Consider the following 144,179-nt stretch of genomic DNA (forward strand, 5'->3'; position numbering starts at 1 on the left):
ACGTAATAATCGACACGTTCTGGATGGAAAATTCCAGTAATTACATTGTTCAATTAACTTTGAAATCAGTTAATAGTGGTTAATTAGATGAAATATCATTTCCATAAATTGACTTAAACAGGTTGAAAAGAGTTCATCAATGCAAAAACAAACTTTCTAATGTGTGAGTTATTGCCTGCTTGCACCAAGTTCGTAAACATCCTTAGAACTTGGTTAAAGGCAAATACTAAAGCCATATTGTTAGATAACTTTTATCAAAAATGGAATGAATCTGCGACTTTATCCTCCAAGGGTAAATAGTACACAATGTTCAAAGATAAGCCTCGCCTTGAGGAATATTTATTATCATTACCATACAACTTAGCGAAGTGGATAGTCAAATTTAGAACAGCTAATCACAGATTACCAATTGAAAAGGGAAGATGGTTCAATGTTAATAAAGATCACAGATTCTGTACATTATGCAACAGTTATATTGGAGACGAATTCCACTTTCTTCTACAATGTTCATCACTTCATGAATTAAGAAATAAATATCTCCCGAGTTATTATTGTAAGTATCCCACTATTGAAAAATTTAACCAGCTTATGGTTTGCTCCTACAAACCTCTTGTTATAAAGCTAGCGAAATACTTAAAGGATGGTTTACAACTTTTTAAGTAATATTTCAATTACTGTATATACTATGTTTGTAATTACTTTATGTTTATGCACACTGATACACGTCTGTAAATATAAATATGTATATTGTATGCTCTATATCACAATACGTGATTCATGAGTAATAAACTTCTGTTCTGTTCTGTTTTGTTCTTAGAATGATGATCGTGAGACGTTCCCTGGCTGCACCTATTCAGAGTTTTACCTTATATTGTCCCCTGTTGTGTACAGAACAGGCTTCTCAACTCCACTGTAACTACATCCCAATCTACTCTACTGTATACACATTGCCTCATACCTGTGTATATGCTTGTCAACCATACTCTGTACATCACTTGCTTGATAACGGTGTTAGAACCTACACCGAAACGTCGCTCCATATTGTGATAAAGAAGCTGTTCATGCACGTATTTTATCCCTACTTAGTGCCCAGCTAAATTCGAACCAAGAACATGTTTTCTTCGAAATTCTGATAATACTATACTTTCAGTTAACACGATTAAAACATAATCATGCATATCGTTGTCCTACATTAAGAATGTGGAATAATATTCAGCTAATTGGTGGAAATTCTACACGTTTATCATAGTTCAGGACATCTCTGAAGAGATTCGATTGAATAAATATTTGGCAATTTTGTTTTTAATATTTCACACATGTACAAAGTCAGTCGGATTTGTTTACACCTTATAATGTTGGCGAGTATACAATTAACATTAAAATTGAGTTTACCAGAATAACACTTTGAATCTGCAATAATACCGATTCTGTATTAATCACAATTTAGTAAAGTGTTATACTGGTAAACTCAATTTTAATGTTAATTGTATACTCGCCAACATAATGAATTGTAAACAAGTTTGAATAACAACACGCGGGGCTCTTATCTCGTTGTTAGATCCTTTAGATTTAAAATTAGTTTTGTATCGCAATGCAGATCCACCAATGCCTAAAAATCAACGTATATTTAATGCTATTCAACACAAAAAGATGTAATACCCTGTAATAACTTGCATACGCCATTTTTTTATTCTGCCTCTGAATAATTCTTTCTTTCCAGTGTGCATATTGTAACTGGATGTTGAAATATTATGGAGTGGTGTTTAAACCCGTGTCACTATTGCGAATCAAATATTGTTTGAAACAAAACAAACAAACGTTATCATGATCGCGGCAGTTGAGCAGGTTTCGCTATAAAGCCAGGAGTTGGGCGCCATTTGATTTGAATATGTTTGTATGTACAAGGGAGGGTCATTGGGCGAACAACATGGTGATTTCAATGAACGACGAAGCATTTCTCACAAGCTAAACTTACAAATGTTTACTAAACTACTGTGATATTTAGATACATAGTGTGTGTTTCCGTTTGGTAATCATGATATATATGAAATCAAAATTGTATTATGTGAGCTTTTGGCGAAAATATTATATATTTTATTCCTTATATACATTCCGATTCCGAATTCCAGGCCTTTTGGCCCATAGTACATTACATAGATTTAAAACCAATAAGTACATCTTATTAACTCCGTTGATACAAAGAACTTTGTACAAACATTTTGACAATTTGAGCTGTTTTGTGAATATGAAGACATCACGGGTAATAAAATATTACATAACTTGCATCTTCTTTCACAAAACAGGTTTTACAAACACCTGGGTGTTATATTGTCGTCATCGCGCAAGTGGTCATGTCACATTGATTCAATTTTTAAAACAACATAAAAGATGATTCATTCAATGAGAAAGCTTAAGTAATGTAAAGATTTATGTAATGTTTATTTGAGCACATTTTGAATATGCATGTGAACTTTGGGACGTTGTACCAAGGAGCAGAGTGACAGACTAGAAAAACTCCAACTGGAAGCAGCATGAATTGTAACTGGTTTAACCTTTTCCGTCAAAAATATATATTTCGCACTATCAGAGCGCAGGAGAAAACGTAAGTTGTGTTTATTCTGTAAAATGTATAACAGTATGACACCTTCATACCTTAAATATCTTGTACCTCTCTCTGTCGGGACAAACGTAACATACAACCTTAGAACGCTCACAATATTACTACGCCTATATTACGAACTAAGTTATCTGAATCCTCGTTTGTACCATCCGCGATCAAATTGTGGAATACATTACCTATTCAGCAAAGGAATATTGAAACATTCCCTCGATTTAAATCCAGTTTAAGAACAGATAGTCCTACAGTTCCATCATATTTCTCATATGGTTTAAGGAAAATTAACATAATACATACAAAATTAAGATATGGTGACAGTGAATTAAAAAATGACTTATTTAGAAAAGGTTTAAACGAGGATCCAAAATGCCGATATGGCAGCCAATGTGAAAATTCATATCCTTTTTTCATTGAATGTCCTTTATTTAAATCAGCTAAAAGCGAATTGATACACTCACTATTGTTAATAGTGAAAGATAGTTGTGATGTAAATATTGACCTGATGCTAGTTGGAAATGCAAGTTTACCTAATCATGTGAACGAAAGCATTTTTAGGAATGTACATATTAGATATATAAAGAAAACAAAAAGGTTTGAGTGAGCAGTGTGAATGTACATACATTTCTCTATCTCTTTCCTTTTCTTTCTGTCATTTGATTTATTAACTGTAAATAAGCATACATGTAAATCTATGGCAGAGGGCGTTCTAAGTTGTGATAACTTGTGCACAATCCTTTTCATGAGAATAAAATATGTTTAAACTAAAACAGGTTTTACACATGTCTTAAGGATCATAATTATAATTCTGTATTGCATACCAAGAGAATTCATATATGATTCAAACTTAACTAAGCTTTTTATAACATTCAGAGCTAATATTTGTCAAATATAGTTCACATTCAAATATTAATTTACATAGAGAGTAGAATTCAAGAGATTCACGGTCCGACATTAAGGCATGCTAATCTTGTTTTGCAGAATCTACAATACATTACCGAAATGACTAAACAAACATATTATTATTTCCTACTTCTTGCTAGGACCAAATATTACCAAATATTACCAAATATTACCAAATCCATATTTGCATAGAAGATTTCTAAGATGAGTGGTCCATTTCGGACGGCCTAAATCATATGTACTTTTTAAGATTATGTAACTCTGGTAAATATATCTATCATTGGACATATATAAACATTATTCGGACCCAGAATTGTATACAATTTACATAATATTAAACATAAAGTGGAAGTCTACCACAATCTACCACGGCGGCACTTATCATGTAATGTCATACTTAAACTAATTGAGGTTTAAGTAATACTTTAATTTGCCACATACTATTATGAAACAGTTCAGAAATACATTGCCTCCGTGAACGGCCCCAGTTTGTACAATCTGCTAAATGATTTGGAGCCATGTTTGTTTACGTAAACACTCACACATCGAGAAATTCTCTCTAAACTTACAATAGCGTATAGGTGTACAACATAGATGTGTCGTATCGGGTATGGATTTTATGCGAATTAGTTCCTGCTAGGTGACGTCATTTCAGCATTTACCAGATCTTCATTACCCAGTTAATCAGATTGGCGTACAATCCGTCATATTATGAAACAGTTTATCATGAAACTGCTAACGTCAAATATGTAAAACATCAACGACGGAGAAAACTCCATTATCTGATGAAACGGATTCCACTTGGCGTAAGGCAAAATAGAGTGAAATTATATGTAGGATCACTGAAAATCAGCGATGACACCAGGTGTTCGTTAAAAGGGTACGCATGCCCTTCCCTACCGGTAGCACAATTTGCATAAAAAGCAAGCGAACACTGGTTTTGTCGCTTGTATTTCTGATAACATGTGGCACGGGTGGCCCAGTCGTCTAAGGCGTCGCGATTCGCTGTGCAGAGTTGCGTCCCTTGGGCACGCCATGATTGTGAGTTCGAATCCCGGTTCGCTCCGATTATGTTTTCTAGGTTTGTCAGCACGTGGGTTTCAGCGAAGTGGTAAACGTCTGAGACCTGCATCACTTCGGGCTTCCTCCCACATTAAGCTGACACGCCGGGATATAACTGGAATACTGTTAAAAGCGGCGTTAAACCAAACTCACCTACTAATAACATGTACAATCTCGCCCATCAATTTACGGTTTCTTCATTAGGTTTCTATGGCAGAAGTACTGCTGTGCTCGTCAGGCAACAAAGAAACACTAATCTTTTATGCAAATTGTGTGAGTGGCTGGTGCTACCAGTAGGCCTGGTAGCTTACCGTTTTCGTGAACACCTGTATTTTCAGTGATTCATGCATATAAGTTTCACCTCTATTTTGTCTTTAACACCCGATGAATTCCAGTTTCGGCGGGTACTCGAGGCTGATTATCCACAATATGAAATATACGATAATCATTGCGTCAATATATGTGTGCGTGCGTGCGTGCGTGCGTGCGTGCGTGCGTGCGTGAGTGAGTGAGTGAGTGAGTGAGTGAGTGAGTGAGTGAGTGAGTGCGTGCGTGCGTGCATTTTTTGTAGCGTTATTATGAAAGTAGTTGATGAAACGATGTGAAACAGGCACATTTTGTTTTAAGTAATGTGCGTCAGCTGGAAAGCTTAATTATTGAACTGGGATATTTTAATTTCATTAAATATTATTGTCTCACTTCAAAATCAAGATGGATACCAAAGTTAATACAGAGGAAATATAACTAAGACACTTTGTACTGTAAACATAATGTATTGAATATACATGCAACACGGAAGTCACGTAGAAGTAGCTTGTGATATAAGTTTTATTACATAAATTAAATATTAACAGCTTTTAGTTTCCGCTCTATATATATGGCTTGTATATTAAAACAGTTTCCGTAATTATTGTGTTGTTCAGATAGATTTTTATAAACGTTTGAAATTGTTGCGAAATTAGCTTCAGCACCTATGATCATAATGTTCCTCAAAATAGGTTGTCATATTAAAGTATACTTTTTTTACATTAGAGGAAATAGTGAAAAGCATGTTCGCATGATGAACCGCATGAGCAAGAAATAGTGTCCGACAAATTAACTCAAAATCATCATTCAGCCAGATTGCTACAGCTATATCTAATTCTTGTGTGTATAATATTAACTGCACGTTTTCCATAACTGAAATAGTATGGAAATCTATAGACTAACATTTAGTCTCTGAAATCTTATATTACACAATATCCTTCTTGACTCTAAAAATAATTAAAAAAATCCCTATGCTGATTTCAGAGTGTGGAATAGAGCTGGCTTGAGCTGGCTAGACTTGCTTTTGTATGCATTTCTAGATTATTTTTTTAATAAAATAAATATATTCCACGGTCATGGTGCAGGACTGGGAAATCTAGTGAACATTTGGATAACTTCTTGTTATAAATTCAGCTGTAGAAGTACTAGTTTTAACACTTTAATTTTGTGAATTCCACTATTTTAATGAATCTATATATGACTTTTGAAACGTAGTTTTTATGGCAACAGGAATAGTTATGTTATGTATGTTTCGTAGGTTATAATTTGAAGCGGATGCTGTATTATGAGGTAACAAATCAAATAGGTATGAAGGACTAACGTCCTTTATGAATTGACAAATTGCATCTACAGTTAACCACGGTTAAAACGAACACGCTTATAACGAACTGACGGATATAACGAACTTTTTGGTCCAAACGATTTGCTGTAGTTATGCTGTATATATGCGTATAACGAACTACGGTTATAACGAACTAAAATTAGTAGTCCCTTTGAGTTCGTTATAACCGTAGTTTACTGTATTTTATATATGTTAAGTAAGCAATAATTGAAATATGTGCAGTCCATTTTGTATCTTGATATAAAGTGACACTAAGGGTTTCTACACTTTCAATGTCTATGTTTCCATAAAAAAATTGTTGGGTAACCCCGTACCCGTTGAGACGAAAAAGCTGATATTTTGTTTGAGAGGGATTAACATAAACAAACCATCTGCTTGCTCACTCATTAAGAGAGGGTGGCATGGATTACGTCATTCTTCGATTAGAGGCATGTTAGTAGATAAAGTTCCTATACATGTATCATCGGCGATTAATCTAGTGAGTGAGTGAGTGAGTTGGATTTTTAACGCCGCATTTAACATAATTCCAGTTATATCGCGGCGTGTCAGCTTAATGTGGGAGGAAAGCCCGAAGTAATGCAGGTCTCAGACGTTTACCACTTCGCTGAAACCCACGAGCACGGGTATGGTGCTGACAAACCTAGAAACATAATCGGGGCGAACCGGAATTCGAACCCACAATCATAGGTTCCTGGCGTGCCCAAGGGACGCAGCTCTGCACAGCGAATCGCGGCGCCTGAGACGACTGGGCCACCCGTGCCCCCGAATAATCTAGTACAGTGTTGAAGCTAGTCAGTTATATCATTTACGTAAACTAGACATAGGACAGGCCTACAGTACGAATAAACCTCGTTCCATTGTTAAATCTATCTTGTCTAAAGAGTCTGTTATTACACTAAGTATAACACCTTTTTTTTAAATGTTTAATTCTGCTTTAGTCTGTTATTGTTAATGATCTGTTTGTTGTCATTCGAATTCTGTATTTATGTTTGTTTTCTTTTTAAGGCCCTTGTTAAATATTTGTAATCTTTTGTGCTTAGGTGTAACAGGATTTGCTTTATGGAACAATAGAGTATTTTCTAAACACATTTTGTCGATGTATGCATCTTCAAATGCCTGCTTGTTAAATCAAATGTTTTCAAGGTAATATAAACCCTATCAAATATTATTCTCCAGCTCAGTTTAGTCAGAGCGACATCAGTGACTCATAACTGTACATGTATATTCATGTTTTTGGCCTGTTGTATTGCGGTCTTGAAAGAGCAACGAACGTATATAATAAACAAAATGTCTTACCTCATCTCTTTCAATTCGAAGGAGCAACTAATTAACTTGTGAACGTTTGTTATTTGAAATGACTTGCAGAAATCCTTATAATTACGTGATAAGTGAATGTTTGCGCGACCGTATTTTTATTTCGTTATTCGAAATTAATTGGGCCTTTAGCGAAATAAAAAGTAACACATTATCAAACTAGCCTATGGGACGATGTTTAAGAAGAGATGCTGCACAATGTACATGCTAGGCTGTAGTTTGGGGTTAGACAATACAAAACCATCGTTGCGTTATACGTCGACGGCTGTGACCAGTGTGTATAATTTTCGTGCACTTAATATGGGCGGCGTGATTCAAAAGAAGTGGATAAATGCAAGCTTGCGCGATCATCATACACAAATATGCACAAACAAATTGCTTACGAATTTATTACATAATGAAAAACTCACAGCTACTGTCAGCTACTTTTAGGCGCCATTGAGTGTCTTGGCTTTCTGGAGACGGTGGGATAGCCTAGTGGTTTAAGTGCCCGCTCGTCAAGCCGAGGGCTCGATTCCCCAAATGGGTACAATCTGTGAAGCCCTTTATGGTGTCTCCCGCCGCGATATTGCTGAAATATTGCCACAAGTGGCGGAAAGCCATACTCACTCACTTAGGTTAATGGTGAAGTATTTGACAGGGGAGGCTGGCGTTAGAACAGTAGATGCACAGTTCATTATGAGTCGAATATTTTTTATGGAATAGTTGTTTGATATTTGATTACAAATATTGAAGTGTATGTAATCCACAATCTATGGTTCTAGAAGTGTATCCCAAGCTTCCATATTATAATTATGTTTGAATTCATGAAATACGTTAAACCATCTAACTTTTGGAAATTACTAAATTCTGATTGGTCAATCAGAGGTTTCAAATCACAATAAATACTTCAGACTGAAAGGGCGTTTGAATTAATGAAAAAGGCTTATTATAAATCATCAAACAGATGTTTATTTACATAGACGTATATTGTAAATATTGCCACATGTGGGTAATAATAATCATAAATGTCGGTAAGTTTAATGTACGATTAAGAGAATCCATTTCGTTTCATTGTTATTTTATGTTGCGATTCCTTACACAGTTAAACGTTTTGAATGAACAATGTTGTACGCCCAACCCTAGTCTGTCATGCAGACCCTGAAACAAATATATCCAATACAGCCTATGCCAAATGTTTGGCAAGTCTAGATTACTGCAGTATGAAAATGAAGAAAGTCTCTGGGCTCCTTTCTATTAGATTTTATAACTATAATTTAACAACCGTTTTTTCTTTAAAATATGCTCATTTCAGAGACTAGATGTAAGTCTAGCCCAGCCCGACCCTGCTGGATTATAGTTATGTTAAGAATTGAAGGGGGAAGTGTTTAATACCTTGGCTGTTCTGCATGTTGGTATGACATTACAGTGGAGTAAATCATGGGGCTGGGGGATGTCGTTGAAGACGTGGCCGATAACACATCTCATGATTCTCAGGTCATTTATGTAAACATATTACAAATTAGTTGTAGTACTCACGAAGTTGTAACGTTTCGTCAAAAATGATTATACAGTAAACTACGGTTATAACGAACACGCTTATAACGAACTGACGGATATAACGAACTAACTTTTTAGTCCCGACTACTTGCTGTAGTTATGCTGTATATATGCTTATAACGAATTACGGTTATAACGAACTAAAATAAGTAGTCCCTTTGAGTTCGTTATAACCGTAGTTTACTGTACTCAAATGTGGTGATGCTAGGTTCAAGATGCAGTCATCACACACATCAACATGAAACTGCTTCGGCGGATGCGACTTACTGGCGGAGTTATTTAGGAGCAGAAACGACCAAGTCGTAGCTGGTGGTTGGTTAACATCTGTGCATCCTGTTTACCTTGCGAAACCTGAAAACGTTGACTTAATACCAATAATACCGAGTATTAATTGCACTAAAAACGAGTGTGGGGGCGGTCGGGTAGCCTAGTGGTGAAAGCGTTCGCTCGTCACGCCACCCGGGTTCGATTCCCGACATGGGTACAATGTGTGAAGCCCATTTCTGGTGTCCCCCACCGTGATATTGCTGGAATATTGCTAAAAGCGGTGTAAAACCATACTCACTCACTCGCCGCGCAAGAGCCCCGGGTTCCCCGGATAGGTACAATGTGTGAACCCCATTTCAGGTGTCCCCAGCCGTGATATTGCTGGAATAGTGCTAAAAGTGGCTTAAAACCATACTCACTCACTCACTCTACTGCTTGGATTTGTCAGCTCCAAAATGACGCCGATAAGTCTCATCCGTCGAAGCAGTTACATGTTGATGAGTGTGATCATAAACGAATGGAAAGACAACTTTACTATTGTTTTCAAGGAATCTTATTCATGCTTGGGATAACCAACGCAATTATATATAAACACGCGCAAAACATCCGATTTCTCTAATATAGTAATACACCAGATAATTCCGGGTCAGAGCTGATCCCCAGCAACCTACCCGATCGTGAAAGGCTTAATAATGAATCGGATGGTCGGGATGAACGACGGGATGATTCCAACTCCCATTCCAATTCCGATGATACCAATCATTGGATTGTCTGGTCCAGTCTCAATTATTTACAGACCGACGTCGCACAGCTGGGTGCGGCGTTACACAACAAGCAATCACAATAACAGAAACAAGTGCATGCATTAAACCTCAATTTATTAAAGAGAAGGTTTCAGGTAAGTTGCATACAGTATTGACTCATAGCTCGCCGTGACGCCCACGTGGACTGAGCAGCTATTGGTTAAACCACACCCCACCCCGCCGACACCGGATCAAGCGGGCCATGTGCTCAAACGTCAGAAACATGAGCTGACGTGGTGGTCCTGTAGGGTTAAAGGTTACCTCCTAATCCTTTTATCACAGACACATGTACTTTCGAAATAATCGACAAATAGGGTCACAAAGCACTTGCACGTTATTCGAGTAAGAATACTATTCTTTCTTCGTACGTTTTAGGATCTACTCTAATCGTTTAATTTATTTTTATAACATGACGACTTAACACGTTTAGCGCTTCAAGTGCGTGAGTGAATACGCCGCCTTCAGTATTATTCCAGCAATATCACGGCTGGGGACACCTGAAATGGGTTCAGACAGTGTTCCTATTTGGGGAACACGGGACTCTGGCGTGACGAGCGATCGCTTTAACTACTTGACAACTCCACCGCCCCATGTGTACGTTTAAGAGTAGGGGGGGGGGGGGGGGGGGTGCACACACACAAAAAAAGCTTTATCCGCCCATGGTGTGAATACATTAATTCAGAAGAAAAACTGTAATTGATCATAAATACGCTTTATGGATGTGTATAAACTTCAACTCTCAAGCAGTATACGGCGAGAAAGTAACAGTTAGCACGTGTGTGAGTTGTGTTTAACGACGCTTTTAACAGTATTCCAGTTATATCACGGCGTGTCAGCTTAATGTAGGAGGAAAACCCGAAGGGATGCAGGTCTCAGACGTTTACCACTTCGGTGAAACCCACGAGCAAGGGTATGGTGCTGACAAACCTAGAAACATAATCAGGGCGAACCGGGATTCGAACCCACAATCATAGGTTTCTGGCGCGCCCAAGGGACGCAACACTGCACAGCGAATTGCGGCGTGTTGTGTGCTGAATAAACACACCTAAATAAACACAAAGTTTTAAAGTTTACTGACGTTAACTTGTGCTGAAGACAAAAATCCGATAGGGTCCCTGAAGATTGTTTTCTTAATTAATCACATTTACATTATTCTCTGTAATATGCACAGTTTTTTGTAAACTACGTTTATAACGAACACGCTTATAACGAACTGATCGATATAACCAACTTAATTTCAGTCCCGGACGTTTATTGTATGTATTGTGTATATATGCTTATAACGAACTACGGCTATTACGAGCTCAAATCAGTGGACCCTTTGTGTTCGCTATAACCGTAGTTTACTGTATAGTGAGGGGCGGTGGGGTAGCCTAGTGGTTAAAAGCGTTCGCTCGTCACGCCGACGACCCGGGTTCGATTCCCCACATGGGTACAATGTGTGAAGCCCATTTCTGGTGTCCCCCGCCGTGATATTGCTGGAATATTACTAAAAGCGGCGTAAAACCATACTCACTCACTCACTCACTCACTCACTCACTCACTCACTCAGGGTGCGGGTGAGACGTTGGCGCTCTCTACAGCTTTCATATGTAAAATACCAGCACACTACACTATTTCGTATTATACCAGCATATACACAAATCAAAACGCCAACGCGATAGAGGTTTTCACGTCGTTACATGTTCACCTCGATGTTAATTAAAAAAAAGGTGATAACCAAATGTGAACAACATGACATGGAGACCTTCACTCACACTTCACTGCAATCTTACAGGTACGTTCGCACCAAACATTGTCAACTTACAATGAAGACACCAGGTGGTCGCGAAACGGTTGGGAATGCCATCATAAAACTTTCCACAGTAACGCTTCAAATATTTACAAACTTTGACTGACTAATTAGTCACTCACTCACTCACTCACTACTGTAAAGTGAAATGTATTTAAACCGCCAGCCTGTAATCATAGTTAAGCTTCACCCTCTCTTTAGTTTTAGTAACGTAGCAGGGCGTCGTGTGAGGCACCACGATATGCTGTACAGGTGTGTGTCCATGAACCGTGTTTGTATTCGCTGATCCACCCGTGAAGATCCGGGTAAGAATTGGACTTCAGCAACCCATGCTTGTTGTAAGAGGCGACTAACGGGATCGGGTGGTCAGGCTCGCTGATTGGTTGATGCATGTCATCGATCCCAATTGCGTAGATCGATGATCCTGATGTCAATCACTGGATTGTCTGGTCCAGGCGCGAATATTTTCAGACCGTCATCATATAGTTGGAATATTGCTGACTGAGGCGTTAAATATATGTCATAGAGACCGATTTGGAACAACCTTTTTCCGGAAGAAAAGTAAATAGAGGCGGTCGGGTAGCCTAGTGCCGCAGACCCGGGTTCGATTCCCGAAATGGGTACAACGTGTGAAGCCCATTTCTGATATTGCTGGAATATTTCTAAAAGCGGCGTAAAACCTTGCTCATGACATGTGTATATCTTCAATCACTTAACTGTCGTTATTTATAAGATGCTAATCCCAATTGTTAATCCCCATTGCATTGTACATTGACTCTCTGCCATGTTGAACAAACAGTACAACTATGTCACTGATTAATTACTATTGTTTATATTTATGACAGATGACCTTGGCCTTGATCAAGAGATGAAAATCAGGACCCATTCGCCGACCCCTTGCATATAGGAATATGCAAATAACCATTAGCGACGTCACGTGTGTCTGCAACGCACGTGCATCTAAAGCATTGTTACAACAATCAAATCGGGCTTTCCTCTCACAATAAGTTAATACGCCATGATATAACTGAAATAATTCTCAAGGCGGCGTCAAACCCAACAAAATATAACTTACTATGTTCAGTTAACAAGGTGTTGAAGTGTTCTTGTTCTTCCTCAAAATTAATGGGGTTTTTTGTAACCTCATTTTGAAGATGTGCTGAGTAAGTTGGCGACTGACATTGATTCATTTCCAAATTTCAAATATTCAGGAACCTCAGGATAGGGAATGCAATCACATTAAATAGTAAAACATATTCACAAACACATTTCCGTAAGCACCTACGACCACACCATGGCAAATACAGCTATTTCTCCCCTGCAGCGTGTAGTCGCACGGTATAACCCTTGTCTGTTTGTTTGTCTGTTTATTTGTTGTTTTAAGCCGCACTCAGCAATATTCCAGCTATATGACGGCGGTCTGTAAATAATCGAGTCTGGACCAGACAATCCAGTGATTGACATAAGATGAGGTGAAATTGGGTTTAACGTCGCGACCAAGACTATTGCACTTATATAGCGACGTGCATGCACGTGTGTGTGTGACTGCTTGTACTAGTCCGGACTGATGCCGATTTATAGTGCTAGCTCGCTGAGATACTATGCGGCAGTTAAACATGAATACCCCACTCAGACACAGTATACTGACTCCGAGCCGACCAGTCCTTGTTTTAGCCCTTAATGCCGTGTCTAATAAAAAGCAAGTACCATCTTTTAACGTCTTCTTGGTATGACGCGGCCGGGGATCGAACCCCGGACCTTCTGCTCTCCGGGCGGACGCTCTGCCACAAGACCACGGAGGCGGTTGATTGACATCATGAGCATCAATCCACGCAATTGGGATACGATGACATGCATCAACCAAGTCAGCGAGCCTAACCATCCAATCCTGTTAGTCGCCTCTTACGACCAGCATAGTCGCCTGTTACAGCAAGCATGGTTTGCTGAAGACCTATTCCACCCCGGATCTTCACGGGTCGCATAACACTTACATGATTAGAGGCAAAAAAGGAAGATGTTACGATAAAAAAAATTCCAAAATGAAATTTCAACAGGTAAGCGTACAGTATCATGCAATCCGTGCCTAAATCTATAATGTCTAACATATTCATTAGTTAGGAATAATACCCCTTTATCCTTCACTCTGCAAATATATCAGATTCTCATTTCGTGATAAATTGTTTTAAAGTCAAAACTATTCATCGATGAGCTAATGTCCTTTCGGTTGCCTTTTCACGACGATATGCTTCACAAAACCATATGAGTTACACAATAACGGTTCGTCTAGCGTCTAGGCAACAATGTCTTGCACAAGCACTTGAGGATCAAGCATATCAGTGTCACATCAGTTGAAAATGGGGACTTAGTAATGGATAACTGCGCCCCCTACAGAGTGAGAATTAAAGGATTAAACAGTTTACTATATATCCAGCTTGTTACTTGATCTCACATAGATCTTTATATTATACTTAGTCCGTTTCAAGTCATAACCTTTAATGGCAAAGCATGCATGTGCATATGTAATTTTTCACGAAAAATGCTCTGGGTTTGGTGTCGTATAATCACAGTGCTTCATACTGATAGTTTGATTAAAACGACACTAGTTGGGTTCGTGTCTCATAATTAGGCCCATGTACTGCTTTGTGCGTACTAAACATAAGGCTCTATTGTATTTCAGAAGTAAACATGACACGATTTTGGTCTCTTTTTATATATACTTACAGACAAAAAAAACTGAGAGAACTGATTAAATGATAGTTAAGGTGCAATGACCATACACGTCTGTGAAATTAGTTTCTGACGTGTAGATCAATATCTGGTGTGTCCCCCATGTTTTACGATACATGTTTGGGACGACACCTTGTTGGCATACTGTTAATTAAGCTGCGTATGACTGCCCTTGGTATTGCCCGCCATTCTACCTGAAGTTCTACCCCAAGCTTGGTCACGTTGGTGGCTGCTGGGCTTCTGACGTACACTCTCCACCCGGGAACATCCAACAGGTGTTCTTTTGGGGGCATGTCAGGGACTCTGTGGGCCTGTCCAATGTCTTCTCGTCGGAGACAATCGGTGACGACCTGGGCCGATAAGCGAACAGAACAACGACAGGACGCAAAAATTCGTCAATATGTCGCTGGCCAGTCAAAAATGTCCATTTACAATAACCAAATCAGATATCCTGTCATGTGTGATACCGCCCCATCCCCATGGCATTACCGCCCCCATACCGATCTAGGTCAAGGCCTGGCATACCATTCGCCGCTACGTCGCCAACAACGTTTTCTGCCATCTGTGAATCGGAGGCAAACCCTTTTACTGATTTGTCAGTACATATGGTGTAACTTCATTGGCGCACGGCTCATCTCTGGTGTTGCCTGGCCTACCCCAGTCTTTGCCGGCTGTGGTAAGCTGTTAGGGTCATATCCTGAATAAATCCGGTATTTGGGGGTAGATGTTGAAATTCTAGTTATTGTACGGAACAGTCTGTCAGAAGCAGATTGTACATACTGTTCACCGAACCAACCACGGGAACATAATTATGGTACAAATCAAAATAGTGAATTCCATGGACATAATCCTTATCACTGACGGGTCTAATTTGGACTTAGCCAATCCAATGAGAAGTTCCGATTCACATGCATAAAGAAACAGTTCACCACGAATTGGCGCTCCTTTAGATTCCTACTTCTTGCCCAAATGTCTTTTCCCCAAATTTAACATAGATGTTATCAATGAGGAAGTCCAGCATTTCACATATTGTTTCCTTTGTAAACTTCGGATGACATTTGCTTTCATTTTTTACAAATTCTCCCGAAACACCAAATAGAAGGATTAAACTATATCTATGGTCACCAAGTTTAGAAACCAATGACCCGTGGATAAAAGAAAGAGTTTTCTCTTAAGTTTGTGGTGCGGGATAGTGGTGTACACAATTGAAAACTCAAATGTTTTGACAGAATTCTGACATTGCGAAAATGAAAGCAAATTCTTTGAGGTTCTGCGAATCCACATAATATTAATTCCACTTGTCTCAAATACTTTCGGTGAATATAAAGTCCTTCCTTGATGGTATTAAGGATTATGGTTAATCTTTGAGACAGGGATTTGGTAGTAGATTAGCTTGACCGATTCGGTTTTTGTCTGGCTTTAGTGAGTGAGAGAGTTGGGTTTAACGCCGCTTTAACATTATTCCAGTTATATCGCGGCGTGTCAGCTTAATGTGGGAGGAAAGCCCGAAATGATGCAGGTCTCAGACGCGTACCACTTCGCTGAAACCCACGAGCACGGGTATGGTGCCTGGCTTTAGAATCCAGTACATGAGAGGAATGGACAGTGTCTTCAGGTTTTAGAGTCAAGATCAAAAGTTGATATTATTGATGCATGGTTTGGGCAGATTTCATCCTCCGTTGCCATACTGGACCTATATGTGGCATAATGTGATATGTAACTTACACCAAGCTCCTAATCAAATAATTAATGTAGTGACGCTTACACGTAATGGTCATGGCATTTGAAGCCTTGTAAGTGACAACTACAACCCTTTCGTGTTTGGCAGGCAGAATTTCGATGACAGTTGGCTGGAACAGAATGGGTTTATTCCAGTTGTGTTAACTTTTCGTCAGTGTGTGCATTCTACCAATGATAATGTCATGCACTGATTTAACCTATTCTGAAAATTCTGAAAGGCATTCAGGAGATTCCTGTTCTCATTTTGCCATCTGTTTGGATATGCTTCTACAGCATTCATAGTTATGTTAGCTGGAGGCTGCTATTTTGATCAATATTTGAATAAAAGGCGAATGCTGTTGTTTTCAACTTTTGAGAAGTCACCCGTCATTATATGACCAACAGGTTGGTTGAACTATGATGACAACTGGCAGCGGGGGCACGGGTGGCCCAGTCGTCTCAGGCGCCGCGATTCGCTGTGCAGAGTTGCGTCCCTTGGGTACGCCAGAAACCTATGATTGTTGGTTCGAATCCCGGTTCGTCCCGATTATGTTTCTAGGTTTGTCAGCACCATACCCGTGCTCGTGGGTTTCACCGAAGTGGTAAACGTCTGAGACCTGCATCACTTTGGGCTTTCCTCCCACATTAAGCTGACGCGCAATGATATAACTGGAATACTGTTAAAAACTCACTCCCTACTACTTGCAGCCACAAGTAGTGGAATTTACTTCATAAGCTGCCAACTCCACGTTCTGCTACACATTGAAGTCATTGAGTGACGTTACGTCCAGCACCGTGTCACTCACACCACGTTTAACATCTTTTATACGTCTCTTCTGTCATGTCTGGATTAAGGTTAATGTAAATCTTGGAAGTAATGCGTCTTCAAATTAATGCGACTCGATTTCAATGTTTTGATTTTTCAATCATATAAATAGTGTCTAGAAGTCGCAGCATGTGCGTCGTGTCCATATCAATTATACAAAAGTACACATAATGCCAACAACAAACTTAAGCTGAATATTAACCTATCAGACCACCCATCGATGTATTAAATAAAAACATATCCAAGTAAATGTTGTCATATAAAGAAGGCACACAAGGTGTGTCTTACATGTCAGACATATTTCACTTTAGCTGAAATGGGCCATTATCTTTAAGGCTCAACTGATCAAATGAGTAACTCGATATATACTTGGGACCCGTGGCCCCTCACCGCTGTGACAGTTGGTAGAAGTATAAAGTCTTCGTCGTCCTCTACTTCAACCTCATGCGCTGGGATACCTATTGCAGTTTGAGTGACAGCTGTATACACGTCACTGGTCTTTGAGCCGAAGTATGAGCTGTGTCGATATCACAATGCGCTTGGACTTTCGCTTCGATTGAAAAAAGTGAACACTCAGTGAACAGAGAGGAAACAAAACAGGTAAGTTATTACTTAATTTGATTTATGTTCTTCATGTTTGTCATCTTGTTTCGTGACATGTTTTACTTTAAAAAAATTAACAAATAGCCTGATACTAATATTGCGTTACGACGAATATGTGAGACATAAAGAAGCAATAATGTATATATATTATTTATTATAAATGTAACCATATACTAGTACATATGTTGTCATACACCAGGTAGTTATGTTTATATTAAAACTGACGTCAATAGATGCATCTTGGAAACAAATGTGGGTATAATATAAATATACAAACAATTACTTCTATCCTACTCTTTCCGCAGCGACGAGAAACACCTCTTTGAACGATAAACAACAACTGATGTCCTCATACATACATTGTAGGTCCTCAGAACCAGTATACCATTAGTAGAAACAAAGGTATAAGCATAACTAGAGTGATTATTCATTTGTATTTAAGCTGTCTTAAGTGTGTGTTACGGGCAGAGACGTGACCATGTCGCTCGTTGTGCATAGTATGCCACGATCAAAGGTATCACCAGGCATGTCATATTGGGGCATCCGTGTGTGTCGCTTGTTACATACGACCAGTCTACGTACATTAAAACTTTAATGCTCACGTTTGTGATACAATCATAAACAAATCTGGTTTTATGTGTTGGAAATCGTGTTATACTTTTTGAAAATGCCATATTAAAGTGTAAACTGTTTATTTAGAAAATGGGAGTTTTATCCGTTGGTATGGGCGTCCATATATTGAAATAATCTCATCTCATACAAGAGCACAGATTCATCGTCTTCGTAAAATGGATTTGTTTTACACAAACAAAACATTATACACGGATATACCTATAGCGACATCCCGTGCTATTTACAAAGGTCTCTCCTTCCAGTAGACAAGTGACAGGGCTTTCTTATTTCAAATATACATTGGGTTATGTTACCTTGGTGGTCACTGTCGACCCGCAGCGGAGATATGACATCTACTCGTTCAATGATCATATGCCATATAAATATCGAGACCTGTCATATCTATGTACCAGGAAGAAATCCAGAGTACTCAGTATCAAGCACCTATAGACTTCTATAGTCTTTTAAACCAGACTACATTTTGTTTTATCATGAAATTTATTTAAACTGGATTAAATGGCTGTGATCATGGTGTATAATAACAAACGCTGGCGAGCAAAATACAGTACATGTTTAAAGGTGGCTAAAAATAAACAATAAACAAAGAAATGAGTCTTTGAAAGGCATTTAGAAGTGATACACATAAGGAAGAGAATTTATGGATGTCAACTTCTTTATTATGAGGAATACAACGTTTCGTAGTAAATGCTTAGTCCTTCATCAGGTGTCTCACCTGATGAAGGAGTAAGCATATACTCCGAAACGTTGTGTTTTTCAAAGAAATTGACACCCATAAATTGTCTTCCTTAACAAAGAAATGGCTATTCGATGGTGATGGATTTGATACGGGTATCGTTGATGATATTGGACGCAGGTGTGCAGTGTTCCGGCGTCTGTTTCCTTTCTTTACTGTCTCTTGTCCGGCAGTTTGCAACAGTGTAGGGAACATGGGGTATTGTTTGTCCTACTCAATCACCATTACACAGTATATTATAAGCAGACTCAAGCACCGTAAACAATACAAATACATTCGTTTTATTTTCACCCGTAAAAACAAATTAATGTTGATATAGTTATATTTATATTTTTGCAAATGCTGTCTGAGAAATTGTTAGTATTTGAATTCAAACACATTCTTTCGAATATCACGCCCATTTTGGCGCCAATGGTGAAATTAACATGAACTGGTTGAACGAGTCCTCGTGCTGTAATGCCATTTCTGGTACCACTATGCCATTCACATAAAGCGGTATACTGATACACTCTGGCGCCTGGATACAGAAGGACCAATGTACCCAAATCACACGTCATTCACGACACTCAGGGATGCGAGCGGTACATGCCTTGGACGAACCAGAATCACTTCACTGTGAGTTCGAATCCCAGATTTCCCCTGATTATGAAATATGACAGGAGGGATGACTTCAATTTTTCAATAGTCAACTTTCCCTTTATGTCGAGAATACTCCTGTACCTCCAGCTTTTGGTACTTACATTTCAAAACTTTACAGGTACAATCGAGCATGCTCTAACCTTCTATTACGTAAAAGGCCATTATGCTTGTCGTAAAAGGCGACTAACGGGATCGGGTGGTCAGGCTCGCTGACTTGGTTGATGCATGTCATCGATCCCAATTGCGTGGATCGATGCGCAGGATGTCAAGCACTGGATTGTCTGGTCCAGACTCGATTATTTACAGACCGCCGTCATATAGCTGGAATATTGCTGAGTGCGGCGTTAAACAACAAACCAACCAACCAACCTTCTATTAAAATTTCCAAGAACGTCATATGACTCTTGCTTAGAAGCTGTTTGATCAAGGTCACAACATTCAAGGCCACAGTAAAGCTTTCAAAAAGATCTATGGGAAACGTGTGGAGGTCATTTCCAAATTTGACGCATCAGCGACAAAAAACATGTTCCACGCAATTCCCTATTTTGACTTGCACCATATGTTTCCGTGATTTGTTATTTCGTGTGTTTGTGACGGGTGCCACCTGTGGGGCAGGATACGCTCACCTTTCCACGAACACCTGATATCATCACTATCTGATAGATATTCATTAACACATGCTCATAATATAGTTGGAATTGTACAATCGACTCTGTTTTGAGCTGATATTTCTTATGAATATGGAAATGGTTTGTTTTGTTTGTTTTTTTTGCAGTAGTACGTGCTCGTGAGTTACCAAAGAAGTAAACCTATATAAACTTAGACTTGTCTCCAGCATGCCGTGATAAGAGTAAGAATCATGTCCTGGTAAATCCGGCATTTAACTTAATTCACTCACACCTGGACATATAATTGTATATGTTCCGATTTGTTCAAGAGGGTGTGGTTGAGTGAATGTTGTTTTATTAAAGTGGGTGTGGTTGAGTGAATGTTGTTTTACGCTGCATCAATTGCATTTATTAGCAACGACGAATTTTTATCGTGTCTTGTAAGTTTAAAACTGTAAATTCGTATAACAAGTATAGAAACGTGATGTAGAGTATCTAATCAAATTTCTGCCATATATGACGATTACGAGATTAATATGGAGGTCCATATACTCATTTGGTCACATAGCACGTTATTGTCATCATGAGGCCTGACAAAGTTGGTATTTTCAAGAGTGACGTACCAAATGTCATCATGTCAGATTATTTGACAAGAAAAGCCAAAGTTAACTTCAAATTTTAGTCTGAAAATTTGTATTTAGGCAGAATTAAAGAACTATGGTATAAAATGATCAAGAAAATTATCGATGTTACCTTTTCAGATACATTTTGTATCGGATCATATAATACATGATATAAAACGACTATAAGAAACTAAAATATATATAGATGAAAAGGTTAGGGTGGGGGTTTTTTAATGTAAAAGTCACGCGGCGGGAAGCTGATATTCTGATACATTTCGAAACATATAAAACGTTTTTCGTGCTGACTAAGCGCTAATGCAGTTCATGTTTTGGATATAATATCGCGAACCTTTTAATTGAAAATCAACCCAGAGGTAAAGTTTGATTTGCCCCTCTGCTAATGTAAGTCAGCAATCCAATAAACTATATATGAATGTTTAATAAAACAACGAAATGTTGACAGGTTAATTTCTCTTTATGTTTTACTTATCGTATAATCAACTTTGACGATCACATACAGTTCTCTGTTACAAACAGTTCCCTTTCATCATTTGCACAACGGCTGGTCAAAAACTTCTAAGCCTGACTAGCTTTCAACTATGGGTCTAAACAAAGTGAACTATTCAATGTAGTACGTTGTTTGAGTAGTTCATTGCAAGTGTATTTGGTCTGTTGAGGCCTTTTGTATATAAGTGACAACCAGTTGAACGTGATAGGGGTCCAAATGGACGCGGAAATGGAAAAGATCGTGTTCCGAGCAGTCATCAAGTTTTGGTTTTTGAGAAAAGTACTTCCCAAGAAATTCATGATCGCATCCTCGAAGTGTATTGGGATAAGTGCCCAAGCTATTCCACTGTTAAACGTTGGGCAGCTATGTTTGAGGCAGGGAGAACAAGCCTTGATGATGACCATAGGTCTGGACGTCCCTCAAGTTCCATCAACGAAGATTCAATCAAGAAGATAGAAAACCTTATACTGTCAGATAGATGTATTACCATTGCTGAACTTGCGAAAGACACATGTCTAAGCCATTGATCCATTGAAACTATTATTCATGAACATTGTACATATGGATAAGATATCTGCTCGTTGGGTGCCAAAGTTTGTAAATTCTAATCTTAAGAAAAATGAACTGACATGCCAGAGTGATGGCACCTGGGTCTCCCACTATAAACCTGAGTCAAAACGTCAATCTATGGAATGGCGCCATTCCACGTCTCCGGCTCAACAGAATTGCAAGTCTTAAAGATAAGTGAAGAAAATTAGGGCAACTGTATTCTGGGATGCAAAGGGTGTGATACTTGTTGATGAAAAACGATTACCGGTGCCTACTATGCTGATTTGCTTCCTCGCCTGAGAGATTCAATCAACGAAAGGCGGCGAGGAATGCTGACTGCTGGAGTTCTACAATTTTATGACAATGCCTCTTCTCACATCTCTCGACTTGCAATGGCTGTTGTGCGACAACGTGAGTTCGAAGAGCATCCTCAACCTCCATACTCGCAAGACCTGGCACCAAGTGATTTTACAAGTGAGTTCCACCTGTTTCCTGAACTGAAAGACCACCTTTGTGGAAAGCGCTATGACGACAACACTGACCTCAAAGCTGCAGTGAATGGGTTTTCTGAGGTGGCTTCCGAAAACCCCTTCCTGATTGGAATTGAAAAGCTTCACTATCAATATGAGAAGTGTACTGAAAAGCAAGTAGATTATGTTGAAAAAAAAAATTAAAAACACTTTCACAATTGTTTTTTTGTTTGTTACGCTTTGAACTGTTTGACGAGCCCTTCAGAGTGTTGCAAACGTATTTTGCACTGAAGACCTTGGCCAAATATAATGTCATAAAAATAGGGGCATACATTAGAGGAATTAAGTCAACCTGTGATACGTGAAATGCAGATGCACGGAGCCGGCTGCTGTACGCTACTAATGATACACTAAGTGCATGTGTACCCAATTCAATATCTACGTCGTTTTCAACATCAACAGTGGGCGTATGTACTTGGTAGCAGCGCAAATGTCACCATCATCAGGGACACCTGCACCACCTGGAGCATCTATGTGCGATGTTCACTGCATCTCTATACATTACGGGGCCAAGGGTGTCCCAGTCGTCTAAAGCGCAACAATTCACTGTAGAGTTGCGTTCCTTGGTCATGCCAGAAATTTATGATTTGGGGTTCGAATGTTTCTAGTTTAGTCAGCACTATTCACGTGCTCGTGGGTTTCACAACGTTTCGGAGTATATGCTGACTCCTTCATCGGGTGAATCAAATGTATATGAAATGGACTTATTTGATTACGAGTGAGTGGGTGAGTGAGTGAGTTTGGTTTAGCGCCGCTTTTAACAGTATTCCAGTTATATCGCCGCGTGTCAGCTTAATGTGGGAGGAAAGCCCGAAGTGATGCAGGTCTCAGACGTTTACCACTTCGGTGAAACCCACGAGCACGGGTATGGTGCTGACAAACCTAGAAACATAATCGGGGCGAATCGGGATTCGAACCAACAATCATAGGTTTCTGGCGTGCCCAAGGGACGCACCTCTGCACAGCGAATCGCGGCGCCTTAGATGACTGGGCCACCCGTGCCCCCCACTGAGGTGTAGCCAATATATATGCGATGTTTGGCCTGGATGTAGATGTTATACTTGGATCAATCTCATCAGAATCAGATCTTAGTGCTCGCTACCCGTACAACATCAGATTGGAATGTGAGATGGGGCGATCGGGTAGCCTAGTGGTTAAAGCGTCCGCACGTAACGCCGAAGACCCGGGTTCGATTCCCGACATGGGTACAATGTGTGAGGCCCATTTCTAGAATATTGCTAAAAGCGGCGTAAAACCATACTCACTCACTGGAATGAGGGATTGATATTATCATCCACAGGTTCTCCCGCATAAGGGTTTGGTTAGTATAATGGAGAAATTTGAAAATGTTTGAAGATTTACAGTGGACACACTGAGAAAAAAAGCCTCATGAATTCTACTAACTTAGTAACAGCGGTCAGTAAATTAGCAAACAACGAATTTACTATCCTGCCTGGTAGCGATAGCTACAGTGGACAGAAGGGATTCATATTTCAGTTTCGTCGCCAAGACAGCATGACATTGTTCACTTTCGCTTGGATCCGTGTCGCGTTCGCTAATAAGGAGATGCTTATGAGTCAAAGTGTCACTATAGGTATACATGTATATTGGCTTTGTAACGTTGTTAATGTTATCTTTTCATGACTGACAAAATTTATAGCATGTTCTTGATGAGGAAGGAAGCTTAGTTAAGTTTGCCTGACAGTGTAAAACACTATTTGTTTACTTGAGTTACCTGTCAATTGTAGAATTGTGTAAATATACTTAAAATGCCACTGAAAATTATTATATGTTACTGTGAAGGTCATTTTTTGTTTACTTGTTTGTTTTTTTATCCAGAAACCGTCAACAGGGAATGTAGAATGACCTAGAACGTGCCTTTAGTAACACAAACTACACACCTAGTAAATTTACTATTGCAGTTTGTTCATTATGAGAAGAAGATCAGTAAACACTTTTCAAATAAGTGTAATTCGCTGCTTAAACCAATACTTCTTTGAAATATGGATAGAAAGCTCTACTTAATGATTAGTACATGTTACTAATCTACGACAGGCGACCTATTAGTCTCATTAGTAAACAAATACTAACGGGTTAGTAAAATCTACTAACATGTGCCCACGAGGTAACTGTAGTCGATGAAGACCACTGTGTATAAGTGCATACCGTCGTTCAATATCCGTTAACTCAGCTCAAGGATATCTAACCTTGATCATATAAACACAGAGTGTCTTGTTAATGAGAATATATTTCCTTCGTCTATATTGCTTACTAATAGGCGGAGCAGTACAAGAAGACTGCTACCCTTGTTTGTTTTGACATATCCTGGTAGCAATCAAACCACACTGTAAAAAAACCTTGTTCATTGACATTTATACATGCATGTTGTGTTTACTTGGATGTGGGGACTTGAACAGACTTACTCATCACAAGGTAAGTTTACTGGTTTAAGAACAAAATTCAATAATGGAAGTTCAGTGTCTCAGGAATACGTTATCATCATGAGACGATGTAGTGTAAGTGTAAAGGTTTTGTAAAGGCAGTGTAACGATAGAGTACAGACAGTGTAGCGATAGAGTACAGACAGTGTAGCGATAGTGTAAAGACACTGTAGCGATAGTGTACAGACAGTGTAGCGATAGTGTAAAGACAGTGTAGCGATAGTGTACAGACAGTGTAACGATAGTGTACAGAGAGTGTAACTATAGAGTACAGACAGTGTAGCGATAGTGTAAAGACACTGTAGCGATAGTGTACAGACAGTGTAGCGATAGTGTAAAGACAGTGTAGCGATAGTGTACAGACAGTGTAGCGATAGTGTACAGACAGTGTAACGATAGTGTACAGAGAGTGTAACTATAGAGTACAGAGAGTGTAGCGATAGTGTACAGACAGTGTAGCGATAGTGTAAAGACAGTGTAGCGATAGTGTAAAGACAGTGTAACGATAGTGTAAAGACAGTGTAGCGATAGTGTAAAGACAGTGTAGCGATAGTGTAAAGACACTGTAGCGATAGTGTACAGACAGTGTAGCGATAGTGTAAAGACAGTGTAGCGATAGTGTACAGACAGTGTAGCGATAGTGTACAGACAGTGTAACGATAGTGTACAGAGAGTGTAACTATAGAGTACAGACAGTGTAGCGATAGTGTACAGACAGTGTAGCGATAGTGTAAAGACAGTGTAGCGATAGTGTAAAGACAGTGTAACGATAGAGTACAGACAGTGTAGCGATAGTGTAAAGACAGTGTAGCGATAGTGTAAAGACAGTAACGATAGTGTAAAGACAGTAACGATAGTATAAAGACAGAGTAACGATAGTGTACAGACAGTGTAGCGATAGTGTAAAGACAGTGTAACGATAGAGTACAGAAAGAGTAACGATAGTGTACAGACAGTGTAACGATAGAGTACAGAAAGAGTAACGATAGTGTACAGACAGTGTAGCGATAGTGTAAAGACAGTGTAACGATAGAGTACAGAAAGAGTAACGATAGTGTACAGACAGTGTAACGATAGTGTACAGACAGTGTAACGATAGAGTACAGAAAGAGTAACGATAGTGTACAGACAGTGTAACGATAGTGTACAGACAGTGTAACGATAGAGTACAGACAGTGTAGCGATAGAGTACAGACAGTGTAGCGATAGCGTAAAGACAGAGTAACGAAAGTGTAAAGACAGTAACGATAGTATAAAGACAGAGTAACGATAGTGTAAAGATAGTATAACGATAGAGTACAGAAAGAGTAACGATAGTATAAAGACAGTGTAACGATAGAGTACAGACAGTGTAGCGATAGTGTACAGACAGTGTAGCGATAGTGTAAAGACAGTAACGATAGTGTAAAGACAGTGTAGCGATAGTGTAAAGACAGTGTAGCGATAGTGTAAAGACAGTGTAACGATAGTGTAAAGACAGTGTAACGATAGAGTACAGACAGTGTAACGATAGTATAAAGACAGTGTAACGATAGTATAAAGACAGTGTAACGATAGTGTAAAGACAGTGTAGCGATAGTGTAAAGACAGTGTAGCGATAGTGTAAAGACAGTGTAACGATAGTGTAAAGATAGTATAACGATAGAGTACAGACAGTGTAACGATAGTATAAAGACAGTGTAACGATAGAGTACAGACAGTGTAGCGATAGTGTACAGACAGTGTAGCGATAGTGTAAAGACAGTAACGATAGTGTAAAGACAGTGTAGCGATAGTGTAAAGACAGTGTAGCGATAGTGTAAAGACAGTAACGATAGTGTAAAGACAGTAACGATAGTATAAAGACAGAGTAACGATAGTGTAAAGACAGTGTAGCGATACTGTAAAGACAGTAACGATAGTGTAAAGACAGTAACGATAGTATAAAGACAGAGTAACGATAGTGTAAAGATAGTATAACGATAGAGTACAGAAAGAGTAACGATAGTATAAAGACAGTGTAACGATAGTGTAAAGACAGTGTAACGATAGAGTACAGACAGTGTAGCGATAGTGTACAGACAGTGTAGCGATAGTGTAAAGACAGTAACGATAGTGTAAAGACAGTGTAGCGATAGTGTAAAGACAGTGTAGCGATAGTGTAAAGACAGTAACGATAGTGTAAAGACAGTAACGATAGTATAAAGACAGAGTAACGATAGTGTAAAGACAGTGTAGCGATAGTGTAAAGACAGTAACGATAGTGTAAAGACAGTAACGATAGTATAAAGACAGAGTAACGATAGTGTAAAGATAGTATAACGATAGAGTACAGAAAGAGTAACGATAGTATAAAGACAGTGTAACGATAGTGTAAAGACAGTGTAACGATAGAGTACAGACAGTGTAGCGATAGTGTACAGACAGTGTAACGATAGTGTACAGAGAGTGTAACTATAGAGTACAGACAGTGTAGCGATAGTGTAAAGACAGTGTAGCGATAGTGTAAAGACAGTGTAGCGATAGTGTAAAGACAGAGTAACGATAGTGTACAGACAGTGTAACGATAGAGTACAGACAGTGTAGCGATAGAGTACAGACAGTGTAGCGATAGTGTAAAGACAGTAACGATAGTGTAAAGACAGTGTAGCGATAGTGTAAAGACAGTGTAGCGATAGTGTAAAGACAGTGTAGCGATAGTGTAAAGACAGTGTAGCGATAGAGTACAGACAGTGTAACGATAGAGTACAGACAGTGTAGCGATAGAGTACAGACAGTGTAGCGATAGTGTAAAGACAGTAACGATAGTGTAAAGACAGTGTAACGATAGAGTACAGACAGTGTAACGATAGAGTACAGACAGTGTAGCGATAGAGTACAGACAGTGTAACGATAGAGTACAGACAGTGTAGCGATAGCGTAAAGACAGAGTAACGAAAGTGTAAAGACAGTGTAACGATAGAGTACAGACAGTGTAACGATAGAGTACAGACAGTGTAGCGATAGAGTACAGACAGTGTAGCGATAGTGTAAAGACAGTAACGATAGTGTAAAGACAGTGTAGCGATAGAGTACAGACAGTGTAACGATAGAGTACAGACAGTGTAGCGATAGAGTACAGACAGTGTAGCGATAGTGTAAAGACAGTAACGATAGAGTACAGACAGTGTAACGATAGAGTACAGACAGTGTAACGATAGAGTACAGACAGTGTAACGATAGAGTACAGACAGTGTAGCGATAGTGTAAAGACAGTAACGATAGTGTAAAGACAGTGTAGCGATAGTGTAAAGACAGTGTAGCGATAGTGTAAAGACAGTGTAGCGATAGTGTAAAGACAGTGTAGCGATAGAGTACAGACAGTGTAACGATAGAGTACAGACAGTGTAGCGATAGAGTACAGACAGTGTAGCGATAGTGTAAAGACAGTAACGATAGTGTAAAGACAGTGTAACGATAGAGTACAGACAGTGTAACGATAGAGTACAGACAGTGTAGCGATAGTGTAAAGACAGAGTAACGATAGAGTACAGACAGTGTAGCGATAGAGTACAGACAGTGTAACGATAGAGTACAGACAGTGTAGCGATAGTGTAAAGACAGTAACGATAGTGTAAAGACAGTGTAGCGATAGTGTAAAGACAGTAACGATAGTGTAAAGACAGTGTAGCGATAGAGTACAGACAGTGTAACGATAGAGTACAGACAGTGTAGCGATAGTGTAAAGACAGAGTAACGATAGAGTACAGACAGTGTAGCGATAGAGTACAGACAGTGTAGCGATAGAGTACAGACAGTGTAGCGATAGTGTAAAGACAGAGTAACGATAGAGTACAGACAGTGTAGCGATAGTGTAAAGACAGAGTAACGATAGAGTACAGACAGTGTAACGATAGAGTACAGACAGTGTAGCGATAGAGTACAGACAGTGTAGCGATAGAGTACAGACAGTGTAGCGATAGAGTACAGACAGTGTAGCGATAGTGTAAAGACAGAGTAACGATAGAGTACAGACAGTGTAACGATAGAGTACAGACAGTGTAGCGATAGTGTAAAGACAGTAACGATAGTGTAAAGACAGTGTAGCGATAGTGTAAAGACAGTAACGATAGTGTAAAGACAGTGTAACGATAGTGTAAAGACAGTGTAGCGATAGTGTAAAGACAGTAACGATAGTGTAAAGACAGTGTAACGATAGTGTAAAGACAGAGTAACGATAGTGTAAAGACAGTGTAACGATAGAGTACAGACAGTGTAGCGATAGTGTAAAGACAATGTAGCGATAGTGTACAGACAGTGTAGTGTAAGTGTAAAGACAGTGTAGCGATAGTGTAAAGACAGTAACGATAGTGTAAAGACAGTGTAACGATAGTGTAAAGACAGTGTAACGATAGTGTAAAGACAGTGTAGCGATAGTGTAAAGACAGTGTAACGATAGAGTACAGACAGTGTAACGATAGAGTACAGACAGTGTAGCGATAGTGTAAAGACAGAGTAACGATAGTGTAAAGATAGTATAACGATAGAGTACAGACAGTGTAGCGATAGTGTAAAGACGGTGTAGCGATAGTGTAAAGACAGAGTAACGATAGTAAAAAGACAGTGTAACGATAGTGTAAAGATAGTGTAACGATAGTATAAAGACAGAGTAACGATAGTGTAAAGATAGTGTAAAGATAGTGTAACGATAGTATAAAGACAGAGTAACGATAGTGTAAAGATAGTGTAAAGACAGTGTAGCGATAGTATAAAGACAGTGTTACGATAGTGTAAAGACAGTGTTACGATAGTATAAAGACAGAGTAACGATAGTGTAAAGATAGTGTAAAGACAGTGTAGCGATAGAGTACAGACAGTGTAGCGATAGTGTAAAGACGGTGTAACGATAGTGTAAAGACAGAGTAACGATAGTGTAACGACAGTGTAACGATAGTGTAAAGACAGAGTAACGATAGTGTTAAGACAGAGTAACGATAGTGTAAAGACAGAGTAACGATAGTGTAAAGACAGAGTAACGATAGTGTAAAGACAGTGTAAAGACAGTGTAACGATAGTGTAAAGACAGTGTAAAGACAGAGTAACGATAGTGTAAAGACAGTGTAACGATAGTGTAAAGACGGTGTAACGATAGTGTAAAGACAGTGTAAAGACAGAGTAACGATAGTGTAAAGACAGAGTAACGATAGTGTAAAGACAGTGTAAAGACAGAGTAACGATAGTGTAAAGACAGAGTAACGATAGTGTAAAGATAGTATAACGATAGTGTAAAGACAGAGTAACGATAGTGTAAAGACAGAGTAACGATAGTGTAAAGATAGTATAACGATAGTGTAAAGACAGAGTAACGATAGTGTAAAGATAGTGTAAAGACAGTGTAGCGATAGTGTAAAGGCGGTGTAACGATAGTGTAAAGATAGTATAACGATAGTGTAAAGACAGAGTAACGATAGTGTAAAGACAGAGTAACGATAGTGTAAAGATAGTATAACGATAGTATAAAGACAGAGTAACGATAGTGTAAAGATAGTGTAAAGACAGTGTAACGATAGTGTAAAGACAGTGTAAAGATAGTGTAACGATAGTGTAAAGATAGTATAATGATAGTGTAAAGACAGAGTAACGATAGTGTAAAGACAGTATAAAGACAGTGTAACGATAGTGTAAAGATAGTATAACGATAGTGTAAAGACAGAGTAACGATAGTGTAAAGACAGTGCAAAGACAGTGTAACGATAGTGTAAAGATAGTATAACGATAGTGTAAAGACAGAGTAACGATAGTGTAAAGACAGAGTAACGATAGTGTAAAGACAGTATAAAGACAGTGTAACGATAGTGTAAAGATAGTATAACGATAGTGTAAAGACAGAGTAACGATAGTGTAAAGACAGTGTAAAGACAGTGTAACGATAGTGTAAAGATAGTGTAACGATAGTGTAAAGATAGTATAACGATAGTGTAAAGATAGTATAACGATAGTGTAAAGACAGAGTAACGATAGTGTAAAGACAGTGTAAAGACAGTGTAACGATAGTGTAAAGACAGTGTAACGATAGTGTAAAGACAGAGTAACGATAGTGTAAAGACAGAGTAACGACAGTGTAACGATAGTGTAAAGACAGTGTAACGATAGTGTAAAGACAGAGTAACAATAGAGTAAAGACATTGTAACGGCAGAGTGAACTTTGAACAGAGCTCATCACAATGTAAGTTTAATTGTTACGATAGTGTTAAGACAAGTAAAAGACAGTGTAAAGACAGTGTAAAGACAATGTAATGACAGTGTACTACCAGTGAAAAGACACAGTCTATGTATACTTTAACGTTAAACACCCCATGCACATTATAACAAAATGTAAATCGTTGATTATAATGACTAAATATTGTGTAACATTGCACAGTGTTAACACAATTGTCAATGCATCAATTTCATTATAAAAGCAGTTTATGTTGTTGACTGACATGTCATATCAACAGTTTTCATTAATGGCGGCTGTAGAAAAGGAAACCCAAACTTCCCCCCCCCCCCCCCCCCCCCTTTTTTACGAATGTTCGAGTATGAAAAATTGCCAGAAGACTGTATACGAAGAGGTTCTCCCTGATATAGTACAGACTGTAACAGTAGTGGCCACTTTCACATGTAACGTGTGTGAGAATGATAAACTTTTGCACACTGATCCCTTGAGCATGCAACATGTATGGAGTCTAACATTATTATTATTTTTGTATTCATTATTATGCATTTTTTAGCCCTGAAAGCGCACACAGATCTAACCTTACTACCGTTACGAAATTGTGTACAAGATGCCCGCTGTATAATAGGTATTCAGAGGAGAGTTGGAACGAAAACCATGCCTATGCGTCTTGTAATCCTGAAGCCAATTGAGGATGTTCCCTTCATAATTCATTACCAAAACTAACCTGCCAAGTATAATTAAACTTAATGTTCAATGTTAGATAACATTGTTAATTCCTTCAGTTTTTAATTTATATTTCAGGCGATATCTCATTGTTGTGCAATCATCCCCCATACAATTTGGAACCAGTACGACTATGTACAATCTGACATATGTTGATTCCCAATCTGGTTTAAATGTCACAATACAGTTAGGCATTACTTAATCTATTCTGACACGTGAAGATCCGGGTAAGAATAGGTCTTCAGCAACCCAGCATGTCGTAAAAGGCGACTATGCTTGTCGTGAGAGGCGACAACAAACAAACAAACAAACTCAGTTGGACTTCCAAGCTGCATATATGTCAGTGTACTATTTCGTTAATCAATATGACGTTTGTTGTATGGATGTCAGTTACATATGTGTAAATGTGGTAGTAAAAGCACAGGCATCAAATTGTGAAAACTTGCTTCCCATAACCTAATAGTATTCTATCTGTTTTATCTGCTTTAACGGCTGGATTGTTCATATTTTATCTATACACGCCCTTGAATGAGTCCTAGGTATGATAACCGTACGAGTCGGCTAAAGAGCATAGGTTCAGACAAGGTAGGGGCGGTCGGGTAGCCTAGTGGTTAAAGCGTTCGCTCGTCACGCCGAAGACCCGGGTTCGATTCCCGATTTGGGTACAATGTGTGAAGCCGATTTCTGGTGTCCCCCGCCGTGATATTGCTGGAATATTGCTAAAAGCGGCGTAAAACCATACTCACTCACTCAGACAAGGTGCCGTGGCGACAAAGGACATTGCTCGTAACATCAATCACTTGTTTGGCAGAGATTCGATTATTTACAGGTCCTGTGATATAGATGGAATTATGTTACCAAACGACAAACAAACACATTTCATCTAAACACGTTATGTATCTTTAAATAGTTTTTTAGAAGCCGTGACTGCAGTAGCTGTATCTATAACGACCGAGTTGAACTTCGGATTCCATCTTCTTTGTTTTTTACATGTGACGTTAACGTACAGATTTATTAACCTTTATCAAGCAAGATTATTATCAAGCCTCTGTACCGAAACGTCTCACTGAATAAGGGGCGGTCGGGTAGCCTAGTGGTTAAAGCGTTCGCTCGTCACGCCGAAGACCCGGGTTCGATTCCCGACATGGGTACAATGTGTGAAGCTCATTTCTGGTGTCCCCCGCCGTGATGTTGCTGGAATATTGCTAAAAGCGGCGTAAAACCATACTCACTCACTCACTCCCACTGAATAAGACCATGACTTTTTAATAAAACAACCTAATTTGAAAAAGGTATATTTCTCTTGATAGTTTTCTTATCGTATAATCAACTCTGACGAGCAAAGACACTTCTGTCACAAACAGTTCCTTTTCATCAGTATACAGTTCGTATCTACCGGGTGCGGCAAACGTATTTGCACTGAACAACGCCCAGCTGCACAGTCATCATTTAAGATTCCGTCCACAATTATATGATAATGCTACATATACAACTGTAATTATATTACCCTATGAAGCTATTTTATGATAATAAAACACGTGTTTATATCAAAGTATTTGACAAAAATAGATAGATTTATTAGAGGCATTTAGTAAACACATGACCCGTGGATATTCAAGAGGTGAGAGGGATTTTAATGATATACTGAGCGCATTTGCACCCAAAGTACACCATGAGTAGGTGCGTGTGTACATGGGAGCAGGGCAAATGGCAACAGGAATGGGGCATGTATCCGCGATATGTACTGCATATCTCTTTGCATCGCCCCAACAACCCCCCCCCCCTCTCCCCCAATGGTATACTACTCAAAACAAAAAAGCCCTACCCGATACCTATATATGACTATACTAAAGTTAATCATGGCATGGTAGATTAACTCTTGTCATATGAAGAATATTTGAGTAATATATTTTTTTCAAATTGGACTTTTACCTTCAGGTTTGGTAATTTTTGTCAACTTGTAAACCACTATGGCTATTTTTCAGAAGGTCATAAGCATGTTAATGGAACAGACTAATATTTTGAGAACATTAAGATCTTACTGTAGCCAAAACAAATGTGATGTTTCTCCTTGCTGTTGATGTTAAGTGTATGTAGGATCAACGGGTTTTTCCACCATAAGAGTGTGGTTAGTATCGACCACAGTCAAATAGAGACAGTTATTTGGTAAAGGAAACATTCATTACACCAAGCTGTCAATATAGCAGTTTCATTCTGATAGCAGCAGTTTTTTTTATTGTTTCGTCACGATATGGCTGAAGTATTGCCGATGTGACGTAAGCATAAACTCACTCACTCAATGTTTTATTGTTAACATATTCGGGGTGAGTTTCAGCTTTTTTCCTTGTCGTTGCTCTTATTTCATATATCTTTTCTCGAAGTAAATAGCTAAAGGATATACCTACAAATTGAATTAAATTTAATTAGTCAGTCAAAGTTTGTAAATGTTTGAAACGTTACTATGGAAAGTTTTTATAATGGCATTCCCAACCGTTTCGCGATCACCTGGTGTCTTCATTGTAAGTTGACAATGTTTGGTGCGAACGTACCTGTAAGGTTGCAGTGAAGTGTGAGTCAAGGTCTCCATGTCATGTTGTTCACATTTGGTTATCACCTTTTTTTAAATTAACATCGAGGTGAATATGTACCGACGTGAAAACCTCTATCGCGTTGGCGTTTTGATTTGTGTATATGCTGGTATAATACGCAATAGTGTAGTGTGCTGGTATTTTACATATGAAAGCTGTAGAGAGCGCCAACGTCTCACCCGCACCCTGAGTGAGTGAGTGAGTGAGTGAGTGAGTGAGTGAGTGAGTGAGTGAGTGAGGTTTAGCGCCGCTTTGAACAGTATTCCAGTTATATCACAACGTGTCATCTTGAAGTGGAAGGAAAGCTCGAAGTGATGACGGTCTCAGACGTACACCTATTTGGCGAAACCCACGAACATGGATGTGGTGCTGACAATCCTAGAAACATAATGGGGAAAATCCGGTATTCGAACCCAAAATCATAAATTTCTGGCGTGCCCAAGGGACCACTGTCAGTACAAGAGGGGTATTTGCTCGAGGTGTTTTGATTCATCGAACTGTCGATGCAGTAATCGTCCTTCGCTGGTTTATCAATAGATCAGATGAAATTCGATAAAATTATTTCATACTGATAATAGTTTACTTAATAATGTGTTTCAATCAAAGACACACCAGTGTCTGGAGGGGCATGTGGTTATCCATTCTGAACACGTTCATGACTGAGGTACAATCGAGTGTGCTCTTTCTACGAAGATTTCAAACAGCGGCATACCATTCTTGCTCAAAATATGATTGATCAGGGTTACAACTTTCAAGGACTTAGGAAAGTTTTCAAAACGTTTAATGGTAGATATGTGGAGGCCATTTCTAAATTTGACGCATCAGTGACACAAACGAATCCCTATTTTGACTTGTACCATATGTTTCCGTGTTTTTCAGGTGAACAATTGACTTGTCTTTGCATGTTTTTGTGCATGTGCATGTGGGTGTCGTAAGAGGCGAATAACGGGATCGGGTGGTCAGGCTCGCTGACTTGCTTGAGGCATGTCATCGATCCCAATTGCGTGGAACGATGCTCATGATATCAATCACTGGATTGTCTGGTCCAGACTCGATTATTTACAGACTGCCGTCATATAGTTGGAATATTGCTAAAGTGCGGCGTTAAACAACACACAAACAAACAAAGAATGAGGGTGCCATCGGTGGGGCTGGATGCGCTTACCTTTTCGCGCACACCCTGTACCATTGCTATTTGATATTGGTCCAAACACACAGTTTCTCGTGTTTATTTATATCAAAAAATAATCAGAGCTGCTTCATTCAAACAACTCGCAAATGTCTTGCCAACTACTGAAAATGAAATATATGCTAGGAAATCTATTTTGTGTGGATGGTACTTTTTTTCATAATTATTGTCCCGCGTTCGTGCCTTCGTTCGTTTACTCATGTTCTATTTATTTAGCTTGAAGCGACACGATGTCACTGAGTGAGTGAGTGAGTGAGTGAGTGAGTTTCACACTCTGTGACACCCTGTCGTATTACTTCGGGTGACTTCAGGAATGGTCTTTCCACACTATACTCATGTCGGGAATAGAACCCGGTTCGGCGTAACGAACCAACTGCCCCTTAAAGAAATTTATATTTAGAGGATATTTGAGGTTAATGGAGTATGTCTTCTTACCAATAAATTATATGTGCAGTATATCACAATGACTTATCTAGTTCTGCGATATTTACAGTGTGTAAAAAAGAATTTTTGAAAATTGTTTACGAGTATTTGTTTAGTTTGATACATTGGCCTTAAAGAAAAAACGTAAGCATCCACAATATAATCTGTGTCACATGAACCTGTAATAAGAACATACACGTGTGACACACTGTGACAGTGATAACACCCGGCGTCATGGGGCAATCTCCAATTTATTATGATAAAATGTTAATCACATTTCAAATTTCCGAAAACAAGCAAACGAGCAAATGCACACACAAGCTCTAGTTTAACTCATTGTTCCATAAAGGTTCTTTAGCAGAAGGTTTTTACCAGATTGTTTCATGCATTCGGAACACACCAGGGACGAGGAATACCATTATCTCGTATTTTCAAACATCATTGTTCTATATTATTATTGGACACAGGGTCTATCACCCGTCGTGCCTACCTCCGCGCGTTGGTTTGCTTGTTATTAAACGCAGCAATATTCTTGAGCGGTCATCTGTAAAAAGTCGAGTCTGGACCAGACAAACCAGTGAGCAGCAGTCACGTCGTCGGGGTGGGTTAACGCTCAATTAATGACGCCCCCGAACCCAACATCCGACAATTTAGTCGCTTATTACTACAAGCAATAGAGTACCCTCGGGGTAACTGCGGTCGATGAAGACCACTGTGTACTAATGCATACCGTCGTTCAATATCCGTAAACTCAACCCAAGGCCAACTGGCCTCGTTCATATAAACACAGAGTGTCTTGTAAATAACAATATTTCCTTCATCAAAGAATCAGAGTGTGAGGTAGTCGTTTTGAGCCGGTCCAGCCATATTGCTTAATGATAGGTGGAGCAGTACAAGAAGACTGCACTCCTTGTTTGTGTTGACATCACATCCTGGTAGCACTCATACCGCACTGTGAAAAACTTGATCGTTGATATTTATGTATGTTGTGTGGGGACTTGAACAGACTTACTCATTACAAGGTAAGTTTTATTGTCTAAGATCAAAATTCAATGTTGGAAATTCAGAGTTATTATCATGAGACGATGTTGTGTAAGTGTTACGGTTTTGTAAGGACAGTGTAAAGACAGTGTAGGGATAGTGTCAAGGCAGTGTAAAGACAGAGTAGGGATAGTGTCAAGGCAGTGTAAAGACAGAGTAGGGATAGTGTCAAGGCAGTGTAAAGACAGAGTAGGGATAGTGTCAAGGCAGTGTAAAGACAGAGTAGGGATAGTGTCAAGGCAGTGTAAAGACAGTGTAGGGATAGTGTCAAGGCAGTGTAAAGACAGAGTAGGGATAGTGTCAAGGCAGTGTAAAGACAGAGTAGGGATAGTGTCAAGGCAGTGTAAAGACAGAGTAGGGATAGTGTCAAGGCAGTGTAAAGACAGAATAGGGATAGTGTCAAGGCAGTGTAAAGACAGAATAGGGATAGTGTCAAGGCAGTGTAAAGACAGAGTAGGGATAGTGTCAAGGCAGTGTAAAGACAGAGTAGGGATAGTGTCATGGCAGTGTAAAGACAGAGTAGGGATAGTGTCAAGGCAGTGTAAAGACAGAGTAGGGATAGTGTCAAGGCAGTGTAAAGACAGAGTAGGGATAGTGTCAAGGCAGTGTAAAGACAGAGTAGGGATAGTGTCAAGGCAGTGTAAAGACAGAGTAGGGATAGTGTCAAGGCAGTGTAAAGACAGAGTAGGGATAGTGTCAAGGCAGTGTAAAGACAGAGTAGGGATAGTGTCAAGGCAGTGTAAAGACAGAATAGGGATAGTGTCAAGGCAGTGTAAAGACAGAGTAGGGATAGTGTCAAGGCAGTGTAAAGATAGTGTAAAGATAGTGTCAAGGCAGTGTAAAGATATTGTGAAGACAGAGTAAAGATAGGGTACCAATATTCTAAAGTTAGTGTAACAATATTCTAAAGATAGTGTACAGACAGTGAAAAAACAATGTAAAAACAGTGTACGGGCGGTGTAAAGACACTGCACAGACATTGTAACGACAGAGTGAACTTTGAACACATCACAATGTAAATTTTATTGTTACGATAGTGTTAAGACAATTAAAAGACAGTGTAAAGACAATGTAAAGACAGTGTACAGACAGAGTCAAGACAGTGTAAAGACAGAGTAAAAACAGTTTACAGACAGTGTGAGGACAGAGTAAAGACAGTGTGAAGGCAGAGTCAAGACAGTGTGAAGACAGAGTAAAGAGGGTGTGAAGACAGAGTAAAGATAGTGTACAGACATTGTAATGGCAGAGTGAACTTTGAACAGAGCTACACATCACAATGTAAATTTTATTGCTACGATAGTGTTGAGACAATTAAAAGACAATGTAAAGACAGTGTGAAGACAGTGTGAAGACAGAGTCAAGACAGTGTAAAGACAGAGTAAAAACAGTTTACAGACAGTGTGAAGACAGTGTGAAGACAGAGTAAAGACAGTGTGAAGGCAGAGTCAAGACAGTGTGAAGACAGAGTAAAGACAGTGTGAAGACAGAGTAAAGATAGTGTACAGACATTGTAATGGCAGAGTGAACTTTGAACAGAGCTACACATCACAATGTAAATTTTATTGCTACGATAGTGTTAAGACAATTAAAAGACAGTGTAAAGACACTGTAAAGACAGTATGAAGACAGTGTGAAGACAGAGTCAAGACAATGTAAAGACATTGTAAAGACAGTGTGAAGACAGTGTAAAGACATTGTAAAGACAGTGTGAAGACAGAGTCAAGACAATGTAAAGACATTGTAAAGACAGTGTAAAGACATTGTAAAGACAGTGTAAAGACATTGTAAAGACATTGTAAAGACAGTGTGAAGACAGTGTGAAGACAGAGTCAAGACAATGTAAAGACATTGTAAAGACAGTGTAAAGACAGTGTAAAGACAATGTAAAGACATTGTAAAGACAGTGTACTACCAGTCAAAAGACACAGTCCATGTATACTTTAACGTTAAACAGCTCATGCACATTATAACAAAATGTAATCGTTCATTATAATGACAAAATGTTGTGCAACATTGCACAGTGTTAACACAATTGTCAATACATCAATTTAATTCTGAAATCAGTTTGTATTGTCCTCCCCACTTCGAAACTTCGAATATCCGAGTATGACAAATTGCCATAGGACTGTTGCGAGGAGGTTTTCCCTGATAAACTACAGATTGTATCTGCAGCGGCCCCTTTACATGTAACGTGTGTGAGATTTATTGTGGGCCCCCTCAGCTTTAACGATTCCTTGTACGTCAACGGTCACTTGAACGTGAGTACTATAGCAAACATATCACGGTTTTATTACCCGTACCATCATTGCACTCACTAAAAAATGTATTATCGTCTCACAAACATTTTGGTTAGGTAGACATATTGTACCACAGTAAAAGAAATGATATCAAAATGGCCGCTGCTGGTCACGAAACCAACCTGCCTGTCTTGCACGGCAAATTAACACTCACGTGAGGCACGCCGAAGCCAGTTGTATGTTTATAAAGTTTGCATGGAAAATGCGCACGATCTGAAATCTGTAAAGAGTAAGGCCCGTCACAGAGACCAGTGTATGTCGTCAGAGCGACCAGTATGTGTCGTCATAGCGACAAGTGTATGTCGTCAGAGCGACCAGTATGTGTCGTCACAGCGACCAGTGTATGTCGTCAGAGCGACCAGTATGTGTCGTCATAGCGACAAGTGTATGTCGTCAGAGCGACCAGTATGTGTCGTCATAGCGACAAGTGTATGTCGTCAGAGCGACCAGTATGTGTCGTCATAGCGACCAGTGTATGTCGTCAGAGCAAGCAGTGTATGTTGTAATGGCAACAATATTTATGTAATTATTAGCTCCTGAAAACGCACGTAAATTAACTACCGGACGAAATTGTGTACTAGACGCCCGCTGTATAATGGAAGGGCTTACTTGTTTTCAGAAGAGTGAGTGAGTGAATATGGTTTTACGCCGCTTTTAGCAATATTCCAGCAATATCACGGCGGGGGGACATCAGAAATGAGCTTCACACATTCTACCCATGTCGGGAATCGAACCCGGGTCTTCGGCGTGACGAGCGAACGCTTTCACCACTAGGCTACCCGACCGCCCCTGTTTGTTGTATGGATTTGAATCATATATGTATAAATGTGGCAGTAAAAACCCCACATCAACACATTAATGTCAAATCTTGCCTCCGATTAACATATTTTGTCCATTGCATCTGATTTATCTACACCCCTGGAATGTGTCCCAGGTATGTTAATCGTACGAGTCGACTAAATACGTTCAGAATGGGGTCAGACAAGGTGCCTTTGTTGATTGGGTGTCACAGTGCTGTGACGGCATAGGACGTTGTTCATAATATCAGCCACTTGTTTGTCTGGCAGAGATTTGATTATTTACATTCCCCGTTATATATTGAAATATTGCTAAAAGACGACAAACAAACGAAATAATTACCTTGGGGTCTTTAATTGGCATTAAGTAGTTTAGAAACAGTTTATTAAAAACCTTTATTGTTTGTAGCATCTGGCGATCATGCTAAGCGCGTTATAGCGACGATACCCATTCTATAATCATAAGACACACACACACACACACACACACACACACACACAGCACCGATCAGCACAGATAACATGCGCATTATGGCCCATCTGGGTCCCGCCGTTTCACAAAGCCATCGTAACGCAACGACTGTCGTAAGTCGGGTTTAACGCCGTTTTGAACAGTATTCAAGTCATCACGGCGTGTGAGCGTGATGTGGGAAGAAAGCCCAAAGTGATGCAGGTCTTAGACGTTTACCAACTTGGTGAAACCAAGGAAACATAATCGTTGCAACCGTTAAAATGTTGGAGTTACGATAGTCGTAGCGTCGTATCATAACAGAAACAAATTATTTTATTTAATAACATACAAACAATGTTTCAAAGATTGATAGTGAGCTGTTGTCAGCGTGACTGTTTACAATTGAGATAAAAAAAATAGTGGATTCTCTTATCTGGGGTGGACGCAGTAACATAAGCTTTGCATGATCGTGGTAGATGATCACAACGCTTAACCAGGCATACTGTAACACACACCGCTCCCTGTCAGATACCCGTGTGTCAGTACCGCTTCGGTTCGTCTGAGTGCTCACTACCCATTCCCAAATCCTGCCGGGTCTGTCGTTCACAGCGGGACTTAATGAGATCCCTTGGGCTGGGGAAACCCTGACATTATAAGCACGGAAAGTGTGGGCGTTTACAGACTCTAATACTGAATTACTCAGGAAAGGCCGGAGCCTCTCACATTTCAACCACGTTAATCTGAACGCTACCTTAGCTAATTAACAAATAATAGGTACGTAGTTGTAACCTTTAATTATGAACAGATATTCCCCAAAGCCATACTAGTCGGATGGCAGGTTTCCATTCTAACGAGTTTTTCTTTACTGCAAACCAAACACACACACACACACACACCCTCTCTCTCTCTCTCTCTCTCTCTCTCTCTCTCTCTCTCTCTCTCTCTCTCTCTCTCTCTCTCTCTCTCTCTGTGTTCTTTAAATCGCACATATCAACTGAAGTTTGTCAATTCGCATTTCAACTTAACGTTCTATGTTTTAAATGTATACAGATGATTGATGACGTCATGAGAAACATTCCATGGTATTTTCTTTGACTTATAACAGACTGCAAATACCTAATACAAATAGGTGTCGTGTTCAAAGTTCCAAGTTTATAGCACAACATTACACATGGTCTCATGTCCGGTATAGTCACGACATTCTTTTCTTCTGACCTAACATAATTCCCCCCTTCCCTTCACAACATGGGCTTGATATCTCTCCAATCCTTTATTGACAAACAGTCACTGTTACTACTTGGACAACTAGGCCGGTCCAGTAACAGCTATGTTTTAAAAAAGGTAAATATTGCTCGCCTTGGGCAGTTTGATACGAAATAGCGTTGGATAACTTCAGAAAACGATGTGCTTTGTTACCTTTGTCTCTATGCAGAAATAGAAGATTATCTTATTAAATGTAGCTTCCCAAGTAAAAAGGCATGGTCTGATATTGTCAAGGAAAGGATTATTTTTGCAGACCAGGAAGCTGTATGCTCTAAGCTGCTATCTAGACTTAACTTAAATAGATATGTTTCGCTACGTAATGATAAAAAACCCAGACTCTGCCTGCTTGCACTTGAACATCCTGAACAGTTACCAAACCTGTCTCATCTTGTACGGCTGGGATGCCTAAATATAGAATCTAGAGAATGTCGATGTAGAATTGTAGCTCATGATATTATTAAGCATGTCTTCTTGTATTGTGAGTTGAATATGAATGACAGAAATGAACTATTTGAAATCATTTGTGATGTGATAGATGTCTCTACATTTGCCAGACTATGTAGTGAGGACGATGATATAATCCTGTCTGTACTATTTGGCGGTATCCCTGAGTGTGTTAGCTCTTTATCTCAATGTCTATGGGGTGACCTTATGGTTATTGTGTCAAGATACTGTAGGAAATTGCTGTATCTGTTACAAAACAGTTATAAGAATGCTTGATTGTCATGCATTTTGTAGTTATCATTTCTCATAATATCGTTAAATTGTACTACTGTGCAGCTCTGTAATTATACATAATATCATATATGATATGTATCTTCAATATCTGGAGGAAGTAAAGAATATCTATCTATCAACTGAAGTTTGTCAATTTGCATTTCAACTTAACGTTCTAAGTTTTAAATGTATACAGATGATTGGTGACGTCATGAGAAACATTCCATGGTATTTTCTTTGACTTATAACAGACTGCAAATACCTAATACAAATAGGTGTCATGTTCCAAGTTCCAAGTTTATAGCACAACATTACACATGGTCTCATGTCCGGTATAGTCACACATTCTTTTCTTCTGACCTAACATATTCCTCCCTTCACGACCTATCGTCTAATCATGACACGGATGTGGGTCTTACCACGCACCTCGAAACCCTTATCAAGCTGATCGTGAGCTGTAACGCCATCACATTAACTCTATACTTTCCAGGAAGTAGATGATAGTGATCTATAATATGTTATCAGTGTGTAATAGATGAATGTGCGGTCGATGTTGAAATAGATGGAGGGTTTATTTTTCAATTATTCACTTATTTTAGACCGGGTGCGTTTGATTTTTTCTCTCCCAATATTTAAAGATACGTTATGTTTTACATGTTTATCTGCGAATGTTGTTTCAGGTGAGGTGAAAATGGGATTTACGTCTTGTTCAAAATTATTGCACTTTTACAGCGACGTGCATGCACGGGTGTGTGTATGGCTCCTTTAACTAGTCCGGACTAATGTCGATTTTATAGTCACTGACACTGAGATACCATGTCGCAGTTTAACATGAATACCCAGTTCAGACTGATTGACTCCGAGCCGACCAGTCCTTGTTTTAGCTTCTCCATGCCGAACGCCAGGCAGGGTAACAACAAGTGCCATCTTTTAACGTCTTTTGGTATGACGCGGCCGGGAATCGAACTCCCGACCTTCCGCTCTCCGGGCGGACGCTCTACCACTAGATGGAGGCGGTCTGTTTGATTTGTATGTCCTACCTAGACAGCATACAAAGTGATGGATGGTGTGGAAAGCTGAATGGAAGGATGAAATGTTGGAAGTGGCATTGACGTTGTTAGATGCTGATTCAAGTGATCAAATGAGAGTCGGTTATTCTTTCCATTTACATACTTTACCCTCACAGACATCAGTAAAACATACAACATTTCTGTAGCCGTCCGTCGCTTCAGTCTTGTTCACACGGTACAAAATATAGCGTACAATGAGGTAATGCATCTTATATACTGCCGGGCAAAAGAAACGCCACCAAACAATTTCCTGGTCTAAAACAAAACAGACACAAAATTTAGTAACAGTTGATGATTTATTATAAAAAAAACCAATTATCCAAACACGGTATTTGAAAATGACAAGATAAAAAACCATGTACTTCAAGTTCTGCAGACACGTTTATCATGCTGGGTGCACTGTCCAGTATTCGATCACATCCGCAGAATCGACGTCGATCTCGTTTAAAGTCCCGTGCTACACACATGATTCAGTACCGGATGTGATTCCCCCCAGCAACGATGCGGGCCCTAACACGACGTTGTACTGAGTACACGAGTCTCCTGGCACCCTGATTAGGGATCCTACACCATTCTTCCTGCAGGGCAATTGCAGGCTGCTGCTGATGTTTCCGACTCCTGCGCGTCCAGGTTGGTCCCAGATGTCTGTGGGCGACAGGTCTTGTGATCTGGCTGGCCACTGTTATGCGGTCACGTTGTTGGCGTACTGAAAGACGCTTGTGACTAGAGGTGGCGTTGCCCTGCTGAAACAGCGTCCGTGGATGTCGTTGCAGGAAATGCAGTACCACAGGCAGCAAAACCTCATCAATGGGGCGGTCGGGTAGCCTAGTGGTTAAAGCGTTCGCTCGTCACGCCGAAGACCCGGGTTCGATTCCCGACATGGGTACAATGTGTGAAGCTCATTTCTGGTGTCCCCCGCCGTGATATCGCTGGAATATTGCTAAAAGCGGCGTAAAACCATAATCACTCACTCACTCATCAATGTGACGACGTGCAGTGAGATTTCCGTCAAAGATGACCAGATCAGTCTTCTGGTCCCCGCAGATGCCACCCCAGACCCCAGTGAATGTTGTTTCAGGTGAGGTGAAAATGGGATTTACGTCTTGTTCAAAATCATTGCACTTTTACAGCGACGTGCATGCACGGGTGTGTGTATGGCTCCTTTAACTAGTCCGGACTAATGTCGATTTTATAGTCATTGACACTGAGATACCATGTCGCATTTTAACATAATTACCCAGTTCAGACCGACTGACTCAGACCATGCCACTATCACCTCCATAAGGCTCCGATTCTTGGACACCAACAACGTGCCGTCAGTTCACCACGTCGTCGTAGATTCGAACCCGCCCATCAGACTTGAAGAGCTGGCACCTACTCTCGTCGCTGAAGAGCACTCTTCGCCAATTTCTCTGCTGCCACTGCTGTACAGTCCTAGCCCATCTCAGTCTGTGACGCCGGTGTAGAAACATTAACGTCGTGCCCTTGAAAGGTCGATAGGCACGGAGACCATATAGGCGGAGTCGTGTAGCAACGGTCCTTTTGCTGACTAGATGGCCAAGGCTGTTGGCGGATGATGACGTCACAGTTAGGTATCTGGATACTAGGTGAAACACCGGTAAACACCGGTCTTCTTGTGGGGTCGTGACCTTGGGTCTTCCACTCCTCGGCCTGTCTGCAGTTCTGTCAGTTTGTGACGTGTGACAAGTCTGGCGATGGTGCACTTGAAGCAGCCCATGATCCTGGCAACGTGCTCCTGCGTCGCTCCCATTTGCAACATACCGATGGCTCTGTCCCTCTGCTCTGCGGTTAGTCGAGGCATGTTCGTTGTTTTAAATGGTTTTATGTGATGAGAGAGTACAACATTTTTTGGTTTAATTTTGTTAATTTGAATTAACACCACATTCGGCTTTGGAAGAGAGGCCGGTCACATGACCGCGAAACTGACGTTCATAAGCGTATGAACGACACAATTTGTCGTTCCTGCGTGTTTCACAAGACTGTCTTCTTGAAATCAAGTAAACACTGACGGACTACTTCCACCTTCCTGGGGAAACGTCTGGGAATTCCCTTGTACGATTGCATATACAAGTGTTCTTTCTGATCATTTAGACCCTTTAATCTTGAACTCAACGTTTCAGTGTACATTGAGAAACGTCAGAGAGTTTGATTGCATGATCGTTCACGAATATCCTCGCTACGACCCATCCTAGTGAACAAAACGAAGAAATGCACATCCACCGACGTGAATTCACCATAGTATCTATTTGACACATCTTTATAATCACCTTTCAATGAACCTTCCAACTGATCAATGATGACAAACACATGTAACAGGTTCAAGAACAACTTCAGAAATATCTCCCGTCACGTTTATCGTGGTCAAATGTAGCCGACGTTATATTTGGGATAACACTTTCTTAGTAAAGTACAGATTCTAGTTCTTTTTTAGGTTGAGTCCCGTCCGGGATTCGAACCAACACTTGCCAGAGTGAGGCATCTAATCGCCAGCACGCAAAGTCAGCGATCTAACCCACTCAGCCACCGAGGCTTCCACAAAAATGAAAGTCCGACAACTGGTAGTCTAGATCGCGTACTTTGAGTACCCCTCTGACAAGTGTAAATTGGCACGGCTCCCATGGCCAAAAGCTATGAATACACAATGCCATTTAGAAACATCGGTTACATTTGACCACTTTCTAAATGGTATTGTGTATTCATAGCTTTCGGCGACAAGGGGCCTCACTCTGGCAAGTGTGGGTGCGAATCCCGGACGGGACTCAACCCAAAAAAGAACGAGAATCTGTACTTTACTAAGAAAGTGTTATCCCAAATATAACATCGGTTACGTTTATCTTGTCGGCTATTTAGATGTCTTGCAGTTGATGTAAATGTATTACGACGCGCTGTCATTGTGACTGACTTACTGACATAGTTCTTAAAACACCTATCACCCACTGATTATATTATTTGAACACATTTGTTGCAAACAAATTATACCAAAGGTTCCTGTGAAGTAAGTTAAGCATACTACGCTCACGTCACTTTTCTGATTGGTGAACTATTTTATTCCTCGATACAGCTAGTTGTTGTATGGCTGTCAGTGTAAACATGAAGTCACGCGTATAGATCTAGCGCTACATCCCTCGAGGTATAAAATAGTGATATGAAAAATAAGAAGAAATTACTTTCACTTCGTATGAGTTCATTGGCGTATGAACCTTCATAGAGTTAGCGCAAGCTCAGACGTTCATACAGTTTGGCACTAACTCTATGAAGGTTCATACTCCAATGAACTCACAGAAAGTTGAAAGTCAATTCCTAAATACTTGAATCACAGATATGTTAATAGATTTGAGACCTCTGAGTCGACTGAATGAGGAGTGGAAATGACCGGTCGTACTCTGGTAAGGAACACAGACGGACTGGGTCGTTCCTCACACAACCATCCACTCGCCTCAGTTATTAACAAGCGGAGGTGGCATAGCTGAATGCGGCATTCAACAACACTACCACTCACTTACACGCCACACCCAGAAATTAAAATAGAGCAATTACAAAAGCTACAATGAAGTATATTTTGAGTGTCAATAGAGTTAGAATGACTGCACACCAAGATGGCAAAATGAAATGTTCTGTCACGCTAAAGTAAGCCCCGAACAAGTTTGCGACAGACTTCGACCGTCCACATATCGCTTGCGTGTGATTGGCGGCTTCCGAGAATTTTAATGCGGTAGTTAACTTATAGGATAGGTCGCCTTTGATAGCCGCTCGAGACAGCAATGTAAAGTGTGGATTGTACTCGTGTATGTACCTCTCGTACGTCTACGTCCCGTCAAGCGCGACATGAAGAATTGTAAAGCTGCTAAACTGAATGTTACTATGTGCTAATGGAGAACACTTATGCTTACAGGTGGCACATTTGAACAGTATGTTACGTGTGTATCTGAAGCCAGGCATGATAGATCAAGATAGGGTCAGCTGAACGATTGATATATTTTTGCAGATGCTATTTACTTAAGTTTTATCTTGCCTGTAATTAAACAACGAAAAAGCGGAATGTTGGCAGACCGGTGTGTACGAACAGACGCATGAATACAACCTGTTTTTATCTTTTGATATGGAATATAAGTTTATAATTGCTGATAAATAATTTACGCATGTGACATGATTAGCTCCGTTTGGAGATGTATGGTTCACGCACGTGAGGTTCAGGGTAGTGTAGCATTCGTACGAGGCAAATTTTTTGTTGAAAAAAATTGATTTGGCAGTAGAAAGTTAAACTATATAGTCCACAACAGATTGGTGTGAAACCGCCCACCAAATGTACTGGCCACATACCCATTGGAGGATGGAGCTTCCCTAGACTTACGTCAAGTCCGTGACGGTGGCTTTACGCTGCTTATACTATTGTTTTAGCAATAAGAAGACAGGGTACACCAGAAATGGTCTTCATACATTGTATCCATGTGAACGCCTTAACAACTTGGGCCACCACGGTGCCTCTAACGTCAAGTGGATTTACTTCTATGAAACGCTAAGGAAATCAAAGCCTATATCAAATGAATAGCATTGTATGAACATAGCCATCACTCATTACCGTCTCACTGAAGTAGTCGGGCGAGTCCTCCATACAAGATACGGTATGGTTGACACTGTGCATGCACGCTACCAATGAAACTAGTCCAGCTGATAACACGCTCAACGTCCCAGTACAACCTACAATCCTACGTCACAATGTCATAAAGGCCTAAGTGACGTCAGTTAGAAAAAAAGTGCCAAGCCTTGAAATTTATTCCCGTATGTCCATGCCTGCTGACGGCGTATTTCCCCGCCCCCTCGTGTGACAGTGCTGAATGCTGACAGTGGTGCGGGTCCTGTGATAAGTCAGGGATATATCTGACAGTGATATATCACACACACCTTGAGTTAAGAATAGACCAACGGAAACACCCGGACAATCTTTTGCAAATGAGCTGTGCTATATTTTTCCTCAGGCCAAGTTTGCTCTTCATTTCGACCTGTGTGGTTGTGATGACACATTGTGGGACTGAGGATATATTCCAAAACATGTGACAGCAAAAACTGGAACGTCTGGATACATGAAGTAATGCAAGAACAGGACTACTCGCAGATAGCAGAACAACATGATGCTGCCGATTTCGAATGTTTGGACACCGAAATCCTCCTGGAATGGCTGACTCAAAGATATAAGCTTAAACGCCCATATGTAAGTGGAATTTGGTTTTGTTTGGTAGCACGTTCGAAAAAAATGTTCAAAGAGTACGTGTTATAGAAAATTTAGGATTTAACATTGGAGCCTTCTGAATCTAAATACAAAGTACACACAGTTTATGGATAACAAATGTATTTCAGTCCTGCTTGATAACGGTATAAGGATCTATACCGAAACGTCGCCTTTACAGTTATTAAAGTTATCCTTAAATTGGGTCTAATTTGCCATAGCTTGTAAGTATTGCCTATCAAACAATGAATCTGAACAGTTTGTTGTAAGTTAAACATGTCAAGGAACAAATTACCCTACTAACAAGTAATTTAGTGTTATATCGCAGCGATATGTGGTTAAGATTTACCAGAAGGAAATAACGTTATCCAATGCCAACTTGAAAATAAATCAGATACATTAAAAAAATCCCACCCTACAAGCAACCCTCTCTATGTTACTGTAAAACGCATGTAGAAGAGTAGGTGGAAATATTTCGACTTTAGATATGGGATAATTTATGAACACCGGCAAACAGTTAACATTGGTTGTGAATTATTACTCAGGTGAAATGCTGTGACAAAGGCCCCTTCCATTAGCTGCGGTACAGTGAAGTCTTTTGAGCAGAGGTGTTGTGGTAGCCTAGTGGTTAAAGCGTTCGCTCGTCGCGCCGAAGACCCGGGTTCGAATCCCCTCACGGCTACATTTTGTGAAGACCATTTCTGGTGTCCCCCGCCGTGATATTGCTGGAATATTTCTAAAAGCATAACACTTTAACACTCAAGCAGAATGTATAATCATGCTTCTGGAATTATCCCTTTCACATCGTACAGGGTTCTATCTTGTCAAATTCTAATGTCCTGAACACCACATTAATGTTAAACGTGATAGCTGTTCTTATTTCAGTAGTTTGTATCTTGAATACCGATTACGTCCAGTACTGCATAATCCCCCACATCCCACCCCCACCCAAACCCCCACCCCCCACTTCCAGACAAGCATACCTATTTACTCTGTGTACCACTTGTTTATGTTATCTATTACATAAATGTCATAGAAGGTTACACGTATTGGACAAGCAAACCACTTAACATGACTTAAATAAAACTCAATGTTATTACCTCAAGTATTTACAAATGTTACATTACTTCTTTGTAATACTCTACAGTGAAAGTCGAAATATTATGGACCTTCGGAAATATCTCGAATTAAACAAAATTCGAGACAAGCGGATATCTATATTAGATAGCATAGATAGGGTTCGTCTTAAACGATATTTCGAGTTACTGGAGTTTTAGTTTCATCGTAGTTAAAAGGTAACGAACAATTAACATGCTATTGGAATTCGAATTTTATATTTTGTCCATTTCATCCCAACAGGGCTACATCGGGGACTCGCTCGTCGCTGTAAATCCTTGTCAACGACTGGCCATCTACAGTCAAGAGGTGTGTCATATATCTGCACTACAATATGTTTCGAAGTGCTTAAGCATGTAATAGTTGTATTGGATACGTCCGTAATATTCAACATCAATTACAATTGTCAATATCAGATCGTTCGGATTACGATTCAACATTCCTACAGCTGAATCAAGATTTTGATGTATCGTGGTCTGACCCATAAGTGTTTGCAGCACGAGTGAGTGAGTGAGTTAATATTTAACGTCACATCGGCAGTATTGCACCCATATCGTGACGATTTTGCAGCACGAGGAACATTGTAACATTATAGTTTAATATTCAGCTTCGTTTTTTGAAGCGTTACGAACGTTTTGGGAATAGGACCAATTATATACTAACTGTCGGAACGTATGACTCTCTTTGCTATCACAAAAATTGTCATGAATTAATTTTCTTGCATAAAGGCATGCAATCCTCGAGAAGTCTGTCACAAAACGTATTCAGCTGATCTTCCTTTGTGGAAATGTTGCCACGTGGTGGGGTATTATGATCCGGGCACTGAGTGTTGTGTACGACGCTGTGTTCAGGTGGATGTCACCGTGTTTCTTACCCTGATTGTAAATCAGTGATACTTTTCTTTACGCACGGATAATCCCTGCCTGGTGACATACAGAATTGTATCTTAAGAACCCGCTCATCTAATTGGCTTCAACACATTCGCCATGGTTTTGGGCATGCATAACGGATGTCATATGTATTGTGTATATTTAAAAAGTGTCTATCCGCTTCTCTCCTGTTTTGCTCTCTCATAGAAATAATTGTTCACATTAGTTGTTCATGAATATGTTCTATGGAGGTGAACATGATCGTAAATGCTAACTGCTATTCGGCATAGCTACTGTTCCTGTAGCCCGACCTAGTTTTTCACCGTTAATTTCATATATTATCAATAAATTTTTAAAAAAAGAAATCTTAACACCGATGTCATTATCTCAAACCCTTAATTTAATTGACGAGAACGAGAGTGAACAGTTGCAAACTACTGCATTGTATCATAATCCGAAAAGGAATATCGAAATTGATAAACATCACATCTCATCTTTTGTGTGATGATTTCCCAAAACATGCAATCAATTTGTTCAACTGACAAACTCAAGTCTTCCCGCTCCTAGGATAATGAGAAGTACACCAACCTCCGGGTGCGCAGCAAGCAGCCCCCACACATCTTTTGGGTGGCTGACCACGTGTACCAGTCGATGGTGGAAAGTCAAGATGACCAGTGCGTGGTTGTGTCCGGGGACTCGGGGGCCGGCAAGACAGAGTCCACCAAATACATCCTCAGCCATCTGGTCAGACGGGAGAGCACCAAGTCAGATCTTGTGGAAAGACTAGAACGGGTAATCGTCGATCTATATTGTTGTTGTTGTTGTTCTTATCATTATTTATTTATTTTTATTATGATTATGATTATTATGATTATGATTATGATTATGATTATGATTATTATTATTATTATTATTATTATCACGCCCCATTATATTATCATTATATTACCAGAATCAAATCATCCTATAGTTATGATCCTTAGTCTGTCTGGCCTTGTCCGTTCTCGATGGTTTCAACGAAGTGACACGCGTTTGTAACTTGTGACACTTGGATTTTCTTCCCCGCGATGATGACAGGCAGTCTGTAATATAACTGACATACTCTACAAGGCGGCGCTAAACCAAACTCACCAACTTACGACATCATATTTCTCCTCGTGTTGATTCCGAGGAAGAAGGTATCCTCGTAATTCGTGTTTGTCGTAAAACCCAGCTTCGCTAAAGTTCGGGTTGTTATACACAAAGATAGACTGTCGGGCAAAAGAAAGCGTATGTTGGATGGCAGTTAAAAATGAAAGAAAGTAGAAATGGTTATTTGATAGCGCTGTATTTGAAATGGGTATCATGTGTTTTGAACCTGCACTGTTTTTGCGACTGTTTTGGGGCTAGTAAAGTTTTGATAAAGTTTGTAACTTTTTGGTCAAATCCATTTTTCAAGTGCATACTTTCTTTTTCTCAGTGGTATATTTTACCGTTATGCATCAGCGTCCCCGAAGGTGTTGATCAATACGCCTGCTGTTAAGCATCGATTTCTCTAGTACATATTCCCCTATTCCAAGCCGCCGACCTATTCCAACCCGCCGTGACATTACTGTAATTTCGCTGGTTGAGACGCATAAAACAACACCTACTAAATGTTGTTCCTTTGAACCTATACTTAAACAGTTGGTGAGAGCAACGGTTATAAAACCTAATGCCACAGATGCTCCGCGATAAGCCAAATATTCTTAAAACAAAAGCGTGACATACTTCATCGATATTTAACCTTTATAATTAGCAATATTTAATGTACAGCACAGCGAATCGCGGCGCCTTAGACGACTGAGCCACCCGTGCACCAATATGTACATGTAGAAATATCGTGACACACAACTGATAATCATTCTGATTTTAGGTCAACCCTCTTCTGGAACTTTTCGGAAACGCAGCAACTGTACTGAATTCAAACTCAAGCCGTTTTGGAAAGCTTGTTGAGCTGGAATATGAGTCGACGGGCTGTCTATGTGCCGGTGAGTACCAGGTTGGGGGTCATGACAATATTACCCCGCAGTGTGAGAGCTAACATTGTCCTAATGCTTCCACATATTTATGGCCGACATTAGTTTGTATATGTCAATTTGGCATGACAGCCAAGCATTTCAGTGACAGTACATACGAGTCTTATCTCAATGGCAAATAGTTATGGCGACACCGAGCAGGTCATACTGCGGGAAAATCTATGTAGTAAATATTATGTACATGATTATCACCACTGAACACACACTTAATGGAATAACAAGATATCCGATAGGTTTAAATCGATCGCACCGCAATCTATAGATTGGTTCCCGGTTGTCTATAAAATCTCAGCACGCTCGGCCATAGAACCGTGATCAGTTTTCTCAACAAATACGTTCAACTTGCCGGTTCACCCAATCTTTGATTGAGCTGTGACATTTGATGTGTCTTTTATACATAAAGTATAAGAAAGATCACGCGTCGGGGGTCGAGAAAAACATCTGACTTTCTGGTTGGGTCTTGAAATTGGTTTTAGTTACGCTATTGTGCATCTATCAACAGCAATTGTGTAACATTTACGATTACAAAATATTTCGTGAGAAGATTCCTATTTCTACACATTGGCACTCTGAAGGCAGAGTTGACTTATGGATTCCGCTGCATTATTCTTCGAATGCAACGTTTAGGTACACATGTACTCTGTCTTCATTTCTACGACAGATTCTAAAAGGCGAGTTGTATTCTTCCAACTACTACCACCCCAACAACGAAACACCGTACAAAATAACCAGTATCTGATATAAATATTTTAGATGTACTATTTTAAAGCGCTACTTCTACTATTGTTTTACCGTTACAATTTCGTTATGCGGTTGGAATGCATTTTGTCAATTTATATTTTCTAATAATTGGACAATTTTGGCTCCATGTATTAATGTCACGCCAAGGTTAGACATGTTTGAAACGATATGTGAACGCTATCGAACAGAAATATAGTTAATAGCTGATTGATTTTCCTCTCTAAATCTCTCTGACCCGCCAATATACCCCCCACCCCCCACCGATTTGATCGTGGGCGTAGGGGGTGGGATTGTAGCAAACCCTTCACTTACATCGTTTGTCTCTCATTGCAAATTTGTTTCCAGGCAGCTATCTATTTTCTTTTGAAGATTTGGTTGACGAATTAAGATTCCGCGCTCTTTGTTTGGACACTGTGATGTATATGGCAATTTATAAAAAAAATTATAAAAAGTAAATGTCTTGCTTAACAACGGTATAAGGATCTATACCTAAACGTCGCCTTTACATTAATAAAAGAAGTTGCTTATCAAACAATTTCAAATTATATTTGTCTTCATGCGATTTATAGGTTTATTTCTTGTTTGTTACCTGAAGTCTTTATTGCTAAGTGTTTATTACGTACTGTTAACCTTGGCAGCCCGGAAACTATATAATCCAGACCAACTTGATGGCAAACTGAATTTTCTACATAAACCTCAGATTTTAACTGCCACTGGTTAAACGATTTTCCGCTATTTTTATTTGTTTCTTTGAGCGTGCAGAGAATAACAGTATTGTGAATATGTATGATCATGTCATTTGACGAAAATAATAGTCGATAAACTGCAAAATATAATCTCACGTGGGGTTGTATTCCTGTGCCATTTTCTAAAGTCAACATGTAACAGCTGAATCCGTACAGCAGTATATCGTTATAATTATAACGATAACATTAAGACACATTATATTCCTATCGACACAATGGTCTAATATTACTACTCCGATTGTCTCGAAATTCAGATACGTCGATGTGTTTATGATATTCCTGAGAATTTCGAGTTAGTGATAAATATTCAAGTATGTAAACAAATCCTACAAGGTTAAATCATCCAGTGTAGGATGTTGGATTGCCACTCGGTGTATTTTGTAAGAAAGCATTGAACTTAACCCTAACATCGGCATGACGTTATGGGACGTAACACACCCCATCTGTGTCTTTCTGGTACGTGATACGCTCCCATTGTGTCAGCCACCTGCGGATGATACAGATTTGAATGTCAAATTGAAATTACACTCCACCGTGTATGTTTTCTCAAAAGCACAACAAGTAAAAGTTATGCATATAGGTGTCTCAGGTTAGTATGTCAGCGACTGGTTGGTATGTATTCCTGTTGATTTTGTCAGCCAGTACAAATGCTTCATGAGTCCACCAAAATCAAAACCCCTATGTAAGCAGCCAGGGCCTAGTCGTAAGTATATGATAGGATAAGAATACACGCCACGCGGGACATGTACGTTTTGACGGGTGGGTGCGTATACCTCGTAGCACGCTGTTTGGGACATTTATCACTGTAAAATGCCATGTAATTTGAGTATAGCATGAGTGAGTGAGTATGGTTTTACGCCGCTTTTAGCAATATTTCAGTAATATATGGACGGCGGACACCCGAAATGGGCTTCACACATTGTACCCATGTTGGGACATCAGATAACACAAGATAACTTTGATCCAGAGTGTCAACGTAGCGCAAACAAATTTTGTGACATACCTACCTATTGCTTGTTTACCTTGACTTACAAACTGGAGGTGCAGAGGACCCCAATTATTAACCTCAAGGGTCCTTGCAGAAAATATGGGGGCAATTGGGATACGATGACATGCATCAACCATGTCAGCGAGTCTGACCGCCCGATCCCTTTAGTCGCCTCTTACGGCAAGCATAGTCACCTTTTACGGCAAGCACGGGTTGCTGAAGACCTATCCTACCCCGGATCTTTACGTGTCACCTACCTATTGATGCAAGCACCTCTACTGTCATAAAAGCGCACATGTGTAACGCCGAAGGTACCTTCACAATCAGGAATGAGAATATGACACATTTCAGTTTAAATATTTATGTGATATAAAAGTGGAAAACCAACATATTGTTAAAACAAAACTAGTAATAATTGTTTTCATAACAATGACTTTCTGAAATATGTTATTGTTTTCAGGGAATAAGGGATATTAAGGTTGACACGATCATAGTGGTATATTTCATAATAGATAATAAATTATTAACATTTTTCATAATTTATATTTTCAAAGTAATGGTAACATTGTTGTAATATTTATTTTATAATGAACAAGATCAGTGGAGACATGCAGATATTGTTATAATTGAAACCACAACGTTGTGAATGCTTTTAGTTACTCAACCATGGACCATACTTCTCTATGAGAGTTACCTCCCTTATACTAATATGTTTCCCAGGACTGTAGCCTGACACGTCAATTATTCACGCTGTCCAAAAGTGCTAATATCTCGCTACACGGAAACTGGGTCAACGTTTCCCGTATATCGACATGTTGTAGGCCTGTCCCCGACCCTCTCGACACGCTGGCCTCGTTACATGGAAATAGATCAACGTTTCCCGCATAGCGATATGCTGTAGGCCTACATTGTGCCCATCTCCACACCTCTATACCGGCAGACCCGCTGCACGGACATGGATCAACGTCCACCCTAGCGAAATGCTGTATGGGGAACTTGGTCGGATGGAGCTAGACTAGTACGCTGCCCTTCGCCTACTAGCGGCTGCAGGCGAGGGGCGCAAGCGCCATAGGGCAGGCAAACGAGTATAGGACAGAGCGAGACTGCCTCTGATAACTGTGCCCGACTTCACCAAACGTGTTTAGGATGCCTCTCGTAACACAATAGCACGCATGTGGATCCGAATTCATTCCATCGGTCGTCAAACCGACAGTCCTGTCATTAACATAATTTTCTCCACGACTTTGCCCCTCACTCACAATGGAATCAATTTCGGCGAATAATTAATATTGGATGTTCTCTGGCGTTGACGTTGGATATCAAGATTGATTCAAGTATCAACTTTGTCTGTAAACTCAAATGCCATTCATAGATCAATCTAGTGGTTAATGTTCACCAGTGTTTCATTTTCACACGTGCTGTAATTACAACGCTAGATCTAGACTGGACCGGGGATCCAGGTTGTAGAGAATTGTCTCCATTTGAATTATTAGAGTGCAAGTGCTGTCAGTTTGCTGTCAATACACCTGTAGCGTGATAAACGAAACTAAAAGAAATAGGTTATACGAACGGGGTTAGATGTAATGTATGTTAGTGGGGATCTGATATGTGGGTTGCATGCGTCAATGGGTACGGAGACTCCACAAAAGAATGTACATATTTATAAGTTGGCTGGTGTGAAGTGTAAAAATAGGTTCTGCCTTTGTGAAATCGTCAATGGTTCAATTCACCCAGAACGTCGAATGCAACGTTTATGTACACATGTACTCTGTCTTCATTTCTACGACAGATTCTAAAAGGCGAGTTGTATTCTTCCAACTACTACCACCCCAACAACGAAACACCGTACAAAATAACCAGTATCTGATATAAATATTTTAGATGTACTATTTTAAAGCGCTACTTCTACTATTTTACTACCGTTACAATTTCGTTATGCGGTTGGAATGCATTTTGTCAATTTATATTTTCTAATAATTGGACAATTTTGGCTCCATGTATTAATGTCACGCCAAGGTTAGACATGTTTGAAACGATATGTGAACGCTATCGAACAGAAATATAGTTAATAGCTGATTGATTTTCCTCTCTAAATCTCTCTGACCCGCCAATATACCCCCCACCCCCCACCGATTTGATCGTGGGCGTAGGGGGTGGGATTGTAGCAAACCCTTCACTTACATCGTTTGTCTCTCATTGCAAATTTGTTTCCAGGCAGCTATCTATTTTCTTTTGGTTGTAGAGAATTGTCTCCATTTGAATTATTAGAGTGCAAGTGCTGTCAGTTTGCTGTCAATACACCTGTAGCGTGATAAACGAAACTAAAAGAAATAGGTTATACGAACGGGGTTAGATGTAATGTATGTTAGTGGGGATCTGATATGTGGGTGCATGCGTCAATGGGTACGGAGACTCCACAAAAGAATTACATATTTATAAGCTGGCTGGTGTGAAGTGTAAAAATAGGTTCTGCCTTTGTGAAATCGTCAATGGTTCAATTCACCCAGAACTAGGCAATCAAGTACAGATAAACAAATATTTTATGAACAGTCGTCGGATTTAATGGAAACTGTCTCCTTTCCCTTGAGGGAATACAATTACTCTCTCAACTTTAGAAATATTCCTAAACTGATATGTTGAATGCGTGTTGTTACGTGGTTTAGTGTTTGCTGGTGGGGGAGGTAGTGGTGGGGGGTGATGGGCGGAGAATTGAAATAAATTTGTTCATCCATAAATTCTTATCCTTACTTAGATTGTGATATAGTTGAGACTTCTGTCATAGTTGTGTTTATGTTATCAAAAGCCTGCAGTATTCAGTGTTCAGCCTAGTAACATTTTGATGACCCTTGTAATGTTGGTGTTAAATTCATTTTTGAAATGCATGCATTCATTTGCCCAGCAGTTTATATTACCTTCTCGTGGGCGGTCGGGTAGCCTAGTGGTTAAAGCGTTCGCTCGTCACGCCGAAGACCCGGGTTCGATTCCCGACATGGGTACAATGTGTGAAGCCCATTTCTGGTGTCCCCCGCCGTGATATTGCTGGAATATTGCTAAAAGCGGCGTAAAACTATATTCACTCACTCACTCACTATATTACCTTCTCGTAAAATGAACCATGAGGGTGTAATAAACCACATATATTTTTATATAAAGAGGTTCAGAAACGACGATCAAAGAAATCCTTTAAAATTGCATAGGAGTTATTTCGAAGATTTAATGTGCATGACCTGTCCAAGTGCCGTTTCTATTCTACAGCTAAAATAGAATGTTTCATCCTTGAAAAATTTCGAGTAACAAGTCGCAACCGTCATGAAAAGAACTTCCACGCCTTCTATGCCGTGTTCGCCGGGATGCCAGTACACAGGCTCGACGCCCTCAATCTGGAGGCCAACGCTGCCTTCTACAGGTGAATAATGTCAAGTCGCAACAAAACACTGATATTAGTCATGTAAACCAAAGAGGCTGAAACTGACACATGTACCCACCGCATAATGCCTGTAGTTTAGGCGGATCTGAATGTTTTTGCAACGAGTAATGAACTTGTACTTTCTTATATTTGTGTCATTTATACACGTGCGTTTATACTTTACCGTAGTTGATCATGAGAACGCAAACTTATCTATTTGCCTCAGTTAGTGTATTGAAAATATTTTCGTTCTTTTAAAAAAAATGTAAAATTGAAAAAAACCAGGATACTCCGGTCGGAAGATGGTTCCAATGACGTGTTTAACAGTGTGGAGGAGCAGAAAAAATACAAGCAATACTTCATTGAGCTTGAAGCCATGTTGCGAGATGTCGGCTTCACAAAAGAGGTAAACTGAATTCTCAATTATTAATCTTCTGTTAGAAATAATAATTTCCACGCTCCACGGTTTCATCAAATGTTCTAACCGATTATTTGAATCTTTTTTCGATTTAGAAATAATTATGAAAAGGAAAGAGTACAGCGTAACCTCCTTATATCTGGATAGAGCCGTTCCATGAAATTAACCGTCCGGATTAACACGTCTTGATTAACGAGTCACGAGTACGGCGTAATGTACTTTTAATTGTTTCTACAAGTTACATGCAGGGATCGTTTTGAAGTGATCGCAGAGAAAAGGGTCCGTTTTAACGGGTTTTAACTGATCACACTAAAGCCGCCATTTACTTGGATGTCGGAGAGTGTTCATTATTTAAGAAATACCGTTACTTATATTCTTTGTCATGTACCGGAAGCGGAGACTAAAATTGACATGTCCATGGTTCAGGAAGTGGACCAGCTGTACAAGGTGGTGGCCGCCATCTTGCTGATTGCCAACATCGAGTTCGACCCGGATGAGGATGGCAATGGTCACGCCGTCATCTCGGAGTTTTCAGAGGACAGTCTGACCAAAGCGTCAGATCTTCTCGGCCTGAGCGGGGAGGAACATGACGATTTCCACGAAGCCCTCACTTGTGTGAAGAGCAGAGCTGGAGGTGAGAGAGGTCGCCGACACAGAATCTGTTTGACGTTGTAGGTCTTCCGTGTTCTGTCTTCAGTTGCTCAGCAAATCTCGAGCATCTTGTGTCACCAATACGTTACGTGATTTGATCATATTGAATCATACTTTTTATTAATAGATAGTTTTTACGAATAATTTCCATTTAAGACCAACTTTTAAACTTGATAATGAATCTTGGTTGTCAGCACCGTGCGAAAGGTCTGCATCATTTCTTGTTTTCCTCCCACACAAAGCTGATGTAACTGAACTACTGTTCAAAGCGGCGTAAGCCCCAACTCTAATTCCCCAAGGAACCGTTGTTACTTGTCGTTTTGTCCAAATCGACATCAAAATATATAATTCTCTCTATCGATTCTAGAACCATGTGAGTTGGGACCCAGCTGTGACAGAATTACCTCAGATTGACAAGGCTGCAATTAACTGTGAAATATATTAATACCATATCGTATATTTTCCAAATACAATTACTATATCTAAATCCGTCCTCGTGGAGTAGATACTGCTGAGATATTACAACGAAGGCACGAATCCCTCATATTTGTTCTGACTCATTTCTCAGGCGAAGAAATGATTCGGAACAAGTCCCCGCGCCAAGCCAACGATGGACGGGACGCAGTGTCAAGAGAGCTGTATTCCTCTTTGTTCTATGGCATCATCGACAAGGTCAACCAAAAGCTGTTGGGCGGTGTCCAGCCACAGAGAAACCCATCTTACCACGTGTAAGTTTGTTTACCCGTCAAGATCCGTGTTAGGACCACAGCAACCCACGCCTGCCGTAAGAGGCGGTTGTGTCGTGAGAGGCGACTAACGGGATCGGGTGGTCAGGCTCCCTGACTTGGTTGATGCATGCTATCGTATCCCAGTTGTGTAGCACGACACTCATGATATCAATCACTGGATTGTCTGGAACACACTCGAATGTTTATAGACCGCCGGAATATTTTTGAGTGCGGCGTTAAACAACAAACAAACAAACACACAAAAAACATTGTAAGTCTTCACACGGTTGCTTGAATTGAAGTGTCTGTATACTATCATAGTCCTGCATGCTCTAAAGGGCAACACGATGGCTTTAAACTCAGCCGACTCTCTCAATCACAAACCCCTAAAATACATCTGAAATTAATTTGTCCTTCTAGTTCTAAAGTAACAACTATATGAATATGGTCTGAGTGTTTGCTGCTTGACGCCGCACTCAGCAATATTCAAGCTATACGATGTAAATAATCGATTCTGGACCAGACAATCCAGTGATATGAGCATCGACCAATGCCGTCGGGATACAATGACACGCTATCAAGTCATCGTACCTGATCACACAATCCAATATGTCGCTTCTTACGACAATGATATGTTAACGGGACCGCTGATATTTCTTACCCATAATCTCCACGGGGTTAAATGAGTGATTGAAAATCTCACTTCAGATCATTTCGTTATTTCAGCGAGGCCAGGAACAAATGCATTCGAATCCTGGACATCTCAGGTTTTGAAAACGTCGCCCACAACGGCTTCGAGCAACTCCTTATCAACGCTGCCAACGAGCGACTACACTCCTACTTCCTCAAACACACATTCTGTAGGGAGAGGGAGGAGTACGAGCAGGAGGAAGTTGACCTCATCCACGTCAACTTCAACGACAACACACCAATACTTGATCTCATATTCAAGGTACGTTTCCATCTGCAGGAGGTCAGCTATCGGTTAATCAGGGCTTTTCAATTCATATTTTCATTTTAATCTCTAAAAAATATTTTCAAATAAAAGTAAACGCGGTTGGTATATTTTCAATTTATGATATAAAAGTAGTTACAGATACACTTTTATGTATATAATGATTCATACAGCTCATAAGACCATAGCGGTGGTCTCAAGATACATGTTCTTATATTTGGCATTGTTTTTCCAGAAACCTCATGGAATATTCCCCCTCGTTGATGACCAGTTGTCGATACCTCAGTCCAGCGACAAGACGTTCCTGGAAGCGGTGCTCCGCTACAACAGCAGGAACGACAAGTTCGTCGTCTCTCCTTCAGGGACGTCACAACTACTGTTTGGGGTCAAGCACTACGCTGGACAGGTGGGTCCTCCGAAACACTTTATTGTTTGTATGTGAACCACTCCTGATGCCATATTCATATTTTGGCAACAATGCAGTTTACCGGGCGCAGCCCGAGCTCTACCATCCGCTCAATTACCGCGCTATAGTGCCACCGCTGTCTCGTTATACCGTTACCGTGCCTCACGCTCTGGTGACTCTCGCTTCACGATCCAACACCCGTTTTCGGTCTTAGGGAAACTTACACATCTTTACGATCAAACACCCGTTCTCGGTCTTAGGGAAACTTACACATCTTTACAATGAAACACCCGTTCTCGGTCTTAGGGAAACTTACACATCTTTACAATGAAACACCCGTTCTCGGTCTTAGGGAAACTTACACGTCTTTACGATCCAACACCCGTTTTTCGGTCATTAGGGTCAGCTGGCTTTGGGCAAGGGTTAGCCATGAATTCTTACCTTTTCAAGCGTTACCATGTCAATGGGGATTCTAATGACCTGTTAGACGAGCACTGATTACATGTGATAGCGTCTGTGGTCCAGTGGTAGAGCGTCGGCTAATTAACGCATTAATTAGCAGAGCCGGTGAGCCGGCGAAGCGCGTTCGAGCCCCCCACAGCGCTAGTTGGATCTGAAAAAGTGCGCCCGGTAAAGTGCACTACTCCCCAAAGATGGTACTTGTTGTTACCCTGTCTGGCGCTCGGCATTGATGGGCTAAAACAAGGACTGGTCGAATTGAGCCAGTATTCTGTGTCTGAGTGGGGTATTCATGTTAAACTACGGCATCGTTTCTCCGAGAGCTAGCACTATAAAATCGGCATTTGTCCGGACAAGTACAAACAGCCACACCACACACACGCATGCACGTCGCTAAATAAGTGCAATAATCTTGAGTGCTACGTTAAACCCCATTTCACCTCACTTGCTTATATGATTGAGTTGGGCTTAGTGCTGCTTTCAGTGAGTGAGTATGGTTTTACGCCGCTTTTAGCAATACTCCAGGAATATCGCGGCGGGGGACACCAAAAATGGGCTTCAGTGCTGCTTTGAACAGCATCTCAGTTGCAGTTTGGCGTGTCAGCTTCACGTTGGAGAAATTCCAAAAGCAATGCATGTCACAGATAAATCCTATTTGGTGTATCATGATATAAACGCTTCGTACCCACGACCAGTGGCTCATGTATGGCTAAAGACCCAACTCTACACAAAGAGGTACGATTCCTTAGACGACCAGGCCTCCAAAGTGCCGTTCTTTCAAGTATGGTACAGATAGATCTTTAATAAAGTCATCAATTGTAGGTGATGTACAACGTGCATGGCTTCCTGGAGAAGAACAGTGACACCCTCCCCAACAATCTCAAAGGAGCAATCGAGGAGAGCAGCAACATCTTTGTCCGGGACTACTTTCTCCTCGGCAGCAGAGCGACGTTGTCTACAACCAGGTAAGTCTCGTCAACCAGCAAAAATTGTTATTTGGGAATATTTACAATAATTAACAAATGACCCATATAAGCCGTTAAGCAAGCTTTAATTTGATACATATTTTGCAGAAAACATGTGTTTGAGAAAACATTTTTTTATTTTTCAGAGGGGGTCGAAGCTCACTGCGGCTTAGGGGAGGTAGAAATCGGAGCGCCATCCCAACATCGTTAGTATACATAAATAGAACTGACATAACGCATTCTCGCGATAGTGAATGAGTTTAGTTTGACGCCCCTTTGAAGACTTTTAGTTTACGGAGTGTCTGCTTCTTGCGAGAGGATAGGTGATGTTGGTCTTAGACGTTTATCACGTTGGTACTGACAACGTGCGATATAGTTAGGACAAACTGGGACTCGAACCTGCGACCATATGTTCCTGACACGCCTAAGGGACACAACTGTGTATAGCGAAGTGTGTCTCCTTAGACGATTGGATCAAATGATCTTTCAACGACGATCGACAGGTTTATAATGTACTACGTAACTAAACTGCCGTACAAAAGAAAGGACACACCCATGTTTGATGGTGGCTTAAAATGAAACATACAAGAGATGGTCATTCGATGGTGATGTTTTTAACACGGGTATCATGCTTACGTTTTGGGTTCAGAGTGTCGGCGACTGTAACGTTTTGATAACGTTTGTAATGTTTTGGTCGAATCCAATTTTCAAGTGTTTTCTTTTGTCCGAGATATTATCTGATACCACACGTACATATGCTTACAACTGCTATCTATGTGCACAGTTTCTTCACGTAAATGTAATATTTCAGGTTTACAAACCCCAGCGCCAACAGAACCACGGGGCGCCTGACGGGCCGGGTGACGGAACACTTCAAGGTAGGTAATTTACAATGTATTAATCATTTCTAATTCACCTAAAACCAGTAAAAGGAAGGTATTATGCCGTTTTAGCAATATGCCAGCGATGGCACGACGTACCCAAGAGTGGTATCGAACCCGGGCCCTCGGCGTGAGGATAGGACGTTTTAACCACAATGCTTCCGAACCCACTTTTCAAAATAATTCTAAGGAAGGGCGGTTACCCAATTTTGGTTTACATACATGTATGTGCCACTCAGATCCATGGGCAGACTCTCGGTTTATCAGATCGGGCACTTAACCTAATTATTGCATCTCTTGCTATGGCAAACTTACGGAGCCCATTAGAGCCATAACTTTTTGTATCATCTTGGAAATTCAAGATACTTAGTTGAATATTCGAGATACTTAGTTGAATATTCGAGATACTTAGTTGAATATTCGAGATAAACAATAGTCAGCCAATGGACTTCCCAAGGCTTTACGTTCTGCATTAAGCTGACGCTGTTGCCAGCTGCAGATAAGAACCTGAATTTTGAAGATAGCGTTCTGAATTTTCATGATAGAAATGTGAATTTTCAAGATAAAAAAAACAGTATGATGAAAAACGAACAAGTTCATTTATCATACCTCCATGTCAGAATGATGAGATCTGATTGGTCCACGCGATCTCGAAAAAATACTTTGTACTCTCCTCCCAACCGAACAGCTATTTTCTTTCAATGTTGAATTTGTTTAAATTATTTTACAATGTCACATTAAAACATGTCGGTGAGATAAATTCGTTGTAGCAGGATAGGTTTTATGCTACCCTTGTTAGGTTTAATACCGCTCGCCTCCAGCTCCGGCTTATGGTATAAAACCTAACGCGGGACACATAAAACTCCATGTTCCCCTCGTGATCCTGCTACAATTCATAATATCACCACCATAAACATTAAAATAAGAATGTTTCTGACGCTGATGAGCGTATTTCAAGTGGTAAGAGAGTAAAAAGGGAAAACGGGAATGGACCACAGTAATAAAATGAGCAGCATCAACAGGAAATCATAGCGAGATTACGTCACGTGGTTATGACGTCAGTTGACAAGGGGGTAGTATATTTCCACCACGAACAAGACATTCTGACAGATAATGTCCGCGATAGATCTATACAGTAAAACATATAGATAAAACGATTAATGCCTCGAACGCTTATGTACATCATAATATATCGACAGGACATAATTTATAATTCGTGTATCCGGATATTCCCTTAATCCGCGCGATTAACAGGTTTAACTGCCTGTCGTCAAGGGACACCTTAACTGCCAGGCAAAAAGAAGAATTCATAAAATTGTATTTGTCGAGGAAATTGCTGACGTTTGAACAAAAACAATCGCCGAAGCACTGCAAACGTAAAGTCCAAAAACACAACTATTTAATACCCGTATCTAAAGCATGACCATCGAATAACCATTTCTTGTTTATTTCATTCTATCCACCATTAAACATATGTGTATGTATACTTTCTTTTGCCCGGCCTTTTTTATCACCCTGAGATATCAGTAATTCTACCACATGCGAAGAATATATGGATATGTATTGCTGTCACGGAGCTGTAATCCTGAGACAACGGTGTCATAAAAAAATAAAATAAAATAATTGAAAACGTGATGAAGTTCACAGTTTTATTACTACGAGCTAATTGTATCAATAGACGACGATATAAACGATCAAAACCCCAACTTACACTGACAATGATCAGTGATTAATTAAATCAGAGCAAATATAAAAGCTGATTGGCTAATCAACTTCATAACAGTAATAAAAAGAGAGACAAGATAATTGGCAAGATGCACAGACAGCCAATTAAGCCAGCTGCGACCATTTAACAACTATGAGTTAATTAACACAACACTAATGAGTGAATAACCTCAACGGGGTTAGATAGGGTGAAACAACATTGTGGGCTTGTATAAATTCACGAAAAACGCTTGAATAGCAAACTAGTCTTATAAACTGAAGACTCAGTCACTCTGACTTGCCGAGTAAATACCAGACTTCCCAAAAATACAAGGTACTTGACCTGAGGAGTATCTAGACTCACAATCAGTAAGAAAGGTACTCGACCAAAAGAGTCTCAATAGTAAATAGCTACTTGACCTAAACTAAGCAATCACGGGAAAGATGGTTATCCACGGATTACTAGAAAAACGGGTACGATATAGAAAAGCCTAGCTAATACGTTTCAGCCCAATACCACCAGAGTTACTAGTAAGTCAGTACCACGGAGAAAACTGCCCCATCACCACTTGCTAACGAAACCTAAGTTTCGACCCGACCACACCAGTAGCAAGACGACCCGTAAACGGTACGGCGATACTTGGGGAGTGGCAAGTTTTATACAAGACACGCGGACCTCGGAGAAAGCACCTTCTCTGTGTCAGGAGGGAAATGCTAGAGGAACAGGAAAAAACAGAATGGCAAACTAACTACTGAGCCATGTGGGGTGAACATAAGTTATCCAACGGTACCATAAAAGATTTAAACTAGATATGTTGATATGAAATCAATATATGATAAAATTTGCAATTAAACCGCTAGAGAATACCGGTTACCAATTGTCTGACAAAGAATGTAAAGACACTGGACTTCGACGACCGCCGGACGTTGCCGAATGGTGACGGAAGCCGAACAATTAAGGAAGAGGGAAGCGATGCGGTCACGAGACCGTGTGGAGACTGGTTTTACGAACCGGTGACAACTGCATACTGATATCTGACCTTACATAATATCACCCTGAATAACACCTATACTCAAGACAAAAGTGCTAATCTTGTGTCAGGTTATTTTGAATGAATCATTTCGTTTGTGATATTCCTTCAATAGATATTCGTAGTAATTCAGTTTGATTTGTTGGTTGTAGCCATTACAAACACATGCAATATGTCAAATATTTAATTCACATGTAATATTTCCTGGTGTAGTGGACTTCGATCCGTTTCGTACACAAGGGACGCAGTGCCCATTGTCTAAGTGTTGAGTACATGGTTACTGGTGTGCATTTAATCCCTATAACACTCCACTGAACTCACAAAGGTGTGTCAGTAAAACAGATATCACACTGAACAAAAGTAGTTTCAACAATTTTGTCGTGCATTCCGTCACATAATCTGCAAATAAAAACCAGAGCATTTTTTGGACTGCAAAGCTAGGAAAAATATTGTTTTTATCTTCAAGTTAATTTGATATGTCACACCTGTACACAATACCCTGTTAATCTGGACGATACCGTTCCCAGTTAAACTGTTCGGATTAGTAAATCTCCAGATTAAAGGATCATGGTAAAGAGTATTATCCCCTTGTAAATAAAGTTCCAAACTGTCCTCGTCCTGGGACATGTTCCGGAATAAAGTGTGCGATGGGGCAGTCTAGTGGTTAAAGCGTTCGCTCCTCACGCCGAAGACCCGGGTTCGATTCCCGACATGGGTACAATGCATGAAGCCCATTTCCGGTGTCCCCCGCCGCGATATTGCTGGAATATTGCTTAAAGCGGCGTAAAACCATACTCACTCACTCACTCACTCCGGAATAAAGGAGTCCGGATTAACGAGGTTTCACTGTTAAATATTTTCAGAAAAAAACATGTTCTGTTCCTAAAAAACATTCTTTAAAATTATAATAATAATATATCTCATCTCTTCCAGACCTCCCTGGACCACATGATGACCAAACTAAGTACAGCAAAGCCAGTGTTTGTCAGGTAAGTGAGTGAGTGAGTGAGTGAGTGAGTGAGTGAGTACGGTTTTACGCCGCTTTTAGCAATATTCCAGCAATATCACGGCGGGGGATACCAGAAATTGGCTTCACACATTGTACCCATGTCGGGAATCGAACCCGGGTCTTCGGCGTGACGAGCGAACGCTTTAACCACTAGGCTACCCGACCGCCCTTGTAAGGTAAGGGGGCCACGAACAACACATATATTATCATAATTGACACATGCCAATATAAACATATTTCATATTCATATCCGTATGGTGTGCGTGATTACAATCACACAACACCACGCAGGGTAGCGCCGCGATGTAAACAGTCCATGAGAAGTAATAGGACACGAGGGAAGGACACTCAGTGTTTCAACAGCTAGATACAGATGACTTCAAATACAAATCTCGGATAAGGATTATATTTTGAACACCTGTTGAGACCTCCGTGGGAGTTTATAAAGCCTTACGGGTAACCATATTAATTACCACCACGCCCATATAAAGTCCTATTGAAAATTGACATGGTATCATTTTTCGTTTATGAGTTGTAATCTTACACTGACACATGGCAACGTCGATTGAAACATATTGTTATCAGTGACATGTTCCTCATTCGTAGTTATCTTATTGGTTAGAATTTAAAGTTGAATTGTTGTATCGGCTTTATATTGTCTGTTCGATATCATTTTAGCAAGGGACCGACTTTCACATTTTGTATGGAGATTGTATATTTTTCAGCTACACGTGCACAACCAGAGAGTTTTTTAAATTAAAAGTATTAGCCTAAATATTTTTAATGCCTCTTGCAACAATGCTTTGCTTTTTTGTGAAAGTGTTTAAAGCATGATTACTTTTTTCAAGCGTTTTGAGGGACAATTTCTTTTTCTTTTCGATTTATTTCGATATATAACAATAGTTTCGATCTATTTCGATGTATAACGAATAGTTTCTGAAAATATAACCATGACCAAAATAACCTAATTTTTTAACCTTTCTATAAACAAGTATGTCTGTATTTAGATACATTTATACACTTTGTAATGGTAATCTTTCAGTGTTTTGTGCGTTTCTGAATATTAATGCAATGATGACAAATGCTTCATTATTGCAGATGCATTAAGCCAAACCTGGTACTGAAACCCAACAAGTTTGACGGTGGACTGGTTCGCGATCAGCTTCTGAGCAGCGGGCTTCTCGAAGTGGCCACGGTCCGGAAGGCAGGCTACCCCATCAGGATCTCATACATCGACTTTGCCGAGAGGTCAGTCTCATACATAGCCTCGAAATGACAATTTCAATTCATTGGCTTCAGTAATTAAACGGTCGGTCAGAGAAAGAAATCAGACCTCCAAATATGCTGCGTTTGCGTATAATACGCAAAACAAATCACCACAACCTTGTTAATTTTGAGCTGCTTGCGTACAAATACGCATGAAATCATTCACTGTTTGAGAACAGTGTGCGTAATTACCCAATGTAGACTTTTCAGCTTGTGTACTCGAATATCTTGACAAACCTTTATCTACTGATTCCATGCAACATCACCTGTTCATACACCTGGAGTAAATTTTGCACAAAAGTGCTACATCTCGCTTTGCAACTGATACATATACAGTGGGAACTTATGCGACATCTGACAACGTTATGGGCAGGAAATGAACGTGGGAAAATTAGAAATTGCCTGAAACATTATTTTAAGCAGAATTACATTTTAAAAATGTTCAAAAATACGTCACGGAAATAGATCGGACCCAAGAGACTAAAATATACGAAATACACCAAGAAAACTATCAAATACCCAATGTGAATGAGGCCGTGTGTGGACACTCTATGCCTCAAAAGATTATCTGGAGCCCCGAAGAAACTACATGTGTGCTGAATTGTCGCCAACGTCCTTATTCCAAGGGGACATAACTCTCAATTATTGTGTTTATGCATGGATCAGAAAACGTGGGAACACGAAAATGAATATAATACAATAATTGCATGTGTACTATATTTATATAAGTTTGCAAATAGCAATAATGATAATAATAAGGAGAAAAAGAAGAAGAAGCTGTCTCACTCATTTGTTTTTTAAATTCTAAGCTGAAAGTTACTTGTCCTTATACAACTAACTATAAATACGTTTACGTTGATACATGTTCCCTACTTTCACTGTTAATAGTTTCCATGGTTACATGTCAACAGGTATGCGAGTATCATCGAAGACATGCGAGTGGAAGGGGGTGCGAGGGATCTGTCCAAGGCCATTGTTGATGAAGCAAGGATTACAGAGCATCAGTTCGGCAAGACTAAGGTGTGCACTAACTCATTACCCAACTTTCTGAAATATGTTATTGTTTCCAAGGAACAAGGGATATTAGTTTGTTCGTTTATTTCTTTTTAACGCCGCACTCAGCAATATTCCAGCTATATGACGGCGATCTGTAAATAAACGAGTCTGGACCAGACAATCCAGTGATCCAGGCATCGATCCACGCGATAGGGATACAATGACATACATCAACCAAGCCAGCAAGCCTGACCACCCAATCCAGTTAGTCGCCTCTGACGATAAGCACAGTCGCTTTTTACGGCAAGCATGGGTTGCTGAAGACCTATTCTACCCCGGATCTTCACGGGTTGGATATGTTGTTAAGATATTATATCAATGTCCAAGTGGTTAAACTAATTTACCACCAGTGTTTCCTTTTCTAATGTTTCATTTGCGTTTCTCTGCAGATGTTTCTCAAGATGTACCACAAGGATGACCTGGAGGCAATAGTTGCTCAGAAGGTAAATACGACAACCTCATACTTTCTTATGATAGGACGACCGTAGGGACACGTAATGAGTGAGAAGTGTTGTAAAATGGCTTTTGTTGAACAACACTTGTCATATCTCTCCCAGACCCGATAATGATTTTTACATATCACCCATCCTGTACGCACTATCAGTGTTCTGTCTATATATGTGATGGTGTAGGGTATCATTGGACATAATTAAACATATATCGACAAATATAATTATGCAAATTGTATTTCTGAGTAAGTGGCTTGTGTAGAAGTACTTCCGAGGTATACCCAGCGACATTTTCCAAAACACAAAATCTCACCAGATACAAAACAGGCTTAAAGAGGGTCTAACCTCCAGATGCTTCATTTTGTACGTTGTAATAAGCGCCTAGTGTGTCAACTGAGATATTGTCTCTGTGTAATTAGGTTGGTTATTAATTCCTAGATTGCCATATTTAATAAACCTTTAGTAAGAAGAAACAAAAAGAGTTCAACAGCTTGTATTAAACTTGCTAGAACTTCTAGAACTGTCAATAGGCCAGAGTCGTGCTCCTCTTTAAGTGGAATACAAATCTTTACAGAAGGCCGACAAAGAGGCTGCAGTAAAGGCGGCAAAGGAGGAGGAGAGAAGGAGGCGTGAAGAGGAGAGGAGGGCAAGAAATACCTTGGACTCCTACCCGTTTGAATCTGTTAAAGGCAGCACTGTGCACGATACCTTCTCAGAATCAGGGGTAGGTACTGAGTCCACCGACCCCGACAGTCTAGGTGACATCGCGGAAGAAGATGAAGAGGAAGAAGAGGAGAATGGTGAATTGAAAAGAGCCACTTCTGAAGATAATCTCGGAGATCAGCCGTATGTACACTCACCGTTGTAATTATTTGTTATATAACAACCTTCTGCTTTATCAAGCTACATTAAACAATTGCTATGTCAATACAGTCATTTCTACTGTTACACTAAGATGGTGAAGTCAGCCTAGTGGCGTAAAACCATACTCACTCAATCACTCCCTGCATGGGTACAAGTTGTGAAGTACAATTCTGTCTTTGCCCTCGCAGTTGCAGGCTATGGCTGCTGGAACAAAAAAAGTAGACAGCCCTACATATTCATTCCTTGAAGGAGGTGACTCGTGAAGATCCGGGGTAGAATAGGTCTTCAGCAACCCATGCTTGCTGTAAAAGGCGAGTATGCTTGTCGTAAAAGGCGACTAACGGGATCGGGTGGTCAGGCTCGCTTACTTGGTTTGAAGCATGTCATCGATCCCAATTGCGTGAATCGATGCTCATAATATCAATCACTGGCTTGTCTGGTTCAGACTCGATTATTTACAGACCGCCGTCATATAGCTGGAATATTGCTGAGTGCGGCGTTAAACGACAAACAAGCAAACATTGAAGGAAGTGGAGTGGCCTTGTGATTAAAGCGTTCGCTCGTCACGCCGAAGGCCCGGATTTGTACACCCAACATAAGGTCTAATGTGCGATGTCCGTGTTATTGCTTGCAACACTGCTTCAATAACCATGGTAAAAAATTCTTAAACAATGGTAACATGTTCATAAATCATAGTAAAAAGTAATTGTGAATACCAAAGTCTGAAAGTGTCTTACTTTGAATGGTTCGACTATAATCCCTTTCAGGTCATACATGGCGTTCCGAATGACTGAAAGGGACTTTGAGTATAACAATGACTTCGAGATGAAAATGCGGCGTGCGTGTCGATTCTTCCTGTACATCATCTTGTCCAGCATCATCCTCACAACCGGTGTCTCCACGGTCATCAGCGTCATCTGGATAGCTCAGGCAGAGCCAAAGGTATGATGCGCGCCTTTTCAAAAGTAACACATTTCTTAATCCTGCGTTGGACCTCTTATGCATGAGGAGTAGTACATTTCAACCTTGCAATAACGTTAACCGTTATTCACTTCCGGTGGGTCATCATCGTCAGTCGTTCCACAAACACGGGGTGTCATCACTGTAACGATGCTCCTATAGTGTAGGTTCTTGAATTTATTGCTTCCATTTTCTTTACGGATTATTTTGGATTCATTTTCTCTATAACATTGATACCTATGTGTGTACACAAATGATATTTGACACTTCCTATATCAGTAACTCGTCATGCCAATCTGAAAGACATCACATACCCGTTATCTTTTAATAACAGTTCAATATTACATACATGTAATAATTTCACGTCATCGGAAATTGTGTTGTTTCGCGATATTGCAGACATCATACTATACAGAAATGTACCGTACTTATATACACTGGTCCTCAAACCAGTTGTTCCTGTTCCTCTTGGATAATTGAAGTTAGCTTCATCGTTATTTCCGTGTGAGTTATTGGTAAGTCTGTTTGTGTTTACCCAAGGCAGAGGACAAGTCCTACACGGGTACCGTGACAATGCTGTGCCAGCTGTTCCCCGTCATCGTCACGTGGATCTCCTGCTTCATCAAGTCGTGTTTCGGAAGGAAAGAGTGGCCCACGATTGGCACTATCATTGGGGCAAGTTGTGTTCGCTTTCTCCGCAGTCAGCCATATTCAACCAGTCAGAAAATCGAGTATGGGCCCGACAAAGCAGTTGTTTATATCTTAAGCAGCGTCCAATGCCTTCGGTTACGATGACAACCAAGTCACCGAGCCTCACCATCCGATCCATTCAGTCTCCTCTTACGATAAACAATAGAGCGTGGGACCTTTCTAACCTGGGCCCAGAGAGGCTGCTTACTAATTTAAACGTCTACGCCAGACAATAACCAGGCTCGATTATCCGACGAAACAGACTCCTTTGGGTGTATAAAGCAAATTAGAGATGAAAATTATATAAACGGATCACTAAAATTAAGTGATGACATTGGATGTTTTATAAGACGACGAAATTTGCGTCCAAATGAATAGAATTGGCGCAGAATGATATTTAGTGTACCAAAGTCGTGACAAGAAACAGAAACGTCCTGTAGTTACAGTAATTATGATATCTTACATTACTTTAATTACAGGACCTTTATGTTTCTTGTCACGACTTTATTACACTATATTATATCTTAGAAAAAGGCGACTATGCTTGTCGTCAGAGGCGACTAACGGGATCGGGTGGTCAGGCTCGCTGACTTGGTTTATGCATGTCATCGTATCCCAAATGCGTGGATCGGTGTTTATGATGTCAATCATTGGATTGTCTGGTCAAGACTCGATTATTTACAGACCGCCGTCATATAGCTGGAATATTCCTGAGTAGGGCGTTAAACAACAAACACACAAACAAACACCATGTCTTAGAACACAGAACACTACACCATGTTATTAATCTGCAGGACCCCCATATTTTCTCCAAGGACCCTTGAAGTTAATAATTGGGGTCCTCTGGACCTCAAGTTTGTGAGTCAAGGTAAACCCTGATACTGTTTTGCGTTTTGCGCCCTATGGAATCTGTTTCGGCAGATAATCGAGACTGACTATTCAATGGCGTTGACATTTGTATCTGTTTTCATAAAGACTTCATTTGTTTTCACTTGTTGATATGTAACCAACAATCTTTTGAAATAAATGTTCCTGTTTTACAGATTTCTTTCGTGGATGCCCTCCAGTGCTTGGGAAGGTCTCTGTTTCTGTATAGAGTATTACCCAGTGTGACTTCCCTTGAGGGGGTCATTCTCAGCATGGCAGTATTACAAGTTCCCGGATTCTTCAAAATATTGACTCACTGTTTCCAGAAAGGGAAAGCGCACATAGATGATCTTAAAACTAAAAGAAGGAAACAAGTAAAGTTTGCGTTGGTCTTGATAGTCTACACATTCGCTTTTCTCGTTCAATTAGGAGCAATTCCTGTGTTGGTATTTAGAGACAGAATTGCCCCAGGAGGCAAACCCAGAACCCTAGCAGACATTTGGCCGGTGTTCGCTTTTGCTGCACTGACAACAATAGGATGGTGGGAAAATTATTTTTACGGTGTTTTCGCCTTTGGGAATAGAGACGTGCATGTGGGACGATTCCGGAGGAATATTCACCGTGTCAGGGAAACCACTTTTATTTATTCTGGACTTCTGCAAATCGTGCTGATCACCGTCCTACCGCAAGTGTGGATCTCGGAACCTGTTGATGTATTCAAGGTGTTGAAACAAATGTTTACGGACTATGGCATCATGTGGTTCCGGGAGAGTTACATCATACTTCATTTCTCCCGGTTTGGTATTCTGTACATCAATATAGTGTCAACATTTGTATGCACCTTCAGTTCCAGTATAGCCTGCAGACTTCTTCTCCAGAAACTCGCTTTTGCCCTACCGCTTGCGATCATACCCCTTGGGGCATCTGTGATTGCCGGACTTTGCATACCAGTTGACAAGGCCATGTTCTGGTCCAACTCCGACATCTGCAACCCAAGCTTGTTCAGGTTCGAACCTGATATGTACGTTCTGTATGGTGTTGGTTTCGCTTTGTGGATGTCGTACCTCATATTTTCCAACCACATTTGGCAACCAGACTGCGAACGAATGGCTAAGCTTGATAGGTAAGTATTTCAAAGGAAACTACATATTATTTAAACTTACCTAGGTGCTTTTATATCACATACATGTATATCTGTGGTTAATTAATTGATTTTTATCGATCTATTCAAATTTACTTACATACTTATTGAATATATCATTGTTTTATTTGTTCTTTATATGAATTGTATCTGCATATCGATTCATTTCTTAATCAACTTCTTTTAAAATAATAATAGGGGCGGTCGGGTAGCCTAGTGGTTAAAGCGTTCGCTCGTCACGCCGAAGACCCGGTTTCGATTCCCGACATGGGTACAATGTGTGAAGCCCATTTCTGGTGTCCCCCGCCGTGATATTGCTGGAATATTGCTAAAAGCGGCGTAAAACCAAACGCACTAACTATAATAATAATACTAAAGTAATGATAATCCACATCACTGAGGGACATGCTCACTGCGCAAATTCAGCATATGTACGAAAATATAACAAAGAGTGGACAGTTAGATAGCAAAAATATACACATTCAGTTGTAGCGTTCAAAGGGGTATGTTTTGAGTCCAGACTGAATCACAGTGATACAGTGCATGTTTGAGGCTGAAGGGAAGGGAGTTTTTGGTGATCTGTGAAGACATAATTTCAATTTGTATTTGTTTGTCTTTCATTCATCGTTAATTTTGTTTAATTTCTTGTTTCATATATTTGTTTTACTTTCTGTTTGTATGTGTTATTTTATGTTTCATTACCTTCACCCGCTGATTACTGTATTGCACCTCAAACACTTTAAAACTGCCGCAGTAATCAACAATTGGGTGAGATCATATCACAGGGGGATATTGTTCCAGGTTATTCGTCTTCAACCACCGCGATGCCGTGTTCCCCTACCAGAGTCTAGCAATGCTGAGACGGCAGGACACCGAGATGAAGAAGGAGAGATTGCATAAAGTGAAGAAGGAGGAGGAGGAGGAGACCGAGCGCCCCCTGGTGTACATCTGCGCCACGATGTGGCACGAGACGAGGCAAGAGATGGTACAGCTCCTCAAGTCGCTCTTCAGGTAAGTCGTTGTGACCTCCCTAGCCTGGTTAAGTTTGTAAATTTTCACAAGCATGTGTATAGTTAATAACATAACAGTAGCCCTTGATTAAAGCCATGAGGCCTTGATCAAAGCCATGAGCCGAAATACTTTTTTTTTCAAAACAACCTCTTCCAAAAAGGTTTTCATTTTTCCCCGAATATCAAATACTCGGTTCCCAAATTGAAAAGAAATTAATCTCAGTATTTTATTTTGCGGGAAATAGCTTTCGCAAATGTCTATTGACAAATATACTTTCTTCCTTCACAGACTAGACTTTGACAACTGCGCCAGAAAGATAGCCGCTAAGAAATTCGCTGCGGATAATAACTCCATGCTGAAGGATAACTACGATGCAGAGAGTGAGTAGGAGAACCCCTTATATTGGACAAGTCATTGTGTGCTTCATGTGGATACACACTCGTCTCACATACCGTTGACCCACAATTTCACAATTGGGGGGTTTATAATTCGTTCCATATTTACGTCCATAATTTCAGTGATAAGCATTTCAAAGTTGGTAATAATAAATTTGAAATATGTATTTTTTCTCTATTTCACAGGAACGACAATTCTTTAATGCATCGTCTTTGAAAAGAAATGTTATGGTATTATATTCGAACATCGACCCTATTGTTTTGGTAACAAATTTGTCTTTAACAAAGAGGTGTAACTGTATATGCCATCAGAGTAAGAAGTCTGGTATTGTAATTGCAGTTCATATCATCTTTGATGACGCATTCATGACGCATCCGGAAAGCAAACAGCGTGTGGTCAACTCCTATGTGCAACAACTGCTAGACATTCTGCCCCAAGCAGCCACGTAAGTGTCAACACTGACCAATAGTGGACAATACTGGACAAAGTGTTCCACTCCATAATCGGGATCTAGAGTTGAGAGAAATTTACAAAGAACTGTATCAGCTCAGAAAACAATTTACAAACTGTCAGTGCATTCCACATGTCACCCTTTCAGGTCTGTGGCTAAAGGGCGGATGGAACTGAACCCCTTTGACAAGATCATTACCCCGTACGGCGGACGCCTGACCCTCGAGATGCCCGGGGGGACGTTGTTCCATGTTCATATGAAGGACAAGGAGAAGATACGACACAAAAAGAGATGGTCACAGGTAAGCTAACGAAATCAAAAATTCGATTACATATGAAACGACAGAGAATATCATTAGGGGTAAAAGACAAAATAACACCAACGACAGAGAATTTTATTAGGAGTAAAAGACAAAATAGCACCAACGACAGAATATTTAATTAGGAGTAAAGGACAAAATAGCACCAGCGACAGAGAATTTTATTAGGTGTAAAAGACAAAATAGCACCAACGACAGAGAATATCATTAGGTGTAAAAGACAAAATAGCACCAGCGACAGAGAATTTTATTAGGTGTAAAAGACAAAATAGCACCAACGACAGAGAATATCATTATGTGTAAAAGATAAAATAGCACCAACGACAGAGAATTTCATTAGGAGTAAAAGACAAAAATAGCACCAACGACAGAGACTATTATTAGGAGGAAAAAAGACAAAATAGCACCAACGACAGAGAATTGTATTAGGAGTAATAGACAAAATAGCACCAACAACAGAGAATTATATTAGGAGTAAAAGACAAAATAGCACCAACGAGAGTGAATTTTATTAGGAGTAAAAGACAAAATAGCACAAACGACAGAGAATATTATTAGGAGTAAAAGATAAAATAGCACCAACGACAGAGAATGTATTAGGAGTATAAGACAAAATAGCACCAACAACACAGAATGCCATTAGGGGTAAACGACAAAATAGCACCAACGACAGAGAATATCATTAGGGGTAAACGACAAAATAGGACCAACGACAGAGAATCGTACTAGGGGTAAAAGACAAAATAGCGTCAACAACAGAGAATATCATTAGGAGTATAAGACAAAATAGCACCAATGACAGAGAATCGTACTAGGGGTAAAAGACAAAATAGCAGCAACAACGGGGAATGCAATTAGGGGTAAACGACAAAATAGCACCAACGACAGAGAATATCGTTAGGGGTAAACGACAAAATAGCACCAATGACAGAGAATCGTACTAGGGGTAAAAGACAAAATAGCAGCAACAACAGAGAATATCATTAGGAGTATAAGACAAAATAGCACCAACGACAGAGAATCGTACTAGGGGTAAAAGACAAAATAGCAGCAACAACGGGGAATGCCATTAGGAGTATAAGACAAAATAGCACCAACAACAGGGAATGCCATTAGGAGTATAAGACAAAATAGCACCAACAACAGAGAATCGTACTAGGGGTAAAAGACAAAATAGCACCAACAACAGAGAATGCCATTAGGAGTATAAGACAAAATAGCACCAACGACAGAGAATCGTACTAGGGGTAAAAGACAAAATAGCGTCAACAACAGAAAATATCATTAGGAGTATAAGACAAAATAGCACCAACAACAGAGAATCGTACTAGGGGTAAAAGACAAAATAGCACCAACAACAGAGAATGCCATTAGGAGTATAAGACAAAATAGCACCAACAACAGAGAATGCCATTAGGAGTATAAGACAAAATAGCACCAACGACAGAGAATGCCATTAGGAGTATAAGACAAAATAGCACCAACAACAGAGAATGCCATTAGGAGTATAAGACAAAATAGCACCAACAACAGAGAATGCCATTAGGAGTATAAGACAAAATAGCCGTGAAAATTATGACTTGATCACTGAAAATCCAAAACGTATGGTGGTTGTAAAGACAAATATTATTACCTTGATAGATTTGGTGAGTGATGTGTCAAGATAATATTTCCGAATGTCTTATGTTATATTCGATTCATTGTGTCTTTAAATAGGAATAAGTAGGGTTTTGATATGGTTTCCCAAATGCATAATACATTAAATCTTATATTTAACTTCTCAAGATGAATACTTAGTATATCGTCTAGTAAGCAATTAGTTCATAGAAATACAACAGAGGTTTCTACAGGCATATGCAATTATTGGCAGGTGACCTGAAGTAGTACCGCTTTTGAACATTAAACGATAAACTTGAAGAGCAACATATTTTGTGCTTACATGCCTGATTGTTGGTCATCCGTTACCTGTAGTGTATCGTTTAACCAGGAACAATTAATCTTGAGCAACCACTATGATCACTCGTCATCTGAAAATATTATTATAGGCAGTTATTGATATTATTTACCGTTTTATGATGTGAATACTTTATATTTGTGTAGCTGATAACGCTTCAATTTAATATGCTGGCCAACGTGCATCCCTTGACTGTAACAGGATCAGATATATATATATATATATATATATATATATATATATATATATATATATATATATATATTATATATATATTTTTTAAATCACTCTACTGGCGGCGCTTGGTCAGCATTCAAAGAAAACTTCTACATGGTATTATTTTAAAAAAATATAATTTGATTTAAAGCTTTTAAAAAAAAATAATTTAAAATCGCATAATATACAACTGCTGATGGATATCTTATTATCTTTGAAAATCAATAAATTTTCGGCGCAAATTTACACTTCAAACATGGTTGGTGCCATGTGGTTGCAAATTCATTTCTCATCCAAGTCTTCATTGAACCAAATTATTTTACACAATATTATCCAGCCACAGATTACTTTTTACAAAGTGTTGCAGGAATGAGTGATGGTTAAATTGACATAATCAAATTTCAATTTTCAATTACGTAAAAAATAAATCCGCTATTCTTTCTTTTTTGCCCCACAGTATATGTATTTATCTGTATAACGCTGTGTAACGTTCTCCTTCCCCCAGATAATGTATCTCTACTACCTTCTGGGCCACAAGCTGGTGGGACAGGAATATAGGACGGTAGAAGACCTTATCAAGGACAAACTTACCTCTAACAAAGCTCAGGCAAAGGAACGAAAGAAAAGGAATACTCTTCGTGTTCGGCCGTTCACGTCGCTGCTCAACAACCTCCCAGACGAAGTCGTTCGTAAGGTACGTTGACACTCCAAACCCCTTGCTTCCTCCATTAGGGTACATCCGATAACTTACGGATGAAGAACTTTACCCGTCACTACTTCACACTTACGGTCGCCACCGTAGCTATCGCGACAAGACTGATTTGTATACTTGATTCGTAATTAAACGGGCTATAAGGTGCCACAGAGGCTATAGTCTGATAACGCTATTATGATAGTGTGTAAAAAATTTATTATAATTGTGTGTAACAAATTTATTAAAGAGTTAATCTCTTAAGCTTGAGTAAACACTCAGTCGATGACTTTATCCGGTCAAAAATCTCATATTCGTAGGGTGCGACATTTGATTGACATGTGTCAAAAAGGGTTTTTTAGTTACTGAAATCGTTGTACTTGTTATTCTTACAGTGACGAAGTTACAGTTTTTTACATTTTATTTTGTTTATATTTTGCATATATACCCAAATATAGTACCGATAACCACTGTGCACAAAACTACTTTGTTTGCTACGATAAATCGCTGCTTGACACATTCATACTGTGCACACAATCTCACAATCGTCACGTCACGATCCACTAGGACGCGTGGCTATGAATTTCATTGGGTGTTTCGTATTAAATCTCTACACCGCAGTCATGATAGGCGAATTCTACTATAATATCAACATCATCAACGTATTAGGGTATATTTGAATATAAGTCCAATCAATCATCGCAGGTAGTGTTGTATGCATTACCGAGGTAAAGGAAATCAGACGGTGATCTCAAGGTGAACACTTATGGTTATAAACCTATCTTGTGAGAACTGATATTGCAGGTTTCTGGTGGAACCAAAAAATGGAAAGAATTTAAAATGAGAAACGAAAATATATTGAGTTTAGATATTACCAGACAAATCCACCTGGTACATAAAAAGGATATCTGGGACATTGTTGTATATATTTCATTTTCATATTGGATTCTCCAAGAAAATATTGTAATATACATTGGTGGATTTCAGACCCATTGCGTGTTAACCGCGCAAGTCATTTCAGGACCCTGGATCTACCACTGATTATATAACTACACCGTGTGTACGTATAGCTTCTCCACCTACTTGAGGTCCGGCTTTTCGGCTGAATCCTGAGGAAACATGACAATGTATTTTTGTTTAATTGTTCAAGTATACATGCACACTTACTGTCATCAATAGCATATCAGACAAGTCATTTAAGTGCAGCTATAAGAAAAGGTCCTGTTCTGAAATATAAATAAATGAAATTAAAAACCCTAAATACCGGGAACCCTATTGTGCAACAACTTATTAACACGCAGCAGCAATATCTGTTTACATTGTGCACATTGTAAAGAAGAAATGCATGCCAGTGTTAACAGGAATGAAATGAAATGTACACTCCTACACAGTTGTCACTCAGCCGTCCCAGACACGCCCCCATAGTCTGTCAACACTTCAAAGCACTTGTATTGCTTTGAGGGAGGCAGGCAAAAGTACATGTCGTTTGTGTAGTTAGGAGCAGACAAAATCGCACGAACACCTCGAGATAATGACTAGAGGGTGATTAAGTTATTATGAAGCATGCACTGTTTGCTACCTAATGTCTACAGGTCATGGAATAGGAGAACGCTTGGGCTTAAGTGGCTAAGTCAGGAGCAAATGCCTGCATTGTTCACCTCTGATAAAATATCTTGCTGAGGACATTTCAAACAAAGCTTATGACTGCATTATGTACGACGGACACATGTACATTCCGCAGTGGGCTCTCGAAGCTGTTGTATACCCTGTACAATGAACTGAACATAATGACCGATATCACAAAGCTACGGACATATGATATGCAGTGTTTTCGCAACATAACGAAGTTTAAGGGGTCGTAAAAAAGATCGTGACATCTGGAAATCGCCATGCGTGAACGATAACGCTCATTACCACTGACCATGCTCTGGGGTTGGGTGAGGCTGAAATGTGATTCCATCTTTGTCGAAGACTGGTTCGAGAAGTATGGGGCTTCATTATATTGAAATATTTATATCCTTCTATTTTTCCCATTGTCACGAATATAAAAATCCATTTCCTAAAAACACCCGTGAACATCCGGGCTAGAACTGGTCTTCAGCAACCCATGCACGTCGTAAGAGGCGATCGGGTGATCAGGAGCGCTGACTTGGTTGAGACCCGTGAAGATCCGGGGTAGAATAGGTCTTCCGCCACCCACGCTTGCCGTAAAAGGCGACTATGCTTGTCGTAAGAGGTGACTAACAGGATCGGGTGGTCAGGCTCGCTGACTTGGTTGAAGCATGTCATCGTATCCCAATTGTGTGGATCGATGCTCATAATGTCAATCACTGGATTGTCTGCTCCAGGCTCGATTATTTTACAGACCGCCGTCATATAGCTGGAATATTGCTGAGTGCGGCATCAAACAACAAACAAACAAACACATAACTTGGTTGAGACATGTTATCGTATCCCAAATCGATGTTCATACAGTCACTATTTTGTCTTGTCCTGAATTAGTCATGTACTGCATTCTGTATCCTTTTCAAAACATTCAAATTATGATGTATTCATTACGCAGTGAAGGGAATTAATATCCTTAGCGTCACTTTTCTCCGTTGAAGTTATTCTTTTGTGCGGATGCAGTCACGGCGAATAACTTGAATAGTCGATGCAGACTATTATATCCATTAGATTCAAATCTAACAAACAATGTATCAAAGATGTCACCAAACAACATATCAAAAGATCTACAATCCTATTCCCTATTCAAGCAAGATATAAATTTGCCTTTAAGGGATTGACATGTGAGCCGAGCTCTAAACATTCTCCTTATTCAGACCTGATCACAAGGAAGAGAGTCTTATCCGTACTTTATCGCTTTCACGAGAAATGATGACACATCTTGAAATTTGATATTAAATCCCCAAGAGCCGTTAATAGCCACTTTTTTTCTTGATGCAATTACTGCACTGTCATCCTTCTCTTGTACAACTACAATGAACGTGGTTCTTTATGGGCAGCAACTTTGTGTGCGTATCTATTAACATTTTGTTGCATAAGGCCAGGGTTTAATTGAATGCTGTGTAAACTGAGAGCAATATGGACATTCTGCTGAATTTGAATAAGAATAAATTATAGTTTCTGAATAATATTAACCACTGTTAACATTTGATAGTGATATTCATTATATTCCAATGTTATACCTGCATTGTTATATCTTGCAATTCTGTTGGTTAATCCGTACCACGTGACGAAACAATGCATTTCAATGTCGACCCCCAAATCATGTGACTGACACTGATCTCGTCACATGATCAGTATTGACCTGCCATGTGATGAATACTGACTCGTCTTCTAGAAAACCAGATTGCGTCTGGTACACTAACATTTTACGGTTCGCAGCTAAGTTACTTTCATGAGTGAGTGAGTAGGTGTGGTTTTACGCCGCTTTTAGCAATATTACAGCAATATCACGGCGGGGGACACCAGAAATGGGCTTCACACATTGTACCCATGTCGGGAATTGAACCCGGGTCTTCGGCGTGACAAGCGGACGCTTTAACCACGAGGCTACCCGACCACCCCCGTTACTTTAATGAAACAGAGGGCGTTTTAAAGGCTTCATAAACTTTAAAGTGAATTTTGGTACAATAAAACGAATGATTACTCTTGGCGATGTCAATATTCGAAAACAAGGATCAGAGGGCCCGATCCCTGAGGTGGAAGGTGCATCCCAGTGGTCTTCTCCTGTGGTATTTGAATCAAAGGGCACCTTAATCGTTGTCTTTTAACATGAGGGCTATGACAAGGATTCCTTGATGTTTAGTTTTGAACAATGTACATACACAGTATCCTTGTCAAATGTTGAGTGGTATGTGTGAGGACTCGTTTGTACTGGATCATATTGCTGATTATATGTGAATGAGATTCAAGGCATATCTTAGAGTTGTGATTTGTTTATTTGATTATCTGTTGTTTAACGCCGCTCTCAGCAATATTCCAACTATATGACGGCGGTCTGTAAATAATCGTGATTGACATCATGAGCATCGATCCACGCAATTGGGATCGACGGCATGCATCAACCTAGTCATCGAGCCTGACCACTCGATCCCGTTAGTCGCCTCTTACGACAAGCAAAGTCGCCTTTTACGGCAAGCATGGGTTGCTGAAGACCTATTCTACCCCGGATATTCACGAGCACTTTGAGTTAAGAGAATTCCTTCGTAATAACTTCAGGAAGCCTTTGTTTACTAAGATCGTGTATTGCCTTATATATATAACAGAAGAATATCAGTACCTCTGTACTTTGTTTCTGATATAGTTAACGTTTTATTTTCAAGTAATCCAGATATGATCATGCAATTTATATCGTTGTGACCTCACGGTGGAGAAAAACGAGAAATCGATTTAATAAGTTTATCATTTCATAGCCATCATGAGAGAATGCATTGGTTTTTTTATCCCACTCTTACATCCAGCGATTTTAGTTCAAATTTTAGCTACTTACCTGTTTAATGTTACGTTCGTCTTTCCCTAAAACATATGCAAGGGCGGTCGGGTAGCCTAGTGGTTAAAGCGTTCGCTCATCACGCCGAAGACCCGGGTTCGATTCCCGACATGGATACAATGTGCGAAGCCCATTTCTGGTGTCCCCCGCCGGTATATTGCTTTAATATTGCTAAAAGCGGCTTAAAACCGTACCCACTCATTACACACACGCTATTTTCACGCCTTTCAAAATCAGTTTCTCGTTCGTCTGCTTATGGTTCTGGGAACATTCAGTCGCAGTTTATAAGTCCTCATCATTCTTTTCAATTTTGCCACAGAGAAGGGATTATTTGTGAGGTTTCGGTGAGGAGGATGTAGTATGAATTCCTGTTTCTATTTTAATAAGACATAAAAAGACATTGATAACATTCTGATTATGGTGTTAAACAAACGTTTGGGCGTCCTGTTCTGACATGCTTTTAGATGGTGAGCCAACAGTACTGACTGACTGAGTATGGTTTTACGCCGCTTTTAGCAATATCCCAGCAATATCACGGCGGGGGACACCAGAAATGGGCTTCACACATTGTACCCATGTCGGGAATCGAGCCCGGGTCTTCGGCGTGACGAGCGAACGCTTTAACCACTAGGCTACCCGACCGCCCCGAGCCAACAGTAACTAGTATTTCTGTTGCACTACAACATGTCCGCTAGAGTGGGAAGAAAGGTCAATATGACGCACGTTTACTATTTACGTTAATGCAATGAGAACGGGCATGGGTCTGACAGGCCGACGATGAAGGGGCGAATTTGAGATTTTAACCCCGGCGTCATGGAACGACTAAACTGATCAATGCAATTTAGATACTTGGTCACAGGTATCCCTCTTACTTGCTTACAAACGAATGGCCCTTATTTTCATTGCAGGCGGAAAATGTCTTCATAATGACTCTTGACGGTGATGTTGACTTCCGACCTGACGCCGTCCGCCTGCTCATTGACCGGATGAAGAAGAACAAAAAGGTTGCTGCTGTTTGTGGTCGCATCCATCCAATTGGCGACGGCCCCATGGTGTGGTACCAACAATTTGAGTATGCTGTTGGTCACTGGCTCCAGAAGGCTGCTGAACACGTGTTTGGGTGTGTCATGTGTTGTCCTGGGTGCTTCAGTCTGTTCCGTGGATCTGCCCTCATGGATGACAACGTGATGAGGATGTACGCCACGGAGCCCACGGAAGCAAGACACTACGTTCAGTACGAGCAAGGTGGGTTGCTGCAGCAGTAAGAGTGAGTGAGTGAGTTTGGTTTAACGCCGCGTTTAGCAATATTCCAGCAATATGACGGCGGGGGACACCAAAATCTGGCTTCACACTGTACCCATGTAGGGAATCGAACCCAGGTCTTCGGCGTGACGAGTGAACGCTTTAGCCACAGGGCTACCCCCACTACTCCTGAAGTGGTTAGAGTGTGATGTGATGGTGGTAATTGTTAAAATCAGAAGTATCATTGGGATCAGAGGTGTGGGATTTATGTCGCAAAGAAACTATAAGTTTATTCTGACCAATTCATTTCCACAGGTGAGGACAGGTGGCTGTGTACACTCCTCCTTCAACAAGGATGGAAGATTGACTATTGTGCTGGTTCAGACGCCTTCACCTATGCCCCGGAAACGTTCAACGACTTCTACATCCAGCGACGACGTTGGTCTCCCTCCACAATGGCGAACATCATGGACCTGCTGGGTTCCTGGCGGACAACTATTCAGATGAACGACAACATCAGCACCCTCTTCATGGCATACCAGTTCTTCCTGATGACCTCCAGTATCGTCGCTCCGGGCACAGTGGTCTTCATGATAGCTGGATCATACAACGCTGTGTTGGGTGTCAATATGTGGCAAGGCTACCTAATGTCAGTTCTTCCAGTTCTTGCCTATATTCTCCTCTGTCTCAAGGCAAAGACCAGTACCCAGGTCCGTGTGGCCGCTGTGATGTCTTCCGTCTACGCTATCGTTATGATGATAGTTACTGTTGGAACACTTATCAACATTGTCAACGAAGACTTCTTCACGCCAAATGTTCTCTTCCTGGTCGGGCTGTCAATCGTGTTTGTTGTCACTGGACTTGTTCACCCTAAGGAGCTCATGTGCTTGTTCCATGGAATTCTTTATTATCTGACAGTGCCTTCAACATTTGTCTTTTTGACTGTGTTTTTCTTGTGCAATCTAAATGTTGTATCCTGGGGTACACGCGAAGGGCCGAAGAAGGTGGACCCAGCAGAAGAAGAATTACAGATGCAAGCGGCAAAGAAAGGAAAAATCAGAAAATTTCTCGATTCACTGGGGATTGCATCACTTATAGAAGACGTGAAATCCTTCATGTTTCAAATCATCGGATCAAAGGATCAGAGGTCCACTCCTTTGCAAGGTCTTACTCCCCAGACATCAATAACCAACCTGAACAGAGTTGAGGCAGCAAGACCATCGCGGCCAGTGAAGAAGGAAAAGGAGAAAAAAGTCATTCTTGACCCAACATATTGGGTTAAAGCACTAGATAATGACTCAAATGTTAGTGAACCTAAATACCTTGAAGACAAAGAAGTTCGTTTCTGGAAAAATATTATCAACGAATTTCTTCTTCCCATGAAGTCCAATAAGGAACAACAGGAGAAGATAAAGGCTGATCTCCTCTCTGCAAGGAACAATGTGGTGTTCGCCTACTTCCTCCTCAATTTGATGTTCACCCTGGTTATCCTCCAACTTCAACTCAAGCAGGACCTTCTCAAGGAGACGTTCTTCATCGCAGGGAAATATGAGCCTGTGTCTGTGGTTTTCCTCGCCTCATTCACCCTCCTGCTCATGATCCAATTCTATGGTTCCTTGGCCCATCAGTGGGGGACATTCCTGCATCTGATTGCTAGCACTAGAATCAACTGGTTCAGGGCAAATGATGATGAACGTAAGGCTGTTGATGCTATTAAGGAAGCTCAGAAGCTTCAGGCACCTTTAGTAGGTGCTGATGACCTAATGCCGGACTATGACGATGTCGATGAGGACGATGACTACTCCATGTCCTCCTCCAGGAGAGTGTCGATAGCAGATGAGGAAGAACCGGATTACCCAAGTGATGACGACGAACCTGCACCCCACGTGTCACAGTATGAGAGGAACTTTCAGAGGAATTTCAGAACTGTTCGCAGACATTTAAATCACAATACGCGATACCATCCAAGACCTCAAATACCAACTGTGTCGCGTAATCATAGAGATTATGCCTTCCAGAGGCGCCAGGACTTATATCGCAGCGTGGGGAGAAGTAGACCACGCGAGGAATATAACAACCATGCTTATATGGTATGAAATCATGAAGACTTTGTGTAACCTTACAATGACAATATTATTTATTTCTCAGTTGCTGTGAGAGGATGTGTTTATATTGTGTTGCAATGGTGGCTTGATGGGTGGGTGGGCTAGCAATGTAGTGTCAGTCATTCGTTTCTAATTCTATAAATGTGTGTGTCATATGAATCATATGTTATTATAATAGTGTAAATAGCTTTGTTTGTTCAAGGTTAAATATTGTATTTTAAGTCCTGTTTGAGTGAGTGAATTGGGTTTTGCGCCGCTTTTAGCAATATTCCAGAAACCTCGCGGCGGGTAGGGCGTCGAACCAGAAGTGGTTAGCTATCAGGTTTATTGGGGTATTTATTACCTGCGAGGATGATATGCGCTATACAATTTGAGCCAGCAAACAAACATGGGGTTTGAGAGATATAGACAGTCTAGTACCCCTTTAAGTGGCTACAAATACCATAGGCTGTTGTGATAATTGTTCCTGTGATCCTCATTGCTCAATTTAGAAAGGACATCATCATATTTATTTTTTTGTATATAAATACTTCAGTGACATGGGCATTCATAGATGCAATCCATTTTGTTAGTGAAGAAGCGTAATATTTCTATGCGGCTATGTATGTTCAGTATGTGACAGGAAGTGGAAACTGGTACAATAACTACGGTATCCGGGACCTGTTGGTGGATGTGGATGAGGGATGAGTCTCTGCAATATCTGTGATCACTGTATATATATATAATTGTCCCTCTGTATGTTGGCACACCTTTCCATACTCAGAACAGTTTTCATATTGTACATTATTAAGGAATACAATCATATACATATTGATGTCAATCACTGGATTGTCTGGTCCAGGAACGGTTATTTACAGACCGCCGCCATATAGCTGGAATATTGCTGAGTGCGGCGTTAAACAGCAAACAAACCAACATTCAACATCGTTACTATTGTTTACTTAGCTACACACAATTGACTGCATTGATGGCTTTTTTTCAAAAACATACAAATTGCGTTTTCACTCTTTGTCATTTTGCGTGTCTGAGTCAGTGTGCCTGTTTTGAGGAAACTATTCGCTAACCACATGTCCGCAATACATATATATACATATAAATATAAATGTGTTCAACGGCCACTATAACAAATAAATATTTATATTTTGTGACACACCCTGCAATAATATATTATCTTTCGCATTGTACAAGTTTAAACTCGGTGGTTGGATGTTTTCATGTGATAGGTTTCAGCACTTCGTCTGCAAGTTCACAGACTACTGCTCAGCATTGTTGTTACGTAATTTCATACAACCATGAGATTTATATTTAAATATATTTTCACTAATAACATCACTTTTCTGCTATGACGTTGATTATATAAGGAAGAGTGGGGATGGCATGGGATGTGTAATGTCAAATGTTGGGAACTAAATGAATCCGTTTCATCACTTGATTAAGTATTTTTTGTCAGACATACTGAGATTCCTTAAGTACTTTTAACATCCGGTCAATTAAACGCCCAAGAACCAAAATACAATTACCTGTACCAAGACAGTTTCGAGTGAAAGCGTTCCATCCAGCACCAGGGGGTTTATGTGTAACAGAGCCCTTGGTTCCGAGAATGGATCGCTGCTATTACACTATTACAACTAGCTATGTTAATTACACGTATGGTTAATATGATACCGTTCTTGTGTCATACAGCTTTTTACAAGCACCAGCGGGTTATCTCTACCAATATCGAAAAGTGTGTTTCGTACAATCATGTCTTTCATTTCATACACGCACTTGTTATATTTGTACCATCTGTTTTACATCAAAATATATTTATTTACTTGATCATTTTTGTTAAATTTAAAAATAAAGAAGTTAAATAAAAAATTGTCGTGAATCGTTATTAAAATTCATGCACTTGAAGATGCGGAATTAGATATTGACGAGGATATGAATGAAGAAAAAAGTGGCATTAGAAGTTGGGTACAGTCGTCTGGTACGGACTACTTCCGGTTGCGTGCGCCTCCAAGATGGCGTCACTTCCGGTCCCGGTTGCGTGCTCCTCCAAGATGGCGGCACTTCCGGTCCCGGGAGGTGTGCGCCTCCAAGATAGCGGCACTTCCGGTTCGATGACGGCACTCAGAAGTGGGTTCTACGTTACGTCCGGTTTCCGAGGGGGCATCTCCTCATCCAAGATGGTGGCGGCGGGTGTGTGTCGATTGCGTGTGGAGATGATTGATCACTGAGACGAGCTTATACACAGTCGATGACCCAGCAACTTTGTTGCTAAGTTGACGTTACATCGCCGAAGGATCTTGCAACAAAATTCCACAAATGACATCATCGGGTATTATGACGTGATTGTAAACTTTGAGGTGCAAGGTCTCGTTCCACAAGGCGATCGTATTGTAGCACAATGACAGTCGTTCGTCTAAGTTAAAGTATGTGAGTGGCGATCACCTTAGCGCTACGATCATGTTGCGGAACGGACGCCTGAATTCTAAAGGTGAATCGACAAGCACAGACATGGACGTGATGTATGAATGCAGGGAGCGGTCAGATGTCGATTCTGTTGTTTTTTCTCTGGGTGTGCATGGCGATTCCTCATCCTAAAAAGACAACACAACACTTTTTTTCTCAACTTTTTAATCCCCACCTACATGAATCAACAAAACAAAACAAAAAGTCACAGGGTGAGGGGGCGTCCTGTGATTTTTTGTGACTAGGTGTTTTTCTTGTCTTTTTTTCGTTTTTTTTTTTTGCCAGTAGGGTGTGAACGTATGTACACTCATAAAACGCAGTGAACAAGAACTTTTTACCACTAGGGTGTGAACGTATGTACATCCCTAAAATGCAGTGAACAAGTGTCAGGTCAATAAGGGCAGAAAGGTTGGTTCTTTTGATGTAGGGTACGCGTCTGGGCACTCAGTCGAAAGGCAGGCATCTCATCCACAGGAACGGAGGTAGACACTTTGGTATGAAACCATTCTAATACCGTGGCATCATTCTTGGTGTCCTTCCAGTCCAACGTATCTAACACTTGTTTAAAAGTCCATCCACGAACACGATAGGTCAGCATGTAGAGACAGTACGCCCCACACAGCGTGCTGTATTCATGTTGTAAAGGACGCGTATTCCATCGTTGTTCCATATGACCCATGCTTTTCAAAGTCTCTTTAAACAGGGGTAATGGATACAGTCCATAGCTATCCATCATTTCCACGGATCCAGGAGCTGGACGGTAGATGCTCACCCAGTGTGTGCCAGGTTGATCGCTTGAATCTGTGTTGACCACGTAGGCTTTGGGGTAAAAGGGGTCATCCTGTTGCCATCCCAGTCTGGCAAAGTCATCTCTGGCCAGGGTGCCCCGGTAGATGGTATGAAGTGGTTCGTCCTCAGCCATGAGAGCTTCTAAATCCAAGGTAAAAAAAAAGTGAAGCATGACCGTCTGTCGCCGCTCTTTTTTATACCATGATGGCATTCCAGAAACGATCTATTTCCAGAACATTTTCGTATTCTTTATAGCAGATGAGAGTGACCAGGTTCTCGAGAGCTTGTCCAAGCTGGATTTCCAAACCCAACTTGCCAGTGTGTCGAGGATAATTGATGCCTTCATCAGCGCCAAGGTCTGGGGTGAGATCCACCACCCACAAGGTGTAACCTTGAGCAAAAGGCCTTGGAAGTCAGCTCGCAGGTCTCAGGCTACCACAGCTGCCCCTTGTTTCGGAACAGATTCATGTAGACTTGTTTCAAATGGGCGGTGTTGTTGCTGAAGTCGCTTTTCATTTCCGTGCCATGGACTTCCTGACCATTGACTTTCAGCTTCATCATGGTGATATGGTTGTGTTTGAAGTTGTACGGATTCTTCTCTTTGCTTCCTACCTAGGCACTATTGTCCACCAGTCCCAGGACCACGCATTTTGGTAATTGGACGCCGATGAGCTGATCCTTGTGAAAGTCTCTACCACCTCTCGGGATGTCATGGGTGGTCACTTGCACATGGGAAAGGGGTTACTTGGCAGTCACCCCAGCGTTCAGACTGGACACATGTGTTTCTCGGACAGCGATGTTGAGTTGACGGACATAAAATTCGGCTTTGGTCAGGGCTAGTTTGTAGACACCATCAGCAGCACTCATGAAGAAGAACTCATCGGGACTTCGTAGCAATTCCAGTTTCATAGGGACACCATCCAGCAGATAACGGTCTTGAAGAAACAGGTCACTGTGTAGACGTCCTGTCAGTTCCACTTCTTCGGTGGGCACGATAAGATCACGTCGCGTTTTGACGCCCGTGTTTCTTGCATTCGCATCTGCATCTTGATTGAAGGAGTCCATTTTACCAGCACTATCGGCAAACCATCCAGGACATTGAAGGTGAGATGTTTTGAGAGGGTGTGATCTCCAACTGATTGTGTCCCACTTGCACCCGCACTTGCGAAACAGGGAATGCATCAAGTTGTTGACTGTCGATACAGGGTTATCCGCCAGCGTGGTATCTGTGCCATCTTCTTTCGTCACGCGTAGACATACTCTCAGGTAGCACTGTTTCAAATCAATGTAAGCGTTGACGTTGCCTTGAAGGACGTCTGCTCAGGTTGAAAGTCTGATGACAACTGACCTTTAAACCCTTCTTCTTTTCCTTTTACGCTGTTTCTGGAGACGGGTGGTGACGGCTTTATGTCTTTTAGGGGGTCTCGGCTCCTCACATTCCTCACGGACATCCATCAGGGCTGCTGTTCCACAGTGTTTCAGACTCTCTGACCATTTGCGTATGCCAGCAACCACATCACTCACCAACCTGTGTAGGATCTTTTTACCCATCTTGAGCACCGATGTTCCAGCAGATTTAAGTAAAGGCAACGCCATCTTCAAGATACCTCCGAGACCACTGCCACGTTGATGATACCGTCCTTTGTATACTTTGATGCCACTCCCACGCTGACCGAACTGTCCTTGATCCATCTGGTGTGTCAACGCGTGTCCCAACATGTTGCTTCTGTGTTAGCGGCGACGTCTGAAGTGAAGTGTCACGATGGCTTTCCCCATTTGAAATGGCACGGGTCGTCCCGTGTCGTCCATGATATAGAGTTTAATACCGTCAAAGGAACCATGCCACAGTCCGAGGTAGCTGAGGGCTTTTAATCACTGTCTTGCATCATCTTCTTTGACACGGGCACGTGGATCAGCAATGGGGCCGTCGTATTACCCACAATTTGATCTTCGACCAGTTTGGTATAAATGTACACGGTATCAAATCCTGACAGACGATGCGCTTTTGTATCACCTGTGATTTCCACATAGCCACCTGTCATGGGAGTGGCCCCCTCTTGCCACTGGGTCAAGGCACTCAAGGTGACAGGCGTCTCTGTGTAGGTTTTATAGTCCTCCTCACCTAGGTGCGGTAGTTGAACAAATCCGAGCATTCTCGAGAGTGGACTTGGCATGATCACTTCCGTGGAATAGAGCGGTCCACCAATATTTCCCATGATAGGATGATTGATTGCTACTTCTTCAGGGGCTTGGAATTGCACCTTTCCATCTCCAAGCATGTCAAATCGAAGACTACCTTGGGTATACTTGACATCAATGACAAACTGTTTGCCATCACTTTGGGCTGTTCTTTCAAGACACCCGTAATATGTTCCTGAATCAAACGGTTGAAGGTTTTAACCAAATCTGCAGATGAACAGACGCCTTTCTCGATTGGAATCTTCTTGCTTTCGTAATGGACGACACCATACTGTGGTTGGGGTATAGCCCTCTCAGGGCTTTCATACACAAGGGTGTATTTTCAGTTTGATGTTCAGCGTCAACCAGTCAAAGGGTGGGGCGACGTTGTACCATGTCATCGAGAAGTGAATTTCGCTGACGCCCACCCCCCACTGTTGGCGGTCCAGATGCAGAGGATAAGGCAACTTGATTTCATATGCATTGACGGTGTTGTTTGGATAGATGTCCATGGAGGCATCGCCCCCTCGGGAAACCGGACGTGACGTAGAACCGACTTCTTATTGACGTCATCGACCCGGAAGAGTCGCCATCTTGGAGGCGCACGCCTTCCGGAACCGGAAATACCGCCATCTTGGAGGCGCACGCAACCGGAAGTAGTCCGTACCAGACGACTGTACCCAACTACTGGCATTGTACTGAATGCACGTCAAGTGGTTTATGATAGTGAATTAGTAAATTAAACTATAGCCCGTGCTGATCTCCTTTACACAGAAACCAGCGCCACATTGCTCTTGATAATATGTGTGTGAGTGAGTAAGATTTACTTTTAGCAATATTCCAGCAGTATCACGGCGGGGGACGCCAGAAATGGGCTTCACACATTTGTTCATGTGGGGAATCCAACCCGGGTCTCCGGCGTGAAGAGCCAACGCTTTAACTATTTGGCTACCCAACCGCCCCTGACGCTAGTAAGAAACGACGAACAGGTTAGGTGAAACCGGGTTTAACGTCGCGAGTATTGCACTAATAAAGCAACGTGCATCCACGTGTGTGTGTGTGTGTGTGTGTGTGTGTGTGTGTGTGTGTGTGTGTGTGGCTGCTTGTATTAGTCCGGACAAATGCCGATTTTATGGTCCACGTCCACTAGGATACCATGTCGTAGTTTAACATGAATACCCCACTCAGACACAGTATACTCCCTAAACGACCAGTCCTTGTTTTGCCCCTTAATGCAGAGCGCCTGACAGGGTAACAACAAGCACCCTCTTTTAACGTCTTTTGGTATGATGCGGCTGGGGGTCGAACCCCAGACCTTCCGCTCTCCGGGCAGACGCTCTACCACTAGACCACAGAGGCGGTCGCGACGAACAGAATCGGATGGACAGGCTCTGTGACTTCGTAGATTGCGTGTTTGTTGTTTAACGCCGCGTTTAGCAATATACCAGCTATGTACGTGACAGCGGCCTGTGAATAATCGAGTCTGGGGCAGACAATCCAGTTATCGATATTAGGGCCTTGTCTGCTTATAGACACAATAAGCACGTGCCTACACTTACATTTTCCCGAAGAAATATAATAAAAACTTTTTTTGTGGCTGAATACCAGTGTACTCATGAGCAGACTTCATGCAATCCACTTCTTGCCTGCAGCATGGCCGCCAGATCTATTGATTCCGACTTCAAAAAATCTTCTCATAAATCATAAGAAGACAGTCTTCTACCTCAGGATGTAACTGATCCTCACTCAAGTTGGGCGTTCAAAACGGCGTTAAACCTAACTGACCCACTCACTGTCCTGCAGTGGACCAAGAGCGCAGCGCACCAACATGCTCTGATGCAGGTTTGTTTGTTTGTTGTTTAACGCCGCACTCAGCAATATTCCAGCTATATGACGGCGGTCTGTAAATAATCAAGTATGGACTTGATTGACAACATGAGCATCAATCCACGAAATTGGATCGATTACATGCATCAACCAAGTCATCGAGCCTGACCACCCGATCCCGTTAGTCGCCTCTTACGACAAGCATAGATGCCTTTTACGGCAAGCGTGGGTTGCTGAAGACCTATTCTACCCCGGATCTTTACAGGCCTTCTGATGCAGGTGTTCAAACAAAGTTGAAGAAAGACCTCCTACAAAAGGAAATAATTGCCCACAACAATAAATATACAATGAAAAATGAATTGTACAGCCTGTTTGTTTGGTCATTTTAGTTACACAATGTGCCAATAAAGAGCAGTACGATATTCAATATATTTATAATTTAATAAATATGCGGTATTCATGATGGTGCCTACTCATATGTTAAGTCTTAACTCCGCCCCTGAATATTATCAGCAAAGATCAACGCCACCGTCGGGGCACCAAGACATGCCATGAACCAAGTCACCGAGCTTGACCATCCGATCCTTTGGACACCTCTTACGAGCAGCATAGGTTGCAGGGGCCAATTCCCACGGGGACGTGTGATCGTACTCACATAGCGGGGACCGTTGCTCATGTTTTCAATCACTAGAACACCTGGTTTATTTACAGGCCGCCGTCACAGGTTGACTCACATTTGGCCAGATCCCACACAGAATCAGACTCGATGTGCACGCATAGAGCATTTTCCCTGGGATGTATAGAACCTTTTTACAGTCACATTATCATCTCATCCTACCGGGTACCTAGCCACTGTTGAGAGAATAGTGGCAAAATTCGAACATGGGGATTTTTGTGAAACAAATGTTTTCTTATAATAGCATTTCAAGTAACTTGTATCTTCCAGATCTAGTACAGCATTTTCGAATTTCACACCACACCATGGGCATGGGCGGATACAGAGTTTCTCGAAAGGACGGGTGCATTTTGTGACTATATTGTGTGCGTAATATACCATGCTTGTCGTAAAAGGCGACTAACGGGATCGGGCTGTCAGGCTCGTTGACTTGGTTGATGCATGTCATCGATCTGAATTGCGTGGATCGATGCTCATGATATCAATCACTGGATTGCCTGGTCCAGACTCGATTATTTACAGACCGCGGTCATTTAGCTGGAATATTGCGGAGTGCGGCGTAAAGCAACAAACCAACCATCTAATTGAATGCATCGATGCTTATGATATTAATCACTGGATTGTCTGGCCTGGACTCGATTATTTACACACCGCCGTCATATAGCTGGAATATAGCTGAGTGCGGCGTTCAACAACAAACAAACAAACAACTACTTTTGCCAAATCAAATGGCTTAATTATTGTTGCAATATGTTTGCACTAAAACAAGTACCAAAATGACAATAGCCGTACGTGTCATATATCATGCAGGGTCATATATTATGTTGACACGTAACAGGATAAGTGTTTGAGCATGTGCCACATGTCCGACACAATCCCTACTCGTGCAGACGTAAGTGCGACTCGTTAATTGACCCTTGCAACGTGACTGCACGAAGTGCATGCTGACAACGGTTGATTGTGAAAACAGCTGCACTGCCTGCAGGTGGAGAGCAATCCTCACTTCTGAGCCATGATAACTCGAAACTGGGGCATATATTTTTAGTGATTGATATTTATTTCCACGAAAACGGTTTAGTGATTTGGGATTAAAAAATGAAACACTGACTGTTTTCTTAATCCAGCATAACAGAGTGATGACTATAACTTCGGTGGATCGAGGTTTATTTGCACACATTCACAGACACACACAGAGACACGCACGCACGCACGCACGCACGCACGCACACACCATTCTCTCACCTGTGTCTGATTCAAAATGCGTGTCCGGACTATTTATACGCCTGTATAACACTTATAATTTTATTGTACGCGAGATGTCGACAACTGTAATGAAAGGGAGGTAACTCCGCTTTTCGTACCTAAAAAATATGCATCGGTGTCAGAACGTTTGTCAATGGGTAACGCGTATTTCTCTTTCGTACTTTTTGTATTTAATATGTCATCTTTGTTTTGCTGATCACTTGAATTCCGTCATACATGTTCAAAATGTAGAAATAAATTCCTGACGAATAAACATTTGATGGTATCAAAAACTTGCAACAGTTGGCAATAGTTATCCAAATGTGATAAATCAATGTTTTGATTGTTCGCTGTTTAACAGCGACCTCAGCAATGCTAACTGTTTGTCTTCGGCGTGTAAATAACAGAGTCTGGATCAGACAATACACCCAGTCATTGATATTGTGAGCAACGATCCGCACCGCCGTCGAGATACCAAGACACGCTTTCAACATTGCCTGACTATCAGATCCATTTTGTCGATGCGTGTTTGGAGATCGTCTGGTTATAGGCTGTTGAGTCAGGTACAAAAATCTTTGCCTCCAGCTTGACAGTACGGTGTAGGAATATACATCGAAACGTCGCTGTTTTTGATAATCCAGATTACATCACCCTACCTTGATAACGATGTAAGAATAAACATCGAAACGTCGCTGTTTTTGATAATCCAGATTACATCACCCTACCTTAATAACGATGTAAGAATATACATCGAAACGTCGCTGTTTTTGATAATCCAGATTACATCACCCTACCTTGATAACGATGTAAGAATATACATCGAAACGTCGCTGTTTTTGATAATCCAGATTGCATCACCCTACCTTGATAACGACGTAAGAATATACATCGGAACGTCGCTGTTTTTGATAATCCAGATTACATCACCCTAGCTTGATAACGATGTAAGAATATACATCGAAACGTCGCTGTTTTTGATAATCCAGATTACATCACCCTACCTTGATAACGATGTAAGAATATACATCGAAACGTCGCTGTTTTTGATAATCCAGATTACATCACCCTACCTTGATAACGATGTAAGAATATACATCGAAACGTCGCTGTTTTTGATAATCCAGATTACATCACCCTACCTTGATAACGATGTAAGAATATACATCGAAACGTCGCTGTTTTTGATAATCCAGATTACATCACCCTAGCTTGATAACGGTGTAAGAATATACATCGAAACGTCGCTGTTTTTGATAATCCAGATTACATCACCCTAGCTTGATAACGGTGTAAGAATATACATCGAAACGTCGCTGTTTTTAATAATCTAGATTACGTCACCCTAGCTTGATAACGGTGTAAGAATCTACATCGAAACGTCGCTGTTTTTGATAATCCAGATTACATCACCCTAGCTTGATAACGGTGTAAGAATATACATCGAAACGTCGCTTTTTTTGATAATCCAGATAACATCACCCTAGCTTGATAACGGTGTAAGAATATACATCGAAACGTCGCTGTTTTTAATAATCTAGATTACGTCACCCTAGCTTGATAACGATGTAAGAATCTACATCGAAACGTCGCTGTTTTTGATAATCCAGATTACATCACCCTACCTTGATAACGGTGTAAGAATATACATCGAAACGTCGCTTTTTTTGATAATCCAGATAACATCACCCTAGCTTGATAACGGTGTAAGAATATACATCGAAACGTCGCTATATGCAATACACCAGAGGTTGTTATCCATCACGCTGTGCGTGTTTAAGGTCATTCTTAAAATAATCGATGTTTAAGACGTAATTTCACTCACTGGAGTAATTTTAGAAACTATATATATAAATAAAATGCTAGTGAACTGGTCATTTATCACATAGTGCCAATGGTTTGAAGCCATTTTGTGTAGATCTACACACACGCGCGCATCGAGAAACACCTGTCGAAACGTATTGGGAATGTAAGACAAAAGTGAACGTTTTCATCAAGAAGACACTGCATCAGTGCGTGAAGCTTTTAGTTTTTTATAAGATGACTGCATTTACATTTTTGTTGGAATGTGATTCCAATTTTATCTGGTGGATGACATTATATCCATTATATGATAAATGTCTATTTATCTTTGTAATGACCAATATGCACGTGTGTTGGTAGTGTATATTAACTATTACTCGCTATGATTTTTCACCTTCGTAGCTGCGGTTATGACAAAATCAAAATCCATTAAAAGGAGGAACACAGAGATACGGCTACTGCAGCTACCCTAACAACAGCACACAGCAATGCTTTATTCAGTTAGCATTAGATAATCACTATAGACATAGGCGGGCCCCTCCCCCACCCCCAACCCCTGAAACATTAATTTATTTATTTCGAGAAGTTTCGGGGAAAAGGATTTCGTTAACCCTGATACCTTAACTATTGGGCAGTTTGACACGACTTCGGGTCTAGTGCCAATTTCTATCGCTGCATAACCATGCATGCTTTCAAAAACAACATAACCGTTTGGTTCTATATACGTCTTTGGTTAAATCTAATATTTTAAGAGTTAACCAGGCTCTGAACAACCGGACCGAGCTGGAAAATTCCCAGGTTGGACTACGGACACTTTATACTTCATATATATATATATGTATGTATATATATTTAGGGTCCATGGTGAAACCAAGGCCAAGCAAACAAAATCAAAGAATTTTTATTTTTTTCACTGATGAGTTGATAACATAAGCGGTAATGTGTGAATCGTCCGGATTTTAACATACCGGAAGTCATAGCTGTAGTTTAGGTCGTCTGCTTGATACTTCGGAAATGTATGTCGGCAATGTTTTGAAAAAGTATGTTTAGTTTTGGGAGACTTCATGTATGGGAGTGTACATTAGATTTGGTCAGGGCTGATGTCTCTTCACCAATGGAAGTGAACGGCATACCATATTGATGGGGACAATCCTAAACACGGTGAGAAACAATCAGCGTTTAATTTTTCACAAGATGACAAACTTTAGCCAGTTATTCTGTTGAATTATGCCATCCTCAGCTAAAATATGTTTCACCGATTTCATGTGTACCTAAATTGTCGGATGGTTACCGTCTATTAACATATCTGATATCTGTAAACAAAGGATGCAGGAGAAAATGGCCTTTTGTTGAAATGTTCCCAGACAGAAATGGCCTCATATATATATAGCCTGCAACCTCGGGGTATCGCGGTACTTGTCATGTACGCTGAACGGAACAAAATGCACTCACTAACCTTTATGTTTATTCGTGTTCTCTGTATCAGATATCATTCATGTTATCAAACAATGGATATTTTACTGATAAAAGTTCATTATTTACATTAGTAGCTCCGAGTAAAAGCCGGGCATCGCGCTCTGTTTGACAAGGGAGAGAACTCCATCGTATCGCGGTACAGAGAAAAGTTGTGTATGGAGGTCCGAATTGGACGAAAAGAGGACATAATTCTACCAACCACTTGGTATGATCATGCCAGACATTAGTGATTTGTCCAGACAAGTGCAAAGACAGCACAAGTAAAATTCCAAATGTGTTATCAGCAATAGGTATTCAATGCATATTTATCGAAAAGTAAGAGAAAAATATGTTTATAAGTCAACATCAAAATATCAGAAATGATATTTTAAGATTGTTTAAAAAAAATTGGATGACAATAATTTGTCACAAAATGGAAAAATGTTAAAACTTAAAAGTCAACAATAAATTTATAAAAAACACTCCTAGTATGCCCAAAGTATGTATTTATCTTTTGGTTACTAGTGAAGAACGTATTTCTAAGTTTGGCATTATGGCCCTTATGATTTCCCAATAGATTCTGGGCACAGAGCGGGAAAAAATCAGCGGACTACGTAACTTCCGTTACCTCATTAGTCGCAATGAATATGCAGATGATCTAGTTCAGGTCGATAGAGAAAGTTTACTTTTGGAACTGCGGGTAATATCGTTGGACACTGATAGATGGGGGTAAGGCAATATTACAAAAGATGCCAGAAATATGTATCAACGCATTAATAACTCCTAACTTACAGCAGACGGAACATTCCGAGGAAATTGAAATTGTTTCTGAAGTGAGCACTTCCTGGTTACTGATTAGCATTAATAGACAGCTGCTAAGAGGCGTGTCCTGCGTGAATTACCGGAAATCACAAATGCCGCGATACGATGAATGCCGCGGTACCATGGGGTCCGAGTATAAGGCCTAATTGCAGTGGAAACACATTTAGGAGAAACAAATCTGTAGTGATTTAGTTTATATGTTGTTAAGGCATTGCACTGATCCAGTGTCACATGTTATTTGCAGATGGTCTCTATCTCCAAAGAGATCTTCTTATTGTTTGAGACCATGGGTGCCCCCCACACTCATTGGGAGTGTTATATATCCACTGACAGAGCATGTACCAGTAGCCTATCAGTTTCCTCAGTTCGAGTCACAAGGTAAAGCCTGAGGATTTTCTCCACACCATCTTTTTACACGTTTTGCAATGAACAGTCATTTTGATTTTACAATAGGTCAGGCTGGGGGCAGGTATTCGTACCCGGATCAGATATTATCCTCTTTACTCCTCAATTTTTCCAGAAGTTTTCATAAATTATTTGTAAAGGAAACATGCAATAGACTCCGACCCAACTGGGCAACACATGTTAAATGTATTTGGAAAAAGTGTGGTTCCCACAAAGGTGGGAGATGAAGTAGCATTTGTAAATGTATTCAAACATAGGCTGAATGATTGTTTTTTACAAGATTGGCAATGTATAGCCTGCAACCTTGGGGTTTCGCCGTACTTGTCATGTACGTTAAACGGAACAAAATGCACTCACTAACCTTTATGATTATTCGTGTTCTCTATATCAGATGTAATTTATTTTATCTAACTAGATCTATGCATATTTTACCGATAAAAGTTCATCATTTACATTAGTCACGCCGAGTAAAAGCAGGGCCTCTCGCTCAGTTTGACAAGGGAGAGAACTCCATCGTATCGTGGTACAGGGAAAAATTGTGTATGGAAGTCCGAATTGGACAAAAACAGGACATCATTCTACCAACCACAAAGTATGATGATGCCAGACTTCAATGATTTGTCCAGTCAAGTACAAAGACAGCACAAGTAGAATTCCGAATATGTTACCAGTAATAGGTATTCAATGCAAACTTACCAAAAAGTAAGAAAAAAAATATTTTGAAAAATCAACCACAACATATCAGAAATGATATTTTAAGATTTTGGTTTAAAAAAAATGTATGACAATAATTTGTCAAAAAAAATTGAAAAAATGTTAAAAGTTAATACAATGTATATAGTTGTAAAGTTCAAATGGTTTTTAATATGGATTCAGTGCCCTACTTGTAGCATATGCCAGTCACACATTTTGCATAAAAAATTAAGTGTTGTTGACATTGTCACATAGCACAGCAGTACGCCACCGGTGAAACATTATTGTTATGGAATCTGTTTTGTTGGATAATCAAGACTGTTTATTCTCTGGCATTGAAGTTTTATCTTTTCTGGAAAAAATGGACAATATCAATTGTTTTCTATAGCCATGGTGGAAATTAATCTCTTTTGACTGAAACATAAATATTGTGTGCCCATAAATCATATTTATATTCACACAATAGATGTAGTTGACATGCCTTAGTAACCAGCATGGTGACTTAATAAAGCAACAAATAAACATTACATGATCATGTATGGTAACTTTGAAGGGCATTTTCCTTTTATCATCAACCTTAGTATCATGTGTGAAGCTAACCATGCTAAATAGGTAACGTTGATGGGACAACATGTGTATCATGGTACTGCTGATTAAAGAAATCACAAAATTATATTGTTTTTATACATGGCATATGTATTAAATAATACCTCAAACACTTGCCAGGCTGCAGTAAGATTTTGCAAATAGTTTTCTCCTTTTCCTCATCACTGAAGTGAATTAACACTGTCTCTCGGTTGATTGTACTATTTTTATACAGTACTTCTAGGTGTCTATGCCGAGTCAGCCTCATTTTGAAGGTATGCATAAATATTGAGAGGCCCAAATGCGATCATGTTGCACACAAAATTCTGATCCAAATTTAATCAAGATGAACACTGTAGCCAAAGCCATATTGAATATATACTCACATGCAAAAGAAAGGCAAGTGGTTTTAAGCAAATAAGTAACAAACACGGCACCATAAATTGATACGACTTTTAGCATGTAGTGAAGCCTGATGATGTTATCAATATTTTTGGTTGCATTTTGGAAGCCCCGAGTAAAAACGCAACATCGCAACATCACTAAAACACACCATTTAAATGAATATGTGGGTAACATGCACCCATTTCTTGTGAAATCGAAAATGCACGAACTGTCAGGAACTGTAGTGGGTATAAAACTGTGGCCGATTCTTTGACCTACCACTCCTTGGTCAAGCAAACGCCTAACTCAAATTCAGAGAAACCAGGCTATCGGACATTTGGAAGCTGGAGAGTCTGTTCAAGATGTTGCCCGTCATTTCAACGTTAACATAACCACAATTTACCGTCTCCTGCATCGATACAATGCTACACAGACCACAGATGACCTTCCTCAAGCGGGCGTGCTAGGGTCACCACACCTCGACAAGATCGGCTGATTACCCGTCAACACCAGCGACATCCGTTCCTAACTGCAAGTGAAAGTGCTCGACAGACCATAGGAACATATAATCGACACATTAGCTGGGACACTGTGAAACCGACGTCTCCATTCCAACAACCTCAGATGTCGCCGACCAGCACGTCGTCCTGTTCTCCAACCATGGCATTGACAAGCATGACTTCAGTGGGCACAGGGTCATCACAATTGGCGTCATCGTGAGTGGAGGCGTGTCATCTTCCGTGATGAAAGTCGCTTTTGTGTCTCCCATGCAGACAGAAGAGTCAGAATTTGGCAGCGTCAAGGTGATTCGTTGACAGAAACATTGTGGAAAGGGATCCATGGGGTGGACCTAGCGTCATGATAGGGCAGGGATTGGATTTAATGCGATACTTGGACCCATTTGCTTTCTGAATGTTGGTCCAGGTCGGGGACACGGCGACACTGCTCAGCGGTATATCGACCAAGTGATCAGACCCCACGTTGTTCCATTTTTTGCACAACATCAACAACACATTTTCCAGCAGGACAACGCTCGTCCCCATGTTGCCAGAGCTACCATGGCCTTTCTGCAACAATACAACATCCGTGTTCTACCGTGGCCAGCCCTCAGCCCTGATCTGAACCCCATCGAACACTTATGGGATGAGGTTCAAAGGCGTCTGCACAATGTGTGCCCAGTCCCTACAACTGCCGATGAACTACGCACAGCTGCTCTGGATGTGTGCAGGAGGATCCCTAGGGCCTTCACAAATCGTCTGATCCACTCAATGTACAGGATATGTGCGGCACTGATCAATGCTAATGGTGGTCACACCAGGTATTGACTGACATTTTGGGTATTGACCCGAAACTGTGTAAGCCCTTAACATTTGAAAAAAACAATTATGTCATCTTCCTTTTAATCCATTAAACTGTCTTCAGTCAAATTCTTGTCAATCTTGCCCTAGTAGTATTTCTTGTCTTTACTGTTGAAAATAAATAACATATATACTGCATACTCGACTTGCGTTTCTTTTGCGTGTGAGTATATGTAAAATTTTCACTTGCTCCTGTTGCACCCAATGATATTTTCAATACATTTCCTTGACCACCTCCGTGGTTTAGTGGATAGAGTGTCTGCCCAGAGAGCAGAAGGTTGTGGGTTCGATCCTTGGCTGTGCTTACCAAAAGATGGTATTAGATGGTACTTGTTGTCAACCTGTCTGTCGTTCTTCATTAAGGGGATAAAACAAGGACTGGTCTACTCGGAATCAGTGTACTGTGTCTTAGTGGGGTATTCATGTTATACTGAGGCATGGTAATTCAGTGACAGTGGGCAAGCACAATAAAACCAGCGCAAATAGCAGCCATATTGAAAATGTCTTTTGGGCCATTTGTTTCCATTTACTCATGTCTATATAATTTGATGAGTATTAAACACAGTAAATATGTGATATACAGGGCTTGAAAAATCCACTTGTACGCTCGTATTGATGAGTGGCATCATGTGCAGGGCGAGAAAGAAGTGAAGAAACACTCATCCTACAGGGCGAGTACATATATTTCAATCCTATCAATTCATCACAAATTGTTTTAAATATAATATACAGGTTAACTTTGAACCTAAAATATGTTTACATTTCTGAGTAGTGATACTAACTAAATACATGTCACATTTATCATAAATAGATTTATGAATTATTTGATTACCAAAAAGAATTTATTTAAAAAAAACCACCAGCATGACTGTAAAAAAAGAAAACAAAATGTTCATGGTTGGGTGACCTTGAATTTGTAGAGAAGAATGTAGATGACAGTGATTGTGAATTATTGTGTACTGTCTGTCATGAATATGCTCAAGAGACTTCAAAGGTTAATTACAGAAAATGGTAATAATAACTGAGATCATAAAATGGTATAAAATTGAATAGGGCAAATGAAAATATTGCAGGACAAATACAAAATAATATCTACTTGCCCTGAAGGACAAGTTGGTTTTAAGACATTTTTCTAGCCCTGTATAAATGTAAATTACTTAATTGTCCAATGATCAATGATAGGGTTATATTAATAGCAACATTAGGAAGATTCAGACGGAAGAAACTGGAATATTTGGAGTTTTTTGTATGGAAATGTGCAATAAGTTTTCTCATTTGTTATTAGTGGTGTCACAATGTTGACTTTTTTGTCTGTCTTTATTAATTATTTGCACAGTATTGTTGGAATATTATATTTTGAAATAAACACTGTTGTAGACATTAATTTAATAAAAACACATAAAACCGAACTTGGGTGCCACCTGTAGCACAAAATAATTCTGTTTGAGTTCAAGGTATCATTTGATTCTTTAGACAGTTACAACTCCCAACAATACATGTGTGACCCCCTTTTGACAGGGAAGTGGTCATGATTACCCCAACATTGTCCTCCAGGAACCTCTATGCGTAAACCTCAATCACTTCCTTACTCTACTTACTCTTCCAAACGTTTATTTTTTTCAGACTGATTGATGATCTGGATTGGCCCTGTATATACCAGCTGGTCTGATCTAGTCCTTCCAGTAGAATCTTACTATAACATAGTAAAACATATATACCATGGCATCAGATGCAGTGCTGGATCTATCAGATGCTGCTGATGACAAAGAGGCCAATACAGAAAAAGAGATCTCTATCAACCCTGACCTTGACGATCCCACTCCAGAGAACAGCAAGAGTGAGCCACTTAGAATAAAAAGAGAAATTTAGGACACACACTGGAGAGAAGCCTTACAAGTGTGGAATTTGTGGTAAGCGATTTACAACTTCAACGGGACTTCGATACCATGAAAGAACATTCAGTGGAGGGAACTGTAGCATCAGAGTTGGAGGAAAGAGTCCAGAAGAAGGAAACAGATTGAAGAACTGGGATGGCGATACATTGATTGATGTTCACCCATCAGCAGGGTACATGAATCTGCTGATTAACTCTGACAGTACATCCCCTCAAGATGAGGAAGACTCCACAGCCAAATCTCTAGGGAAACAGATAACTCTATCTTGCAATGAGGAAAAAGAATGCATGATTTGTGGAAAGAAATTTCAGTACATGTACACTCTAGAGAGTCATTTGAGAGCTCATAGTGCTGAAGATATTGATCATTCCCTAAATATGTTCCAGTGTTACGCTGATGAGGGCAGTTTGAAGAAGTCATATGCTTGTAATAAGTGTAGATATGAATGCTGCACTTCAGAGGAGTTGAGCACTCACATGCTATCACATTCTGTAGAGAAACCTCATTTCTGCAAATACTGTGGGAAGTGTTTTGGAAAAGCATGCTATTTACAGGCTCATGTCCGCATACATAATGGTGAGAAGCCATTTAAATGTGAAGAGTGTGGTAAATGTTTCTCAACCTCTACTGGATTCCAACATCATAATAAATCTCATCTCAAGGATTCAGCGTCACTTGCTTCCAAAGAGAAGGAGAAGCTAAGTGAATCTTTTGAACCTGGTTTTCTGAAGATTGTCAGCGTGACCTCCTTAGCTGATGGCTCTTCTGACATTGACCCATCCATATTTGAGGCTGCTAATGATGTAGGTCTTTCTGAAAATTCAACAGAAACAACTGAAAAATTAGAGAATAATTCACAGGAAAATAATTCAGTTCCATTGATATTAAGAGCTGATGATATAACTGAAGCTGAAAAACAAAACAGCAGCAATGTTATTCTGGGATGTGAAGTCACAGCTTCGAATGGGCTTAAGTACCTCCTGACTAATGTACAGAAGCCAGAAAAGGCAGAGAAGGATCCAGTTCAGGTAGAAAGTGAAGAAAAGATTGTTCAGGTGACCGTGGTAAAAAAACATGAAAAGGGTAGGTTGTCTTTGGAGCCTTGTTACTCTATTGTAACATTGTTTAAGGTAAAAACTGTACCAGGTGACCCATATGCGAAGCAGATTCAAACAGATGCAGAGCAGCATTATGAACAGTCAGAGAGTGCTGTCATGCATGCTGAGACTGCTGAATGGATGAAGAAGAATATCAGTTCTGGACAATTTCTGGAAAATGTTGCATTAAGGGCAGACAATGAGATCTGTGAGGCCTTGGGAGGTGAGATGAAAAGCTCTACCATTGAAGAGGAACTTTATCCCAAAGAGGCTCCATTTGAGTGTATAGATTGTGGCCAGGGTTTCATGTATGAAGCCGACTTAAAATCACACGCTCAGACACACACTGGTAAAAAACGTTATAAATGCGAAATCTGTGGTAGTAGGTTCACGACATCAACTGGGCTGAGATACCATGTAAGAAAAAGAATAACAGAAAATTTCTACCCTTTCTGTGACAAGACCCCTTCCCAAAATTCTCATATCATGACATATCCTTCCATGCAGTCCAAAATCTGTGTGGACATTGTCACAGAGTGGAAGCGGCAAGAGGACATTGTCATGGAGGGGAATAGCCGTGAGGATGTTGCCGTGGAGGGGAAGAGCCGTGTAGATATTGCCTTGAAGATGAAAAGCCGAGAGGATGTTGCCATGGAGGTGGAGAGCCGAGAAGATGTTGTCATGGAGGGGAATAGCCGAGAATACATTGCCAATGAGGGGAATAGACAAGAGGATATTGCCATGGTGGAAAACCTCCAAAAGAATATTGCCAAGGAAGGGGACAGACGAGAGGATATTACCATGGACAGGAAGAGCAGACAGGATATTGCCATGATTTTGAGTAAGCCAAGGATATCAGATAATTACTACTGCTTGAACTCCAAACAGGTTCTTGTCTTTCCCAAGGCACCTGCGATGAAGCATGTAGATCTGCGAAAAACATTGACAAAAACCTACAGGAAGCTTGACACATCAGTGCTGCCCGATGTAGCCAAACATGTTCTCTATGCAGGGAAGAAACAGATGACTGACAAATCTAAACAGAAAGATGATATTCAGCCAGAAGCTGTGACTGCTGCACTCTGTCCAAAACTTTTGTCGCATCAGATGATTCCAAAGAAGCACAGGCCTTATAAATGTAAGGTCTGTAACAGACGTTTCGTTAATTCTGATTCCCATCGCTACCACATGAAGATCCACATGGATCAGCTGCACTGGTGTGATATTTGTGACAAATGGTACAAGTTAGCATCAGATCTCAACAGACACAAACTGGCTCTGCATCCAATACCTTCCGACAAAGAGCCATCTTATAAACCGTTGGTTTCCTATTCTTGTGTTGTCTGCCAGTTGCAATGGAAGTCCAAAGAATTGCTGCATGAACATATGAAAACCCATCAGTGCCATAGGAAAACCCATCAATACCATAGGAAAACCCATCAATGCTCCAAGTGCAACAAAGCTTTTTCCAATGAACGCCTTTATCAGATTCACAGTGGGATCTGTACAGGAGCAGAAGTGGACAATATGGGAGAGAAACCAGATGTCACAGTCACCTTTGAAGGTTTTGAGATTTCATGCAGTCCACCAGGCTCTGTTATTGAGGATGAGGAACAAAACACTGAAGTAGAAAATGAAGTAGATGCTCAAGAGATGGAAGATTTGGATGAATCAGATGATGTGGCAGGTGATGGGTTTGAGGATGCAGGCAGTGATACTGAGACTGGTGATCAGCAGAATAATCTGATGAAGCGTCGGACAGATGTTGTGGCAGGTGACATGGTTGATGATGCAGGCAGTGATACTGATACTGGTGATGAGCAGGATAATCTGATGAAGTGTTGGACAGATGTTGTGGCAGGTGATGGGGTTGATGATGCAGGCAGTGATACTGATACTGGTGATGAGCAGGATAATCTGATGAAGTGTTGGACAGATGATGTGGCAGGTGACATGGTTGATGATGCAGGCAGTGATACTGATACTGGTGATGAGCAGGTTAGTCTGATGAAGTGTCGGACAGATGATGTGGCAGGTGAATGGGTTGACGATGCAGGCAGTGATACTGATACTGGTGATGAGCAGGATAAACTGGTGAAGTGTCGGACAGATGATGATGAAGGTAATGTGGCTGATGATAATGAAGATGAGTAACAATACATAGAAAATGAAGGAGTAGATGCTCAAGAGAATAAAAATGTGGATGTTGCAGGTGGTGCAGAAGTTAATACTGAGACTGATGAGCAGCAGCGTAGTCGGACTCGGAATCAGAAGTGTCAGACTCTGTCATGGGACACCCACACCTGCACGTTCTGTGGGAAGACATACATATCCTTCTCCAAAATGATACTGTATCTGCTGGAACACGATGGTAAGTGTGGAGACTTGATTGTATATCATATCTCAATTCTTTTGTGACAAATATCCTTGACCTATTCAATACAATAGCTCGGTTAGAACATTATTTGGAAGACACAAATATAGATGTCAGTCAGCCTGATCAGATGACTCTCGGGAGTGAGAGAATTTTGTGCGAAGTTGGTAGTGAGTGGGATGGTGACATCACATCTGAAATGAAACTGTAATGGTGAATGGGTCCAGGGTGTACATATTAGTGCAAATATACTGAGTCAAATTAAAAACTTCACATTTTTAAAAGTAATCCCATATATGATATACAACGGACAAATGTATCAGAGAAGGTAATTTTTAATCATTAATGTCCAAAGAAGGATTTTAATTAACGGTGGTAACCATAATTTGTTCCAAGCACCTATGGTATTCGGTAATAACATCAACAGTTTAAATCATAAGTCCCAAGCACGAGAATCTGATGGCACACAAGTTCAGTCGCGTGTATGGCCACCATGTGCGTTGACAACTGCCACACAACGCCTCCACATGGACCTTGTGATGCTTGTGAACACATGATTGGGAAGACGACGCCATTGTTGCTGCAAAATGGTGCCAAGATCTTGCAATTTCTGTGGTTGGTTCTGGAGAGTGCGCAGACTTCTGCCAAGAGCATCCCAGACGTGTTTGATGGGATTGAGGTCGGGAGACCTTGACGGCCAGTCCATGACGTTGACTCCCGCATTCTGAAGGAAATTCCTTGTCAAAATTGCTGTGTGGGGTCTGGCATTGTCGTGTTGGAAGATCAAACCTGGTCCTTGTGCTGCCATAAAAGGCGGAAGTTCTGGTGCCAGTACCTGGTCGCAGTAAGCAGCAGCGTTGAGGTTGCAACGGATGACAAGAAGCCTGGAACGTGCATTGCCACAGAAAGCACCCCACACCATAACACTTCCGCCTCAAAATCTGTCAACTTCCTGTACACAACACTGGGCGTAACTTTCATGATGCCGCCTCCACACTCATGCCCTACCATCAGCAAATTGAAGATTAAATCGGGATTCATCACTGAAGACGACTTGATTCCAATTCCTCTGAGTCCATCGTAAGTGTCGCTGTGCCCACAAATGATGTTGACGTCTGTGTAATTGAATCAGAATCTGCCCGCAGTATGGCCGTCGTGCTTGAAGGTGAGCAGTTCTCAGACGGTTTCGAACAGTTTGTGCACTCAGTCTTCCCCTAAACAGTTCATTTCTGGTTGATGTAGCCGTAAAAAATCGGTTACGGAGGTGATGTAAGACAATCTGACGATCCTCTGCATGTGAAGTCACACGTGGTCGACCTGGCCGAGGGCGATCAGCGGTGGTACCCGTTTGCTGAAGACGCATCTGTAAATCATAAACAGTCCGTCGACTACAACCCATCGTCCTTGCCACTTCAGCTACGGACGTTCCCGTCTGCAACATGCCGATGGCACGTTCACGTTGCACATTTGAAAGGCGTGGCATGACAAATGGCCATAAAGACTTTTGTTTTCTTGTGTTTTTCTTTTTTTGTTAATGACTGCTAACAAGTATGGCTGAAAACACGTGCGGTATTATGGCCACGTGACCAGTTGCACATGAAAAACCACTTTTGCCACTATAGTGCTGTGCACATGATTTTGATCGATTCACCTGCACAAAAACGGGTGTTATCTGAAGGCAATATGTGGCCGTTACTGTTTTAATACACAATAAGGGCCCACAATGGTCAAAATGTTACAATTTTAGGATTGTGAAGGTTTTAATTTGGTTCAGTATATATTCCTGTGCACCATAAAAAGTCATTACATTAAAAAGAATTGCCATGGATTTTTTCAGAATCATGCATGAAAATCACCTGTACAAATACTTTGTCATGATCATGATATACTGATGATTATCCATAATGACCCTGAAATTGCACACGCATCCCTGTCATCGCATGCATATAATGCAAAATGTAAGGAATTCATCACACAGTTGCATTGTTTTAACTGTGAAAAGCATCTTTATTGATGGCCAAACCTCGTAATTGTTGTGCCACACCTATCTGAAAAAGCTGGAATGCTTGTAGACCCAATTGCACAATACATTGTTGCTCGGAATATTGGCGTTCATCATAAGACCATACAGTCACTCAGGGCCTTGACCAACAGACTGGCTACGCCAGGAGCCACCTAAGGTCTGAACGTCCATGAGTAACGTTATGGTCACCTGTGGAATCAGTTTCAAACTGCAACTTTGACAGCATCTCTTAATTACCTCCAATTAGTGCAGGGGCTGTGAGGAATCGATTACAAGAGCATAACGTCTGACCATGACGCCCTTTCTGTATGTCCAGTTTTGCTGCCACATCATTGAACAGAATGCCTGGCATGGTCAAGACAAAATCTAAGGTTCAGGTTACAGGACTAGAGGTTAGTCCCCTTGACAGATTAGTCCAGGTTTCATCTGACAGCAGTGATGGCCATCAGCTTGTTTATCGACATCAGATGGAATGTTACGCTGATGTGTGTGTTCTTCAATGTTCTGCATTTGGTGATGAGAGCGTATTGGTGCACATCTGTCCTCACATCTTGCCTGGGACATCACATCACTTTACAGCAGGACAACACACACAATCACATTGCACGAGTGATCACAGACCTCATTCATTGGACAACCAAACATCACCATTCTTCTTTGCACTGCTGTTTCACCAGACCTGTCGCCATCGAACATGTGTGAGATGAAATGGAATATTGTTTACCCCAACTTCCAGACCAACAGGTGACTTTGCTTAAGCTGCCATAGGTCTTGGCCAAGGTAAGGAAGGGCATCCCACAAGCCTTCCTCAACCATCATGGTCATCAATTAGGTATTGTTGTCATGCTTCTGTCACTGCTCATGGTGGTCATACCTGACACTGCATGTGAACTGACAATTTACCACTTTCAGCCTGAGATCACATTCATAGAAGATATGTGTTGACAGGTGAATTCGTGTTTCATGGACATGAAGTTTATTGTTCTGTTGCAAAATTGTTCTGTTTTTTATTATTTCCCATGATAGTCAGTGATGCACAAGAACTACTACTGTATTTATCCACTAATATTTAATAATAGCATTGTGGTTTGGTACACTGGATGATACTGAAAACACTGTGCTTGGATCCAAGGGTGAGAGAAATGCGTTTTGTAATTATATAGAATGCCAGGGCTAGATTAAACACAAGAGACAGTATTTTCTGTTGGTCATGCACATGGTCATCACTCCTGGCTGGAGGCTGCCGTTTCGGTACACATTGAATTTGGAGAAGGGTCAAGGAAACGAAATTGTGCATAACAAAAGTTATACTAAGCAACAAAACAAAATAAATAGACATATGGGCTCAAAAGGCTTTCTGACAGATACTGTCATATCTAATGTATAGCCTTGATGATGTGACCAATGATATATGTATATATGGTTAATAGAGAAATTATAAGACTTACTTTTGGATTATTGCATTGAATGTAATGCTGAAAATACATTGATAAAAAAAGAACATGATAAATTTGTCTGCCAAAGGGACTTAGATTGAACACCTAAAGTAATCCCTGTCTTATATCTGTCATGATACGTGTTACAAATTGAAAAAATATGTAGTAATCTTCTCTGATTGTTTTCAGGACCGAAGATATTTCCCTGTCCACTATGCAGCTACACATGCGCTTCTTTCGAAGTCCTGGAGAAACACATGAACAAACACTCCTGAGACCAACTGTTCAACAACACTCCTAAGGACTATTCCGTCCAAGTCAGGTGCATCCTCTGTGGCAAGTTCTTCAAAAGCTACAAGGTGAAGTCCCACTACTCTGAGCATATCATTGGGGATGTGAACAAGTACAGCAAGTGTCACAAGATCCTTAACGTGTTTCCCGACTTCAGAAAGAGTCTTTGGAACATGTGAAGACATTTTCTTGCAGCTTCCCCACAAAGAAGGTCACCACCATGACTCTTATTACTAAGCATTTGGAAAGTTATAAGCAGACTTATCAAAAGCAAACAGCTTTCACTATACGGTCAGTTAACAATTCAAAGTAAATATATGGCCATCAGAAGCCATGTTGTGTAAAGGTGTCAGGAGTTATTTCTCATTTATGATTCCTTCATGACCCTATCCATGAAATTCTTCTGGAATTGCCAATATGGAAAGACAGAAACATAATTGATTTATTTTTTGCTTGTTACTTTTCTTTGTATTGTTGAAGTAACCATGGTAACAGTTTAATTCTGAGAAAAATGTACTGGTAACTTTAGCAAAATACATGTTGTATATTTCCAAACATACAAGCTTATTGTATCTGATTTTATGATGTTAAACTATTTCACATATGGTATATGTTATACTGTTATATCAGTACAAATATGTTGTGTTTTATTTGAACTTTAAGCAACCTTTTAACCTGTGATGTTATATTTCTTGTGTGTGATATAGTTATGGATGTATGGGTTAAGTTTCTGTTTGTGAAACATTGTGTAAACATTAAAGCCATTTTAAACATTGAGAGTTATAGTTATATGCTGTCAAGAAAACATAGATACAAAGATATTTTAATGAATAAGCAAATGTGATAAGATAATACTTATTCAGTGATCAGACTACTACTGAATTATGACAAAGAGGTCATAAAGTGGACTTGAAGACACATTCACTTAGCAACACAAAATCGCAGACTGAGTGTTGTAGTCACCAGTAGATAGGATTATCTGTTGGAACACCTTGTTGAACTGTTGATGGAAAGAATCCGTTGAGAGTGCTTAGTAACGCATACCTACCTGGGATGTACACAGCAAAGAGCAGGGTATCTTCATCGAGTGGACACGCTCACAAAAGGACCAATTTTCGTTGACGGTGTGTCAGAATTTTGCAGCTTATCTGCATGTGAACTACCAATTGGATTGCTTATTTTCGTCACATGATTTTTGTCTTAATGTCAAAATTATAGCTGCAAAAGCCTGTCTTTTCACACATTTTCAAATACTCATTCTCTCCCGCCATGTTGGTTTGAAAAGATGACGTGGAATGGTGCCATTCCATGGATTGACGTTTTGAGGCTAAAGGTTTGTATTATCATGTCTGACTTCTGTTTTTTGGAGAAAAAAATTTAGACCAGTTATTTTTTCAGCTACAGTTGCAAAACCAGATTATTATTTTTATTAAAAGAGCTAAAATATACTCTTCAAAAAAGAGAAACTATACATGCATAAATTTGATGACTCCCGACCCGATCATTTTTCATAGATATTTAATTTTATTTCTTAAATAATCATTAAATTTTTATTAAAATTTCGAGTTAACATGCAGATTGCCCGAAACGTAATGTGGCATCGTGACGAAGCAATTCGCCCAAATGCAGCTGCAATGCCAGAAATGTGCAGAATGCAATTTTCTGAACTATCGTGACAATTCCCCAGTCAGCAAGGTTTAAAAGGCTAGGACAATGACTGATAACACACACATCAGAAAATCAGAAATCGAGCCGTTAAGATGTTACGTCTATCAGAAGCACAAAACAACAACGCCATCGGCCAAATGCAAGCGGGTGAAACACCGCAGCATGTGGCACAGGTGAGTGGTGTGACCAGATTGACCATCTCTAACTTGTGTTACAACACCACCAACAACGTTCGTGACATGCCAAGTTCAGGACGACCTCGCGTTATAACGCCTGGCCAAGATTGCTACATCCGGGTACGACACCTGTGGGAGCGTTTCATCATGGCGACGTTAACAGCCTCACACGTACCGGGACTGCGTGGAATATCGGATCAGACTGTTCGAAATTGTCTGAGAGCAGCCGGTATTCTAGCCAGGAGGCCCGTGCGGCGTAACATCCTGACGCCGCATCACCTCGTGAACGTCTGCAGTGGTGTCGTCAGAGTCGCATGGCATCAAGCAAGATGGAGACGTGTTCTGTTCACAGACGAGTCCCGTTTTCTGCTGAGACGTGCTGATGGACCACCGCCACATACACTTCAGGAACTGTTTGTGGCGCTAGAGCAGGAGTGGCAGAACATACCCCGGGCTGTTATTCAATCATTTACCTATACATTCCACTATTTATAATATTTATGAAAACTAACCTATGAAAAATTAACCCAGTTGCAATCCTGATGTATAGTTTCTTTTTTTAAAGAATATAAATTTGTCTAAAAAATACATTGCAACAATGTCTTTTTTGTGGCAGACAATATTTGTTTACAAACAATATGAAACATAATTATTATTTTTAATTATTTTCAGGTAAAATTTATTTTTTCAATAAAATCCGCTACTAGCGTTACTATGCTTGTATCTGTCTAGATAGGAAGAGGAAAAAATAGTACAGTGAGACGTGAGGTAACCAAACAAATGGTGAGTCGTTGCCAAAGCACTGGAAAATCTCGCAAACTGCACTGGCATATATAATCCAGATAAAGAGTCTGCGAGAATGTTAGATTCACTAGGTATAAACTAGTACTGAGAAATTGTACTTGACGAAGTAGCTATTTTCGTGTATGCACTGCACATCCTGCACTTCACTACGATCTACCCACATTGTGAAGAAGTCGCAAACGTCCCGGTACGCCCCCAAACATTCTTTCTCTTTGGTGTACACGGATGGATCAAAAGTTTCTTACCTGGGGTTCCCGATCCTAAGCTAGTCCAGGACCGAGTTCTGATTTGGAGATGTTTTAAATAGTTGCAAGATTGTTAGCCGAGAAGTGCTTCACGTGGGTGCCGCCATCTAAGGTCAGTGAAGGTCAGTCGAAGGTGAATTCTTTGATTTGCGACGTTGCTTGCCCATGTATGTAAGCCATTGCATTTTTAAAAGGGGCACCATAAAACCCGTAAAAATCGAGGACCAGACAATCCAGTGATTAATTCAGAGCATCGATCCACGCAATTGGGATCGATGACATGCATCAACCTAGTCAGCGAGCCTGACCAGTCGCCTCTTACGACAAGCATAGTCGCCTTTTACCGCAAGCATGGGTTGCTAAAGACCTATTCTACCTCGGATCTTCACGGGTCGAACGTGATAGAGTTCAAATGGACGCGGAAACGGAAAAGATCGTGTACCGAGCAGTCATCAAGATTTTGCCTTCAGAGAAAAGTACTTTTCTTTAACCTCAAATAACGTTTAGGCAATGACATGGCTTGGTGCAAATCTACGTCTATATGCAGTGGGTATTCTGCAAACTGGAATGGCGCAAAACGAAGTTGCCAGACATTTTTATGTTCATCTAAACACTGTTGGTGCATCTACGGAATCAATCCCAACTGGTAACATCTCTGACAATTCCTGGGTTGAGACCAATTAGTGGCAGAACCGTACACAACTGGTTGAGAAAGCGCAATCTCCGGCTTCCACGTCGCCACCAGGCACACCCAGTTAGGTATAGACAGCATCTGAGGTTCAGAAGACAAGACTGGGACAGTATACTGTTTACAGACAAGTCCAGCATTCATCTGCACAGCTCTGGTGGTCGTGCAAGGGTTTAACAGGCGTCCGGGAGAACGGTTTAGCGACGCTTCCGTTACTCAATGTCGTCAGTTCTGGGGTGGAAGTGTAATGGTATGGGGTGGCCACAACTCATCGTTCTTAATGACAATTTGAATGGCGTACGCTACCGGTAGGACATCGTTCGAAATTATGTTCTACCCTATTGTGCAGCAGGATAATGCCCACCCACATTTGGCACGTGTTGTAACACTTTCAGAGACAGCATAACATTGGTGTGCTGCTATGGCTGACTGTATCTCTGATTCTCCAGACCTCTCCGCCATAGAACATAACTGGGATGAGACGGAACGACGCGAATGACCGGTAACACTAGTTCGTGTTACACCTGTTTCTTTTCAAATCACTCGTATGTACATTATTGTTAATCTGATTATCACATGAAGTAACCACTATAGTATCCATTTTATTTATCAGAAGTATTGTGTATTGTAATCCCGTCACTGGGAATACTGTAAAGTATTAAATCAATGCACAGGTCATCCATCCGTTCATACACCTAACTTCTGGTCCAGACTCGATTATTTACAGACCGCTGTCATATAGCTGGAATATTGCTGAGTGCGGCGTTAAACAACAAACCAACCAACCAACCAACTTGTATCATTCACAAAACTTTGTGTATTTCACAGCATCGAAAAGCGGATGACAGTCTGTAACACACGTGATCCGTGTTGTAAGAAATTTACAACTGTCAATGTCATCTGCTTGGGCCAATGTTTATCCTGCTAAGGTACTCCTTACTACACGCTGGGCATGCCTCGATTGCAAACACATGGGTGAGAAAGAACCGAACTCAACAAGTTCCAGGGTGTTTTCATCACCCAGAAATAGAAATCGAAGTTTAGTTTTTTTCAGACTTCAACTTTCGATTTTTTCAAGATTTCTTATTGCATATGGAAAGGGTTTTGTCACTTTTATTATTTCCCGACAATCTTATTATCCTGAATATCTTTCAAAGTAACCTTCAAGTGATGCGAGGGCGGTGGGGTAGCCTAGTGGTTAAAGCGTCACGCCGAAGACCCGGGTTTGAATCCCCACATGGGTACAATATGTGAAGCCCATTTCTGTTGTCGTGATATTGCTGGAATATTGCTAAAAGCGGCGTAAAACACAACTCACTCACTCACTCACTCACTCACTCACTCACTCAACTCGGGCGATCCTGCTGCGCTTCTGGCATCAGACATGTCTGTCTACCAACCCAAAGTATATGTCCAAAATTTTATCCACAATCATTAAGTTCCTTTACTCAACTGATATGCTCTTTCAACATGATTTTCTTGCTTCATCAAAAGTTTATTCTGTTCACTGAGAAGTTCAATGCCCCGATAAGAGAAGTTATTGCTTTCTTCCCGTCCCAAAAAGTATGCTGATTTATGATATAGTTTGCATACGTCGATGATCCAACCCAGATGACGTCATCAACATGAATTGCAAGTACACCCTCAATGAAGACAGTTTACTTCCTTGTTAAAGGGCAGTTTTAATGTTTGTGGAATGAACTTCCCACTTGTTGTGAGCAAATACAGGTAAACTTAATCTCGGAGGACTCGGAAAAACATGTAGGGGAATCTCTTGGATGATCGTTATAATCCATCTCGAACCCACGAACAACTAATCTGGCCTAAGGAATATATTCCATACGATGATGGTTTTGATTGTGCACATCCACCTTGTGGAAATAATTCTGCCTCTGATCAATGACTTCTGTATACGCAGTATTCTTCTTCCAACTATCTAATTCTTTAGATTTGCAGCTTCAGGACACTTTTTCAAGAACCACCACGTTATCATCTTGAACATGATGCAACTCTTCAGTTGATGTTGTATCCTCGTGTCGGCTATCTCCATCAGAACTACGCGTATCAGTTAGCAAGTCAACACACCTGAGGTCAAAAGACACTCTTGTTCCTTTAAGACATCTGGATAAAAAAAACACACCTCTAAGTGATACCACTTTTTATACTTTCCAGTCAGCTATCCTGCCCCAGCAAGAACTTGTCCATGATTTATAGTTCAATAGTTTTTGTCTTGCACCTGACCATCTGTCCAGTTTTCATCTTTGTGTTGTTGATAAATATGGTTAGCGGTGACTGCCACATTCTTGGATGTGTGATCACTCTGATTAGATTGCTCAATACCTTGTTCATTTTGCATATTCATAGGTACCTCATTGTAACAATCATTTTCTTCTCCTTAAAACTCAGCTCTCTGCAGCCGACGCTGCAGTAATCAAACAGATAACCACTTTGTCTAACAAACAGAATTATTTCCTCTGGTCCTTTCCATTCTCTGCAATGAGGGTGTTTGTAATAAATCTTTTATCAGAGGTATACCTTTCTCCAGTAGGTTGTACTTTTTTCGAAGTGCACAGTGAATTCTTTCTGAACATTCCGATTATATTTTAGGGGAGTGAAGTGTTGTGATATGATTGCCCACGCCTTCGTTGATAGGTGTGCCTCTAGTGCAGAAGCTTGATTAGTGAGAACACTCTGGAGATTAGGATGTGGTCCTTATACTAGTTAGTGTGAATGACGCCATGAACATTAAAGTTGTTTTAGGTCTAATTCCAACTCAATGCCATATCCCAGTCACATTCATTTTCCGCTCTGACCTTGAGAATTTTTAATCTTGAGTGATTTTAGTGATCATATAAATAATCAACAGATGGAAATCGATGGTTCAAAATTGGCATACATCATTGTCAATGACAATGGCACACGTGGAACAGTAGATTTTTCAAGGTTGAGGTCATCTGTTCTCTATATCTTGTATGGCCACCATAAGAGTCCAAAAACGGACTGGCATCGTGGTCCCATGGAAGCAATCAGATCCAAAATTGTGGCCTGGGGAATGTTCACCCACTCTGACTACAGTACTTGTGCCAACTGTCGGACGTTCGGTGGTTGCTGCTGACGTGGCCTGGGGAATGTTCACTCACTCTGCCTGCAGTGCTTGTGCCAACTGTCGGACGTTCTGTGGCTGTTGCTGACGTGGCCTGGGGAATGTTCACTCACTCTGCCTGCAGTGCTTGTGCCAACTGTCGGAGGTTCGGTGGTTGCTGCTGACGCGGCCTGGGGAATGTTCACTCACTCTGCCTGCAGTGCTTGTGCCAACTGTCGGAGGTTCGGTGGTTGCTGCTGACGCGGCCTGGGGAATGTTCACTCACTCTGCCTGCAGTGCTTGTGCCAACTGTCGGAGGTTCGGTGGTTGCTGCTGACGCGGCCTGGGGAATGTTCACTCACTCTGCCTGCAGTGCTTGTGCCAACTGTTGGAGGTTCGGTGGTTGCTGCTGACGTGGCCTGGGGAATGTTCACTCACTCTGCCTACAGTGCTTGTGCCAACTGTCGGAGGTTCGGTGGTTGCTGCTGACGCGGCCTGGGGAATGTTCACTCACTCTGCCTACAGTGCTTGTGCCAACTGTCGGACGTTCGGTGGTTGCTGCTGACGTGCTCACACAACCACCTATCCACTTCATGTATGCAGTTTCGTGCATAACGTTCCCCGCGATGCATGTAAACACGACGTCTACCATCCGCACGGTGAAGCATAAAACGTGACTCATCACAAAACGAAACTTGTCTCCATATCAGTTGTGGCCATACTCTGTGACCTTGACACCACTGACGTCGCAACTGAAGATGCAGGTCCGTCAAATGACACCTCGAACTCGTCTTCTAGCGTGAATACCTTTAACGCGTAAACGATTCCTCACTCTCTGGGCTGATATCCTACGCAATCCTGGTATTGCCGTAGTTGTAGCGGTGGCAGTGGTGGTTCTTTCACGTGACGTAGCCGTATGATTCTGCCCTGAGCTCCAGTAGTGATACGTGATGAATGTCACGCCTGGTTCCGTTAGTCTTGTAATGGTGTTTGGTGCTATGTGGAAAAGCCTGGCTCAGTTGAAGCTGATTCTTCTGTTTGCAGTCGGTCGATGGGTTGGGCTTGTCAGTCGTGGCATGTTTTCGCTGTTCACTTGCTGTAAGATTGTGATGGCACGCAAATGAAACCTCAACGTTCTATATCTCAACAAGTGATGTTGCACGCGCATGTCATGTTGGTGTGTTTCGCTAGGATCTCACGTGGTTGTCTATTTGCGATTTGTCCATCTTATCGCCAAATGTCTGCAATACCTCATTCTTTCCACACAAATCAATCCCAATCATGCAGAAATGACCAATTCATGTTTGGTATTAATTTTGTATGAGTGTCGGCAACACTCTGTCCGATATTTCCGATTTTACTACTGTTACGTTTCTTGTTTTCAGAGTATTTTTCTGTGAGAGTTGTGTAGTTTGTGGAGACCATTCCTCAAAGGGTCGTAACAGGTGTAGTGTTGTCCTAAAAAATAAATTTCTCTGACTTATCTCTCACTTCCTTGTTATTGAACTCCCGTCCATTGTCGCTGTATAATTTCTTCGGGCTGCTACTTACCTAATTTTGAATTAATTGTTTCATAAATTCACTTGATTGCTTCGATTTCACAATGCAGGCATCGATAATGTGCAGGTACCATGCACTATGTAATGCAAGTTATTAGCTACAGTCTCGTATTCCGTAGCCAAAGGAAACCCAACTGCAGGCTTTGGACTTGGTATTTTGTATTTCAAACAAGTGTCACAATTTTCTACTTTTTGCTGCAGCAAATCAAATGTCCCTTTGTTGTCTGTGATTGCACGAAAGAGGAATATTTGTGGAGCTTAGTACTTTTGTTTGTTTCTCCTTGCTCATACCGTCAGTCACAATCAAACATTGTACATCCTTTTCAAAAGTAACATCAATTTGTTCACCAAGGATAGCAACGCAGTAATGCCCACTTGATGTGAACTGCAAAGTGACTGGTTCATCAAACATCCAAGCAGTGTCATTGTTAAAAACAGTGAAGCTTTACCATGCAGCAATGGAATGTCGGCACGTACAGCTTCTGTATCAATATTGCAGGTGCATTGCCTATCTTTGCAGGTGCATTGCCTATCTTCGCAGGTATTGTCACCTTTCCAAAGGAGTGAACAATATTACCATCACCAAGCTCAAAGCCTCTGTGAAATATTCTTCTGTTTAGGTTTAAACTTGTTCACGTAATCATCAATGCAACGTTTTCCACAAAGAGCTATCAATTTTACCTGAACCCATTTATTCCACCATGAAAATTTCACAATGAGCAGAGATTGATTGATCTGCGAAAAGGTTCTATCACAACTCTCAATCACATTTTGTGTTTCAAATGGTTTCATCTTACCTAATACCTTGTACAGGGGATTGGCTTTGTGGTAATCACTGGTATCGCATGTCTGTCTCTTTCTGCTATGTGAGGGGGCACGGGTGGCCCAGTCGTCTAAGGCGCCGCGATTCGCTGTGCATAGCTGCGTCCCTTGGGGAGCCAGAAACCTGTGATTGTGGGTTCGAATTTCTAGGTTTGTCAGCACCATACCCGTGCCCGTGGGTTTCACCAAACTTGTAAATGGTTGAGATCTGCATCACTTCGGGCTTTCCTCCCACATTAAGCTGACACGTCGTGATAATACTGGAATACTGTTAAAAGCGGCGTTTAACCCAACTCACTCACTCACATTCTGCTATGTCTATATACATCATCGGTTTGTATTTCCATTCTCAAAGAAAATGTGTCAATGTACTACATATCACACCTATCAGCGTATTTCTTCCTTAGCTCATTGTAATAAAATTTATGCATCAAATGTTTTGATAAGTCGAGTATGCTCATCCCAACATAGACTGGTCTGTTAAATAATATTGGGTGGTAATTTTGGTCTTTCCCGTATATTCACACAATTTTGACGTCGATTGTCTACCTTTCTGTATTGTCATATTTCTCCCACTTTTCGTTCGGCCATTGCGTTAATCTGCGTTGCCCAGCTACATCTGTGGGGAACAACTCACTAGACACTGCAGGGAGAATTATCATGAGGGGAGCAGCAATCCGAAGCTGAAAGACATGGCATCACAGACACAATCCACATGAATTCACATGGCTTGTTTATGGTGCGTTGATGGGCGCTGCCCCGAGTGGTTTATTCTCCCTGCAGTGCTTTAAAATATGATAATCAACGACCACGAGTCGTTTATTTCTGATATGAGATATCAACATTATACAGCCTCTTTAAGGATGTTAATAAAATGTAAAGCTTTAAAACTTTTTACCCGTATTTAAATAATGATGACTTCCTGAATAGAATCCGACCTCGGCCATGTCGGACAAGTCCATTTTGTGAACAAGGGGGTTAATTTGGTCTTTCCCGCATATACTCATAATTGCCACGTCGATTGTCTGCACCTTTTCTCCCAATACCGATTGTCAGAACTCTCCCACATCTAGATGCGATCATTCGGCCATTGCGTTTAACAACGTTGCCCAGCTACAACTGCGGGGAACAACTTCCTATAGACATCTCCCTCTCAAAAATGATACTCAACAAAGATGAAATATAAAATATACTTGGGTATAAGACTGTTTGCCGCCGCGCCATGTTACTCATATAGGATTGTGGCCTAGTGGTTAAAGCGTTCGCTGGTCACGCGAAGACCTGGGTTCGAATCCCCTTATGGGTACACTCTGTGCAGCCCATTTCTGGTGTACCCCGCTGATATATTGCTGAAATATTGCTAAAAGTGGCGTAAAACTTACAAATAGCAGGGAGACTAGACATACAAATATATATTCAGACTCGATCCCTGACAGCTATATGTCGAAGCCTAAAGTTGCATATATACCTGAAAATAAATAGAAAGGAAAATGCACCGTGAGCCATGATAGCCTGAGCTTATTTATAATTATGATCAATGTGCAATAAAGTTGAATAAATTGAGGCATGCAAGTTGGTTTCAATCGAGAACTGAGCGCTTCTGGACAAGGGAGGTAACTCTTAACGTCGTAGCCTGGCGAAACCAAGCTCTTTCCCAGCGCGTGACACCTATCGCTGTGAGGAGTTTTTGACGCAGCATCTATTTTGAGGTACCCTATCTTGATTCGTACTTTTTAGAACCCACAACATTATACCTCATCTTCCATGGTTTGCATCGATAATTAAAATGTCTAAACCGCATTCGGTATCTGAACTAAAAACCCTAACATAATTACATTGATCTTAAAATTCAAAGTCTGCCAGCCTATTGATGTGCTACAAATCCAGCGAAATCTATTTTCGTTTCAGCGGAGCCAGTACATTAAATCGGCTCCACAGCCCTCGGACCTGTTTTTCGTCGTCTTGCACTGAAATTCGGCATTCGTCACCACTCGCCCCTTTCCGTTATCTGCAAGAAGGCACGAGTTGGTCACGAATGTGAAATTCGGGTCATGTTTACTGGGATGTGTCACGTGTGAACATATGGAACTGGTAAGATTTATGTCTGAATATTTATTTAGGCAACAATGCAGTTTACCTTGCGCAGCTAATAAATATATAGCGCTAATTGGCTCAGGCTGCGGACTGCTCTTCACAGATCTCTCGTTCCTCTTCGATCCTTAGTTAAGGGTGAGGGTTTTGGCCCATATGAATTTAGTAATAGAAATATCAGTTACATTTCTCCGATGTTGTAATGAGTTCACCCTCTTGCCCATCGCCATCAAACATGACTTCCGAAATTCCGTGCGCTGAAATTTGGTGGGGGAGGTGACAGGGTTAATTCCCCGACGCTGTGTGGGGTGAAGCTACCAGCTGTGACGTGGGGTGTCACTGTTCTATGCTGAGCCCTGACAGAAATGAATGATGTAGGCCTATGTATCGTTGATTCAATAGATTGATTGGTTCTTGTTTCAAAAAGTTTGGGCGAGGACGAGGCAAGGTATGTAAATGACGTTGATTTATTTCCATTGATCACACAATTATTTACTATACCTGTGAAGCACAGGTCCCTGAAGCAGGATCTATATAGATCTATAGTGATATTACTTGAACTCATATCACTATCCTGGTTCAGGGGCCTATTTATATACATATGGGTCTGGTGTTTCACTAATATCACTATCCTGGTTCAGGGGCCTATTTATATACATGTGGGTCTGGTGTTTCACTAATATCACTATCCTGGTTCAGGGGCCTATTTATATACATGTGGGTCTGGTGTTTCACTAATATCACTATCCTGGTTCAGGGGCCTATTTATATACATGTGGGTCTGGTGTTTCACTAATATCACTATCCTGGTTCAGGGGCCTATTTATATACATATGGGTCTGGGTGCCATTGTAACAACCTAAGCACTACAACTGTTGTAAGTCTATGTTAAGGTATGGCAGTGACGATCACCTTAGCACTAAGGTCGCTTTGTACAATGGCCCCCTGGTGTTTCAGTAACATCACTATCCTGCTTCAGTGTCTATTTATGTATGGGTCCGATGTTTTAGTAATATCACTATCCTGGTTCAGGGGCCTATTTATGTATAAGGGTCTGGTGTTTCAGTAACATAACTATCCTGCTTCAGTATCTATTTATATATGGGTCCGATGTTTTAGTAATATCACTATCCTGGTTCAGGGGCCTATTTATGTATAAGGGTCTGGTGTTTCAGTAACATCACTATCCTGCTTCAGTATCTATTTATATATGGGTCTGATGTTTTAGTAATATCACTATCTTGGTTCAGGGGCCAATTTATGTATAAAGGTCTGGTGTTTCAGTAACATCACTATCCTGCTTCAGTGTCTATTTATATATGGGTCCGATGTTTTAGTAATATCACTATCTTGGTTCAGGGGCCAATTTATGTATAAGGGTCTGGTGTTTCAGTAACATCACTATCCTGCTTCAGTGTCTATTTATATATGGGTCCGATGTTTTAGTAATATCACTATCTTGGTTCAGGGTCCAATTTATGTATAAGGGTCTGGTGTTTCAGTAACATCGCTATCCTGCTTCAGTATCTATTTATATATGGGTCCGATGTTTTAGTAATATCACTATCTTGTTTCAGGGGCCAATTTATGTTTAAGGGTCTGGTGTTTCAGTAACATCGCTATCCTGCTTCAGTATCTATTTATATATGGGTCGGATGTTTTAGTAATATCACTATCTTGGTTCAGGGTCCAATTTATGTATAAGGGTCTGGTGTTTCAGTAACATTGCCCTATGGGTCCGATGTTTTAGTAATATCACTATCCTGCTTCCGTGTCTATTTATACATATGGGTCCGGTGTATCAGGAATCTCACAATCCTGCTTTAGTGTCTATTTATATATATGGGTCCGATGTTTTAGTAATATCACTATTAGTGCTCGCGTATTCGGTGAATTGAACCATATCCATTCATGAATTGAATTTGTTATTCGAGGCCACTAGAATTGAATATTTGTGAATATGGAATCATGTGTATTTACATACCCTATACCTAAAAAATATCCATAAGAACAAATTATATGCATAGATTTCTGCAAAGACAACACTCATATAATATATAATTTGACAGTATTGTGGTCACTGGTCATTGTCACATTTGAGCAAATACTAGTACCTGGATAAGTGCAGTATATAAATGTATAATATATTAAGAATTAACAAATCATGTCAAATACTTTATGTTGTTATTTTTTCACTGAATATAACAAATAATATATCATCTGCTGACTTGTTATTGTATTTGTGATTTAATATTCATATTCGTTACCCTATATTCATGATACGTGACCCGTGAAGATTCCGGGTTAGAATAGGTCTTCAGCAACCCATGCTTGCCGTAAAAGGTGACTATGCTTGTCGTAAAAGGCGACTAACGGGATCGGGTGGTCAGGCTCGCTGACTTGGTTGATGCATGTCATCGATCCCAATTGCGTGGACCGATGCACATGATGATTAATCACTGGATTGTCTGGTCCAGACTCGATTATTTACAGACCGCCGTCATATAGCTGGAATATTGCTGAGTGCGGCGTTAAACAACAAACCAACCAACCAACCAACCATGATACGAATCGTATTCACCTCATAGTGTATTCCCTGCACCCCTAATCACTATCCTGCTTCAGGGGCCTATATATTTATATTATATATATGTGGGTCCGGTGTTTCAGTAATATCACTATCCTACATTCTTTAGCAACCCATGCTTGTAAGATGCTACTAGTAATGGAATCGGGTAAATACGTGTAAGGCCTTGTGGCTCTAAAATCTCAACTATCCAAAATATACACTGCTAACAGTAGTTTATAAATAAACACTTAAGTAAGCAAGAATGATTGTGAATATTACAATATTATGTTTATTAAACATTTATGTTAAAATATACATGATTGATGTCTTTCAACAAATGTTTTCAAGAAACATGTTCGTTTTGCAACACAGTAGGAGGGCAGTTTCAAAGCCCAACTCAGCATGCTGACTCAGCATAAGTGATAAAGGCTTCTGAGCTTATGGTGTAACTCTGGGACTTCAGTCAACAAGCAGAAAGAAACATCAACCCAGTTCAAATAATTCCGGGGCACGGGTGGCCCAGTCGTCTCAGGCGCTGCGATTCGCTGTGCAGAGTTGCGTCCCTTGGGCACGCCAGAAACCTATGATTGTGGGTTCTAATCCCGGTTCGCCCCGCTTATTTTTCTAGGTTTGTCAGCACCATACCGTGCTCGTGGGTTTCACCGAAGTGGTAAACGTCTGAGACCTGCATCACTTCAGGCTTTCGTCCCACATTAAGCTGACGCCGCGATATAACTGGAATACTGTTAAAAGCGGCGTTAAACCCAACTCACTCACCCACTATTTTCAATATATTTCCTTGCACCGTTGTCGTTGACTGTGGTGATTCTGACATATTGTGTATGGCCCCAGCTACAGAATAATCAGAAGTGATCCATGTTTCCAGTGTTAATGATTTTATACATATGTGGCCATTTCCAAAATATCAGGCATATTGAAAATATCTTTGTAGGGCTGCCATTTGTATCCATTTATCCATCTGTATGTCATTTGATGAGCATTAAACAATGTATAATGAATGCTAACAAATAACGTTAACTTCAAGCAGTGAGTTCTGTTGTCTATCACTCTCTTACTTTACTTGCACATCAAAATGTTCATTTTTTCAGACGGATGAATGATCTGGATTGGCCCTGTATATACCTGTCGGTCCAAGCTAGTGCTCCTTGAATAATCTCAATGTATAAAGACCCAAAAGATATATCATGGCATCAGATGCAATGGCGGTTCTATTAGACACCAGCAAGAGTGAGCCAGAAAGAAGAAAAGAGAAATTTGTACTGGTTCATGATGAAAAGTTTGATATCTCAGACGATCAGCTTTTGTCTTGTGACCAGTGTGATCAACAGTTTGTCTCTGATGTGCTTTTCCAGAAGCATCAAGCCAACCACCAGTTGATGCAGTCATCATTTACATGTCAGAGCTGTCACCGTGAGACTTCCTCTGAAAGTGACCTCCAGCAGCATGTGAAGACACATTTGGGGGAGATGCCGTATGTGTGCGAAATGTGTGGTAAAGGTTTCGAAAGAAGATACTCCTACCGGTGTCACTACAGAACACACACTGGAGAGAAGCCTTACACGTGTGAAATTTGTGGTAAGCAGTTTGCATTCTCTTCAGGACTTCGATACCATGAAAGAACACACAGTGGAAAGAATTGTGGCATCAGAGTTGGAGGAAAGAGTCCTGAAGAAGCAAACAGAGTGAAGGATTGTGATGGCGAGATATTGACTGACATTCACCCACTTCCAGGTTTCGTGAATCTGAAGTCTAAAAGCAAATCTCCACAAGACTCCACAGCCAAATCTCAGGGTAAAAGTCCAGGGAAGAGCAATGCAAGTACAGATGTTTCTGTGACAAGGATAGAGAAGAAACAGACACCTCTATCTTACAGTGAGGACACCGAATGCATGATTTGTGGAAAGAGATTTCAGTACCTGTTCATTCTAGAGAGTCACCTGAGAGCTCATAGTGCTGAAGAGATTGATCATACCATAAAGATGTTCCATTGTTCTAATGATGAGGACAGTTTGGAAATATCTGCATCTTGGAAGCCATATGCTTGTGAGGAGTGTGGATATGAATGCTGCACATCATATGAGTTAAGGACTCACACGCTATCACATTCAACAGAGACACCTCACAAGACTTTCAGTTCAGGGTCTGAGCTCGAGACTCACTTCAAGGAACATTCAAGTATGCTTGGACCTATTGAATTCACATGTCCAATTTGTGCAAGAACCTTCAAAAAAAAATACAACTGGCAGATCCACATGAAGACCCATACAGGGGAACGTGACTATTTCTGTCATTTTTGTTCAAGGACCTTCTGGAGAAAGTACAACTGGAAGATCCACATGAAGACACATACAGGGGAACGTGCCTATTCATGTCATTACTGCCCAAAGAGCTTCATCACCAGCAGTAGGCTCAAGTTTCACATGAAAAGCAAACACTCAAATGTGAGACTGTACAAAGTGAACACGGCAGTCAGTGGTAATCTGAGGAATAGAATGCAGAATTCAGATGTACGTGTTGCTGGTATTGATGATGCTTCTGATAATGGAGATGATGAAGTTCTCCCCAGAAGACCAAGTAAGTTATCTCAGGAACCTCGCAGGAACTGTACTGAAGCAGCGATTAAGACAAAAAAGAAACATGGTGACCCAGATACAATTCTTGCGATGCAGACTCTAACAGAGGCAGAGCAGCCTGATGGAGGGTCAGAGACTGCGGACCTGTGTGATGCGATTGCTGAACCAATGAAGAAGAGTAGCTACGTGTCACCTTTCATGCGACCTTCGGGTAAGGGCAGTATAGAGAGTGTTCCCCCAAGTAGTTCTGAAAAGGAGATAACTGAGCCATACACAGCTAATGTGCAAGACACACCCGAAAGTGATGGCACGTTAGGTCAGAGAAGGAACAGAAATAATCCTAAACCAAGCTCTCATGGAATTAAGGTCATGACAAAAACAACTGAAAAGGCTAAACCTGTAGAGTCTGGCTCCAAAGCTGATGATGACATTGTGATTTCATTAGATAGTGTTAGTTCTGGACAAATTCCAGACGATGTTCCAGCAAAGGAAGACAACGAGATCTGTGATGCCTTTGATAGCAAGATGAACAGCTCCACCGTGAAGGAGGAACAGATGTTGGATAGCAGATCCAGGGATGAAAATATGATGGATATAATAATGAATATGATAGATGATAATGGAATGTATTACTCATGTAGAATTTGTAGTTTCAAATTTGCCACTCAGGAGACATTGAGAAAACATGAAAACCTTCATCCCAAAGAGACTCCATTTGAGTGTATAGAATGTGGCCTTGGATTCATGTACGCAACTGACTTACAAGTACATCGTCTAGTTCACAAGAGTAAGAATCCATATGAGTGTCTGTATTGTGGCAAGTGTTTTGAGAAGTCAGATAACTTAAAATCACATGTTCGGACACACACTAGTGAAAGTCAATATAAATGCGAAATCTGTGATCGGAGGTTCACAACATCAATTGGACTGAGATGCCATGAAAGAAACAGAAAAACAGAAAACTGCTACCGTTACCGTTACGAGCCCTATTACCAAAATTCTCATATCATGACATATCCTACCATGGAGATAAGAGAAGATATTGCCAAAGAGGGGAAGAGCCAAATAGATTTGGCCACAGAAGGGAAGAGCCAAGAGGACAGTGCCATGGAGGGGAAGAGCCAAGAGGATATTGCAAAGGAGGGGAAGAGCGAAGAGGATATTGCCAAGAGGATATTGCCACGAAGGGGAAGAGCCAAGAGGAAATTGCCACGAAGGAGAAGAGCTAAGAGAATATTGCCAAGGAGGATATGAACCAAGAGGATATTGCCATGAAGGGGAAGGGTCAAGGACATATTGCCAAGGAGGGGAATAGCCGAGAAGATATTGCCATTGCGTCGAGCAAGCCACAGACATCAGATAATTTCTACTGCCTGGACTCCAAACAGCTTCTTGTTTTTCCCAAGGCTCCTGTGATGAAGCATGTCTATCCGCAAATAGCACTGAACAAAACCCTCATGAATCTTGACACATCAGTGCTGCCCGATATAGCCAAACATGTTCTTAATGTACCATTTGGGATGACTGACAAATCTAAACAGAAGGATGAAATTCAGCCTGAAGCTGTGACTGCTGCTGTCTGTCCGAAGCTTTTGTCTCAGCAGATGACTCTAAAAAAGCAGAAACCTTATGAATGTAAGGTCTGTAACAAACACTTTGCTAATTCTGATTCCCATCGCTACCACATGAAGACTCACATGGATCAGCTGCACTGGTTTGATATTTGTGACAAATGGTACAAGTTAGCATCAGATCTCAACAGACACAAACTGGCTCTGCATCCAATACCTTCCGACAAAGAGTCATCTTGTATGCCATTGGTTACCTACCCTTGTGATGTCTGCCAGTTGGAGTGGAAGTCTGAGGAATTGCTGCATCAACATATGAAAACCCATGACCATCAGTGCCACAAATGCAGTAGAGCTTTCTCCAATGATCGCCTTTATCAGATTCACTGCGGGATCTGTCCAGGTGCAGAAGCGAACAATATGGGAGAGAAACCTAATGTCTGAGTCACCTTTGAAGGTTTTGAGATTAATGTAGTCCACCAGGCTCTGATATTGAGGATGAGGAACAAAACATTGAAGTAGAAAATGAAGTAGTAGATGCTCAAGAGATAGAAGATTTGTATGAATCAGATGATGTGGCAGGTGATGGGGTTCATGATGCAGGCAGTGCAGAAGTTGATACTGAGACTGATGAGGGGCAGCTTAGTCGGGGAAATGTCATACCAGGAAATGGAACCAGCAGAAAGCTGACCACACCTGCACGTCCTGTGGGAAGACCTTCAGGTCCTTCTCCACCATGATACTGCATCTTCTGGAACATAAGGGTAAGTGTGGAGACTTGGATGCATCATATCTTCATTCTGTTTGGATAAATACCCTTAGTCCACTCGCTACCATAGCTAATTTAGAACTGTCTTCGAAAGGCACAAATATTGACATCAGTCTGTAAGTTCAGATTACATTCAGGAGCAAGAGAATTTTGTAATATGTTGATGAGTGAGAAGGAGATGGTGACACCAAAGTTTTAGTGGTGAACAAGTCTAGGATATATATACTAGCAGTAAAAAATCCTGTGCACAATCAAACACCATCATAATATAATTGTCATGAATTTATCATAATCATGCATGCAGTAAAAAAGGCAAAGACTTTCCCATCAGCTGGAATGGTTATGGCCTCCGTGTGCTGGGATAGCGAGGTGTCATCACGATGGACTATAATCTAAAAGGGCAGCCAGTTAATGGAGCATATTATCCTGCACTTTTGTAGCAATTGTAGGATGAATTATGTAAGATATAAGTCAAGGTGCGTGTGTGGTGGTGAGGGGGGGGGGGGGGGGTTGATGAGGCATATATTTGGTTCTGTGTTCTATGCAATCTTTTGTGTCATGATAAGTATTGTAATATGAATAATATCATCAAATTCATATAATATAATTTTAAGAAATCTGAACAAGAAACTGTTGCTCTAAATGAATGAAAACTGTTAATATGTTAATACAGTTATAACTGATGTTATAGAATTGCAGAGATTTGTATTTCACTGATAATGTGGCCAATACATATGATGAAAAGGAAAAGACTTTTTAGCTTACTTTTAGTTTATTGCATTGAATGTAATGCTGAGAACACATTGGTAAGGTAAGAAAATATAACCCAGATACATCCCTTTGTGAGAAATGTGTTATTACTTGATGATACATGTTAGAAGTTGAAAAATATGTGATATTGTTTTCTGGTGCTTTACAGGACCGAAGATATTTCCCTGTCCACTATGCAGCTACAAATGTGCTTCTTTCCAATGCCTAGAGCAACACAAGAACAATCACAACACACCTAAGAAAAAATGTGTTCAGCACAATGCTCCCAAGAGCATATCCTTTCAACACCACACTCCTATTAACCAGTCCACTCAAGTCATGTGCAACCTCTGTGGCAAGTTCTTCGAAAGCCACGAGTCGAAGTCCCACTACTCCGAACATATGGGTGGGGATGTGTACAAGTGCAGCAAGTGTCACCAGAGGTTCAATCTGTTTCCCGACCTCAGCAAACACTCAAAGACCTGTAAGGAATCTTTGGAACATTTGAAGGCATTTTCTTGCAGCTTCTGTAACAAGCAGTTTGACAAGCAGGACCACATAAAGACACATGTGTGTGGACAGGCATTCACTGCATCTTCTGGTCTGCGAGTGCATCAAAAGCGACAGCCACCTTATGTCTGAGTTCCACCAACACCCGCCAAGAAGATCACGACCACAGCTATTATCGCCAAACAGACGGAAAGTGAACAGCATCCTGTGAATGAAAAGTGGACAGTGGGTGCTAGCATCAGTAAAACCTCACCTGATGATGTTGCTCTGATTCAGAATGGAACCGAGGAGGAAAGGTCTGAGGCACAGAACATCCAGTGCTACCAAGGGGAAGTAACCAGCGCTTGCAAGGGATAGTAACTAGTGCTAGCAAAGGGGAAGTAACCAGTGCTAGTAAGGGGAAGTAACCAATGTTGGCAAGGGGAAGTAACCAATGTTGGCAAGGGGAATTAACCAGCGCTTGCTAGGGGAAGTAACTAGTGCTAGCAAGGGGAAGTAACCAGTGTAAGCAAGGCGCAGTAACCAGTGTTAGCAAGGGGAGGTATTACATACCTTATGTATTGCAGTGGGGCAGTGCTGTACAATTCTTTACATGACAGAATACGGTTTTAATGTATTCTTCTAGAATGATGAATTTGTTAGTCATGTTTACCAATGTTCAAATTTAGTTTCAAGTTTTGGGTTGAGATGTCATCAGATTGCTAGGGACCCAGGTCAGTGACCAGTGAAAATAAAGTGACTTTCAATTTCTGAGTAATACAGGGGGTTCTGGCCACATATATTTATAAACCTGATTTGTCAATTACCCAGGTAATGGGTCACCTTACCTTATTCTTCTGGGGTCCTTTCCACAAAGCGATGTTTGCACTATGAGTATTGTATGTCAGTAAAGAGTTACGATGATATTTGCACTGAGATTGCTTTGTGGAATGGGCTCTAGGACTATATCATGTATATGGATACTTTTGACCCTATGTCTGACCCTATATTTCTAAACCTGATCCATCATTTTCACAGGTACATCCAATATTTTTTATGTATAGGGATGTAAGAAGACAAAAACTTTGATCTATTTTTTGCTCCTTTCTTTTCTTTTTCTTTTTGAAGTAATCATGACAACAGCATAATTCTGAGAAAAATGTACTTGTTTCCAATAGTACTTACTGTAAATGATGTCATACTGTTGTATGATGTCAAGACACTTTAAGTATGGTATATGTTAAGACTTTGAATATAATTTATGTCACAGTGCAAACAGATTATAATACTTTTATGTTTTACTAGAAAATTTAGAAACCTTTTGACCTGAGGTGTTATGTTTTTTGTGTGTTGTATTGGCATGAATGTATGTGTTAAGTTTCTGAAATATTTCATAAATATTAAAGTCATTTTACCAATTGAGAGTTATTGTAATATGGTGCCATGAAAATGTTAGGTGCATAGATATTTCAATGAATATGCAAATGTGATAGATTATTTTGTTAATCAGTGATCAGAATATAACTGATTTATGACTTCAAGAGGTCATACATATATCATCACCATGGCGATATATCTTGATGAAAATTATAATGATGAGTGAGTGAGTTAGTGATATGTTAGTGATATTTAACACTGGTTTGAACAGTATTCAAGTTATATCAGGGCATATCAACTTAATGTGGGAGGAAAGCCTGCAGTGATGCAGGTCTTAGATGTTAACCTCTTTGGTGAAACCCACAAGCATGGGTATGATGCCGACAAACCAAGAAACAAAATTGGGGGCGAAATGGGATTTGAACCAGGTTACAGGTTTCTGGCGTGCCCAAGGGATGCAACTCTACACAGTGAATTGTGCCCCCCATATTTATTGAGGATCAAGACACCTATTTTCAGGCAATGATAAATCATTGAGAACATATCAGCGAAATGACTCTTTGTACCGACGTTTGGGTCCTGTTGTGTGGAACATTGTAAAGATGTTCACATGTCCATGGGTTTAATTTTGTATCTGTTTACCTATACTTGTTATGTGAACAAAGGCTGGTGTCTTTCCTGTGTGGTTCCACATATTTGGGAACTATTTAGGATAATACATGCCCAGTCTGGAGCTGTTTTATGTGTCCTGATCATTTTGATACTGTCCTGAGTGAGTGAATGTACTTTAATGCCACAGTCGACAAGACTTGAACTGTGTAATTGCAGCCAGTAAATATTCAAATCTGGGCCAGGCACATAAAGCCAGCAAAGATCCACATCGTCTGTGTGCAATGAAAACAAATCAGCCAGGTTACACTTTGTATCCATGCAAGCCTCAAGTCGTCAGAAATTGGCTGCATATATGACAAGGGCCCTCACCTTGCAGAACACATCACTTCAACTGTAACGACATTTAGAGCGGCAGCCCAGAGCACTTTGGTCAAACGAACAAGGTACCAATATCCGAACACAGGAACATTTACTGTGTAACCCAACATATTCATATATAGATGTCTGCCGGGGAGCCCCTGCTGCGTGTGGCCCCCGGAACATTTACTGTGTAACCCAACATATTCATATATAGATGTCTGCCGGGGAGCCCCTGCTGCGTGTGGCCCCTGGCCCCCCAAAAGAAGGGGCCATTCAAGGGCTGGATCAAACATTGGAGGTACCACATGAAAGTAAGTGTAAATGAACTGGTACATCTCACAGAGTACAGAATGGGCCACGCCAGACAAATCTTCCTCTGCAAAAGCCCTGCCAGACACCCCCAAAGAGGGTCCCAAAATTTGGGCTGGGTTAACCATTGTAGGTACCACATGAAATCAACATAAAATGAACTATTTCACTCTACTAAGAATAAAAATCCCATTGCCAGACAAATCGTCTGCTGCATAAGGCCCGCCAGACACCCCCAAATGTTGACCCTTAATGCACTCAGTGGACACTCTGGTAAAATTTGACCAGAGTATACATTCAAAGTACCAGATGAAAGTAAGTTTAGATCAACAGGTACATGTTACTGAGTACAACACGGCCCATACCTGACAAATTGTCCTCTGCATAAGGTCCGCCAGACCCCCCAGAGAGGGTCCCAAAATTTGGGCTGGGTTAAACATTGGAGGTACCACATGAAACCAACATAAAATGAACAATTGCACTCTACTTATTGCACAATACCCATTGCCAGACAAATCATCTTCTGCATAAGGCCCGCCAGACACCCACAAAAAGTTGACCCTTCAGGTATACACGGGTAAAATTGGTCTGGAATATATATCGATTGTACCACATTAAGGTACGTTTGAATGAACAGGTTCATATCACAGCGTACAGAATGGGCCACACCAGATAAATCTTCCTCTGCATAAGGCTTAAACATTGGAGGTATCACATGGAACCAACATAAAATGAACTATTACACTCTACTTATTACAAAATACCCATTGCCAGACAAATCCTCTTCTGCATAAGGCCCGCTAGACAGACACTCACCCCACCCCACACAGCTGACCCTCTGTAATCCCAGTGTGCATAATGAAATATTGGACATCAGCTCTGAGAGTCAACAGATGGTCAAATTTATGTTTTGTTCTTAAAGATGGAAGGATTTTATTGAGATTAAAATCACGTATTTATAAAATCAGGTCTCTGAATACTAGTATTGATATCATAGATTAGGCCTGTCGTTGAAATGTAATAAAAAAAGGCATGAATCTGATTCTTGTTAATATATATCTGATCAGCTATGAAGTCCTCAAAGCCTGCTATAGCCTGATAGCTTGGCTATGGATTCCTACAAACCCAAACATGCTTAGGTAGTCCTCAAAGCCTGCTATAAGAATGGTAAATGACAGTCCCTAATACCATTTGGAAATCTTTTGGTGATAATTGTGTTTAAAAACCTATGATCTCCGTTTATTTAGCAAGTTTTATCATCTAAAAAGCTGAATTCCGGCCAAATATTTCCATATTTATGGTCGGTCCCGAAAAGTTTATCGTATCGAGAAACCTAACAAAATCGTGGCACAGACCTGTGTGAAAATATCAAGTTTGTCAGGTCGCGGAAAGAGATGAACAGGGTTTGGTGACACGAAAAGATGAATGTTCTATTCTTGATGTATTTTCGTCCTGATCTTCACAACTTTTCTCGGAGTGTCACGGTTGGATACAAAAATATTTTTCTGTTCAAAAGAGAAGGGCCGTTACTGATATTCACCTCGTCAAAACTATCGCACCACCAAATGTGAAATGTAATTACCCATCATGTTTTATGATTTTGTTCTTGTTGTTAAATGTAAATGTATGTTCATAATGTGACATGGTTTTGATTTCAATACTCAAATATCTGTTATGAAACCTCCACTATATATCTAAATGTTCACAAGGCCTTACGTCTCAGATTTGCCATCTATCTGTTTGAATAAATGTCTTACACTAGACAGAGAGTCATGATATTGGCGCGTGAGCTGTGCCACGGTTAAATGTGTTTAGACTTCTAACCCAGGATGACCTAGTGTACATATATATATATATGTTTTTGAATACCCTCAATAAAGAAGGGAAAGCCATACACAATAAATTTAACTTTTTTTTTCTGAGGTGTGTGACGAGCACGTCACTTCTCTCGAGAAATCGACATCAAGCTTCCAGGGAAAACTTTTCTTACCTCCCGGTAAAATGCCAAGAAAGGTTGCATTAACCTGATCCATTCAGGGTGTTTTCCACAACACAAAATTCTAAACAAGCAATTGTTGATCTGTCACGATTGACTGAATTTTGTATAAATTCCCATATCATTGTTACCATAGAGCTGTGTTTTCAAGCAAATGTGAATTCTTTTGTTATAAGAAAAGCCGTTTCCAAACCACACCTAGCCTTTTCTTTTCTGCCAACCTCTGAATGCAAATATGAAATCTTAATAATAGTGCTACTGACGTTATAATCACAATATAACTTGAAGCATTTATCAAGTCATAAAACACTTTGAACTGAATAAACATGATCATACATACACCCTGGTTTGTCTTGGCATTGTAATTATCTTAATGGCGTGATTTCCCACTTGAACTAGAATTAACATGATCATACTTGCAGGTCATGAGAACCTGTTTCTTGGACCCCCCTGGTTTGTATTGCAATTGTTATAATCTGAAGGCGCGACCCCCCAGTGTGGTACCTCCAATGTTTAACCCAGCCCACATTTTGGGACCCTCTCTGGGGGGTCTGGCGGACGTTATGCAGAGGACAATTTGTCAGGTATGGGCCGTGTTGTACTCAGTAACATGTACCTGTTGATCTAAACTTACTTTCATCTGGTACTTTGAATGTATACTCTGGTCAAATTTTACCAGAGTGTCCACTGAGTGCATTAAGGGTCAACATTTGGGGGTGTCTGGCGGGCCTTATGCAGCAGACGATTTGTCTGGCAATGGGGTTTTTATTCTTAGTAGAGTGAAATAGTTCATTTTATGTTGATTTCATGTGGTACCTCCAATGTTTAACCCAGCCCAAATTTTGGGACCCTCTTTGGGGGTGTCTGGCAAGCCTTTTGCAGAGGAAGATTTGTCTGGCGTGGCCCATTCTGTACTCTGTGAGATGTACCAGTTCATTTACACTTACTTTCATGTGGTACCTCCAATGTTTGATCCAGCCCTTGAATGGCCCCTTCTTTTGGGTGTCCAGGGGCCACACGCAGCAGGGGCTCCCCGGCAGACATCTATATATGAATATGTTGGGTTACACAGTAAATGTTCCGGGGGCCACACGCAGCAGGGGCTCCCCGGCAGACATCCATATATGAATATGTTGGGTTACACAGTAAATGTTCCTGTGTTCGGATATTGGTACCTTGTTCGTTTGACCAAAGTGCTCTGGGCTGCCGGTCTAATTGAGACCCAAACCAAACTTTACCAAAACAATTTGTCAAACAGTTACTCGACGATGGCGATGTGTTTACGCGGACGTCTCCCTATAATGTCCCAGACGTGTTCAATAGGGGAAAGTTCTGAACTCATTGCTGGCCATGGTATTCAATGAGTATTGTGCTGCTGGGGTGAGCATTGACGGTTCGTGCACGTTGAGCACGGGCCTTGTCCTGAAACACCCGTGAAGATCCGGGTTAAGAATAGGTCTTCAGCAACCCTTGCCGTAAAAGGAGACTAGCAGGATCGGGTGGTCAGGCTCCCTGATTTGGTTGATGCATGTCATCAATCCCAATTGCGTGGATCGATGCTCATGATGTCAATCACTGGATTGTCTGGCCCAGACTCGATTATTTCTAGACCGCCGTCATATAACAGGAATATTGCTGAGTGCGGCGTAAAACAACAAATAAACAAAACAAGTCGTCTCCCTCGCGGATCGATGCTCATGATGTCAATCACTGGATTGTCTGTTCCAGACTCGATCGCCGTCATATAGCTGGAATATTGCTGAGTGCGGCGTTAAACAACAAACCAACCAACCAATGATAATGACGCACGCCTCTTGCGATGCTTCATATAACATCTGGTTGGCAGACATATTTTCCTGCAGTTTTTAATTTGTGGAACATTGTTTTAGCGATAGCGGAAAATGACATGACAATGTAGATACAATAATCAAGGGCGAAGATAATTCCAAGTGTCATGCAATGTTTGTAATCTTTACAGTTGCCTAATGCATCATGCCCACATGTGAAAGTATATTATAGATACTACTAGGTAAAATGATTTCACAACAGTGAGTCCAAAATAAGCGAAAGCAGTTGCTCCCTTCAACTGAGAATGACCGTACTATGTGCGCGAGCGGTCGCCAACTGTGTGGTTTAAGGGAGGTAACTCTGCTTATCGTACCTCACACAATATAGCTCAATAAATCTGCATCAGAACGCTTGTCATCAGGTACATATATTAAGACGGTCCATTCACCCTGCCCTCTTCCCATCCGTTTTGCATTTATTGGGACGACCCATTCCCCTGCTCTCATTCCAATCCCTTTAAATATATGGGGACGGCCCATTCCCCTGCTCCCATTCCCACCCCTTTAAATATATGGGGACGGCCCATTCCCCTGTTCTCATTCCCACCCCTTTGAATATATAGGGAAGGCCCATTCCCCTGCTCTCATTCCCAACCCTTTAAATATATGGGGACGGCCCATTCCCCTGCTCTCATTCCCACCCCTTTGAATATATAGGGACGGCCAATTCCCCTGCTCTCATTCCCACCCCTTTAAATATACAGGGACGGCCCTTTTCCCTGTTCTCATTCCCACCCCTTTAACTATATAGGGACGGCCCTTTCCCCTGCTCTCATTCCCACCCCTTTAAATATATAGGGACGGCCCTTTCCCCTGCTCTCATTCCCACCCCTTTAAATATGTAGGGAACGCCCTATCCCCTGCTCTCATTCCCACCCCATCAACTATATAGGGACGGCCCATTCCCTTGCTCTCATTCCCACCCCTTTAAATATATAGGGAAGGCTTTTTCCCCTGCTCTCATTCCCACCCCTTTAAATATATAGGGAAGGCCCTTTTCCCTGTTCTCATTCCCACCCCTTTAACTATATAGGGACGGCCAATTCCCCTGCTCTCATTCCCACCCCTTTAAATATATAGGGACGGCCCTTTTCCCTGTTCTCATTCCCACCCCTTTAACTATACAGGGACGGCCCATTCCCTTGCTCTCATTCCCACCCCTTTAAATATATAGGGAAGGCTTTTTCCCCTGCTCGCATTCCCACCCCTTTAAATATATAGGGACGGCCCATTCCCTTGCTCTCATTCCCACCCCTTTAAATATACAGGGACGGCCCTTTCCCCTGCTCTCATTCCAACCCCTTTAACTATATAGGGACGGCCCATTCCCCTGCTCTCATTCCCACCCCTTTAAATATAGGGGACGGCCCATCCCCTGCTCTCATTCCCACCCCATTAAATATATGAGGAACGGCCCATTGGGACGGCCCTTTCCCCTGCTCTCATACCCACCCCTTTAAATATATGAGGAGCGGCCCATTCCCCTGCTCTCATTCCAACCCCTTTAACTATATAGGGACGGCCCTTTCCCATGCTCTGATACCCACCCCTTTAAATATATGAGGAACGGCCCATTCCCCTGCTCTCATTCCCACCCCATTAACTATATAGGGACGGCTCTTTCCCCTGCTCTGATACCCACCCCTTTAGCTATATAGGGACGGCCCTTTCCCCTGCTCTCATTCTCACCCCTTTAAATATATAGGAAAGGCCCTATCCCCTGCTCTCATTCCCACCCCATCAACTATATAGGAACGGCCCATTCCCTTGCTCTCATTCCCACCCCTTTAAATATATAGGGACGGCCCTTTCCCCTGCTCTCATTCTCACCCCTTTAAATATATAGGAAAGGCCCTATCCCCTGCTCTCATTCCCACCCCATCAACTATATAGGAACGGCCCATTCCCTTGCTCTCATTCCCACCCCTTTAAATATATAGGGACGGCCCTTTCCCCTGCTCTCATTCTCACCCCTTTAAATATATAGGGACGGCCCATTCCCTTGCTCTCATTCCCACCCCTTTAAATATATAGGAAAGGCCCTATCCCCTGTTCTCATTCCCACCCCATCAACTATATAGGAACGGCCCATTCCCTTGCTCTCATTCCCACCCCTTTAAATATATAGGGAAGGCTCTTTCCCCTGCTCTCATTCCCACCCCTTTAAATATATAGGGAAGGCCCTATCCTCTGCTCTCATTCCCGCCCCATCAACTATACAGGGACGGCCCATTCCCTTGCTCTCATTCCCACCCCTTTAAATATCCAGGGACGGCCCTTTCCCCTGCTCTTATTCCAACCCCTTTAACTATATAGGGACGGCCCATTCCCCTGCTCTCATTCCCACCCCTTTAAATATAGGGGACGGCCCATCCCCTGCTCTCATTCCCTACCCATTAACTATATGGGGACGGCCCTTTCCCCTGCTCTTTTACCCACCCCTTTAAATATATGAGGAACGGCCCATTCCCCTGCTCTCATTTTCACCCCTGGAACTATACAGGGACGGCCCTTTCCCCTGCTCTCATACCCACCCCTTTAAATATATGAGGAGCGGCCCATTCCCCTGCTCTCATTCCCACCCCTTTAACTATATAGGGACGGCCCTTTCCCATGCTCTGATACCCACCCCTTTAAATATATGAGGAACGTCCCATTCCCCTGCTCTCATTCCCACCCCATTAACTATATAGGGACGGCCCTTTCCCATGCTCTGATACCCACCCCTTTAAATATATGAGGAACGGCCCATTCCCCTGCTCTCATTCCCACCCCTTTAAATATACAGGGACGGCCCATTCCCCTGCTCTCATTCCCACCCCTTTAAATATATGGGGACGGCCCATTCCCCTGCTCTCATTCCCACCCCTTTAAATATATAAGGACGGCCCATTCCCTTGCTCTCATTCCCACCCCTTTAAATATACAGGGACAGCCCATTCCCCTGCTCTCATTCCCACCCAATCAACTATATAGGGACGGCCCATTCCCCTGCTCTCATTCCCATCCCTTTAAAAATATAGGGAGGGCCCATTCCCCTGCTCTCATTCCCTTCCCTTTAAATATACAGGGACGGCCCTTTCCCCTGCGATCTTAGCGCTAAGATGATCGTAACTCCCATACTTTAACATTGGCTTACAATAGTCGTAGCGCTAAGGTCGCTTTGTGCAAGTGGGCCCTCAGGTCGAGTGGAATCTGTTTGGTTAACTCACAGATACTCAAGGACTTTCCAACTATGACAGAGATCTTAAACGTTAATTACAAAACGTAAATTACATTGGGTTTTTTCACATATTGAAATTTCACGATAAACTTACACGAAGAGCCCCCAAATGTTTTGTATCGGGTACTCTCATACATCGTGTACAACAATAGCAGGGTTGTGCCATATAATAACAGCTGGCGGCAATTGTAGGCATCACTTAAGATTACGTCCTTTTAAAAAAATGGCTTATCTCAACCCTGGCACTGGAGGTAAATGGTAACTGGCATCATAATGATGCTGGTCCAGACTCGATTATTTACAGACCGCCGTCATATAGCTGGAATATTGCTGAGTGCGGCGTTAAACAACAAATAAACAAAACAAGTCGTCTCCCTCGCGGATCGATGCTCATGATGTCAATCACTGGATTGTCTGTTCCAGACTCGATTATT

At 40.9% G+C, this 144,179-nt stretch overlaps 4 protein-coding genes across 7 annotated transcripts; all 4 read left to right on the forward strand.

Moving 5' to 3' along the window:
* The first annotated feature begins 17,710 nt into the window (after positions 1-17,710).
* On the forward strand, positions 17,711-90,216 carry LOC124134078. 2 transcript variants are annotated; one of them, XM_048400064.1, is made up of 29 exons: positions 17,711-17,814; positions 48,813-49,045; positions 50,420-50,485; positions 51,613-51,837; positions 52,940-53,054; positions 58,833-58,983; positions 59,269-59,389; positions 59,828-60,035; positions 60,621-60,780; positions 61,507-61,732; positions 61,971-62,141; positions 63,423-63,565; positions 63,712-63,771; positions 64,377-64,443; positions 68,115-68,170; positions 69,289-69,438; positions 70,368-70,476; positions 70,902-70,955; positions 71,536-71,807; positions 72,593-72,767; positions 73,326-73,460; positions 74,519-75,465; positions 76,285-76,494; positions 76,783-76,874; positions 77,230-77,335; positions 77,489-77,642; positions 80,336-80,524; positions 85,925-86,261; positions 86,574-90,216. In XM_048400064.1, the coding sequence occupies exons 2-29, from the start codon at positions 48,926-48,928 to the stop codon at positions 88,352-88,354; spliced, it is 6,600 nt and encodes a 2,199-aa protein (XP_048256021.1). In that variant the 5' UTR covers positions 17,711-17,814; positions 48,813-48,925; the 3' UTR covers positions 88,355-90,216. The 2 variants fall into 2 exon arrangements, with proteins under 2 accessions (XP_048256021.1, XP_046354674.2); XM_046498718.2 differs by lacking the exon at positions 17,711-17,814 and adding an exon at positions 37,108-37,201.
* A 10,100-nt stretch (positions 90,217-100,316) lies between these two features.
* Positions 100,317-114,922, forward strand: LOC124134074 (zinc finger protein 236-like). 2 transcript variants are annotated; one of them, XM_046498710.2, is made up of 5 exons: positions 100,317-100,490; positions 101,851-101,984; positions 106,655-110,145; positions 110,236-110,394; positions 114,046-114,922. In XM_046498710.2, the coding sequence occupies exons 3-5, from the start codon at positions 107,103-107,105 to the stop codon at positions 114,129-114,131; spliced, it is 3,288 nt and encodes a 1,095-aa protein (XP_046354666.2). In that variant the 5' UTR covers positions 100,317-100,490; positions 101,851-101,984; positions 106,655-107,102; the 3' UTR covers positions 114,132-114,922. The 2 variants fall into 2 exon arrangements, with proteins under 2 accessions (XP_046354666.2, XP_046354669.2); XM_046498713.2 differs by lacking the exon at positions 101,851-101,984.
* Positions 114,923-125,080: 10,158 nt separating this feature from the next.
* Positions 125,081-132,046, forward strand: LOC124134076 (zinc finger protein Xfin-like). Of its 2 annotated transcripts, none has more exons than XM_046498715.2 (3): positions 125,081-125,282; positions 128,961-131,703; positions 132,000-132,046. In XM_046498715.2, the coding sequence occupies exon 2, from the start codon at positions 129,057-129,059 to the stop codon at positions 131,697-131,699; it is 2,643 nt and encodes an 880-aa protein (XP_046354671.2). In that variant the 5' UTR covers positions 125,081-125,282; positions 128,961-129,056; the 3' UTR covers positions 131,700-131,703; positions 132,000-132,046. The 2 variants fall into 2 exon arrangements, with proteins under 2 accessions (XP_046354671.2, XP_046354670.2); XM_046498714.2 differs by lacking the exon at positions 132,000-132,046 and adding an exon at positions 125,710-125,730 and having other exon boundaries at positions 128,961-131,699.
* On the forward strand, positions 131,717-134,399 carry LOC125372032 (zinc finger protein 184-like). The gene is made up of 4 exons (XM_048380906.1): positions 131,717-132,254; positions 132,497-132,720; positions 133,860-134,102; positions 134,319-134,399. The coding sequence occupies exons 1-4, from the start codon at positions 131,717-131,719 to the stop codon at positions 134,397-134,399; spliced, it is 1,086 nt and encodes a 361-aa protein (XP_048236863.1).
* Positions 134,400-144,179: the final 9,780 nt, after the last annotated feature.

The sequence above is a fragment of the Haliotis rufescens genome, unplaced genomic scaffold (genome assembly GCF_023055435.1).
Source record: "Haliotis rufescens isolate VD_foot unplaced genomic scaffold, xgHalRufe1.0.p SCAF_1, whole genome shotgun sequence".
NCBI classification, from domain to species: domain Eukaryota; kingdom Metazoa; phylum Mollusca; class Gastropoda; order Lepetellida; family Haliotidae; genus Haliotis; species Haliotis rufescens.

Excerpts from the sequence above, each read along its gene's own strand:
- LOC124134078 (XM_048400064.1), top strand. The coding sequence starts at position 48,926 with ATGCAAGAACAGGACTACTCGCAGATAGCAGAACAACATGATGCTGCC. Across the intron at positions 49,046-50,419 it reads ATAAGCTTAAACGCCCATAT|GGCTACATCGGGGACTCGCT; the intron begins GTAAGTGGAATT and ends TCATCCCAACAG. Across the intron at positions 76,495-76,782 it reads CTCCTCAAGTCGCTCTTCAG|ACTAGACTTTGACAACTGCG; the intron begins GTAAGTCGTTGT and ends CTTCCTTCACAG.
- LOC124134074 (XM_046498710.2), top strand. The coding sequence starts at position 107,103 with ATGAATCTGCTGATTAACTCTGACAGTACATCCCCTCAAGATGAGGAA. Across the intron at positions 110,146-110,235 it reads TCGGACAGATGATGATGAAG|GTGGTGCAGAAGTTAATACT; the intron begins GTAATGTGGCTG and ends TGGATGTTGCAG. Across the intron at positions 110,395-114,045 it reads GTATCTGCTGGAACACGATG|GACCGAAGATATTTCCCTGT; the intron begins GTAAGTGTGGAG and ends GATTGTTTTCAG.
- LOC124134076 (XM_046498715.2), top strand. The coding sequence starts at position 129,057 with ATGGCATCAGATGCAATGGCGGTTCTATTAGACACCAGCAAGAGTGAG.
- LOC125372032 (XM_048380906.1), top strand. The coding sequence starts at position 131,717 with ATGAAGGGGAAGGGTCAAGGACATATTGCCAAGGAGGGGAATAGCCGA. Across the intron at positions 132,255-132,496 it reads TTCCGACAAAGAGTCATCTT|GCTCTGATATTGAGGATGAG; the intron begins GTATGCCATTGG and ends GTAGTCCACCAG. Across the intron at positions 132,721-133,859 it reads TGACCACACCTGCACGTCCT|TCCACTCAAGTCATGTGCAA; the intron begins GTGGGAAGACCT and ends CCTATTAACCAG.